Source organism: Pantherophis guttatus, chromosome 3, assembly GCF_059756535.1.
Source record: "Pantherophis guttatus breed Tessera chromosome 3, ASM5975653v1, whole genome shotgun sequence".
NCBI classification, from domain to species: Eukaryota; Metazoa; Chordata; class Lepidosauria; order Squamata; family Colubridae; genus Pantherophis; species Pantherophis guttatus.
In genome coordinates this window covers 55,241,870-55,344,491 of record NC_142065.1, presented here as the reverse complement: position 1 = coordinate 55,344,491, position 102,622 = coordinate 55,241,870, and the positions used below count along the sequence as shown (strand labels likewise).

Sequence of the window (102,622 nt, the reverse complement as noted above, 5' to 3'; positions counted from 1 at the left end):
TGCCTCTCAGAAGGCTCTAATATTGGGTAAGGCGCAAGAAAAGAATGACCAAAGATAAGGTGGATGTACTTAGTTACAGAGACAATTAAAGACCCGTAGGCCAGGGTTGGGACATATCGTCCAAGATTAAATCTATGTGGTTGCTAAGAAGCTATGTAATAGCATATCATCAATCATCAATTCATCCATCTGCTATTAGAGAACAGATTGCTAAACAGGGTTGAATATTACAAATTTTATTATTTTAAAGTCATTTTCAGACAAGGTCACGTTTAGAGGCAGACTGAGGGGTAGGATTTCAACCAGGTCTCTGGCCTGAGAAGGCGATTATTTGAAATTTAAGGACGGGAAACATTCACTTCACAGTTCCCGTCACACTTCCACCCAAACGGCCCAGAATGGCGTGGTGGACCAAGAACTCTCGCGAGCCAATTCCAGAGTCAGGCAGATCTCTCCCATCCCTCCTCCGGAGCCTGGGCGAGACTCGGCGAAGAGGCCGACAGAAACCTCCCTCCAATCGGCAGCGCGGCCTCCCCACCGTGCACCACCCGCCGGGAGCTGTTGGCCTATCAACCTTGTCAGACCGCTCCCCTCCGGGGCAGTCCAACCACTGGCTCCTCCTCAGTGAGGTAAATCATAGTCAGCGTGGCTCTGCCAATCGCCGGCAGAGGAACGCTCGGGGCGGTCCTCTTTAACTCTGGGGTGACTCCGAAGAGGGTCCACCGAGAAGGAAGACGTGCTCGGGCCGCTCTCAGGGACGCGCCGCTTTCCTCCCGTTTGCCCCAACCATCGGCGGGTAAGTGCGGTCGTGCAGGGACGGGATGGGGAGGAGATACTTTTTAGGTGGCTTTTCGGGGCCTGCAAGAGAGAGGAGCGCATCCCGTCCGGCTTCAGGCGGCTGCCTCCCTCCCGTTCCTGCATTCCCCGGCTGCCACACCCTATTCGCTGCGGGCTTGGGACCGATCTCGTCTCCTTCTCCCCCCTCCGCGTCCCCGGGAGCTTTTTTAAATATATATATATATTATATAAAAGTATATATATATATATACTTTTCGCTCAGCCGGCGGGGAAGTGATTTCCTCTCCCGCCTGCCCGCAGCGCGCGTGACGCAGGCCGTCTTGACAGGAGCAAAACTCCCGGAGTCTTTTTAAGAGGCGGGAGCATTTCTGCTTGAAAGCAATGGGAGCTGGGCAAAGAGGCTATTTCCTTTCTCAGAAGTACTCCAGCACGGGTTCGCTTACCGCAGTGATTTGAAAAATGGGGGCGAGAGGCGGCGGCGGGGAAGGCGACGACGACTACGACGGGATGCTGCTTCAGAAAAGGCCGAGAGTATATTGGTTATGAGAAATGGGGCCGGAGAGACTGAAGCGAGTTGGCGACTGGAGCGCCACTGTTCGCTCCGTTCTTCGTAACGGATTAATCTGAGGCAAAACTGTCGAACCGTAATAGAAGGGAAGAAGGCACGGTTGCTAATCGAAATTCCCCCTCTTCCCCCCTCAGCGTACACAAACTCAAGGGCTTCTGACGTCAGTGTGACAGGCAGACATTCAATAGGGGAGGCTTTTTGTAATCTTGCAGTCTGATAATAAATAAAACAATCTGACGTCGATATGTAGCTGTTAAAAGCATAAGGATTTCGGTTCGGTGCCAGTGTCATCATTGACTTCCTTTAATCAACGATGACACTTCCTCGTGTCTCTCCCCCCCCCCTTTTAGGTGAATGCTGAAGTTGAATTTAACCATTTTTTGTACGTCCTTTTCTTCTCTTCCTTTTTTCCCCCTACTTCATCCTTGTTTGCTATCCTTAGAAAAATCATTTCCCAAAATAGGATTAATTGTAAAAAGGAAGAGAGCGTTTCTGCAGGAGAAATGGTCAAACTTGTATTGTGCCTGCTATAAGTTATTGTGCATAGTCTTCTGTATTTGTACAAACTCTTCAGTAAAAATAGAGGGGTTGGAGTAGCAATATCAGAATGTGTAAGCAATCGTTTATAGCTCACCGTGCAGTTAGAAAGGGACATAAGGAAGTTAATCATCTGCTCCCCTTCCATCTTTGTTTTCCTTTCTTTTCAAATGTATGGTGATAAGAGAAAACCTCAATCTGAGCATTGTTCTCAAGGACTAGGGATAAGGAAGTAAGGAAATGATTTATTAATATGGCTGCACATCTATGTAATATGTTCTGAGCACCAAAAATAACAAAAACAGAATTTCATTAGAACAAAAAACCAACAACTATTGAGGCATGCATTTGACAAGAATTTGCAATGGTCAGTAATCTCTCATATCTATATGCACATTACCAGCTGTGTGTTAAATTGCTTGGCAAGTCATTACCCAAGTTAATTCCCTCAAAGTAGTGCTGAAATTTTCTGAGATACTATAAAGATTAATAATATTTTGTGTCACAACCTTTATGGAGTAGAGACTCTTCATCATATCTGATCAAGGTACAAAAAAGTTATACCATAATAGATGTACTTGTTACATGCATAAGAATTAATTTTTATTGCAACACTATATTTTCATTGAAACAGAGGAAAAGGGCTACTCCCTTCTTAGTAGGCTGATGCTGATGTTTGAATTTGGAAAAAAATAATAATCAGGCTCATGAAAAATTTATAGGAAATTTTTCCATTTTAAATTTTTTAACATTCTGTATTAAACATGTTTATGAAGCTTACATTTAGATATAATAACACTTCCCATCTTTCAGTTTAAAGTTATTCCTGCAATATTCAAACTATTGAATCAGAATCAAATGCACATTTTTTTTGTGAGTTTTTAAAAAGTTCTAAGCAAAAGATTCATAGACTAATTTTTTTCCTCTGTTTTGGTCTGCTTAAATTTCTATTCTCTCCGCCATACAAAGTTAAAGGGACTTTCTGTTCCAAAGTTAGTTCCTGTTTATGCATATTAGGAATAGTGAAGATGAGACCTGAGAAAAATGTATGTGCATTAAATATATAATCAAATCTTATATTTTTAGATTCAGTAGGCAGAAGTATCATAGATTGTTTTACTCTATTTCAGTTATATATCAAGACAGTTGTACGCTCAGAGATAAATTTGACTTCACAATAAATGCAATATTTAAAATGGAGTATGTCACTGCTGTTGATTTGTTAGAACTATTTTACATCCACCCAAAGTCCCAACTAAGCACAATAGCAACTATTTTCTTTGCTGGGCTGCTTTTATCCTGCATTTGGAGTTGTTAAAGTTTCATGAAGATATCAGATCATGAGTGAATGGATTGTGCAAGGAGAAGATACTCAGTTTTCTTCTGGATACAAAGAATGACTTGATTGAGGTGGCCTGTAAACCTTTTCTGCCCAGCTTGTATGCTTGATTCCTGACAAGAGCTGAGCATGTGGAATGTAGTTGTACGGGAGGGCACATTTCTGGCACATTACTGTGCTTAGCTGACACCTCAGTTATATCAAAGAAGTTGTATTCTATGGCGAAAGTATTTCAGGGACATGAAAATCAAGTTTGCATTTTAAATAACTAATTACCTAGTCTTCCACTGACTATTTTCATTCATTTCTTTTCTACTAAACTCAAGTTATGCATCTTGCATTTTAAATGTCACCATTCTATAGAAGATACTCTTCACCTGTCTGTCTAATATTGATGTAGGCACATTTTGCTGTTTAATATGCAGTTCCAGCTACTTCATTCTAATATGCCCTATCACCATTTCCTCCTTCACCATTCTGAAACATACAAAGTTGGGAGAAATGTGCTTCTTCCAGTCCCTTTATTATTTTACAGTGTTGTAGTATGTAGGAGCCTATTGAAGTAATAGCAATAAAAGCCATGGAAAAGTATGGGCAAGAAAAATGTATATAATTTTTCCTCATTTGTTTATACTGTATGAAAAATAAGACAAAACCATGGCAGTGTGGGGGACAGGTGGAGAATAGTAGGCTTAAAATGTAATTTGCATAAAATGCATCTATTCCTAAGTGTCTTTCTGAAAGCTCAGAAAAATCAACATTCAGCTTTGTTTTGTTTTGTTTTGTTTTTATTGGATTTATATACCGCCCTACTCCCGAAGGACTCAGGGCGGTGAACAGCCACAGAATAAAACACATAAATACAAAAATTTAAAATAGAATAAAAACGAATTAAATAATTTGGCTGAGACAAATTTAGCTGATAGGTATGTTAGTTTTTTGACCAAAAAATGTGTTTTATGTAAAGAGAGCAGATGAATGTATGCATGTAATTTTTAAATAATGTTTGTAATTGTGTAGTATTCACTGGGGAACTCTGTCACCTTCTGGTTTGGGTGATTGTCCAAGTGCAGATTTTGGAGCAAATGTTGAATTCTGCAAAATAAGTCTCTCAGGGTATCTCATAGGGGATATTTCCTTAATAGTTGAAATAATCTGCTATATGAATGTATAGATCCTAGCATGTATTTGGACTGTAAATGATTAAGGAAAGGAGCCAAGCATGCTTCCTGTCTAGGAGATTATGTGCTCAAGTGGTTTGTTGTCAAAATCATTATGTAATATGAATCGGCACACTGGTAAATAAAAGCAGAAAAAATATTCTGTGTATCTTAGAGATTGTATCAATTGTTTAAGTTCTAAATTTCTCTCTCAGTCTAACTATGGCTTGCGCTTTGCTGGTTACCTGGAGCATATGCGTTTTCTTTCAACCTGCCCATGAAAGACTCATATGACTACCCCATAAAGGCTGTCCTCTTTGAATCAAGGACCTACTTTTAATTGTCCTGGAGCAGTCATTAATAGGAAGCTGCCAATATGCACTGTGTTTATATACAGTGTTTTAGATGGCTTTCTAAATACTGCAGCCTTCTATTATTTACAAAATATTGCCTAGGATTTAGGTGGAAGTCATTAGTTTTACAGGAGGTGAATACATGGGATGAAGTTAGTGAATGGCTTTTTCTTTTTCTTTCCCCTGTCTAAAACATTAACTTAAAAAGAGACCTCAGTGTTTTGAGAACTAAAAGTTTTAATTGTTTTTTTTTTAATTTAACCAACGGCAGTTCCATTATAATGAAACGTTGTTTGCCTTAAGGCAGATAGGATCACTGCCTGTTCAATTCTGGATTATCACTGATGAAATATATGTGACTTTTTTTATTAAAACAATCTCTGTGATTTCTACCTGTAGAAGGGGTGGCAGGGTATAGCAATAGTTGTTGCTATAATAACGTTTAGTAAAGACTCTTGAAGTTAAATGAAAGCCAGTTTGGGCTAGTGGTTAAGGCACCAGGCTAGAAAGCAAGAAACCATGAGTTTAAGTGTTGCCTTAGCCATGACAGCAAGCTGGATGACCTTGGGCCAATCATTCTCTCTCAGTCAAACTCACAGGGTTGCTGCTCTGGGGAAAATAGGAGGAAGGGGTGTTGGATATGTTTGCCGCTTTGTCTTATTTGCAAAAATCATAAAGGTGGGATACAAATAAACAAATAGAAATAAATAAATCAGGTTAGCTGGGTTTCTAATAATAAGCCAACACTAGTGATTCTTGCTCATATTTGATATTGTGACCTGATTATTATTGCAAATAATAGCTTATCTCTTATTTTTATTCAAATGTGATTACATTTTACTGAATTGGAAATGTTTTTGTCTCCTTCACAAAAAGATATTTTAGATCCCCTTTCTGAGCCTATCTCACTAGATGTCACAACATGATCAAAATGTGGCCTGCAGGAGATTTGTAAGGATTTAACCTGTCATCTCAATGTGGGGAGCTATGACTTACTAAGAACTGTTAATAGTGTAGGTTCCAGAGGAGAATATGATTGAAATAGAGCCTATTTACTTCTCCCTTTGGACATAACAGTCTTTCAAAGGGCAGCTGTATTCCAATTCTTTTGACTTGATCAGTTTGTTCATCTATTACAAACTTTAGATTCTATAATTTTATATGATTGTTAGAACCATGACGGCCCCTTTGTAATCGATTTGTACTGTTAAGGCAGTTCTGTTTTATTTTAGCCTACTGTATGGTACTTTACTGAACTAGGGAAAATATTTATTTTTAAAAACCCTGATTTATTCCAAAAGAAGTAGCTATCTAATGGATATACAGTTGAACTAATGGAAATTAGCATGTATGATTTGTGGTCAACATAATGCTCTGAATATAAAATTGGAGTTGGAACTTCTGTTTTCAGTGTTGTCCTCCATTTCAAGGGTATTTTCCCCACTGATCTGGATGTTCTGCACAACCTCACTTGGCAGAGCAAGCATAGCAGGATTCCAATCCCCTCCTCCATCTCTATGCATCAATATGCTATTGAGAGATTCTTCTCTGCATCCACGTGCATGGCAGTACCAGGCACAACACTTCTATGCAAGCAACTCATGTGGGTGTCGGGTTTTGTGCTGTTGACTTCAGAATGTCAGTGGGTTGGAGGTGTGGCCAAGGTAGGGGCTTGATGTCCCATATTACAATTTTGCCAGAATACTGTTTGTACTGGTGGGTGGAACTGGAATTTGGGTATTAAATTACAATAATAGATGATGAAGCACAATTGAGCTTTATTTCAATATGTATTTCCAATTAACATTTCTGTGATTCCAGTTGAAAATGCATAGTGAATGTGTTCCTACATAGATATTCAGATCTGCTCTATTGTATGTGATGGGAGGAGGAATGATTTTCTGACTCTTTTTACCCTCATGGTTTGAATTCTATAGCGCTAAAAATCTGATACATTATTTCTTCTACCTAAAGTTGATGGCGGTTTAATTTTAGTGAGCAGATGTCAACTAAAACATTTTTCTTGTCAAACCAGTGAAGGGTGGGGAAGGGCTTTCAATTGTAAAGCCATTTTAGCAACCTGTAGAATGTTGCTGGTGAAAATTCCTACCGCACTGTTCCAGTTGACCTGTTAAATGCACTGCAGTGCTTTGGTATGCACTGGTGCCAGGGCAGAATGATATCTGGACAATATTATATGGCCCTATAGTGTTTAAGAGTAGGATTTTGAGAATATCACAGATTTCAGTTGCATTTTCTACTTTATTTAAGATATGAGAAAAAACTGCTGTATTCTTGGTCTGGGTGTTTGTATGGCATAATTGCACCATACACTAGACTATAGGGCTGGGCTGCTTATTTGGCAGAATGCTGAGCAGAACTCCCGCCAGCTCCCAAACAGGCTGAGCAGGTTTGGCCCATGTGGGGACAGTGACTGCTCAACCTCTGTATTCTACTGATCGTACAGGAAAGTGCATTAGACACTTCATTTCTCCCTCTTTCTCTCTGTACTATGTAAAAAAAGAATTATTTATACCTGATTAAATCTTAGCCTTTGAACAGAGATGCTCATGTAATCGTCTATAAGAAGGGAAATGTACATTATAGTACAGAATGTCCAGTGGGAAAATTAATGCTGGGAGTACTTATTACTGATATCTCAGTATTCAGTTTCCTATTAAATACAAAAGCATACAAGTTCTGGTTCCTTAATCTCTCAAGGAACTAATATGCCTACAGTATTTGTGCAATATGTGCCCCTTAAGTGCTGTGCTCAGCTCTTATTCAGAAGAGTAAACTGGCATTATACACCAGTGAGTCAACGAGTAGCTATTTCCTATTGCCCAGATCAGTTGCTTAAGTTTTGCCCTATTGCTTCAATGGAGTACAGATGATCAGCCAGAAAGATAGGAAACTTGGTTTCTCTATAAGAAACCACAATATTTCTCCACATCAATTCAACAGCAATTGCCATAATTTGAATAGTGGGGAGAGTTTGCATTGCATTTTAGCCAGGTATAGGGGCCACCTGGGAATGGATAGGATGGGAGGTTAGAAAAAATGTATCTTGGCTTAAAGGAATTTGATAATACTGCCAAGAAAATACATGGATGAATCGTGAAAGAAAAAACCTAGTCTCATTTCCCATATTCATACCAAATCTATGATGTGCATCCCATTTTAAAAGTGAATTGTTTCAGGGGGAAAAGTTAAGTCTTCCTTTCATGTAGATATTATACTTTAGAGGAGGCATGTCCAACCCACAGCCTGTGGGACACATGTGGCCCTGGACAGGTAGTAATGCAACCCCACAACATTATTATGTGCATTTATATATATTAGCTATATTACATATTTTATATGTGGCTAAGACAATTCTTCATTCAATGTGGCTCAGGCAAGCCAAAAGATTGGACATGCCTGCTGTAGATATTTTGAAGCAGCTTTATTTGTACTTCTATCTTAGCTTCACTGTCAGAGTATATTCTTATGTACCGTATAATGATTCCTATATACCTGTATAATGAGCTACCTATAATTGATGTGGACTGTTTATCTTAATCTTCTGTCTCTGTTGTACTTTTAGGACTGTTCTGTTCTTCCTGGTCTTGTCTGACAAATTTCTGAAACTCAAAGAAGCCAAAAACAATTGGCAAGTTGACACCACCAGACTCCTGGTATGCTTTCCCAATTTTTTTCTTAGTCCTAAACTTGTCTTGATCTTTCACTGTTCATTCCCTTATAAATTCTTTTTTTAAAAAAAGGCTGGATCCTTTTAAAGTGAGGCTGTTCTAAATTCCCTTGTTTGTTCTTATTGCATGATGTATACCAGTATTGTTGGTCCTTTTCCCATCAGTAACAGCTTATTTTGAATTATCTGCATTCTGGTTGGATATGTTAGTCTTTCTTGGCATCTTTCTAGGTTGAGTCACTATATCAAAAATAATATTTTAGAAAATGACTTGTGATTTTTCTTATTCTGCATGTCCTCTTTCTAAGGTTGGCTACTTAAATATATATTTTCAGTCATATTAGAGTACTAATTAACATGCTGTCCTAAAAGCCTTAGTTACTCTGATATATAACTTGTTTGGTTGATCGACCAAATAAATTTCAGAAAGTAACAGTAGCATTTTTTATTTTGGACTTACTGCTGCAACATCTAAGGTAACATATAGTTCCATTTATATAGCATGTATTATTTTCTGTTCATTTGAACAGAAGGTTAGGGTATTATGCAGGGGTGAAATGCTACCGGTTTGGACTGGTTCGGGTGAACCGGTAGCAGATATTGGGTGTTCTGTCCCCTCCCATGAGTGGCCTTGCAGAGGCTCAAATAGCCTGGCAGTAACAAACACAGGCTAGAGAGATTGAAGCTGGCCCTTTAATAAATAGTTCTCTTCCAAAGCGTATATCAGTCCAATAGTTACCGGGCAATGTTCCAAAGGCCTTGGCAGACAGCCAGCAAGCTAATGAAGGAATGCAGACTCTTGTCAAAAAAATCGAAACTAAGAGTTGTACCTCCACTGCATTCAAAACGCCAACAAATTGTTCACCACGCCTTTCCAGCCCAGTCATACCCCTTTTATATTTTGTAGGGTCTGGCCCTACGTCTCCTGACCACACCTCTTAGGATGTGGTAATAGCTGTTCTCTACGACGTCTCCTACGTCTCTCTCTTGCATCCAATAGGGGCTCCCCCTCGTCGTTACCGGCCTCTGTTTCCTCCTCAATTTGGCTGGGGTCCATAGGCACATCAGCAACTGTCAGTTCTTGCTGACTCACCAGTGAAGACGACCCCTCTGGCACATAGCTCGTGACAGCTTCCTCCTCCTCCATATCATCCTCCGAATCAGCATGCGAAGATAAATCAGCCTTCGGAGCCGGGGTCACAACATGGGGCTGGTTCACTGAACCAGTAGCAATCGCTGGCTGGCCATGCCCCTGAACCGGTCCGCAGCCCACAGTCCTGCCATGCTTCCCTGCCTTCCACATGGCCTTCCCGGCATCCTGGTGGCCAGGCAGGCAAGCAGAAGGCCATGTGGAAGCCAGGCAAACATGGCAGGGTTGTGGGGAAGGGAGCTAGCAATCTACTCTCTTCCCCACAGCCCTGCCATGCTTGCCTGCCTTCCATGCTGCCTTCCTGGCGGGCCCCCATGCCTGCTTGCCTTCCGAGGTTGGTGTCCAGCCCAGCCAGTGGGTGGATGGGCGGTCCTTGATGGAGATTCCACCGCTGCGCTGCCCCAGGACATGTGCAGCAGCCCCGGGGCTGGGACACCTGCCTGCCTTCCCAGAGTACCACTGCGGTGGCGTCAGCCCCGGAGCAGCAGCTGCATCTCCACCAAGGGCCACCTGCCGTCAGCCTTACCAAGGCGCTGGCTTCATTGGGCATGCTGAATACGCTGGTGGAGGATCTAGAAGATAAGGCCAACGCTGGCAGCGGAGGGGGGAGGGAGATCTGCTGCGCTTGGCTCCTTGGAGGGACATGGCGTGGCTTGCTTGCCTTTTGGGCCTGGCGCACTCGGCTTCCGTGGGGCCTTTGGTCAACTGCCACCCACTTGCCTTCCCCTGTGCCTCGGGACCGGCTTGCCCTCCCAGAGCACTGCCTTGCTGCCGCTGTTCACTTTCTTCCTTCTCCCGCCGTGAAATGAAAGCAAACAGCGGCGGAGTTGCTTCGGGAGGTTGCTTCAGGAAGGTGGATGTCTGCAGCTAGGCGGGGAGGGAGGGCGGCGAGAATGGTGGAGTCAGGCAAGGGAGCACCAAGATGAAGGGCTACCTGCACTGGCCTGCCTGGGTAAGCGCTGTCGCCCAGACTGAAGGGAAAGCACTGCGGGCTCTGTGGTGGCACGGCCAGGCCTGGCCCTCTCCCCGCGTAGGGGGCTTATGCCCCTCCCACTCTGCTTCTTTGCCAGTGGGAAGCAGTGGCGCGGCTGAGCCTCCTTCCCTTGGAGCACCGGACTCCACGGGCTGAGTTTCTGGAGTGGCACTGGCGGTTAAAGAGAGGCAGGTGGCTGAGTGGGAATCCAGTGGACTGCTTCAGAGCCCCAAGCTCCATGGAGTCGACATGGGTTGAAGGCAGACTTTTCTGCAGCATCCCCCTCCCCTCTTTGGATCGCCCTGTAGGGGGGAGGGCTCTGCCTTTGCAGAAACAGGGTGGGCGGTTTGTATGGAGGATTGGCAGGGGGATGCGCGGTCCTCCGGGATGGAGAGCGGGGCAAGAGAAGGCTTCGAGATTCGCTTGGGCTGTCAAGCCAGATGGCGGAGATAAACTCAAAGCTTTGGGGGCTTCAGAAGGCAGAATGTGCTTCAGAATGTGCAGCTCCTGGCTCTAACAGTGAGTGATGTACGTGACGTCAAATTGGCCATGCCCACCTGGTCACATGACCTCCAAGCCACACACACCCAAGCCACGCCCACAGAACCCGTAGCAACAATTTTTAGATTTCACCACTGGTATTATGTGACCTCTACCTGTATATTATTAATAAACTGATTTTCTAGATGGGTTTGCACTCTTAAAAAAAGTATGTTTAGTTTAAAAATATTTGGTACTTCATTTTTTTTTTGTTGAAGGAGCCAAGGTGCCTAAATTGTTTTTGGTTGTCTTTTCTTACTCAGCTAGAAAATATTTTCTCTATGCAGTCAATTTGATCTGAGAGATGTAACCCCTAATCCACAAATAATAATTTGGGCTGCAATTTCAAATGTATCAATTGCCGTATAGATAAAACCCACTCTAAGTCTAGTGTTCCTTCGTGAGAAGGTCATATGACTTGTATAACACATGCGGGCACTGATTGTTTATCCTGAAGGTTAAATGAGACTTTAGAGCTGCTTCCTGTAGACCAGGTGTGTCCAACCTTTTCGCTTGCCTGGGTGAAGATAAATTGCCGTGGGCCACATTACTAGCTGTCCAGGACTGCATGTGGCCACAGGCTACGAGTTGGGCATGCCTGTTCCAGACTGAATGTATCTGAATAGCTTTGTTTCACTTGTACTTTTTTTTATTCGTAGGTACTTGCTATCGGTACTGTCAAAATCATTCACAGAAAAAAAAATCTTAGATGTGTTTAGCAAAAATAAGAATTAAATCATTTATTTCATCCCAAAAATAATTATGCTTCATTGAGAATTAGGTAATAATACAGAACTATTCATTACTTTCATCCAAATAAAAGCATGATTTGCAGGTTGTCCAGTTCTAGTGCACTGACTAACACTTTCATTTCTTATGCAGAACAGCGACTAATACTGTTACCATGGATGTGTTGGTGAACAGGTATCGAAACTTCATGAAGGGAGCAGGTGAGAAGATCTTAGCTGAATGACTGAAACTATTGTTTGTTTTGTTTTTATTCCTTTTTCTCCCCCAAAAGGAATCAGGTTTAGCCCGATAATTGAATTTACTGAGGAAGATAATCTAAAACTACATATTTGTGTGTTGCAAAAGTTATGCTTTCAGTATTTCAATAATTGGAGTGTTCCCCTTGAGCAGCAATAACTACAAGTAAATGTTTCCAATAACTGTTGATCAATTCTGTCTTGGAGGAATTTAGCCCATTCCTCCTTACAGAACAGCTTCAACTCAGGGATTTTACTGGGCTCCCTTGCATGAACTGCTCACTTTAGGTCTTTCACAATATTTCTTCAGGCTTAAGTTCAAGACTTTGACTTGACCATTCCAAAACATTAACTTTCTTCTGTAACCATTTTTTGGTTGTATGATTGAGTTTTTGGGTTGTTGTCTTGCTGCATGACCACTTCAGTGGTCATCACAGGCCACCACAGCACCACCTGTGCTGAGTAGCACAGCACAAGACAGGACCACCTTTAGGCTAAGGCTGATAGGTACTTGTCCTAGGTACACAAAGTGTAGAGGGAACCAACACTGTCCCTCCTTCTGAATCGTTCTAAAAAAGCAAATCTTTGTAATAGCTGGAGCTGGCACTATCAGTCAGTGTGAGGGGGCCTCCTACACCCTTGAAGCAGCACTGGCACAAGACCTTTGGCTAGTTGTCCGGTTGGCCTTCCCTTGGCAAAAACAGCATAGCAAGAAATTGTAGTCTACTACTAGTTGCATCAAAGCAATGTCTTCGGTACTGTCTACTGTAGTGGCTGTCTGGAGTTTTGTGATCTTATGAATGCTGACATTTAGTTCCTTAGACATTACTCTTGGGTTCTTTGAGATCTGTTGGCGTATTAGACACTTTGCTTTTAGTGTGAACTTGGCTAGTTGAACCTTCCTGGAGAGGGTAACTGTAGTAATGAACTACTTCCATTTGTACAATGACAATGTACATATTGTCTTACAATGGACTGGTGGAGTCCAAACTCTTTGGAAAGTTTGGTAAGCTCTTGTAGCCTGGTGAGCATCAACAACTATTTTTTAGAGGTCCTCAGTTACCGCCTTTGTTTGATCCTTAACACATTTCCACATTCCTGTGTTGTGAAGATCAGACTGATAGTGAATATCCAGAATTCTGTTCTTTCAATAGACAAGAATTCCTACTCTTACACCTGATTATTGTCCCATTGACTGAAATGCCTGAATGAATCCTTCAAAAGTTCATATACTTTTGCCATATAGCTTTGGATCATTTTCCTCAATAAATCAATGAACAAGTATAATGTTTTTGACTTATTTGTTTTAATTTATCTTATCAAGTTTTAAGACTTGTGTGGATAAGCAATCATGTTTTAGGTCATATTTATATAGAAGTGTTCAAAAGGATTCACAACTCTTTAAATACCACTATCCCTAAAAAAGCATCTACTCCAGGTGCATTGGCTACTGAAAACAAAAGATTGAATGTATTGCAGGATCCTTATATATTTTTTTCCACAGACCCCCGGATTGCTTCTTATCCACTTATGGATTCTCCTTGGCCTATGACGGGTATCTTACTGGGTTATGCCTATTTTGTATTATCACTGGGGCCACGGCTCATGGCCAACAGGAAACCTCTGAACCTTAAGAAGTTCATGATACTTTATAATTCTTTTTTGATGGCACTATCAGTTTACATTGTTTATGAGGTAAGCTTCTCCCTGTATTAAATTTTATCTGTAGCTCTTAGATATACCATTGTTGCTTACACTGATTCTCCAACATCAGTTTCAAGGTCTCTTTATACCTTTGCGTATCTAAAACACTATGAGTTCAGAAAAGAGATATGAAACCTTTATCTTTCTAAAAGTTTTGCAAAAATGCAGCCCCGTATTTTTGTTTTGAAATATATAGCATACATTTAAATTGTCTATAATAATTATATTAAAAAAACACAATTTATGACTAAAAAGCACACTAGCTCACTATTGCATGTTCAAATTACATGCTTTAGCAATAAGTTGGAAAGATATTTATTCTTTCTTACTTAGACACAACCTCACAACATATGAAAGAGACAGATGCAACATTTTCACATGTAGGACCTATAAGCAAAAAGAAATAGAAAAATTTATACTTGCCCTCACTACTTTTCTGTAATATGTAAAAGTTACCCTAAGACATATAAATCAGTGAAGATTAGGTACAAGATTCAGTTCAACAGAACATTTCAGACTCTTCAAGTTTATTAAAAATGTATTCTCAAAATGAGAGTTTGTTTTATATTTGAAATAGTAGGTATTAAAATTTGATGTAATACAGAGGGCTTGTTTCCATGAATTTTGATTTTTTGTACTAGGGATGGTACAAATGACATTGTAAAAGTAAATGATTATTAGTAGGCAATCTTACAAGCTCATTTTATAAGTTAGGCAGCAGAATTTTTACTAATAGGCCACTATCATACAAGGTCACATATTTTTACCAGCTGTTATGCTTAATGACTTCTCTGAATCCTTTTTATGTTTTACTGTGAATGCACATTTTTCCTAAGTAGAATAACATGTAGGATTTGTCTTGATATGGAAGAATACAATGTTATTTCTGATATTTCATTTTCTTTTTTCAAAATTATATCAGTTAGTGTTATTCAGTGAGATAAATATAGTACATGACAATTATATCTTAAAAACTATTCTGGTGTTAATGCAGAATAAGTGTAATGCTTGCATTGTAGCAGTATAATATGTAAAAACATTGCTTCACTAAAAATATTTGAAGTAAAATTTCTCAAATAAAAAGATGTGCATATTAGTTATTAAATGCAAAAATCATTGATACTTTTTTGAAATTTTTGTAATGTTTGGTCTTACCCTGCTCACCATATGAGACCTAGAAAAGAAAGCTGTTATGAACTGTGATGTTATTGAAATATAGTTTTAATGAAGAAGAGGTCTGGGAATGATGATTTCTAATAGCTTTTTTTTGTAGTTTTTAATGTCAGGCTGGCTAAATGGTTATACATGGAGATGTGACCCTGTTGATACATCCCAGGATCCTAAGGCTCTTCGGGTAAGCTTGTTTTTCATTTTACTGTCTTGTCCTTCCTTCATTCTCATCCATTCATTCTCCCTGTACTCTTATGTTTCTCTTATATGTTATGTTTCTTTTCTTTAGTTTTTAATACAGCCTTTGGTGAAGGTGTTCTAAGAAGAGTGTTGAGAAGGGAGAGAAAAGTGGACAGAAAGATGGGATTTTAATTTTGTGATGGCTAGGATATTTAACTTTTTACCTTGTCTCTAGATGGTCCGTGTGGCATGGATCTTCATTTTCTCCAAAATCATCGAGCTGATGGATACAGTAAGTGATTCTGAACTTCTGACAATTGATCCTATTTTTCTAGTTAAAGCATGGGTGTTTTTCACCCAGTATCTTTCCATAGTGGCCACTCAAGTCTACTTATTCTTCCAACATTTATATTCTCATAAAATTATAGTCAATCTTCGCATGCTTTGCTGCATTTATGCAGCAGGATTTTCTGGGTGGGTCAGGCTATATGCTTTCTGATAAATACAGTTATATTTAAAAGATTCTCTAGCAGTAATTTGATGGCCATATTTTGAGGAGTGCATTGTGGATTTTTTTCTCTAATTTAGATTTGGTATAGATGGATCAGGTATAGATAGACGTATAAATACGCTACTAGCCAAAACCTGAAACCTACATCTCACAATGTATTGTTGTTTCCAGGTAATCTTTATCCTAAGAAAAAAGAATGAACAAGTGACCTTTCTGCATGTTTTCCACCATTCAGTGCTACCCTGGAGCTGGTGGTGGGGTGTGAAATTTGGTCCAGGTGAGATTTTAAAGGAGGATTTACTCCAGAACTTGATTCCAAGATTTGAAAAAATTGTATCTATAATTATTTTCAGATATGTCTCATGAATACATGCAGTATATGTGTGTTCTCGTTATAGGTATATGTACTTGAACATATAGTTTATCTATCCACACCATCGGAAATTGGTTTTATTTATTTATATACTGTGTTTCCCTGGAAATAAGACCCTGTCTTATATTTTTTTGAACCCTGAAATAAGTGCTTGACCTTATTTTTGGGGAGGTCTTATTATTTTGGGGCGCGTGGAGCAAGATGGGGCTCCTCTTGCCATCTTACCTGATTTCTAGCTCTGCGTTTAAATATTTTTGGGGAGGGCTTATTTTCAGGGGGATGCTTATTTTAGCACATTGCTTAAAAGCCCGATTCGGCTTATTATCAGGGGATGTCTTATTTTCGGGAAAACAGGGTATTCATTCTGTTTATTCTGGCTGTCTCAATGGCATATCTATAAACAAGGTCTCTATGAGTCAGTCCAATATATTTAACCAACTGCTTTAATTTTCAGAATTTGCATGCTCCGTTGACTTCGTTTCAAGTGTTGTGAATGTATTTTGGTCGATATTTAGTTTTATCTTTTCAGAAATAAAACACTTACCGTATTTTTCGGAGTATAAGACGCACCTTTCCCCCCCAAAAAAGAGGGTGAAAATCTGGGTGCGTCTTATACTCCGAATGTAGCCCCGCCCAGCTTCTCAAACGGAGGTTTCAGACGCTGAAAAAAGCATCAGAAGCTTTAGAAAAGAAGCCCCCAAACAGAGCTTTAGAGGCTTTTTTTCTGAAGCTCTGTTTTGGAGGCTTTCAGAGGCAGGAAAAAAAGCAAAAAAAAAAGCAAGGCACAGAGCTCACAACCAAGGAACCTGTTGCTAAAATTCACCTCTGGGAACAGCTGACGGGGGGGGGGGGGATTCTGGGAGGCTGATCCACTTGCCAATCAGCTTTTTTCTTATTTTCCTCCCCAAAAACTAAGGTGCGTCTTATACTCTGGTGTCTTATATTCCAAAAAATACGGTAAATGTCCTAAGCTAGGTTACACTTATATGTAACACTAATAACAGGCAAAAATGTTTGACTGTATGTGCTGAATACAAATTACTGACATTTTTTCCCCTCATACCATTTTGATCATGATCCCAGGTGCCCCAAATGAATTTTATTTGTTTTTCTAGTATTTATATAGACCAGGGTTGTCAAACTCAAGGCCTGCGGGCAGCATCTGTGCGCTGTTTAGATCTGGCCCACAGGGCCGGTCTGGAAATAGCAAAGGACTGGTCCGTGGTGTCTCTGCTAGCAAAAGTGGGTTGTGGAAGGGGCGCGTGCAACCCCACCCCCTTCCACCCCCGCAACCACTTTTGACCTTCAGAGTTTTCCAGGAGGCCTTCCAGGCCCAAAACGGGACCTCCAGAATGCTCCAGGAGACTGTTCTGGCCCAAAACGGGGCCTCTGAAGTGCTGCAGGAGGCTGTCTAGGCCCAAAGCAGGGCCTCCAGAGTGCTCCAGGAGGCCTTTCAGGTGCAAAATGGGGCCTCCAGAGTGCTCCAGGAGGCCATCCTTGACTCAGGTTATGAAAGGGAGGAAAAGTAAAATGTTTTACCTTTCAGGCTTGCAGGATTCTGCTATTATAGCCTATAATTTATAGTTCTAGTTTCCTACGGAATCAGTTTCTTCATCTGGTCTCTCATAAGGTGATCACGTAGATCAAGTAAGTATTAAAAAAAAATTACAGAAATGTATGCCTCCCTATTTTTATAAGTTTATAAACCATGTCTAAGGAGGTGCAGTCCTGTGTCACCATGGCCACACCCACGCCCACAACCCCACCTGGCCCTCCGAGGTCAAACCCAATCCTGATGTGGCCCTCAATGAAATTGAGTTTGACACCCCTGATATAGACTGTAAGGTTTAGTTATGTCATTCATCCTCACCATCTGCCTTTCTCCTTTTCTCTGTTATTCTACAGGAGGAATGGGCTCCTTTCATGCTTTGGTGAACTGTATGGTACATGTTGTGATGTACTTCTATTATGCACTCTCAGCTGCAGGACCTGCTTTCCAAAAGTACCTCTGGTGGAAGAAGCATATCACTGCCATTCAACTGGTAAGTAACAAAGGGAAAAGGACAGGCAAATTATGCCAGCATTTTTGATTCAGTTATACAAACCATCTTTGGTCACTTTGTCTGATTATGTTTCTTTTGAATAGCTTATTTATTTATTTGTTTGTTTGTTTTATTCAATTTGTATACCGCCGTTCTCCTAGTAGACTCAGGGCGGTGCACAGCCAGAACTAAAACACATACCAATACAAAATTTAAAATTATTAAAAGAATTACATAGCTTTGGCCCAAATTTAAAACAATTTAAATTAAAACCCATTGACAATTTAAAAAGCTAAAAAACTAAAAAGACTAAAAAGAGGGGGGGGGAGGGTTTCACGCCAGCCCTGCTTGATGGAAAAGAAAAATTTTCAGGGCACGGCGAAAGACCCGGAGATCGGATATCCTCCGTATCTCCGGGGGCAAATTGTTCCAGAGGGCAGGAGCTGCCACAGAGAAGACCCTCCCCCTCGGGGTCGCCAGCCGACATTGCCTGGCTGACGGCACCCTGAAGAGTCCCTCTCTGTGGGAGCGTACTGGTTGGTGGGAGGCTATTGGCGGCAGAAGGCGGTCCCGCAAATACCCAGGTCCTATGCCATGGAGCGCTTTAAAGGTGGTGACCAACACCTTGAAGCGCACCTGGAAGACCACTGGAAGCCAATGCAGCTCACGCAGGAGAGGTGTCACATGGGAGCGCCCCCTCGCTCCCATAATCCCCCGCGCGGCTGCATTCTGCACCAGTTGGAGCCTCCGGGTGCTCCTCAAGGGGAGCCCCATATAGAGAGCATTGCAGTAGTCCAGGCGGGAAGTGACGAGTGCCTGAGTGACTATGTGTAAGGAGTCCCGATCCAGAAAGGGACGCAACTGGCGAATCAGGCGAACGTGATAAAAATTACAGAAACTTGATAACCTCATTTGATATTTGTTGCCTATGTTGAGCTTTCCCTTTTATTCCAAGGATTACTCATTGTTGCCTGTGAGTAGAATGAGCTCTACCTGTCACCTTTACTTATTTCATCTGTGCCTTGTTTCTGTTTCTAGCTGCAGTTTGTGCTTGTCTCCATCCACATCTCCCAGTACTACTTCATGCCTGACTGCAAATATCAGTTCCCAATCTTCATCCACCTCATCTGGATTTATGGAGTTATCTTCTTCATTCTCTTCTCCAACTTCTGGTACCAGTCATATACCAAAGGCAAGCGTCTGCCCAAGTTCATGACACAACCTCAGCAAAATGGCTTCCATGAGAATGGTGCCATTGCTAATGGCAAAGTCAAAGCCAACTAGGTTCAACTAGCCCCATATCTGGGCTTCTTAACCAGATCAAGTGCCTACAGACTGTTATCTTGCAGTTCCAAACCACCTTCCCAACTGCCCTGTTTCCCTCATTGCCTCGCTTTCATCTTTCCCCAAGGGAGACAGGCTGCCTGGGCTGTCGGTGCTGAATCCAGCCCAAGGCCTCCAAAGTGCCTATGTCTGCCCTGGGCTGGGCTCCCTTCAGAGCTGGACCAAAGCAGAACCCTGACAGATGGGACACATTTATCCACTTAATTCTATGTACACAATGTGATCTAGGTGGGGATTTTCGTTACTTTGCTCTGCCTAAGTTTGTGTTGTCATTTATTAATTGTTTATTTACCATTGGTGTTCAGCCATTCCTACTCCTTTCCTACTTGAATGTAAGTAGTCCCTTTTTGCTGGGGGTGGGAAATAATTCCTCCTGGAGATAACTTTTCCTGCCCTGTTGCAGATGGGGTACTACTAGGCAAGTCTTATTGCCTTGGCTGTATTCCTCTCTTGGCATTGCTCCGCAGCTTTGGCTGCTTTGATCCCAGGACCTTAGCAATAACTCTGGACTTCAATCTCCATATGGCTTGATGACTGCAAGCTCTTATTGCACTGAGGCCCAGGGAGAAGAAATAGGACCCTATTGTCCAGCTTGTATGCCATTGCTCTGTGTGCCTTTTAAAACATTATTGGATCTGCCCCAAAAAACAGAGGCTCCCTATAATCTAAATTTTGGGGAGGACTTCACAAGAGGAGGTATATCCCTCCTAATTTTCCATTTGTATTCACAGAAATAAATGGATAGAAAGAGAATAGTCATTCTGTTCTTGATTTCAAGGCCTTGATCATTGTTTGGTTGGGCCTGATATGCGAAAAGAACAACTTTACTGTAAGTAGTATGTTAATATTGATTTTCAGTTCCAATGACTACTGCTTCTTGCAGTGAATTGGTGTCTTAGTTGAAGTTGGTTTACTAGATGAGAGGAGCTGAAAAACTGAGATCAAAGTCCTCTGAAGCATTGTAATAGAGCGGTGGCTATGTTCTGGCTCATCCACAGTGCATTGTGTCAGGCATCAGATTATTTCTGCTCAAGAACACGGGAATTGACATTCACATTTTACTAGTTTTCTGGGTCTACAGAATACCTTCGCTCAAAGTTCAATACAGCATTTAAGTCCTTGGCTCCTGCTTGTCCTGTCTGCTGTTCCAGGCAGGACAGTGTTAATTTCTTTCTCTCCTTATATGGACACTCCTTCAGGCCAGATGCTTTCCTCTTTTCACTGGCTTAGGTTCTTGGTGAAGCTCCAGCTACTGGGCATTATCCTCCTGGGCTTGAAAAGACCTGTAGTCCTTGGTGCTATTGCCTATGGTCTGGTTGAGTGTGATGAGTGGAAAAGCTACAGATACGGTGTGTGGGGCGTATAATATAATTCTGCAATAGAATAAATTGGAAAAGTAATCTTAGTAGCAGATCTTAGATCTGTATTGCATCCTAAATTCAGAGTGCCAAAATATGAAAGCAAGGATATATTGGCAAATATAAAAAGCTAAGGCACTAAGAATACCTTTTATGTTGTTAGAATAAACTTGTATTGGTCTCTCTACCTCAGTGCTAGGGGTAGACTAACCCAGAATCTAGATTATGTGCCATAAACAATGCTGTATATACTATTGGAGAGATTTGTATAACCCAGAATATTTTGATACATTCACTGGCCATTCTGATATAAGGCAATCTTGTTTAAAAGCCTTTAAGTTAAGTTCACTGTTAGGTTGAAATAGGTTTTGTAACACTACTTACCTTTCCACCACTGATTATCCTGCTGTGTACTGTTTCCCCACCTGTGTCTGAGAAACCCTAAAACAATGCTAATGGCAACCTTTAAAACTGATACAATGTTTGACTGAGAAGCTTTTACAATGTAGAGGATACTTAGGGGTACAATTTGGAAAAAAGTAAAAGATACTTGTTTGTTGTCCTATATGTGTGCCTGCTCTCAACATTTTTTGCTGTACTTGGATCAATATTCGATGATAATCATGCAAGGGTGATGAAAAATCAATATGTGACACTGTTCCCAAATTAGGCAGTATAGCTTACCCATTCTAAAATGCTTTTTTTGGTAAACCTGAAGTAAATTTCTGTCCTATGAATCATTCGTTCGCATGAAATCTAATGAACAGGCATTTATGGAGTGTTATTATTTTCAGCGTTTTTTACAAGTACTGATTTTAGTACTTGTCTGTCAAATAACATTCATGTTGCCCTAGTGTCTTTCTGATGTGCATTTTTGAATAGCCATGTGCCTTCTAAATAGGATGTACAGTTAACTGCTCTAAATTTTGAATGTGATTATCTGCAGTTTTCTGAATGAGTAGGTATCAGAATTGTTTGCTTAGACTAGATAATAAGGCTTCAATATAGTCTCCATTAGATTGCTACAGGACTGGTATTGTACATTCAGGTAGTCCTTAACTTACAAGTGCGATGGGGATTGATTTACAGTCATAAGTTGTCATGGTTGTAGGTGGAGGCACCCTGTGACTGGACCCAATTTTACATTTTTGTGGTCATTAAGTAAATCACTGTCATTATACAAATAGTTAGGCGAACAGTGTGGTCATGTGAACCTGTTCCTCTGAATGAGTGTTTTTGCAGGAAAAATTAGCAAACTGATCACATGACTGTGGGATATTGCAGTTAAATCGTAAAGTTGAGCCAGTTGCCAAGTGCCCAAATTATGGTCATGTGACTGTAAGGCTGTATATGGCATATTTTATTATGGACAGACATGCTTAACAGGCTGTAAAGAACCCATTCCAGGCCCATTGTATTTTCAAATGATTCTAAGTCAAGGACTACCTGTATGAAATCCAAAAGAGGACTCTATCACATATGGGAAGAGAAGTGTTTACACCTCCTTGGGCACAAGCAGCTTCACTTAGTTACAACTATGGATAGATTTCATAAGATAACTGTAATAGGCTACACTTCAAAATAAGCCTGAAATATTAATGCTTTATTTGCCCGACTGATGAATTGAAGGACCAACTCCTGAATATTAAAATGTATTTTATTCATGTAATATGAATTATCTTACTGCATCGTTTTATTTATTAAATTTGTACATTGCCCAGTTCCCAACCAATTGTCAAAATAGTTACACTATAGAATTTATCTGCTAAAGTGGCAATTGTCTAATAACTTCTACTGTCATTTTGATTACTTAGAACAGATCATTTTCATCATTTTTTCTGTAACAGCCAAGAATCATGGAAAAGCTCCAGTGCTTGGCAAAGATGAGCTAAGGCTAATATTGGTCTTGATTAGGCTTGGCTTTTGACAATTTCCACTCAATCAGAAGGCAGTAAAATCATTTGTAGTACTGTTCAGGTTACAGTTGATTTGATTGAAGCTAAAAAAATCATAGAAGTGCTAGATTCACTCACCAGCATTTGGGATATTAGAATGCCTTGAGTTTAAAAGAAGTGCAAGAAATAACAAAGGAGCGGAGGGATTAACTCAGGATAAACTATTCCATAACTGCTGAGGCTGATTTCAAAGAAAATAGTTTTGGAAGAGCAGTCTTAAATATCAGCACACATAGTTCAGTAAAAACACTGGGCTCAGCTAAGCAATTTTGCAATATCTATCCGTTTGGTAAGGCAATAATAGTTGGCAAGCAAAATTCTTAGTTATGTATTTCCCAATAAAACCGTTGGTCCGTAACAGGATGTTGCATCATCTTGAGGTAGACAAACTGTCAATCATCCTACATAGTATGCGGGTTTTGCATTGGTGCATGAGGGCACCAGCTTCAATTACAACTTGAAAATATATGGTACTTCAAATCCCAAACTAATATTTCAGGTTAACTCTCAATTCTGAAACCTACAGTAATCTGTCCCACAATTCAAGAGGGATGGAGGAGGGAAGCTAAATTGTTCCTCGAAAGTCAAGAAAAGACCAAACCTAAGATAATTTGCCTAGTAATAAAGCTGCCAGAGAGATTTAGAAAAGGAACATTATCAGTTGCATCAGGAGGAGAGTCTGGTCTTTTATTTTTCTTCAATAGTTTATTTTTATTACAATGGTATACAAGCCAAGTCCTAGCAAACAGCCAATATCAATTAAAGTCATTCACACCATTTGTGATTCATATATCAATCCATATACCAACACTTTCTAAAGGAGAGCGAAATATTTATTAATAGTTTAAAATTCTGTACATAAAGCAATAGATTGGAAGGGAGTTGGATGAAACTCAGCGAATTCCTTGATGGATAATGCTGGTTTTAGTACTGCTCTCTTTCTCCTTCTTACGTGCTGGGTCCAACTCAAAGCAGCGCCAAAGCCTCAGTGTTTCATCTGCTGCTGCTGAAGCAACTGTGGTTCCATCTGGGCTCATAGTTAAGCTTAGCACCCTAGCAGTGTGACCTAAGGAAAGATATTTTACAAATGACTGTAAACGATAGTTGGTAATCTATTCGAGTTGGCATAGGCATTTTTCTTTGTGGAATAGAGCACCATAACCTGTAGATTAAATTAATCCAACCCAGGAAAAGCAATCATTTTGGCCACTGGCACATTTGTATTTAGGAGCAAAACAAAAATCTCACACATTTACAAAAGAGCTGCTCCACTGAGCACAGCCAAATTTAAAACATCAATTTACCAGGCAAGAAAATAGCCCTTAGCATGCAGTCTATCCCTGTGGAAAGTTTGTTGGGCTCAAAGACAATTTTGTAAGTATGTTTAAGTTTTGTGCTGATGTCAGTGTCCTGTAATTACATAAAAAACTTTAAAAACATGGGATGTCGTTGGGTGTCAGGAGGAATTGTTGGTACACATTGATGTTCGTGGGATTCTTAGTACCTTTGTTGATGTAATTGCAGTATTTATGCAATGGGTCTTACCTTTCAGCTCAGTGACCTTTGACATAGATGGGTATTTCCACACTACCAGTTGGTTTTGAGCAAACCCGTGACCAGACACAAGTTCTTTATAGTTTGTAGACCATAGTACTGCACAGACCTATTAACACGAGAAAGTGTCCCAATAAGTAAAATATTGACTGGATATAACCTTATGTGGAAAAAAATGCAGCATGTTAAATTTAAAGTGTTGAAATAATCCTTACTATTCTTCAAAGTGTATTAAGCAAACCTACCTGGGACTGTGCATCTACTGTGTTGAGGCAACTCCCAGAGCACACATTCCAGATCCTTATGTGGCGATCACTTGTTCCACCTCCTGTAGCCAGCACATTGGATTGCCATGGACTCCAAGCTACAGCCTGAGGGGGAAAGTGTACTGTTGTCACCATTCTCTGATTAGAAATACTGTGTTTGCAAACTATAGATAGTCCTCATTTTTGCAGAGGCAACTGGGCCATTAAGCAAAGAGATTGCTAAGTGAAATTACAATTGTGCTTATGGTCTTACTTCAGTTTTCCTTTGTTTTACAGACCTGTGAAGGTCATAAAGTTACTTTTTCATTACAGTCATAACTACAAATGGTTGATAAATGAGGCAATTGCTAAACAAGGACTACCTATCATTTAAGAAGCTTTATTAAAATGCTATCATTTTAATTTGTCTTGATTATTTTACAAACTATTGTCACTCTTATGCTGTCGGAACTTAAAAGTTGGTACCATTTTGGACTTTAAAAATCACATCTACAATCAAGATTTCTTTACTGTATTGCAAATTCCAGTTTCCAAGAGAACCCAAACTGCCATAGTTTGGATTCAGACCGTACTGCAAGCTATAGAACTTGGTTAAAGAGCTACCCAAATGACCATTAATTGAACTTTATACCATATAATTTTGTGCCAAGATGTATGTCTACTCTCTAAATACAAATATGTACTCACCTTAACAGCTCCCTGATGTTGTGTAAAAGTTTGCACAGGACGTGGTGACCAGTTGTCCCCTTGAGCAACAGACCATATGTTTACAAGATTGTCATTGCCTCCACTGGCCAAGTAACGGCCATCAGGTGCCCATTTTAGCCCACATACTTCTTGTGTATGACCAGCAAGTGTTGCCACATGGTGTTCTGCCACACGAACATCATGATGATGTATGTGACCAGTCCGTGATCCACTGCAAGGGAAATTTAGAAAATTAGCATATTCTCCTATATCAAATGTACTATGAAAAATTATAAGCCACATGGCCTCTTCCCCATCAGTGCCCATGAGATATACCGATATTGGTTAGAAATTATTACCTGGACAGGATGTAGCTATTCCAACTTAAAGAACTCACACGGGATGAATGACTGACCATATTTCGTAGCCGCTTTTTCTGCTGGATGTCCCATAACTAAATCAATATAAACAGAGTCCAAATACCCAATCTTACTAATTTTTATTGTCTCATGGAATACAGCCCAAATGAGAAAATGCACAGGGCTGTCCCACTTGTTGTGAACGTATTTCATCTCAGATATGTAGAAATGAGAAATCAATCAAATCATGGCCCTAAGGACTATCAAAGGAAGCAGTTTATAGTTTTCCAATCCAAGTGTAACAAGCCCACGTTGGTTTAAAAATCAAATATCTCAGAGGTTTCCCTTTAAAAGAAATTTAACTTGCTTTAATATTTAAATATTTTTTTATTCTTCTCTGTCCCATTACCAGAATATTAGGTCATTAAATACAGCCTCAGTTGCCTCACCTGGACCTCGGCATTACTTGTGCCAATTGCAAGGTAATTTCCTTCTCTGATCCATGAAACAGAAGAGATGTAGTCATCAGGGTTTTCCATTTGCATGAGCTGGATTATTTCTCTGGAATCATAATTCCATAGATACACTGATTTATCCAGAGCCACAGCCAAAAAATTGAGGGAGCTCCAATCAACTAAGTTCAGATCTAAATGAGAACAATACACATTAGTTTGGAAACATAAAGTCAAGTCAAGTAAAGATACAATCCCTTCCTGCCTCTCCATGGTAGCCATATCTAATACAACTTTAGTTCAGCATTCAATACCATCATTTCAGACATTCTTCTACCTAAATTAAACCAGCTAGTGGTACCTGAACACACTTGTAAGTGGATCATAAGCTTCCTAACACACAGGAAGCAGCAAGTGAAGCTAAGAATCACATTGGATACCTGTACAGTTAGCACAGCCCCACCCCACTCCTCAGGATGTGTGCTCTCCACTTTTCTCTACATACCAGTGACTGCATCTCAAACGATCCATCTGTTAAACTTGCAAAACACATTCGAGACGATGAATCTGCATACAGACGGGAGGGTTGAACAACTAGCCTTGTGATGCAACCAGAACCAGAATTTGGAACTGAACATACACAAAACCGTAGAAATGGTGGTAGACTTTAGGAGAAACCTTCCCATACTACCACCTCCTACATTACTAGACAACGCAATATCAACAGTAGAGACCTTCAAATTTCTAGGTTCTATTATATCTCAAGACCTAAAATGGACACCTAACATCAAAAACGTCATCAAAAAAGCACAACAAATGTTCTTTCTGTGCCAACTCAGGAAGCTCAAACTGTCCAAGGAGCTGCTGATCCAGTTCTACAGAGGAATTATTGAGTCTGTCATCTGTACCTCTATAAATGTCTGGTTCTGCAACCCAACAAGACAGACACAGACTTCAGAGGATAATTAGAACTGCAGAAAAAACAATTACAACCAACCTGCCTTCCATTGAGGACCTGTATACTGCACGAGTCAAAAAGAGGGCTGTGAAAATATTTACAGACCCCTCGCATCCTGGACATAAATTGTTTCAACTCCTACCCTCAAAATGACGCTATAGAGCACTGCACACCAGAACAAAAAGAACAGTTTTTCCCCAAATGCCATCACTCTGCTAAACAAATAATTCCCTCAACACTGTCAAACTATTCACTAAGTCTACATTACTATTACTGTGTTTCCCCGAAAATAAGACCCTGTCTTATATTTTTTTGAACCCTGAAATAAGTGCTTGGCCTTATTGCCATGTGCTCAAAAGCCCGATTGGGCTTATTATCAGGGGATGTCTTATTTTGGGGGAAACAGGGTACTATTAATCTTCTCATCATTCCTATCACCCATCTCCTCCCACTTATGACTGCATGTAACTTTGTTGCTTGTATCCTTACGATTTATATTGTTTCCTAGTATGATTTGCTTATTTGTACTCTATGACTATCATTAAGTGTTGTACCTTATGATTCTTAACGAATGTATCTTTTCTTTTTATGTATACAGAGAGCATATGCACCAAAGACAAATTCCTTGTGTGTCCAATCACACTTGGCCAATAAAGAATTCTAATCTAATCTAATCTACAATATGGGGGCATAAAGAAGCTGTAATATGGCAGAAGAGATAGGTATCCTCTGCACTTTGGAACAAAGTCTCACTAAAATTAAATTCCAAACCCATGGCTACTTACAGTAATCATTTCGAATGTCTGGGGCATCTAGAATCCGCTCCGACACAGAGGCTATGTATCTGTTTAACTTCCTTGTGGAGCCTGGTGTGCTCTTCTGACTGTAGAGCACTTTGAGATTGTTCTGGTATCCTGGAAAAGAGGTAACATAATTATCAGCATAAATCAAGAAAAAACTCAATGTTCCTATAATTCCAAGCTAACAGGGTCAATGAAAATTTTGGGAAATGGGAGTCTCCATTTAGAGGGCACTAGCTGGATTTCATTCAATATTTCAGACATCAATCTTAACATATCCAACAAGTAATATGTTAGAGAATAATGTAAGAGATGCTATAGAGTTCATTTTCTAGGGCAGTGAAGGATTGCATTATGAGAAAGTCAAGTTTTGTTCTTTTTTTTTAAACAAGCTGAACATAAACTAATTCAAATTAGCATCACTGCTGTTATTCAGGAAATGCAAAAAAAGCAGTTTTTTCCAGTGTGGTTCTAAATAGCCGCTTGAAACAATTAAAAAATAAAAAAACAAGTTTGTAAAAAAAGTCTAGTTGTCAGCTTGCTAATTAAACATCCCTAGACTAATTCCCATTAAAACAAAACAGCAGAACAATGGAATCAATTTGAATGAACTGGATTATGGACCACTGCTGCAATGCCAGTTTAGAAGCCAGCTATTATTGATAGAAGCTTTTATCCACAAGAGGTGCATCTGGAAACCCACCATGGACTTCATTTTTCAATTTACTTTTGTGTTGAATAAGCCCAATGTAGACTTACCTTCAGGGGCATTTTGAGGTTTCCCACTTAGTCGCAGGATTTTTGCCTCTTCTACATCAAAACCATTAAGATTCATTGCCCAGGCTTTCTGATGCTCCTTGGAAGGGGAGAAAACACTAAGAAATCAATAATACTGTACTTGATCACAGAATTCAGTAAGTACAAACTTGTGTGACCATCACTGTACCAGACATTTAAACTCTTTACCTTCTTGGTGGGTGTCTCCTCAGAGGATTCCTCTTTGGTTAAGAGAAAATTGGCCACGTCCATTTGCATAACACTACGATTAGGGATGTATCTATCACCTCCAGTTTTGTTTGGAGTATTTTGTGATTTGGAACCAGATTTGCCTGCAAAACAGAAATTTCATTAATCTCTATCCCCTCAGATAATTACTAGCCTGAAAGCAAGATTCTTTTATTGCTTTCCTCACGGTGTCATTAAGATAAACATGTTAATGTTTATCTCCAGCACTGGAAAACAAATTGGACAATAGAAGAGAACAAAGAATTGGCACAATGTCTGACTTCATCACATACAGTGAGGTTTATCCACTTACTGGTTATAACACACATCTTACCTGGTGTTTTGGAAGGAGTCTTGCTGGTACTATGAGGCCTGTTAGCTGGTTTCATAGGCGAAGGAGCTATGGCATCTGAGGCCGCTCCAGTGCTGGGAGCAGCACCATCCTTAGCCTTACGCTGCCATCGTGCAGGAGGTACATTTGGTATTGGGGCATCAAGTTTCAACAACCCGTGCAAATCACTCTCAAACAGAAATTGTGCCATAGGGATGCAGTGCTGTGAAATCAGAAACAGGGAAGAATAAGTAAGTTGATCTCGGATAAGGAGAGTAAAACAAGATCATCAGAAAAATGACTCATCTGCATCCACAGGATGGCTATAGGTTCACAAACCTTATTCCAGAATAACAAACCAGATAAGATTCAGGTGACTAATGTGGCCCTTACAAGCACAAGTGGCAAGAAAAGGTCACCTTCCTTTTAATATTTTGCTTTTCCCCTCCCGCAAAATAGCTCAACAGAGTGAAGCTGTCTTTGGACTTAACGGTTTAATTTCTGGAGATTTAATCAGCAAACGTATCGCAATAAGACGAAATAGTGATTTTTCTTCTCTTACTGCGATACGTTTGCTGATTCAAAGCAGCACGCTTTCTTCCTCCTACAATTTCCGGGTCTGTTTCTGGCACTGGGGGCCCGGGGGTGGTGGTGGCGGGGGGAACATCTCATGCACCGCGGCAGAATACATTGCAAGAAATATTGGGCAGAAAAGCTAAAGGACGTGGGGGGGAAATCGAGAACCAGAAGAAAAACAAAAGTGCTTTTAGGATCCTAAAAAAATTCGGGTCGGCGGAACCTCTTACTTACCAATGCTCTGACTCCAACTTTCCCGGCTCCTTCCGCCATTCAGGATTTAAACTTCCCACTTTGATCAACTATTGGCCCATTTCGAACTTAACGTCCGTCTGATGACTTACGGCTTGCCCGCCTTCCTTTTACTTTCATTGGCTCTTCCATGTAAATGGGTGTGGCTTTGCGACCCAAAGTTTCCCTGGATGGTTAGTTGTCTTGGATGGTTCCTTTTATGATTTACATTGTCGTAACGGGGGAAGTGGCGTGCCGAATGTTCGGCACGGGGTGGGGAGGGGAGGGGGAGCGTTTCCATGGCGCTTGACGCTGTCATTAAAATATTCAACGTTCTAAATCTAAAACAAACAGCTTCGGCTCGATGCTGAGGGAGAGGCAGGTCAAACGGAAGCCGCAAGAAATTACATTGGGGTCGCTTTTTATTTGATTGCTGAGTTTACATTGGTGTAACTGTAAACTTTTCTGATAAGCATTCTAGTGGTAAAATCGAAGAAAAGGTTATATGACCAGAAAAGAATGTTCTTAAAGATAATTGCAAGATTTATGGAAACAGACTTGTTTTCATGAGACGTTATACCAGAGGTCTTCAAACTTGGCAGCTTTAAGACTTGTGAACTTCAAATCCCAGAATTCTCCAGCCAGCTATGCTGGCTGGAGAATTCTGGGATTTGAAGTCCACAAGTCTTAAAGCTGCCAAGTTTGAAGACCTCTGAGTTATACCATATGATACTGCACATCCTCTCATAAAATGAGCCTCGCTATGGATAGTGGAACTCATCTGCGCTCAAATTGTGGGTCTCCAGACTTAATCTGGTTGTAATCTACATTCTTTTTCAGTTTTCCAAGGAACGAAATAATGCCCTAAAATAGAGACCTATAATAGATTTTTAATTCAGAAAGTCAGTTTGTTCAACTGTTTTTTTTTGTTTTTTTTTTGGTGACCAATAGCATCAGCATCTGCACCTTCTATTTGCAGGAAGGACCAAAATAGGTAGTACCTACAGGAAAGAAGCTGCTTAGCAAATACAGTTTTGAACTCGGCTATTTGAAAAATGGATCCTGAAAAAAAGTCCTTTGAGGCAGATGCCCTGCAGCCCTTCAGATGTTGCTGAATTATTTCCAGGGTGCTTTTGCTAGCAGGATTGATAGAGATGCTGAAAGTTGTAGTTCACCAACTACAGATGAACAAGGCTTATTACTTGCTATATGTTACTTTTTAAAGCCTTATTCTGAATTCTCTTACAAAAATGCTCCATGTTCTGCCTTTTGTGCTTTGATTAGTATATTTGATGCTTTCCTTAATCTTGGATGCATTTTTCAAAATTCATTTTCAAAGATTTCAATATAATCTGGGAGTTCTGGACTCATGACTCCTGCTCAAAGAGCAGGTGGCAGTCTTGACCAGGAGACCCTTTGTACAAATGCAGGTTGTGTGCCAATTATGCCCTTTCCTGGACCAACAATCCCTGCTCATAGTCACCCGTGCCCTAGTCGTCTCCCTCCCATCTTGACTATTGAAACACCCTTGAAAAATATCCAGAAGCTTCAATTGGTTCAAAATGTGATAGCATGCATGGTTTGGTGCAGACCTAGATGTGCATATGTGTCATCATCTGTGAGAGCTTCATTGGCTGCTGATTTGCTTTGGGGTCCAATTCAAGATGCTGGTTGTCACTTCAAAGCCCTATATGGCTTAGGACCAGGTTATTTGAAGGACCATCTTTTCCCAATCAAATCTACCTGATCCACCAGAGCATGGAAGCAGGGAATGCTATGGTCCCCTCTCCTAAAAAGGTCCATCTAGTGGGGCCAAGAAGGGCCTTCTCCATGGTGGCTCCCTCCCTGTGGAACATCATCCCCACAGAAATAATTGGTTCTCTTTTTGACACTCTTTCATAAGACATGGCTTTGCCAATGGGCCTGGGAAACCCAGATGGGATAGAGCCCATGAAATGGCTTATTTGATTGTTTTTCCCGGGAATGAGGGGTTATTGTGTTCGATTACCTTTGATTGGTTTTATATTGGTTTTTTACCTTTATATTCTTAATAAATACATTTCTGGGACAACTCCACTGGAGAAATTTGGGTTTATTTGTTATTACACCAGATATAATTGCCATTGTTCTAACAGAATATATTTTTATACAAGGAAAATGGGAAGTAATTGCAGTATGCAGTCTCAGATCCCAGTTTCTTTTCTTTCCTCACTTCAACCTCTCCTCCAAGCGACCAGAGAGTACATTTATATTCAATATAACATCTTCAACTTGGCATTGGAATTGGCATCTCCAATTCTCTAGCTGACATTTTATTATAAAAGTGATATAAAAGTGACACCTTCAAATAGCTGCCATTTGTATTTTTCCCTGTCAAAACAGTTTTGCTTTCTTCACATATGTGGCAGGTGGCTGTATTCATCCCATTGGCTACAACACTGATTCAGCTGTCCCATTTGCTTCATTCAAAAACACCCTTTGCTTTGGTCCTTTCTGTGGACTTTCTAACAGCAGTAGAGCTTATGTAAGGCCCTCTGAGGCTTTATGTTAGTTTGACCCAAAGCACTTATGAGGAGCCCAGGAATCTGTGCCATTAATTGCTGTATTATACATATCATGCACTTAATTTGCTTGCTACAAGGAAGCATCAGAACAGAAGTACCTCTTGTCCTGGCTAGAGTAAGCCAGGACAGAATTTACCTATCCTTTACTCCATGTATGATTCCATTAAATATTGGGTCATCATTTTCCACTTTTAAAGCAAAATGGATTTTAAAAGGTTGGTGAAACCTCTCTGGAGATGGTAAGAAATGCTTTTATGACACTACAAACTAGTAAATCAGTGCTGTGTGAATACCTACATTTGATCTTCATGAAAAAAAAAGTTCATTTAACTACCATGAATTACAGCAGTTGCATTATTCAAATAACATTACATTTGTTTACAAGCAACCATGGCAATGCAAATAGTAACAGCGAATCCTAATCTGTACAAGTCAGTAGTAATGTGTGCCATATTTAAAATCAGTGAAATATAGCTGATATTACAGTGACCTAACATAGAGTGGTGTCTCACAAATTGTATTTTTGTGCTCAGCATGGTACATTTTCTATTTAGCTCTATTTCTGCTTATGCTAAGCAGTTGTATTACTACAATCCTTTCATCATTTCCATAAAACATACTTTGCATATTTCTTCAAAATGGAAAAAGTATTTAAATCTTGCTTTTTTTTTAGCTGACATACAAATCAGCTGCGTAAGAATCACTTTGCTTTTGGAGATCTGTGGTTACAAGATGCAATGCTGATATGTCTTGGGATAAAGTTCCATATTCAACTCTACCTCACAATCTAATGCCTGGGTTGGTAATTTGAGGCCACAGATCCTCAAATCCTTTTGCAGCAACCAAAGTACCCTTTGGCCATCAGTACCAGAATTTGGCAGTATGATTGCCTGCCATTCTGAAATGAGAAACACAGATACATTGTAGTGTAATTTTTTTTCCCTTTCAAACCAAAATGAGTCCTGTGTAAGTACAGTTCTAGTCACTTTCCATCATTACCTTCCAAAAATTCAAGGTAGCTTTAGGCCATGAAAAATTGCCCAATCTGCTCTAGTACAATCAGCTGCTAATTTCAGTTGGTCCATAAGAAACAGATTTGAAGATACTGGCTAAACAGCTGCCTTACAATTGAAAATTGTATTGTATTACAAACTTCCACAGAGCCTAATAATGTCTCATAGTGCTATCCTCCAATGATAGACCCAATCAGCCCATTAGCAAATATGTCTGGTTTGAAATGTCAGTGACAGATGTGGTTTGGTCATCAGAAATTTCCTGCCTTCTTTCTTCTTTAATCTCTGAGGGTATGTTCAACAAGGTAAAGGGAGTTATTTGGGTCATTGGCTCTGATGTTACGTGTAGATCATGTTCCAAGGACTGTGGGAAAGCATTTCCATTATCATTTGTGTCATCAAAGTATTCATTTTCATGGTGGCTGCTTTGCGGATTGTTAGAACTCAGTACCATGTAGTGCTGGTGGTAAGAAGGCTGGCTGCCCCATTCTGTCTGTTCCGCTGAATTCGTATCTAGCAAAGGGTCAAAGCTGGGTGTTTCCAGGGGTTTCTCAGATAGTACTTCCAACAAGCAAGTCAACGGCACATCCTCCAACATTTTGTTGCAAAATAAAGCGTTTACCTAAAAGTTCAGAAAGAAACAATCAGAAATTCAGAAGGGCCTCTGAATTATTCCCTCCCTCCCTGACATTCACTTTATGGGAATCTGCATAAATAATAATGTAAAAGACAATAAAAGAGCACTGTGTGTACTCCATTAGGAAGAGATAAAAACCACGAAAAGTTCCACCCAGGATTTAGCATGTACTATACTCAGAATAAGGGAGACTTCGAGGCACAAGCTAACTTTACCTCATTTTATTTCTATAAAATGTAAAATATTTCTGTAATACTGTTTCTATCATTACAGTTCAGAAATGGGATGGAACTGAAAAAGTCTGCATCTTGGAAAAGTCAGGTGAGAAATGGTATTTGTTCATATTATTCCCGAAATTTGGAAAATATGCCCACCAGTGGTGGGTTTCAAACATTTTTACTACTGGTTCTGTGGGCGTGGCTTGGTGGGCATGGCATGGCATGGCATGGCTTGGTGGGTATGGCTTGGTGGGCATGGCAGGGGAAAGATACTGTAAAATCTCCATTTCCTCCCCAATCCAGGGGAAGATTACTGCAAAATCCCCATTTCCTCCCGATCAGCTGGGACTTGGGAGGCAGAGAATAGATGGGGGCAGAGCCAGTCAAAGATGGTATTTACCGGTTCTCCGAACTACTAAAAATTTCCGCTACCGGTTCTTCAGAACTGGTCAGAACCTGCTGAAACCCATCTCTGATGCCCACCTCATGCAAGATTCTCACAAAAAAAGTATATCGGAAGGAGTTAAAAAAACAGGAATGTTCTTCTTTCCTAGTCAAAAGACAGCCTAATTCTGCTTCTACTGACTTGCTGCATTAGAAGTAATATAATAAAAAGAAAGTCTCACCTGCTGCTGCTGCTGTTTGTCATTATCCTTAAAGAATCCATCTAGGACATGATGTAGGTCTGGAATGCGTGGCCAAAGCTTTTGTTTCACACTACTATTAACAAAGAAACACAGATGGTCACAAAAGGATAACAACACCTATGCCAAACTATGTTTTTCGTTCAACGGCCAGAACTCAAGTTACCTGTAGTTGGAGAGGCAGGTGAAGCCCAGTCCCAGCACAAGTCCTGCACACAGCAAGAGTACAATGGCCACGATCATAATCACTGAATCTGAAGTAGAAGCATGTGGTGGTGAATTTGTGGCTCTTCTTTCCCTGAGGCTCAGCAGTCTTTGTTTCATTTGTCAAGTGTTTTCTCTCCATATCTAGCGACCTCTCTCCAGTACACACCACTGATGTTGCTTACCTGCACCAGGTGGGACTTCAACACACACTAATTCTGACCAGGTGCTCCAGTCCCCACGGAACCTTTGGCCATCTGGCTGGGTACGCAGCTGAAGGCAGTAGCGATCCTGGGTGGCCAGATGAATTTCACTGGTGTTTGAGTACTGCACCTGCAGAATCTACCCAGAAAATGGTCCCATCATGTATACAGGTAATCCTCGATTTACAACAGTTCATTTAGTGACCATTTGAAGTTACAATAGTGGCTTATGGCTATTTTTCACACTTATGACCATTGCAGCATCTCAATGGTCACGTGATTTACATTCAGATGCATGACAACAGACTCATATTTATGACGGTTGCAGTGTTCAGGAGTCATTTTGCGACCTTCTGACAAGCAAAATCAATCAGGGAACCCAGATTCATTTAACAACCGTGTTACTAATTTAACAACTGCAATGATTCACTTGACAAATGTGGCAAGAAAAGTCGTAAAATGGGACAAATTCACTTAACAATTTTTTTACTTAACAACACATTTTGGGCTCAATTGTAGTCATAGGTTGAGGACTACCTGTACTCTACTAATTAGGTTCCTGGGTTTTATACCCCCAAACTACAGAACAGGTTGTCCTCTACCTACAGCCATCGGTTTAGCAGTGGAAGTTACAATGAAAAGAGTGACATGTGACTAGTCCTCACGCTTACAATAATTGTAGCAGCCTCATGGTCATGTGACCAAATTCAGGTTCTTAGCAACTGGCATGTATTTCTAATGGTTGCACCATCTCAGGGTCATGGGACCTTCCCAGTCAATGGAAAAACCAGATTTGCTTCACAACCACCTGAATTTACAACTGAGTAACTTGCTTAACAACTGTAGCAAACAGGTCATGAAATCAGGTGCAATTCAGTTAACTATTGCCTTGCTTACTATTGAAAATTATGATCCCAATTGTGCAATAACTTGAGGATCATTTGTACAGCAGTACCTAGCTATTATTCTACTGACTAGGTCATGGTTTTTCCTCTGTATGAGACACTCCCCATACTGTACTTCATTTACTATAGCATAAATTGTAGTAGTGTTGTCCCTTAGGTTATGGCATGTTTGAAAAAGGGGAGCAGTTTTTTTTTATTCCTAAGCTTTTTAAAGCCTCTTTTGTTAAGCTGTTATAGGTACATTTCTGGTTGCCTTAGTTGTGTCTTGAGCCAAATACAAAAGTATGGCATGCATTCATCTCATTCTCTAGTAAAAATTCCATTTAGACATTATTGCTTGTGCCAGAAATTCAATCAGTTTTTCTATGCATTCTAAAGACTAGTAGATCAGCTTGTTTGGAGAGATTTAGTGTTCCATTTCTGGAAATTGTCTTATTTATTTCTGCAAGTATTGTTTAGAACCTAGCAAAATGTATCTATTGTCATGGCTATTTGACCAAAGTACCTAGTTCAAAATTGGCAACATGCTAGTATTTCACCTATATACAGTATTTCATAGGATTTTTAAAATGTAATAGAGGAATGGCTTTAAAACAACTGAAAAACCTTTGAGAGAGTGGATTGAGACCCCACCTCTTTTTATATGTGTTGTGCAAATAGAACACATAAAAAAGAGACAAGGTTTCAATCACAGAATTGCAGCCTTAATTGTGATTTTTTGGAACATCTCCCCCAGTGCCCCAAAATTTACTGTTTTCAATTTTCTTTTCATATCAACCTTCCATTGCAAATTTGCCTCGTAGCAAAAAAACCCTGTCAAAACCTTTCTGCAGTTCATTAGATAATTGCATAGAAATACCGGTACTGAAAAAAATGTGGATATGAGGGTGTGACAGTAATTTCCTTTATTTATGAAATGGGAGCAAGGCAGGGGTGAAATCTAAAATTTGTTACTACCAGTTCTGCGGGCGTGGCTTGGGGGGGTTGTAATGTGGGCGTGGCCAATTTTTTTTTCTTTTAAAACCATTTTTTCTTCGGCTAAGAGGTTGTAAAAAATACTTTCAAAAGGCTCTGACGATCCAAGCTGAATTCCCTGATTGGCAGGGGCTTTTTTAAAAAGCCTCTGCAGATCAGGGAACTCAGCTTGGATCGTCAGACCATTTAAAAGAAAAAAAGGGTATTTTTTCTTTTAAATGTTCTGACGATCTGCCAATCAACTCAGCTGGGATCGTCAGAGCATTTAAAAGAAAAAAATCCTTTTTTTCTTTTAAATGGCTTTGACGAGCCACGCAATCATCAGAGGCTTTTTTTTTTTTTTACTTTTAAAAGCATTTTTTCAGCCGAAGTTGTAGAAAAAATGCTTTTAAAAGTAAAAAAAAGCCTCTGATGATTGTGTGGCTCAACTGGGCATGGGTGGGGGGGTGGGGGCGGGGATTTTTGCTACCGGTTCTCTGAACCAGCCGCTTCCATTGCTACCGGATCGGGTAATCCAGTCCGAACCAGGAGCATTTCACCCCTGATCTACTGTATGAAGAATGCTCTTATATCCCCACTCTCCTTTTACTCTTTGTAACCTTTTTTTTGTGATATAAGAAGGATATTATAGAGATTCCAGAATAGGACACAACATTCCAGATGATTCTTGCAGAGTAAAATAAATTTAGGGTAGCAATTTCTTATAGCTTGGAAGCCAGAGTTCTAAATTTGCATTACAGAAGCATTTATTTGTAACTACAGTATCTGGCACTGCTAATTGGACATCACAAAACTATCTGCTGGGGAAAAAATACCTTCCATTTTAAGGTGTCCTGCACCGTATATCGTATCTGATATACCATGTGCTCAGCTAATTCTTCTAGTGGGGAGGCCCACTCCAGCCTTAGTATATTTCTGTCTATTGAAGCCTCCAGGATTCTTGGGGGAGCCGTGTGCACTATAACAGAAGAAAGGGAGAGAGGTGGCTAGTTAGGTCAGCTTAGCTTCATGGGGAAGCAGAGGTCCACTGCAATATTAATAGTATTGCATATTTTCTAATATTGATGTTCTTTTGATGCTAGACCAGCCCAGGACAGCTCACTCTTTTGAGCTGAAAGTCCTGATGGTGCTGAGGCCAAGAGATGCTGAAGATTCTTACCCACATGGTACAGTTTGAATGGCTCTTCAAAGTAGCTGACCTCTTGCTCACTCTGGCTGATAGTCACCAGGATAGAAAGGTACTGAGTGTTGCTAGGCTGGAAGGTGCATGTGCAGGATGCAGGGTCTTCCTTCTTACATTTGTGCCAGATTTGCCCTCTGCAAATTAAAATGGACGATAGTGATAGGATGTTGAGTTGTCTGCTAGAACTATCTGAAGTTGTCTTTAAACAGTTCTTAAATTATCAACCACACTTACACTTTCCTTGACAGTTAGTACTCCCAAGTTCTGTTTAGGCTTTCCCTCCAATTTAGGCGATTCCCACTAACCATATTGGAATGAATATGATTAGTGAGATTCGTTAAGTTGTAAAAAAAATCTAAAATGTGCTACCATCACTCCATCTCTTCATCATTCCTGTTGTGTTATCATCCCCTTCTATTGATTGCCATAGGCCAGTGTTTCTCAACCTTGGTAGCTTGAAGATGGGTGGACTTCAACTCCCAGAATCCCCCAGCCAGCGCTGCTGGCTGGGGGAATTCTGGGAGTTGAAGTCCACCCATCTTCAAGCTACCAAGGTTGAGAAACACTGCCATAAGCCATTTGAAATATAGGCCCTCTGAAGAAGATGCATTACCAGGGCCGAGATATAGAAATGAGAGATGAAAAAGAAGCAGGACTGATGTGATATCATTTTTAACTGCTGTGTTAGGACTGGAGAAACAGGTTCAAGTTGCCATTCAACTTGAATGAAATTCGCCCAGTAAGCCTTAGTCAGCTTCATCGTCTCAGCCTAACCTATTTCCCAGGGTTGCTGCTGTTAAATAGGTAACTTGGTAGTACAGTGGTTTAATGCACCCTGTTATTAACACAGCTGCCTGCAATTTCTGCAGGTTCGAATCTTACCAGGCTCAAGGTTGACTCAGCCTTCCATCCTTTCTAAGGTAGGTTAAATGAGGACCCAGTTTGTGGGGGCAATAAGCTGACTTTGTATAAATATACAAAAAGTATGAAGGCTATTGCTTAACGCATTGTAAGCCGCCCTAAGTCTCTGGAGAAGGGCGGCATATAAATCAAATTAAAAAAAAAAAAACTTAGACAGGAGAACTATCTATCCCACCAAAACAATTTGAAAGCAGGGTGGGATTTGCATTCATTAAATGTTTGTATCCTTGCTTGGTAACGTAAGCTATCAAATATGATTCAGAGCAATGCCTACAAGTGTTGCCTAATTTTGGGTAGTGGTTAAAGCATCAGGCTAGAACCTAGGAGTTTGTGAGTTCTAGTTCCAACTTAGGCACGAAGCCAGCTTGGTGACCTTGGGTCGGTCACTTTCTCGTAGCCTTAGAAAGGAGGCAATGGCAAATCACTTCTGAAAAACATTGTAGGGACTTGTCCAAGCAATGCCCAAGAATCAGAAACAATTGAATAGAAGAAAAAGAAATGCTTGTATATGTATGTGAAAACTACTTGGAATGGTACCTGGAACAGGAGCAAAAACACAAATTATGGGACAGAACAGGAAAGAGAAGACTCGGTACTGTTCATTTGTCCATCTAATCACCTTGTGCTGCTGCTGTTGCTTTCCATCCAGTACAAGAGGCTGTGAAAAGGGCCAGATTTCAGGAGCTTCTTGTTCCACTGGCAGTGCAATTGATACAAGTCTGGAGTGAAGCAGTGCAGACCAATTGCCTCTGTCCAGAAAAGAGAACAGACGTAGAACAATTTGACAGCAGCTTTTTTCAGTACTATTTTGTGTCCCCACATGCTAAATCTATGTTCTTTGTTTTATATACAGTACATGACCTTTGCAGAGAGTGGCCAATCCACAGAAATATCTTCTAAAAACTCTATGCCACTAAACTACACTCCCCAAATCTCTCGCTATTGGTCATAGCAGGTGAGGCTGCTTGGGAATGTGGCTCAGAACATCCGCAGAGCTCTGGCTATCTATCCTAAGGAGGTCCTTCATGCTTTTCAGAACATTTCTTGCATGCTCTAACTCAGGGGTGTCAAACTCGCACCCCGCACCCCGGATGCGTCGTGCTGGCTCCGCCTCTGCCCGGTTTAGCATAGGGGGAAAAAGTCCCGATACGTCACGTGATGACGCTGTGACGACATGAGTTTGACACCCCTGCTAACTCCTTCCCCTTAGAAACGTTTCATGAATTTATTATTTATTATAAAATGTGAAAAAAAAACTTCATTAACAAGAAAAATTATTATATTTAGATTGGGGTTTGTTTTTTTTTGCTGTACCTTAGAAGCAAAACTCTTTCTGGAAAGGAAAGGACCAACCTGAATTTGTAGAAAGTTGGGGCACATCCAGATGGAAGATTCCTCCCACCCACCCCATATGTGTGTGTGTGTGTGTGTGTGTGTGTGTGTGTGTGTGTGTGTGTGTGTGTGAATAAAGGAGTAAGAAGATACAGAAGAAAGACTCAAGATACAACAGGCTCTTGGCAGACTTGAAAACCAAGCCCTATCTAACAAAATGAAATTCGGTGGTGAGAAAAATAAGGTTTTACATTTAGGCAAGAAACCAAAAGTATAGTATAGCATAGTATGGGTCAATAGTAGTAATTACAAGAGGGATCTTGGAGTCCTGGTAGACAATCATTTAAATATGAGCCAGCAGTGTGCTGCAGCTGCCAAAGAAACCCAACACAGTTCTAGGCTGCATAAACACAGATCATGTGAAATGTTAAGATCACTTTATAATGCCTTGCTTGGTAAGACCACACTTGGAATATTGAATCCAGCTTTAGTCACCATGATGTAAAAAAGATGTTGAGATGTTGAGAATGCAGTGAACAACAACAAAGATGATTATGGGACTGGAGACTAAAATATGTGAAGAATGGTTGAAGCAATTGGATATGTATAGTCCAATGACAAGAAGAAGTAATGGGGTAACATGATAGCAGTGTTCCAATATCAAAGGGGCTGCCGCAAAGAAGAGGGTCAACCTAGTCGCCAAAGAACCTGAAGGCAAAAGAAGAAGCAATGGATGGAAACTAATCAAGGACCGAAGCAACCTAGGACAAATTTTGTGACACTTAGAACCATTAATCAGTAGAATGACTTGCCTCCAGACATTGTAAGTGCTCCAACACTGGAAGTTTTTAAGACAACCATTTGTCTGAAATGGTATAGGGTTTCCTGCTTGAGCAGGGGTTGGACTAGAAGACCTTCAAGGTCTCTTCCAACTCTATTATTCTGAAGGGATAGATTTTTAAAGTGAAAGATAATAAGGGATTTCTCATAAAATTCCATAAATGAGGCATGACAAATTTAGAAGAATATTCAGACAAGGAAAAATACAATATACTTAACAGGGGCAGGAGAAGGGAATTAGATCAAAGGACCAACTGCTGCCTTTGGAGCCAGATTCAGCCTAAACCAGAGCCAGTTGTCTGTCCCATCACCACGTTTGGGGAAACATAAAATTTGCTGTATTTTGCCTACATTATCTACCTTCCCAGGAAAAAAAAGCTGGAGAGACAAAATGACTGGAAAAAATTATTTCCACAATCGGGTGGCATAAAATGTATTACACACTGATGAGCTGTAATATCTAAACTATGCCAACTGTTGTCTGCTTGCTCTGGACAATAGAAAAGGGAGTCGTAATGTTAAAAAGTCTACTAAGTCTTCTCCTGGCACAAGGACTCCTGTGACACTAGTTACATCTTTGAGAAGACAGGCAATAATTCTGAACAAGTGCCTTTTGATTCAGTTAATGTGATTGTGTATTGCTAGAATCATTGTAAGGAAATCGACTGAATTAATATCTAATTGGGTCACGTGTGTTATGCTAGCAGAACTGTTAGAAAGTAAACATCCAAATTGAGCAGGGAAGCAAATTTTGAACAGGAACACATGCAAAATTAATGAAAAGAAGTTAGTCCTTATGCCCTGGTTGAGTTTGCCTTCCATATGCTCTCCAATAAAAGGGGGCACAATGGCTCGGCGGTTGAAGATGCTGAGCTTGGTCAGCTGGAAAGCTGACATCCCAGATTAAAGACACAAGTGTCATGTGACAGTGTGACCTCCCATTACTTTCCCTAACTGCCCATCTAACAATTCAGAAGCATGCAAATAGATAAATAGGTACCACTTTGGTGAGAAGGTTATGGCATTCTGTGCACCTAGGCATAGAGTCATGCTTGGCCACATGACCACAGCAATGTCTTTGGACAACACTGAGGGGCTAAGGAATGGAGATGAGCACTGCCCTCTAGAGTTGGACATGAGAGACCTTTACCTTGCTCTCTGATGCTTTTTAATCATTCCCATATACAATAGCCAAACAGACTCCAAAACTGGAAATAAATATTCATGCCTATCTCTCCCTTCTTCTTTCAGTCATGCTAGCTAAGCAAATGCAGATTTGAGTGCTCCCTTGTCGTGTCAGGATAATCAGCAGTTTCATGCAATGGTTCCATGAAGGAAATGCAACATTGCATTTCCAGCATTTCAAAGTCCTCATTACTGCATCTCCACAGAAGTTAGTGAATTATTTAATAACAATATAGAATGAGAGAGTAAAATGTATTTGCAATTCATTGTTTCATGGGGCGTGGTTTTTACATATGGGAAAATATCTACAGGCCAGAAAAATGTGCAAGTACTATAGCAGAAATACAGATTCCCAAGCCTTATATATCTACTGTCAGGCATAGACATGCCTCCTGAAGAGGAAAAATTGATTTTATAGGGAGTTATAGAATCCATGCTGGCAACAATTTCATTTTCTTTAATTTTTCATTTTGCAGTAGTAATGTTGATGCAATATAACTCTTGATACACCCAATTGTAGTACCTGGGGATCCTACTTCCACATAGAAATGGTGTATCCTTCCATGCTATTGCCCTAAAGTTGCACCACTGACAGCTGCCTCCTACAGGCCACTTACCAGGAAGGTGGGGTGTTTCTGCTGTCACTGCTGGAGACCAGGGTCCCCAGATGCCATCAAGAGAGAGGCCATCAGGTTTGGAGCGAACTTGGATGTGGTATTGCTGTCCTGGAAGTAGATTCTTGAGCTGGCACATATAGCTGTTTTTCACTTCAATCTACAATAAAATAAAATAAGAGTATAAATGTTTCTTCAGTTAGCAAAAAAGTAATAGAGCAAAAATATACTCCAGCCATTATAGCAAAGCCATTTTTTCCTATATTAACCATACCCTGAATGGTGACTGAATGGAATCCTCAACACCATAAAGAACTTCATAAATCAGGAAGTCTGTGTAGCTGATAGATGGAGGCATCCAATTTACAAGCAACTGTTGGGCAATCCCTGGCCACTCAACTGTTACATTTGTTGGTGGAGCAATGAGACCTTAAAACAACAACAACAAAGCAAAATAAAAATTAATGCTCTTGCTTATCTCTATTCCATTCATGTGATGATTGAATAGGAAAAGACAGCCTTTTTAGATTGAACAGAAGGCAGTCTGATCAATAGAGCTAGCATTCTAATTTGCTAGAGCAGAAATTGGGAATGTCTATCACAAATGCACCTGTGCCTCTCTTAGAATTGATAGCTTAACTTTCTTACAAGACTTATTAATTAATTTATTGTCTCAATATATATGGCCTCTCATCCCAGGTTCATTACTCTGGGTGTTCTATAAATGAAATAATAATTTCATTCGTTTTCTGAAAAAATCATAAAGGAAAGAACAACAACATACAAATGATCCCATTTCCACAGCTGAAAAAACCTTCACCATGAATAAATCAACGCAATCATTGTTCCCAGGCTCATTGATCGGGATTCCGTGTGCACAGTCACTCATGCCCTCGTCACCTCTCGCCTGGACTACTGCAATGCTCTCTACATGGGGCTCCCCTTGAGGAGCACCCAGAGGCTCCAACTGGTCCAGAATGCGGCCGCGCGGGTAATTACGGGAGCTGCATGGCGCTCCCGCATAACACCGCTCCTGCGCGAGCTGCACTGGCTCCCAGTGGTCTTCCGGGTGCGCTTCAAGGTGTTGGTTACCACCTTTAAAGCACTCCATGGCATAGGACCTAGTTATCTCTGAGACCGCCTTCTGCCACCGACGACGTCCCATCAACCCGTGCGCTCCCACAGAGAGGGCCTCCTCGGGGTGCCATCAGCCAAGCAATGCAGGCTGGTGACCCCCAGGGGGAGGGCCTTCTCTGTGGGGGCACCTACCCTCTGGAATCAGCTGCCCCCAGAGATAAGGAGAATCCAAGACCTCCGTGCCTTCCGCCGTTCCCTTAAAACTTTCCTTTTCCAACAAGCCGGGCTGGCCTAACAATGCCTTTTAAATGATTTTAAATTTGTATGTTTCTTAAATTTTTGGCCAAATTGAGATATTTCCTTTTAATTTGTTCTTAATGTTTATATTATGTGTTTTTATCTGGCTGTACACCGCCCTGAGTTCCCAGGAAGAAGGGCGGTATATAAATTCGAAGTAAAATAAAAATAAAAATAAAAATAAAAAATAAATAAATTGGCAGAAGAAATGCCGTGAAGTGTACAACTGTACAATTGTAATCACATTCTACAGATGAAGCCCTTTTTTTTACCACCTTCCTCTTTGTTTCTGCCGTATCTTTACACAGTTACATTTTAGGATAAATGGCAACCTTTTCTCTGTATTTCACCAGCAAGAGTTGTTAGGCTGTTGGGAATACTAGGAGCAGGGCCTTCTTGGTAGTGGCTCCTCATTTTTGGACCTCCTTTTCCCAAGGAGAAAAATAAAGCCTTGTTACTGCTTTTTTTTAAAAAAAGAAAAACACAAGTCATTTGTATTGTACTATAGTTGAATTGTTTTTAATAAAGGTAGTTTTTTTTTTAAAAAAAATGTTTAATTCATTGGTGGGTAAATGCTGTCTTAGCCGCATGCGATCCTCCAACCTTTTTTTTCCTAACCTTTGCATTTTGTAGAAAACCCATCAGATCATATTGAAAAGACTCTGAACAGCAATATTTGATACGATTGTTTTCTACCTCTGTGCTACATTAGATGCAAAGCAGGTGTGGTGTGTTAAACTTTTGAAGGCCCATTGTGCCTGTTTTGAGTTTAACCATTTTCTCAGGTTCCATGCAAAAATTTTACCCTCTCTTCTGGGGACAGATTGCTGTGAAAAATGTTATCTTGTCTTCTGAGGACATCAGTAGGATCAGTCACACCTCTTGGAAACTGATAACTCTATGCCCTGAAAGATGGATTGAAATAAAAGCCTGCATATTGCTTATGTCATGAAAATAAATAAATAAATAAATAAATAAATAAATAAATAAATAAATAAATAAATAAATACTGTCTATTATTAACTTCAAACAAAAATCTGTCAGTGCCAAATTAGTCATAGTGGTAATTAAATCCATCAGTCTAGTGTCTTTGTGATTCGCAGATTCATTCCAGCAGTCATCAAAATTATAATATAGAAATCATGTTTGTACATGACTTGGCTAAAATTGTTGGGCCAAAGGAAGGTCATATTATGTGTTTTAGGATGCTGGACTCGTCAAAGCTTTACCCAGTCCTCTTTTCTCTGCTTCACATATAGTTTATACCCTGTTGGAAGAAACTTACCGACAGTGTTCACTCTGAGATACTGTGAGAATATGGTGTGATTACTAACACTATCCAACACTTCAACATTGAGTTCAATAAAGAGCTGAATGCCATAATTGTTTTCGGGAAATGTGCAGATGTGGCGCCAACTTCCATCTGTATTTTTCATAGAGATTAGAGCACATTCTTGGCTTTTGTCTCTGCAGGAGTAAAATAGAATAATTAGGATTGTGATACTTCCCCAGTGTGACTTAACCTAATCTTTTTCTGAAATGGCAACGGTGACTTTCAATCATCCCTTTCCTATAGTTCCTAGTAAAAACATGTAGTAAAAACACACAGGTAAAGGTAAAAGTTTCTCCGTTCCAGTTCTATGGGGCAGTGCTCATCTTCATTGCTTCATTGAGGGAGCCAACATTGTCCAAAAACACTTCTGTGGTCATGTGACCAACATGACTATACACCAAGGTACATGGAATGCTGTTACTTTCCCACCGAAGTGGTACCTATTCATCTACTTGCATTTGCACACTTTAAATTGCTAGGGTGGACAGGAGCTGGAGCAGGTAACGGGAGCTCACTCTGTCATGTGGTACTTAGGTCTCGAACCCATATCACAAAAGCCAACATCTTTAACTACTAAGCCATCATGCCCACATATTTCCTAGACGCCAAAGTAAGTTGGCTAACTAACTAAGTTGCTTAGAATTAGCATTTAAGTTTATAAGTACTTGGGCAAACCCTCCACCTCAGACAATTTGGCCAGTCTATGTGGAAAATAACTTCCTACCCTTCATAGGTATAGAAGAATCGATAGGTTCCTTTCACATGTGTTGGCTCATCCCAGAAACAGGTGAGATCCTCAAAGGTTCGAGAAAAGCAGAAGACATCTTGAGCTGTTTTGGCCAGTAGAATAGTTTCTATAAGGGGAGAGGTGTTTTTTTTAAAAAATAAAATAAAAAAATAAATTGAATTCCTGGTACTTTTTTAGATGAAAAGAACAACAGCTATAACCCCAAATTTATCAAGGATACTGTAGTAGTCAAGATTATGACATCCTTGACAAAATGTTTTTTAGGAGCATGCTGCTATTTTTAAAGAGATCAAGCAGCTTAAAATAGGAGTTGTAGACTTTGGCTGTGCATTACACTAAGCCAATCTTTTAAAACATAGTTTGTTAAACATGCCCTAAGGCCTGATTTACACATAAGCACTAAAGTGAGTTCACATATTCAGTTAAACATACGCAAGCAAAATATATCACAACTTTGCAGGATTTATTGTTATATATAAAATTTTATTAAAACTTTAAATACAAAATAAAAATTAGCAAAGGCTAATATTTAGAAAGAAAAAAGGGAAGGAAAAAAGAACAAAAAGTGTGGAAATCAAATAAAAGGAAAAAAAAGCATTATAAAGAAGTGACTTTTGATTCTCTTTTATAGCACTTATAAATATAAATATAAAATAATGTTTCCCACAAAAAGTTAATAAGGTGTTTCCAATCATCATTAAATTTAGACAACGTTCTATCTGTTCATCCTAATGAAAGCAGTTAATTTAGCCATTTCAGAAGTTCCATCATCTTCATTATCCATTCCTCCATTGTCAGTACAGTCTAATCTTTCCACCTTTGTGCATATAATAATATTGTTGCATCATATATAAAAACAGTTCCCTAATTTTTGAGTTTTAAAGTATTCTATATTATGGTATGTAACTGAGTCCAAAATTTTCTGGCTTTTTTATGTGTCTAAATTTATTTAGCAGGATTTGTGAACACAGTATTCATGCCTATTTCCACAGGGGAAAGTAATGAGTTACAGGAAGAGAAACATTACTCTTTCTGTTTCCCATTTTACGGAGTCCTTTTGCATTTGTGTGAAAAGATGTGAAAACCCTTTTCCAACCTGATGCTAGCTGTGGAAAGTTGGCTGCAGTGAGTTGTCCCATTCTGGCTGTAGGTTTATGACAACTTGCCACAGCCAACTTGCTATGGCCAACTAACCATGGCCAACTCACTATGGCCAACTTGCTGCACCCAACTTGCTGTGACCAACTTGCCATGGGACAAGAGTTACATTACAAAGAAATGATAGAATAGAATCATTAAAGAAAGGATGCCAAAGGAGGGACAAAGTGAAATGTGAATGACAAAAATTAAAATTATTTTAAAATTATTTTAAATAATTAAATTGAATTGTTGAATTGTCCCCCAGCGAGTTGTCCCATGATGAGTTGGCCATGGAGAGTTGTTCCACAGTGAATTGGCTGTGATGAGTTGTCTGCGGTGAATTGGTCGTGGCGAGTTGACGTTGGCAAGTTGGGTGCAGTGAGTTGTCCCATTCTGGCTGTCAGTAGGACATGCAACATTAGGTATAATGGATCAACAGAGTAATGGATATAAGAGAATAGAGAGGCTGAATACCTATTGTCCTCTCCAAGGTGTTTACTTAGGTGAACATTCTTTTTCCTATAACGATTTGTTTGCTTGTTTGTTTATTGTCTCTTAATAGTTGCTTTGAGCATAGAAAGAATTATTAATCCTTTGAACTTGCTTGTTGAAGAAGATTCCTTAGTATACCATGAACACTCAGAAACCAAACAAAGGAATCATCCATATAGAGTTCTGACATGAGGCTCAAATGACCAGGTTGAAATTATCCTACTTCAGACACGTTATACAATGATAGAAATGATTTAAAGATGTCTGGGAAAGATGGAAGAAAAGAGAAGAGGACAAACAGCAGCAAGTTGGACAGAATCAGTTTGCTTGTTTGTTTATTGTCAGGGATGATGGGTGTACTGTTGGATGACCTGAAGGCCCAGGTTAGGGACAGGTTGCCATATGTTGTTGCTAAGAGTCGATACTGACTTGATGGCACTAATAAAAAACAAATAAACAAAAAGCCACTTTGGGAATTTTTCAGACCAATTACTTCTTGCTTAATTTACAATCTTATGTAAAATTATGTACTTAAAGTCACTGAAAATCATTATTTTTTAGTGTTCCATTTTCCTTAGGAGCTGATTTGAATTCAGTCATACTAGTTTGTTCATAAAGACAATGAAAATAATTGGAAATTATAGGAATATTCTAACCTGATAAAGTCGATGCTGATCATTAGATTACTTTTCATGCATACAGTATTTGTGGGAAATGGAAAAGAAATGATTGAAATCAAAAGCTATAACTTTTATCAAGATTAGTCAGATAAAACTCTGAGTAATATATATAACTGAAAGCTTCAGAAACTTTTCTGATAACTGTTTTACTCATTTTAGAGTTTGTTTATATTGTTTTAAAGCAGGGATCTCCAAACTTGGCAACTTTAAGACTTGTGGACTTCAACTCTCAGAATTCCCCAGCCACAAGTCTTAAAGTTGCCAAGTTTGGAGATCCCTGTTTTAAAGGGGAAAAAAGAATGGTGGCATTCAGCAGTGTTGAAAATGTTAAGAGCATTTGGCAGCATCAGAACAGTATATTAATATTGTTGCATTTGTGATGTAGTGAAACGACATATATGTACTTGGCATCACTTTCTTTCTCTGGTTGTAAATCTGTGCTTTGTATGATTTTAATTTCTATTGACCACTTGTCCAGTTATAAACCTAAATGTCATTGGTCTTATGGTATACTTGCTCTCTTTTTCAGGTAGAAATCTGAATTAAATAAATAATTATGATTATGAACTTAGAGAACATGAAATAAAGGAGCTGCTTATTAGACCCTCGTGGTCTGTAGTAAGGGCCTTTGTTCATAAACAAAACATTCTAAAATAACCATGTGGTTTTGCGATAAGCGTTTGTTGAGGGCTTGGGGATGAAAGCTTCCTGCATTAGGGAGATAGAGCTCTCAAGGAAGTGGGGAAGAAACAAGAGGATCCATTACATATTACATGCAAATGTAGACAAAAAACCCCATACAATTTTGAAAATAGAAAAACAGTCTTAGAAAGCAGAGAAAACAGATTCCTTTCTCATTAGCAGAGCTGCCTGGAGTCATTTTGCTGCCTGAACTGAAAGACAAAATCATCTCTTTCCTCCGCCTCACATTTCAGCTACTGATTGAGAGTATGAACTTAGATTCATGTTGATGATGAGACAGTGTTTTATTCTTCTAGTGTCTATTATATATCTGAGAACAGGTGAGTAATTTAGGAAGACCAGGGCAAAAGAGAAAGGGCGGGAGCAGCAAGGAATCTGGTACAATTCCAGCATCTTTTGCCAAAGGCAGATTGGTGGGGCTACATAAACAATAAGGAATATATTTGTTGCCATCCAACATATGATGGAAATACAGCATTTCAAAGTAGGATTAAAAATATAGCTGTTTAACTGATAAACTAAAGCATTTAGAGCAGGGGTGTCAAATTCATGGCCCAGGGGCCGGATCCAGCCTGCGGGGTACTTAGATCTGTCCCGCAGGGCTGCCCTGGAAACAGTGAAGGACCAGCCCACGGTGCCTCTGCCAGCAAAAATGAAGCTTGAGAGGGTTGTGAGTGCTTGGCCCACCACAAGCGTCCCTGACATGAGTGACATAGAGCTGGCCACGCCCACCCTGGCCATGCCCACCTGGCCCTCTGAGGTCAAACACAATCCTGATGTGACCCTCAATGAAATTGAGTTTGACACCCCTGATTTAGAGCATTCTAGTATAGGGATGCCTCTCAATTACAAGTTTGCAACCTCTGATTTATGCAGAAAACCAGAAAGGAATCATCAAGGCACCTAATAGCAAAAATAGAGTGAAAAAGCTTATTTTCACTCTAAGCTTTAATGTAGTTCATTACATATATAACCACAAGCCACACATACCAAATTGTACTCAGGCTCTTTTACAAAATCTGTACAGTATCTAATTTGCAGAGTCAATATCTATGTGAATCTTTCTTTTGTTAGCATTTTTATAGAAGCAACGCAGATTTTTAAAAAATAAGGACTGGATTTAAAGAAAAAGAAACACATGTATTTACTTGTTTCAGAGTAGACAGTGCTGTAGCCTAAAGAATCCTTGCTTTTGATTACAATATGAAATAATCAGGATTATGATGGGGAAAATTTGTTTACTTGCCATTAGTACATTATGTTTCATATTCCAGACACTACTCTAAAACACTTTAGCCAATTGGCTTTAATAGAAATATCAGCCATTAGCTCCAAGTTGCATTGTCCTATCCCATATCTTTATCTTAATAAACAGACAGTATATTTACCTTCATTTGCGAAATAGATTTTCCTTTGAACTAAAGAAAGAGAGCCTTGTGGCATAAGTAAGGAAGGGCCTCTGGAATTGATTTCTCTTGCTCAGTGTTCAACTCCTGTTATCTCTGAATTGCTTTCTCTAAACACAGGCCACAGCTGGACAAATACGTCACTTCACATAAATGCAGAAGGGAACAATTCAAAAGCCTAAAAATGCTGCCTCGAAACACATTCAGACATAACCTTTTTGCACTTACAGTATTCATTTGTTTCCTCTCTGGGCAGCTGCTTTGTTACCCTTTCCTTCCAGCATCACTTCTTTTGCAAGTTATCCCTAACTCTCAGAGTGGAACAAGGACATGTTGATGATGTTGTAAAATTGGAAAGAGAGCTAAATTATATAAAATGATGGAGTTTTGTTTTCAGTTCTCCCACATTGCTGAAAGGATATAGAGACCCCTCTTTCCCAGATACAGATATGTTTGAAAAGTGAGTGTGCCTAAGTTCAGTTTACAATTAATAGACTGTTTATCCAGAAAAATTCTCTCAAATGGATTTCCTAATTTCAGAGTTATGTCCAGAAATTAGCAATGTCAAATAAACTGAGTGAGATGTTTCCAGAAATTTTCATCCCCCTTTCCAGGCACTACAGTCCAATAGTTATTCACCCACCTGGGCTATATTCACATTTCGATTTGCAGAATCCCAGAAAAGCAGCAAAAATCATGATCTTCTCATAAACAAAGGGAAGTATAACAAATGTTTATCCTTACCTTCATCTGTAACAAGGACAAAATGGAGCATACGTAAAATGGTGAGCAGGAGCATAACAAGGAAAGGAAGTGGTGTCATTGAGCACAAACTGACTGCCATTCTAAAGGTGATCCACCATCACCGGTTTAGGTATCTAAACTGTGGCTGAGTATGATCACATAACCTGATTATGTGGTTATGGACATCTGAATGCACAGGAGGTCTGGACGCTTGCTGAGCATGGTGGGAGCAGTAACTGTTCAATCTGATGTTCCAGTTAAGAAGGCTGAACTCCAAAACTCTGAGTCTCTGTTGTTGGACCTCTGTAGCGGAAACTTATCTGTAGAGTGTCAGCCCAGCTGTGTAGAGGAAACTTTGGTAAAAGACTTCTATAGTTCCAGTCTTTTGCCACTTCCCCAGCCCCAAACCACCATGCCATGGTCTGCAAGAGGGGAAACCCTGCCTAGAGGCTGTTGCTATCAGATAGGGTGAATGTCCTGCCCTTGTGGTGGTGCCTTGGAGGATAGGTCCTTGTACAGGAAATAAACATCCTCTGATCCCACATGGGATAGTATGAGGGGCAGGCAAGTGTTGGTGATGGTCTTGAAATAGAAATAATCCATATAGACCATCAACCCTCATTAGTGAAAAGGGACACTCTTTCCCCACTATCTAATACACTGTTAAGAATATTTAAGGATGGGGAGCAATGTGATAGAATCATATGAATAAGCAAGAGCCAGATTTCTGGAGAACCAAGAAAAGTAGTTGGCTGGCATTGACCACCATTTTCAGGAACATCTGAAGATGCTCCATCACTGGAGGTTTTCAAGAAAAGATTTATTTATTTTATTTTATTTATTTTATTAGGCTTATATGCCGCCCTATCTCCAACGGACTCAGGGCGGCTCACAACAATAAAACCACAATCCATAATGCACGTTAAAATGCCTAATTAAATCAGATACAATTAAAAACCCGTTAAAAACCCCATCAGTCCAGGCCAAAAGATTGGACAACCATTTGTCTGGGATGGAATAAGTACTCCTGTCTTGGGCAGAGGGTTGGACTAGAAGACCTCTAAAGTACCTTCCAGCCCTATGAGTCTATGAAGAGGAAACCCCAGTCCACTGGTGGGATTCAGCCAGTTTGCACTACTTCGGGAGAACCGGTTGTTAACTTTCTGAGCAGCTTGGTGAACTGATTGTTGGAAGAAATCATTAGGGCAGAGAACCGGTTGTTAAATTATTTGAATCCCACCACTGCCCCAGTCTATTCTCTATGTTACTCATTAACATATGACAGTGGTATTATTACTTTGTTTTTTATTGTTGCTTTCATATTTAAGTACTGATATAATCTGCTGTCATCATCATCATCACCATCTTCATTGCAATAGAAAAGTGATGGGGGAATATCATCCCCCATAGTCCATATCCCATCATAACAGATACCCCAAAACCTTGAATGCAAAGACAACTTTTAGAGAACTTTTGGGGTTGGGAAGATAAAAGCCATTGACTACTGACTCTTTTTGGAACAGTTGCATCTTTTCCTGGGATTTTTTCTTCTCTAGGCAATTATATTGTATAAAATAATTCTTAATAATTGCTTTGCTAGCATGCCAAACAGTTATTAAATTTGTTCCTTTGCCCAGATTATTATTAAAGGATTCATTTAATTTCTTTTTACAGTGCTTTACAATTATTTCCTTTTGTAAAATAGTTTCATTTAATCTCCATCTATAACTCAGACTCTTTTTTCTAAAAGCAGATGAACTAGTTGGGATCAGAAAAAGATTTAGGTAAGATATTAACTTTTAGAATTTTATTTGCAAGATTTTTAGAAATCCATATCATGACAATCGTTGAAAAAGATTTATGTCATTCTGAAAAAAAAGTATATTTTCTAGCAGAGCCTCCATGAATCTGTCAGTGCTAAATTATCCATCTTTAAAAAAAATATTTGGTAGTTTATCCTGGGAGGATGTAATCCCTTTGGTATTTGTGCTATCAAAAACTGGGGAAATCATTCCATTTCAATCCCCTGAAATAAGATAATTTTCATATGAAAAGGGTAGTAACTAATCCATAAGATATTCAAAAAGTTTGTTTTTATTATCATTTGGCACATAAAGTCCAGGTACTATTGATTTTATTCCATTAAATTCAATTTGGTACAAATCTACTATGTTCACCTGATAAAAGTAACAAGTTTAAATTTGAGTTTTATATATAGAACAACTCCATTAATCTTTTTTATATCAGCAGATTCCTTCTCTAATCTTTTATTTATTAAATACTTCTTGTCTTGTTCCTTAATATGAGTTTCTTGAAGACATGTTACATCAACATTAAATTTTCTTAATGGTCTTAATGAGGATTTCTTGAAACATCATGATATGTTTAAATCAGCCTATGGTGGCTGGGGAATTCTAGAAATCCACACATCTTACGGTTGCCAAGTTTGAAAAACCCTCGGTTAAATGTAACTCTGACATCCAAAATGATAATAGACTTTGGATCATTTCTAGGGAAAGGGAATTCACATAACAAACAATACTGAGTAATTAGGTCATAACTATCTTGAATGATTTTATAATATGTATCTGTAGCTAGTGAGAAGAAACCACGTAAATGCCTCAGTTTTGACAGAGCATAATACCTGATTCTAAATGGGGTTGGTAATACAAAATAAAGTTTGTAGACAGAGTCAAGGGGTAGGAAATAGTAGGTCAGTGCAAATAAATCAAATAATTCTCCATCAGCCTGTCCTGAAATAGCCCAAGGAAAGTTTATAATTAAGTTGGTAAAAAATAGTTTACCAACAGTGGTTCAGAAGGGTTGGGTGCTGTGACTCAGGATTTCGTTGGGAGTGTGTCATTTATAATCCCTTGGAAGCATGACTTAATATTTGAAGTATAATTTGTCCAGAGTTTGAAACAAAATTTGTTAGGAAAAACTCATTTATGAAAAAGGTGTTTGAAATAATTTTTGTATGGAACAGAAGAAAAGTTTTGGTAAGGAAGAAGAGATCCACATAACAATGTCTGAAGCACAGTTCTGAATTCACAGCCGCTACTAGTTCTGAGGCAAACAAGATTAAGATTCAGGATGCAAAGTAGGAAGGGAGAACCAGCAAAGAAATGAACTTACATTTCTGCAAAAACATAACAGAGGGGAAAAACTGATTTACATGCATGCATTGATTTTTCCATTTTTTTCTTTTACTTTCCTATTTTGCATCTTAAACTATTTAAAAATATCCTAGGAAGAAAGCTAAAAGTAGGCCAACTCTCAATATTATGTCATAATAAAGGGGAGTGCTAAAGACATAGTTTAATCTGCACAATTGCCCCACCTGCTCTGTGGGATCTAAATGGACATCAATTTCATTTGCTAAATAGCTGTTCCATATCAGGTTTAACAGTTAATTGGTGTAACCATAATGAAGTAAAAGGGAGTGTTCTGTATATCCTACTCTTTCCTGCTTCATCTTCTGTTCTGAGTACTTATAAATGTAATTGAAAAAGAGACACTGGGACAGTGTTTCTTAATGAGGAAGGTATGTAGACTTCAACTCCCAGGATTCCACTCCTACAAATTGCCAATGTTGAGAAACACAACACTTTTCAGTAAACATCGCACAATGGCAACTACACTTATTTATATATCATGGTAATGAATAGATAGGCTTTTACTGAAATAGGGATATGGAGATTTCTGGATTGTCACTACTACCTTCTGCCTTTATTATAAAATCATCTCTACTGACACACAATAAAATCTGATATGATAATGACTCAATAATACAAGAAACCTTTTCCACCACAAATCCAAATTAGTCTTCTCTGTCCTGGTATCCTAAGAAGATGCATTTGATTTCATTTCCTATTATTTGTATGCATTAATACTAACCAGTAGAGCCATTTTCGTATAATGGTTATAACTACCGGTTCGCAACGCACGCAATCCCGTTGCGAACCGATAGTAAAGATAAGTAGAACCCACCCATGATCTGAACCTTTGTCCAGCGCATATCATTTACCTCTTAATGGCTAAGACATTTTTGGAATGTCAGTATCAGGAATCCTGGAAGTTATAGGAATGTGTTGAGTAAATTGCAGTCTTTAAGCTGAATATGATCCTGGCTCTTTTTCCCAGTCGCTTTGGCCATATCCCTCTTTAAAGAGTTAAAATATATGTTATAATAGCCATCTCCCAACCCTTCAGCTTTGGGGTGGGGAAGCTGAAAATATTATTCTTTTCCACTCTAATAATGTCATCCCTGTGGCTCATGGAACCTAAAAATAATAATAATGAAATAATTTTTTGAGATAAAAACCAATAATCATTTATTTATTATTCAAACTTCTATACCGCCCTTCTCCTTTCGGACTCAGGGCAGTGAACAGCCAAAATAAAAACATTTATACATAACATTACAGTTAAAAATAGATTTAAAATAATTAAACAAATTTGGCCCGTAATTTAAAACTTGTCAATTTAAAATCCGTATCAAATTTTAAAACCTACCATAAAATCAAGACAGACCGGCTAACTGAAAAAAGTAAGTTTTTAGGGCCCGACAAAAAGTCCGGAGGTCGGAGATCATTCGTAGATTGTTCCAAAGGGTAGGTGCCACCACAGAGAAGGCTCTCCTCCTGGGGGGTCGCCAGCCGGCATTGTCTGGCCGACGGCACCCTGAGGAGGCCCTCTCTGTGGGAGCGAACCAGCCGGTGGGAGGCTATTGGTGGCAGAAGGTGGTCCTGTAAGTACCCCGGCCCTAAGCTATGGGGTGATCACCAAATTTAATTCATGGCCCTCTAGCTCGAGTAACCTTTTATTTTGGAGTCATCCACTCTTTTAGTCAGATCGAACAACAAACATCAAAATACCATTTCAAATCTGGTAAACCCAGACCTCCTCCTTCCTTAACATCTTGCAATAGTTTGTATCTAATTCTTGGTTATTTCCCTTGCCATATAAATTTAGAGATACCTATCTGCCATTGTTTACTTGAAGTATAAGTTACAAGCATTGGTAAAGTCATGAAACAAAAAAAAAAAAGCATCTTTGGTAAAATATTCATCTTAATTACAGAGTTTTTATTCCAGTAATGATAGTTACAGTTTGTCCTAACTTAATAAGTATTTTTTAATATAATTCTGAAGAGACAAAATATTATTTTGAGATCTGGTTAACATCTGGTAATTTGAAGGAGATTTCTGTGTAATTCCCTAACTGTATGGGAATATTAAGAGTTTGTGGTTTAGAAATGAAATGAGAAAAAAGGTATAGAGAGTAAGCAAATAAAGTTATGGCAAGGTATGCATTCCTAATATTCAGGAACCATTACTTAGGCAAAAAGGGTTGAAACATTTTTTAAGTCAAGAGTGAGGGGGAAACATTTGGAAGCAGCTCAGACAGATGCCTCCAAAATTCACAATGAGTGTCAGACCTCTCCCAGATTGTTTAGGAAAGAAAGGTGTTTAGGAAAGAAAGAATCTGAACTCCATTCGTAGTGAAAGATGTACTATTATTAAAGCCAAGTAGTTACAGCGTAGGAAAAGCCAGATCTGAAAGTTTCTGCATAAACCTGGAAAGTTTCCCTTCTCCCAGACCCTCCCCCTTGGTCATCTTGCTAGTGTCCAATAAAATTCAAATTAGTTGTTTTGGTAAGAGTTCTACAGTTTGGCACCTCTTTGGTGGGCATTCATATTCCTTTCCCATGCCCATGTCCTTGGATCATTCAACTGTTGTCTCTGATTGGCACTTCTGGTTCCTGTCATCCCCCTCCCCATCTGTTATGGTAGGCTGCCATTGAAGTGAAGCAGAGCCCAAGCGGTGTGATGGCAGATCTGACAGTGAGATACAATACAATCAGACTCACAAGATTCCATAATTATCGTCAGTCTCAATAAAAGTAACTTTAGTTTTCCTGTGGAGTTGCTTTCCTGATCTGAACTAGTTCGTGGGGCTGATGAAACGGATCATTATGGAGATGTTATTCCGTGGAGAATTGGGTTCTGGAATGAACTGCATTGTTTGCCAACAGCCCCACCTTTTCAGTAATACTGTCCAAGGAATTTTGCAGTAATGTGAGCCTATCTTTTCTTGTATGGTGTGCATTGTAATCATGATATCCTTGACTGGATCCCAAACTTCTTAGATCTTTTTTCTTCAATATGGTGGAGCACTTTACACAATGTTCTCCCTTGGAGTGAGGGGCTTCTCTCTTACACAGGAAATACCTTTAAAGTTTTATTTTCAAAAGCTCCACATTTTGGAACAATCCATTCAAGGGTACTCTCCTCCACTCTAGGGAAAGTTGACATGTTAAGATTTCTGCAGGATCTTCTAAACTAACAGCATCCATCTGTACACTGTGCCCAGCACAGTCTGTATGGTAAGTTGTTGACATCACCAGGAGGCAAATGCACAAGAAAGTCCCAATCATCTGGGCTTATTTATCGCCAAAGTTGAAAGTTAAGTCCTCATGCTTCCTCAGCCGTTGCATCAATTCCTGCATAAGTGAAGTTCTCAAATAATGCCATGTTCACATATGCCTGGCAAAGGAGAAACATATTAATATTAATCATATTAAAGACTACTCGGAAGGGAGATTTCTTCTCATCCTTTGTTTGAAATTATGTTTTCCTTCTAGTTTTGATTACAGACTAAATGATAATAGTAATTCACCTTATACTGAGATAGTGCTAAAAGTAAATTCTATATCATGCCTTGGGAGAATTGCTTGATATAATCCTATTGGTTTATATATCTAAGGGCTACTTGTATCCCATCATTTTGAAGTAAAGTGAGAGATACAGTTGACATTGTGACTTTTTCAACTGAAGGCCATGAAACTAGTGCCTTGGCTATTCTACTGGTAACATTGGGCAATGGTATCTGATTATAAATACTCTAGAGGTCACAGTAATTGTTTAGATCACAGTAGGATTATCTTTTGATATCAATACCTTCCTAGCTTCTAGCATGCGGATGAGCTGCACTGAGATCTGAGCAAATGGTGGACGTTCATATGGCCGGTCCCGCCAGCATTGACGCATTAATTCATACCTGCAGGAGGAAATGATGAATTAAAAACATTCAACAACAATGTTGAACATCAACATCAACAACATCAAAACATTGAGGGAAGAGGAAATGCCAGGGTGATCTACTCTGAAATGCTAGTGCAGGTAGTCCTCAACTTACAACGTCAATTGAGTCCAACATTTCTGTTGTTAAGTGAGACATTTGTTAAGTGAGTTTTGCCCCATTTCACGACATTTTTTTTGCCACCATTATTAAGTGAATGATAAGTAATAGTAAATTGTTAAGTGAATCTGGCTTCCCCATTGAGTTTGCTTGTCAAAAGGTTGCAAGAGGTGATCATCTGACCACAGGACACAGCAATGGTCATAAGTATGAACCAGTTGCCAAGCATCTGAATTTTGATTACATGATCATGGGGCTGCTACAAAGGTTGTGTGAAAAATGGTCATAAGTCACTTTTTTCACTGCCATTGTAATTTTGAACAATCACTAAAAGAACTGTCGTAAATTGAGGAGTGCCTGCAGTCTGTTTTCACTTCCCTTTATCATTTCCACCAGAATGAAATAACGGGAACATGTGAAAACCTAGTCCTAGTCTGCCAGTTACCATCAATGGAATATGGTTAAATATGTAATATACATTAGACAGTAGAGAATGAAATATGCAGAAAGTGGATATTTGAACAGATCCTCTACTTACACTTCATCATCACAATTGAGAGGCTTCTCCATGCGGTATCCTTGCGGCAGCTTTTCATAAAGTTCGGCACATGTCATGCCACAATATGGTGTCCCTCCTAGCAAGAGGAAAGACAGAGCAGACAAAATGCCATATTTACCCATTTGGGGGTATGATGCATATATATAGCAGCCTTTAATTATCAGGACAAAGCTGGTATCTGAATGCTACCATCTCTTCCAGAACTGTCCATTTCTATATTAGTACCATCTTATCTTTTGTCTCCATCCAGTGAAAAGTGCAACATTGTTGAAAATATCAAAGCAACAAGCATGAGATGGAATGCTAAATAGGAACTTATGTAAACTTTATCTTCTCCTTCAAGAGAATCCTCAAATTATTCACATTTTGTGCTTGCTTCCATAATGAATGTTTTAATCTGATTACTTCATCTTGCTGAGACAAAATGAAAGAAGTTTTCTTGCCACAGAGAAAAGTCTGAGGAAGCGGAACTTATGAGAAGAACAAACTGTACAATGCAGTGTGGGCCCCAAGTAGGATGCAGACTATGGAAGGATAATTGGGGGAACAAAGTCCAACCTGTTCCCACTAGATAGGAGCTTACCCAGGCTCACAATTTCCCACAAAAGGACTCCAAAAGACCACCTGCAACAGAAAGATAAGTTAGGATGTGGGCTGTGGGCCTTTAGTACATTTAGCCTAGTAATAGAATGTGTTGGGTTTTTTACGTTTTATTTTGGTTTTGGTTCCTTACTTAATCTACAAAGAAAAAGAAAATATTAAAAAGTCAGTACCTTCTGTTTACGAATTGCAAGTCACTTTATATGTCTTTCAACATCCAAAAACTTGCTGGATGTCAGCTCCTATAAGTTCTAGCTAGCATGAACAATCTACCTAGAATACAGCTAGTTGGAAATGCTTGACTCAAACATTGGCCACAACATACCTTCCTTGTTATATCAGCTGAGAAACGGATCAAAATATTTTGTGATAGATTGAGCGTTGCCTACCATTTGAAATCTGAACCCTGTTCCCAAAGGATAGGATACTCACACATCACTCTTAGTTGTGTATACACTGTAATTCAAGGATTCAATGGCCATCCAACGAACTGGTAAACGTCCCTGAATCAGAAACAGGGGAAGAAGGAGAGACAACAAAGACAAAGATATGGAACACTCTTATTCAAAATGGAAAAGAAGCAGGGGTGCTATTCAGCAGGTTCTGGAGAACTGGTAGCAGAAATTTTGAGTAGTTCGGAGAACCGGCAAATACCACCTCTGGCTGGCCCCAGAGTGGGGTAGGAATGGAGATTTTGTAATATCCTTCCCCCAGGAGTGGGGAGTTAATGGACATTGTGCACTATCCTTCCCCTGCCACACTCACCAAGCCACACCCACCAAGCCATGCCCACAGAACCGGTAGTAAAAAAATTTGAATTCCACCACTGAAAAGAAGCCTGGGCAATGTGGGAGAGTGTTTCTCAAGGAATATTCTAGTTACTCTAATTCCCACTTTGCTGTGATTCTCTACCAAACTTACCATTGTCTTCTTTACATAAACTTCTTCTCCTCGGGACAAACCAAAATCAGCAATCTTGGAGGTCAAGTTTTCACCAACCAGTATATTTCTGGCAGCCAGGTCTCGATGGATAAACTAGGAAAGAGGCAACAATAATAAGTCATATAGCTAGTGGCAGAGAATGCCACTGTTTTACAGGCAATGACAACACTCACATGTTCTACTATGAATGGACTGGAATTCCTTGGTGTATCTCATACCTAAATTTCTCAAGGATTTCTTTGAAAATGCAAGACCATCTGTGATTCAAAATTCTAGTTCATTCAGTTCTAATTCATACTAGAACAATACCCAGTTGCTTCTAGCTCTTAAAATTCCCAATAATTCCTTCTGAAAACACTTGTACTATTTTAGTCCTGTGAAGTCATTCCCTACAATAGTCACAGTTCTACCATTCTTTGTTTGTGAAACACAGCAGAAACAGAAACTAGATAAGCAAATAATTGATCAGTGAGTCCAGAGAGTCGGGCTGCTTGGCATACAGACCTGTTTTTCACTCAGATACTGCATGCCTTTGGCTACATCAGACGCAAACTGCAAGAGCTGCTGGGATGTGAGGGTTGAGGCTGTCCCATGCTCTCTGGCAAAGGCAGGATCTGTCTCCAACACTCGGCTTTTGCGTAGGAAGTCTAGCAAATTCCCATAGGGTGCATATTCAATAGCGATGTATAGGTAACCTAGAAGGTTAAGCCAAAGTCTGTCAAACTGTATCATCTTAATACCTCAAGCACTTGTGATTATAATAATACATGTATGGTTGATCCTTTTATTAATGTTTCCTAATAGGAATAGACTTTGACCACCACTCAGAGATTCTTTGATTGAGCCAGCTGCTGTAACCTCAACTGCTTTTCTTGATAACCAGCTTAGACCCCATCACAGTTAAACAAAGTTTCAGCACTCCATTCAAATCACATTTCAATGAATTAGGAAGGGAACAAAAAGTGATCCAACCACTAAATGGTGCCAAGTGAAACATGATCTCTTTTTGCAAATTTGATTATTTGTGTTCGGCTGTGTACAGATTCAAAATAACAGTGAATATGGCAGGTGGAGAAGTTTATAGCCCTTCCTTCCAATTGTTTACCTCTTTCTCTCCCCACCCTCCACCCCGAATATAAAGACAGGAAATGTTTGAAAAGTGTAACTTTTGCCAAAGTATTGGCTAAAAGGGGGTGAAACTTCTGCACCTAAGATATTCACTGTTTTCTTACTTTGAATATGTAAACAGCATAACTAGTTTGTATAACATTTACAAAATTATGTCATTTATCTTTTGATAGTACTTATATACAGTTCTATATATTTGGCTGAGTGCCAAAGAATTGAGGCCTTTGAACTATGGTGCAGTCCCTTGGACTGCAAGGCGAACAAACAAGTCAGTCCTAAAGGAGATCAACCCTGATTGCTCTTTAGAAGGCCAGGTCCTGAAATTGAAACTCAAATACTTTGGCCACCTAATGAGAAGGAAGGACTCTCTGGAGAAGAGCCTAATGCTGGGAAGATTGAGGGCAAAAGAACAAGGGGACAACAGAGAATGAGGTGGCTGGATATGGAATCACTGAAGCAGTTGACATGAGCTTAAATGCACTCTGGGGGATGGTAGAGGACAGGAAGGCCTGGAGGAACTTTGTCCATGGGGTCACGATGGGTCAGACATGACTTCGCAACTAACAACAACAACAACATATACAGTTCATCTTCCTTTATGCTTTTAGAGGAGAGAGAGAGAGAGGGAGGGAGGGAGGGAGGGAGGGAGGGAGGGAGAGAGAGATGCTAACTGATCATGTGCTGCTCCCTTGTGGTCAGTATATTTGTGATTGTTTCAGCTTCTGTTCACTTAGAAATTTATTGAATAAAAAGTTTGGACATGGATGCTGTGCATAGACTTGTTTGCTCTAACATACTTCATTGTATACATTAAAATGCATTTGCGGTTTTAATGCCATTTAATGCCAGTGTGGAGAGACAGTTTGGACAGTCTGTTTTCCTTTGCTGGTCTATCAATTCTATGCAGCAGGACTTGTGTGGAAGGTATTTGCTTCAGCAGACACATCCTTCTGCCTTGTAATATCAATTAAATATTGGACAGTGCCATTCTGGGCCAATCAGTTGATCTTCCTCAGGTAGAATTTTGCTCGTACTGACACTGTCTATATTGTAACATCATTTAGGGAGGTCCTACTTAAGAACCACCCTCGTGTGAGATGAGAGGGATGTAGGTTAGAAGTCTGGTTTTCCTGAATCAGGGTTCTGGGGGAAGAATGGTAGACTGAAGGCATCTTTGTGAAAGCAGGGCTGAGGACCATGTGAAGAATGAGAAATCATTTTTCTTTCCTCTCTTCTTTTGTGCATTTTCTATTTTCTGTTTTTATTCTTTTGGATTTTCAGTCTATATTAATTTTTATCTGTTTAATTGTAATGTTTAAATAAAAATACTATAAAAAGAGAAGAAGACAGAAAGAAATATTAATGGCCATGTTAAGAGTTTTTTTTTTTTTAATCATTATTTTTGTCTCTTCAGACAATATGCTCTATTTTGGGAGAAAAAAAGCAGACAAATGGAAATAATGAAAATAATGTGGTTTTTTTCTTAATTTTCTCTTAATCTAAGTAAAGGAGTGATTTAGGGTGACTTTGGCTGTGCATGGCTGGCTCAGGAATTCTGGGAGTTGAAGTCCACAAATCATCAAAGTCATAAAGTCATAAAGAGCCATGGTTCCCAATCCCTGATCTAAATGCAGAGATTATTTTATCTTGAGTCACTGGCACTCACCCTTGTTCTCACAGGCTCCCAGCAAATTGATGATATTGGGATGATGGCCCAGCTTGCAAAGAACTTCAAGTTCTCCAGCAAAATCCCGGTGATCATTCTCAGAGGCAAATTCTGAAATATAGATGAGGATGCCAATTTTGTCAAATTCAATTAGGAAAGGTATTATGAGGATTATAACAGAGGACCTTTTTTTATTGATGTGGTCATAAATTTGCACATTTGGTGGAAAAGATTCTCAGCACATGGGCCCTGGCATCTTCAGGTGTAAATAGTCACAACTATTCCTCCTGTCTCAGAATCAGCAGAAAATATGCGTGCATAAATTGTACTACTCCCATGGTTCACTGCTGAGCTTACTCAGTAAAGATTTCTGCAAGTGGTACTTTAAGGTAACTCATAGTTTAAAGTAGAATAAGTTAAGAAAAGATATTGATGGATTTCCTGCCAATAGGAAAAAAAAAACTTTCAGCAATTACTGTTAATAACATAGGTTGGGGGTGAGGAAGAAGGAAAATTCTAACCAGAAGGTTTGGTCATCTGTCAAAACTTGATCAATGAGTGGATGGAAGCATCATAGTAAACCAGGAGAGGAGTTTCTTGGTTTACTAAAAAGAAGCCCCATCCCATAAATTAAAGCCCTTCATTTGTTAGGTTTACTGGTGTTAGGGGTGGGAAGCTGAGTCTTTCCCTGCCAGGTTTCTCATTAGTAAATTCTGGGAAACTAGAGATCTGGCCGGGAGGTGGGGGGGAATCTCACCACTGCCATTCCTCTTAAGCCATGGCAACTTGCTAAACAGCTGCTTGGGCTGGGAAAGTTGGCAGTAGAAGTGGGAAGAAAAGGCTTTGTACTCGCCATGTCTCCAATCCCACAGTTCCATGCTGTATAATCAGAAATGTGGCAGATACGGGGTTGGGCTGGGGGAGCCTGAAAGAGGGAGGCTCTTCCACTGACACATGCAGAATAGCTCTGCAAAAATGCACTTGCAAGAGGGGAGTGGGTGTGCCTATAGCAGTCCTGGGCAGATCCCAGCCCCTGATCACATCATCAACTGCATCATCAATGAAGCACTTAAAATTATTTTTACAGTACCACAGATCATTGGGAGAAGAGAGAAAACATAGTACCGCTGAATTTAAGCTGCCTTCATTAGGCTGGGGAATGAAATAAAGGTTGTCAGAATATGTCCTTCGAAAACAAATAGCAATGCTCCATTGTGTCATGATGTGCATTGCAGGATGTGAAGATGAGCCCATTCCGTATCAGAATTATCAGGACTGAGCTAGATCAACATAGCTGTTATCTGATTTGATATAAAGCACTTCATATATTATCTTAAGACCAATTACATGATATAGCCTTGGTGGCGCAGCAGACTAAAGTGCTGTTAAGTAGCACCAGCTGCCTGCAATTACTGCAAGTTCAAATCTCACCAGGCTCAAGGTTGACTCAGCCTTCCATCCTTTCGAGGTAGGTAAAATGAGAACCCGGATTGTGGGGGCAATAAGATGACTTTGTATAAAAAAGAAACACCGCTTGGGGGGGGCCCGAAAGGTATATATAAAAGTATGAAGGCTATTGCTTAACGCATTGTAAGCCACCCTTAGTCTCTGGAGAAGGGCGGCATATAAATCGAACCAATAAATAAATAAATAAATAAATAAATAAATAAATAAATAAATAAATAAATAAATAAATAAATAAATAAATAAATAAATAAATAAATAAATAAACATGTTATGTAATCTTTCTTTGATGTATCTTTACCTAATGTACAATTAAATCTAGATCATAATAAGGGGAGATGATAACCTTATGCTTTCCCCATCCCCTTATTTACAACTATTACGCACATCCTACATTGGTAGGCTTTTCCGATTTTTTACAACTCTGATCTTTTCCAGGTAAGGTTAATCTAGAAGACATTTTTTTAAATGACCCATTTTTATATTGAGTATTTTCCACCTTCTTTTATTTTCAGCTATGGAGGTTGGGTTAGAACATTCCTTGGACTGCTATGAAAATAGAAAAGCTTTGGCAATATTAGTTACAATCATTCAGGGAACAAAGACTTGTTGCATTCAGGTGTTGTATCCATATGTTTACATTTTACAATGCAATGTATGAAATCAGCTGCGACTGAGTGGCTTCCTAAGCTTCTCATTCTGTGAGAGCAAAGAAACAAATGTGTTTCCATACTACTGTCAGTCTTTGAGGGAGGCCAGATCAGGAAACAGACATTTCCTGAACTATTGGAACTCCATTGTTATGGGGGTAGTGTTTCTCAACTTTGACAACTTCAAGATGTGTGGATTTCAACCCCCAGCATACTGGTTGGAGAATTCTGGGAGCTAAAGTTCACACATCTTAAAATTGTGAAGGCTGTTGTTATAGGGTATAATAATAGGATCTTGAAAGTCTTGCAGTGTCTCTCTTTCTCTCCTATAGCAAAGACTCAGAAGATGGTGGCTGTTCTTAGGTGACAGAGTCTGAAGGTTAAAGCTTTTGAAAAAGGCTGAAAGTTTGATCTTTTACTATCCAGCTGTCTTTCAGGAGGGCAGTAAACACTGTTTTATTCTATAGGGTCTTTTGAAAATAATAGATAATCCTCATTTAGGCACAGCTATTGAGGATTTCGCTTTTTAATCTTGTGTTCTGAGGGAAATTTGAGGGAATTGTTTTTTCATAGTGTTGTGGTAATTGTTCTGTTTTGCTTGTTTTATCTTTACCTTTCTATAATTATTAAGCCTTTTATGGAATAGGACTGTATTTAAAAATTGTTAATAATTAAATGAATAATTAATAACTAAACAATTCTCTAGTTTCGTACATAGATTTAGATTTGAAGAGAAGAATTGTTAGGAAACTAGTTTCATCTATTTAACTATGTGATGCAAATATATTCTAAATATCCATGATTTTTAGATTTTCAGATACCCTTTAATTTATCCTCTAAGCAAGCACCCTTGGCTTCTTCTGTGCAAGGAGAGGTTGGTGCATCTGCTATCTGCTAGAGGAGAATCTTGCATTGTACAGGAAGAATTTGTATTTATGTTGTTGTTAATAACATTTCTCCCATGACTTCCAGTTAAGAGGTCAGGAATCAGAGCTGGTGGTCTAATCATTCAACTATTCCGCTAGAGAGGGAAGGTCCCAAAGGTGGGACCTTTTTCAAGAGGCAGCTGAACTTCCTGGTTTTTCTTAGAAGAAGTTTCCTTCTTATCCAAGAAGCTTCTTCAGCTGAAGAAGAAATGTCTTCAAAGAAAAATCAGAAAGTCCAATTGCCTTTTGAAAAAAGCACCTTTGGGACAACTGTGACCTGGATGACTGAGAATCTCCATAGACATTTAGAGAGGGAAGGATTATCCAATAGCCTTAATAGTCATCTCACCTTTCAGCATCTTGATGGCAGCATTCATTCTCAGGCCATCTTTCTTGATCATGGCTCGGATGACTTGTCCAAAGTTCCCTTCCCCTATCATGTCCTCAAACTTGATGTCTTCCCACTCCAGGATGGGATAGCTGAGTGGCTCAGGCTGTGGTTTGGGCCGGCGGGTCAGGGTCAGGGTGCCTGAGTTGAATTGCAGAATAGTTTCTTCTCCCTGCAAGAGGATTTGGGGAGAGAATAGTTGCAGGTAACCCTGTGTACCAGACAGGTCAGCAGCATGGGGACAAAAGTACCAGAGTGCCAAAGAAAGAGGATGCTGATGGAAAGGAGTCAAGTTCATTGGAGAAGTGAAGGGGAATGGGCCAGGGACAATTGCACTTACTGAGCCAGACTGGTAGGTAAAGGTCCGGCGGCGATGAAAACAATTCTTCTTGATGAGGAAAAGGGCCAGGAGAGCAAACAATATGGTCAGGCAGGTGACAGAGACAGAGCCTACAATGGCTAATATCAATTGCTGATCCATGAGAGTTGGAGGCAAGTTTTTACTTTCTAGGGTAGGCACTTGGCTCAGGGCTCCTGTAGGACAGAAATAAAATCACTGCATTTGTGGTACACACCCAGCAAACAGTACAATAAAGATGGCTTTTTGCTACTTGTGGTTTCTTAAGCTATCCTGCCTCCAGGCTAAATTTGCCAAGCTCGTTGCCATTGCTTGTTTGGAGAACAAACTTTCCCTGCCAATATTCTCCCCCTTCCAATTTTTCATTGCACCATCCAACCAAATAAGCTTTTGGCCCACTCACCATCGCCCAGGATTTCAGCTCTAGCAGGCTGGCTCCACTCGCCCAATACGTAAGACTTGGCTCGCACCCGAAACTGGTAGATTGTGCTGGCATTAAGCCCTGTGATAATCTTTGTGGTATCCCTGCCATTTTCTGTGTCTATCCATTGTGGATCACTGCTGCCTCCCAGCTGCTGCACCTCTACAATGTATTTGTTGATGCCCCCATTAGAGTATTCAGGAGCTAGCCAGGATAGCCTGATGGAGTTATCAGCGAGGGGATTCACCAAGAGAGAGCGTGGCGATGAGGGTCCTGAGAGAGGAGGCAAATGGCACAGCTGTTAGCTCTGCAATAGATTTTTTTGGCCTGGAATATATGCCCGTGCTGTGCCACAATCATCTTCTCGGCACTTGGGACCTTCTGTTAGGGATTAGCATACATGTAGTTCTCGATTTATGACATTTGTTTAGTGCCATTCAAAGTTACAACAGCACTGAAAAAAGTGCTTATGACAAGTTTTCACACTTATGACCTTTGCAGCATCCCCAAGATCAGGTAATCAAAATTTGAGCGCTTAGCAACTGGCATGTATTTATCACAGTTGCACTATCCTGGGGTCATGTAATCACCTTTTCTAACCTTCCCAGCTGGTTTCTGACAAGAAAAGTCAATGGGGGAAGCCAGATTCAGTTAACAACCACATGATTCACTTAACAACTGTGGCAAAAAGGTCATTAAAATGGGGCAAAAATCACATAACAATTGCCTTGCTTAGGGACTGACGTTTTGGGTGCAATTGTGGTTGTAAGTCGAGCACTATCTGTATGAGGAAGAGTTTCCTTTAAGAATTTACTTTTGTAGTTGACTCTCCAATCTACCATGAGTTTTTTGCTATTTTTAAACACTACTAAAAATATGTAGAATAATCTTCAGATCAAATCCAAAGATAATACAAGAGTTATCTAAAGTGTCTAAATTGGCTGAGATATGTCATTTATCCTTTTATTTTTAAAGGCCTGGGGTGCTTCTGAAAGCTCTGAGCTTTTTGTCATGTAGTGACTTGTTTCCCAGCAATTCTTGAAATGGCCATGGAACCAGGCAACAGTCCTGCATCAGTCTTCCAGTCTTTGAAGAGCAAGAGTTGCTGTAAGCACATCAGGCTTTTGAAAATATTTAAAAGTGTTTAAAAAGGTATAAAATTTAAGTATTAAGGGCAATCTTTATATGTTCTTATTACAGACTATATCCGCTAATCCAAATAACTGGAGAGATGGATAGACAGACAGACAATTTCTTCCCATCAGTGGGAAGAAATTTGGATTTTTAAAAAGGCCATCTATAGTCAAAGTCTGGCATATTTTAAAACCCTGTGATATAATGCTTATTGTATAAGAGATCACTTGGATTATATTGAGTACCCCACTCCAGAGCCATCCTGTTCATTTTAGAAGTGACAGATTTGTTACCTTTACTGTTGATCTTGAATGTGTGGAGATCAGATGGTGGTCCCAAGCTGGTACAATGATAGACCATTACTTCTAGGCTATAGTCCTCCTTGAACTTGAGATTCGGAATATATGCTGATTGCACAATCATGGAAGTAACATTTTCTTGATGAACAAGCTCTTTGGCTGCATCATAGAGCCGGACAAGAAATCCCGACCCCACATTGTCAGTTTTGGGCAAATTCCAGTTTACACGTAGATTGTTGCTCCCTTCAACAAATGAACGCTCAATTACAGGTTTGGCTGTTGGCTCTATATGAAATAGAGAAATATATAAATACATCAATCTGATTCCTTTCTAAATAGCACAAAGAGCAAGAAATTCTCGTTTCCTCTATCTTGAACTTTGTGTAGAATTCCCCTGTCAATGGTTTGTAACGCAGTACACAATTACACTTGCTATTTCTACAATGTCAACAATATATTAGTTGCTGTATCAAACTTCAGGAAGCCACTATTCCTACCCTGAAGATGATCAAAGATAGCACCACCAGCTGCAAGACATTTTCTTTTCCAGCAATTAGAGAAGGTAATGCTAGCTGAGGTGAGCAGTTCTCCTTGTATAAAGCACAAATGCCATGTGGAAGTGTCTTCCCTTCCTGTCCCTTTCACTAATTTTGAGGATGACATCTCATCTCCTCTTGCTCAAAATGTAACATCCTGCAGATACAATCAGATTCACACAGAAATTCATTCCACAACTTAAAATGAAGAAGATAGCAGAATTGGAACAATTAGCCAGTGGCTGACTTTGTTATAGTGACTTACTAAATTGCTCCATTTCTTCTCTGCTATCATTCTCCTCTGCAATTTTCTGGGCAATAACGTGGAACTGGTTTTCTATTACCTTCTTCCAGATTTATTTTAAAAATTCCCAGGTTATCCTATTGATCAATCAAAGTACTGTACCAGTTGTATCGACAGATAATATTTGCAGTTCAAGGTTGAAATGAGGAGTCCTTGGTGCTGTTTCAACTTGGTTGTTTTCTTGAAGACGTTTCATTGATGATGTTACCTAGTTTGAGTAATAAAATGTCTGCAAGGAAACAATCAAGCTCAGAGAGCACCAAGGACCTCTCAAATACCAGTTGTATCTGATCCTGTAAAACTTTTCAAAATTAGCCAATTTGAGTAGGTGCCAAGCTGCCAAACTGAAAATGCTAGCATGTTATATTCATATGATTATGGGGGTGACACGCTGCACCCATGTAACACCTCTCCTGTGCAAGCTGCACTGGCTCCCGGTGGTCTTCCGGCTTAGGACCGGGGTATATACGAGACCGCCTTCTGCCATCGATAGCCTCCCACCGGCCAATACGCTCCCTCAGGGTGCCATCGGCCAAACAATGCCGACTAGCGACACCCAGGGGGAGAGCCTTCTCTGTGGGGGCACTAGCCCTCTGGAATGAGCTGCCCCTAGAGGTTCGTACAATCCCCGACCTGCGTACCTTTTGCGGCACCTTTTGTTCCAACAAGCCGGGCTGGCCTAATATGAATTTTAAAATGGGAGTGTTAGTTTTTAATTTTGTGGGCCAAATTTTTATATATTCATTTTTAAATTATTTTTTTAAATTTTGTAAGTTTATATGTGTTTTAATATGGCTGTACACCGCCCTGAGTCCTTTGGGAGAAGGATGGTATAGAAGTTCAATAAAGTAAAATAAAATAAAATCATATATTAAAAGGAGGATTAAAGCAAATTCAAAGAGCTTAGATTGACATTAAGAAAAAAAATGGTTCCAAGCCAGAACAAATAGATCCTTTTTTTCCCTCACAATCTGCTCAGGATTGCTCCTAAGTACATATTGTAGACAAAATAAAATGCAAAATAAAACTGACACCCATTGGTAAATTGGATTTTTTTCTCTTTGTCTTCCATTTCTTCTTTGCTTTATCTTTAATCTTTAATCTCTAATCTCATAATCTTTCTCCGTCTTCCCCACCCTAAAACTATAGATCTGAGGAACAAATGCTAAGCACTTACCTTTGCAATCTGTTGCCATGATAGCACTTGGGCCCGTGGCACCTTCTCCTCCCTCTCCAGGGCGTGTTAGCTGAACCTTTACAATATAGGCTGTGACAGGTCGCAGGTTCATGAGTGTGATGTTCTGGATGTTATCAACTGCTGATCAATATAGAAGCCATTAATTCAAGGGTTTCACATAAGAGTTCTGCTTTATTATTTTCTATTATGAAAGCTCCATGGGCAGAACCCTGTAACTGGGATTAATAGCTCTCTGCTCCACCTAACAATAATTAATTTTCTGTTACGATCTACTGCAAAGACAAACATCAATAGTCTAGGTCAGGGGTGTCAAACTTGTGTCGTCACGGCGTCATCACATGATGCATTGGGACTTTTTCCCCCTTCGCTAAACTGGGTGTGGGTGTGGCCAGCGCGTGATGCATCTGGCCCGCGGGCCGTGAGTTTGACAGCCCTGGTCTAGGTTTTTTGAAGTATTCCCTGAGGAATAATATATATTATTCAGTTCTTGTTTATATTGCTAAATATAACTTGTAATTTCATGACTGGCTGAGAAATCACCCTAGGAATCTAGAACTTGGAATCTCCTAGGTTTTTTGTCTAGATGGCTAGGAAGAAGTATAGCCAAAGTAGATACAGGATTAAATCCAAAGGAATATTTAGTAGACATTTGTAGTGAAGAAAAAGGGTGAGGAAGCTATTTTATGATTCTTCCAGTCCACTCCAAGAAATGCTTTAGATGGCTGAAGAACCATCTTCAGAATTAATGCAAAAAGCTGCTGGGAAACAGATTAGCAATAATATTCTCCATATTGTTTTTCTTCAGTGGAAAAGAACCTGTGCTAGTTCCAAGGAAACCCAGGGATGTTTTGATGTTTAGCAACTTGCTGCTTTGAATTGATTTGAGACTACAGATAGTCCTCAACTTACAACCATTCAGTTAGTGACCATTTGAAGTTACAAATGCACTGAAAAAAGTGACTTACAACTGTTTTTCACACATATGATTGTTGCAGCATTCCCATGCTCATGTGATCCAAATCTGGATGCTTGGGTTCACATTTGTGACAGTTGCAGTGTTCTGGGATCGTGTGATCATCTTTTGTGACCTTCTGAGAGGCAAAGTCAATGGGGAAGCCAAATTCACTTAACAGACATGTTACTAATTTAACAAACTGCAGTGTTTCACTTAAAAAAAAGTAATAAAATGGGGCAAAATTCACGTAACTGTCTATTTAGCAACCGAAATTTTGGGTTCAATTGTGGCCGTAAGTTGAGGACTACCTGTATTTGCATGTTTGAGCTCTATGGTGAAACAGGATACTGAGATGCTACTCTTTACAGAAGATTCCTTTCTCCACTAGAAGCGATCTATGAAATCAAGGCCAGAAGCAATCCCCCACATAAACATAAACATGTCCATAATGTAACCTTAGGGAATTGAAAATCTCTTTAATTGGAATAAGGAGAGATAAATAACAGAATGGAAGGATTGGAAGGGATCTGAAAGTCCAGTTCAGCCAACATATTGAAGAGCCGTGGTGGTGTAGTGATTAGAATGCAGTACTGCAGGCTACTTCTGCTGACTGCCGTCTGCCTGCAGTTTGGCAGATCAAATCTCACCAGGTTTAAGGTTGACTCAGCCTTTCATCCTTCAGAAGTCGGTAAAATGAGGACCCAGATTGTTGGGGGCAATATGCTGACTCTATAAACCGCTTAGAGAGGGCTGTAAAAGCACTGTGAAGCAGTATATAAGCGCTATTGCTGTTGCTATATGCCATAAAAAGTCATTCCAGATACAACAAATTCCTTACCTTCAATAGATGACCAGCTACTTCCGATTTGAGGTTTATATAGGACTTTGATGGAGATGAGGGGTCCATCACCTGCAATAGGCCCCACAGGGGATATCACCAGCTGTTGGCTCTTCTTGGCCAGAAGTTTGGGAGGGCCTAATGGCACTGGAGGCACTAAAGGAGAGAATGGTTGGAGAATTCATTACAAATGAGTACAAAAAGGATAAGATTGTATCTCCTGCTTTGATGGAAAAATCATTTGATCAAAAAAGACCTTTGATCAGTAATTTCTCAAATCATTGTTCCCTGGACTGGACTTGGCACAATCCTTCTAACAATCTTTACCTTGATTAAAAATCCAATAATAATTTCCTTTGTTTGAGAACTAATGCTTCGATAAAACAGCAACCTTTCCCTAATAACCAACCTTTGCCTGAATAAGTGTTAGTTGAAAGAAGCTACAAATAGAGTTTCCTCTTAAATAGAGAACAATCAGAATAGAACAAAGCTTAGAAATTCTGGAAAAATTTCTGTTATCTTTCTGCATCTCAGAAGCAGAGAATGAGCATCAGCTGTGATGTCCTGCCTTCTCACCTTTTACAGTAACTTTGAACTTGCCACTGTCCTGTCCCCCAGTAGTAGAGACACGGCATTCCCAGAGGCCAGAGTCAGAAGAGACCACTCGTGACACTTGAAATTCACAGGTTGTCATATCCTTTTCCATGATGGCTTTTGTGGGCTAAGGGGAGACAATAACACCATCATATCTTGCCAGAATCTGCTAACAAACATTTATGAAAAAAACAACCATATTGTTGAAGTTCTCTACATGGGGCTCTCTACATGGGGCTCCCCTTGAGGAGCACCCGGAGGCTCCAACTGGTCCAGAATGCGGCCGCGCGGGTGATTACGGGAGCGACATGGCGCTCCCATATAACACCTTTCCTGCGCGAGCTGCACTGGCTCCGGTGGTCTTCCGGGTGTGCTTCAAGGTGTTGGTTCTCACCTTTAAAGCACTCCATTGCTTAGGGCCAGGGTATTTACGAGACCGCCTTCTACTACTGATAACCTCCCACTGGCCAATACGCTCTCACAGAGAGGGCCTCCTCAGGGTGCCGTCAGTCAAGCAATGTTGGCTGGCGGCCCCCAGGGGGAGAGCCTTCTTTGTGGGGGCACCCACCCTCTGGAATGAACTTCCTCCCGGAATACAACTGATCCCAGATCTCCACACTTTCCATAAGGCCCTGAAGACGTTTTTATTTCAGCAAGCCGGCTTAGCCTAATTAGGTTTTTTATGGGTTAGTTTTTAATTGTATAGCTTTGGGGTTTTAAATTGGGGGCTGATTGATTTAATTTATTTTAGCTATCTTAACTTTTATATTGTATGTATTTTAATTTCGGCTGTTCACCGCCCTGAGCCCCTAGGGGGAGAAGGGCGGTATATAAATTCAAATATTAAAAAAAAAAAAAAAGTTCCATTCAAACGTGGGACATCCTGAAATACCAATGTAGAAAAATAATGCATAGAAACTAGATGCACTCTGGGAAATTGATCATCTGGTCTAATTTTCATGAACTCATCTGGAATTATACAGAGCCCCCAGAATTTGCCATTTTTGCAATTCATGACACAGGTATGACCATGGGAGAGGAAGTGGGGTGTGTGTGTGTGCGGGCCAGAGGGGAGGAGGAGCCACCAGTACCTGGTCAGGATTCAGAGGCAGGGAATCTTCCCAGCCTTGGTCACTGTTTGTTGCAGTACTCAGAGAAAAGTTTAGTTAGCCAGACAAAAATGAAAAAGAGGTAGACTTCATATGACAGTACAGAATCAGACAGAAATTAAAACACATAAATGGGCAAATTCTTACTATTATCACTGTTCCATCGGGCTTGCGTAGTTCAATGTTATCACGCACAGGAGGTGGATTGCCTGTTGCTATGCAGGTAGCCATGATCTGAGAGCCTAGGTTAAACTCCAAGTGAGATGCCAAGTGAATGATCTGGGGTATACGGTCTTGGCAGAAAATACCATAATAAGGTTAAATCATTAAATTGCACTGAGAAAACTTTTTAACATACTTTATGATGTTTACCCACTCTCGCCATTCACATCTAATGACATGTATTAGAGATATACTCATAATGATTTAATGTAATGTATGAATTATTACTTATTTTGATATATATAAACCACTAGGATTATGGCAATAGATAAAATGCACGCATGCATGAAGAAATAAATAAAATAATTACCAAGCTAGATGATAGAACCTAATGAACCTTGGTTGATACAAAAAAACCTTGGTTGATGCAGATTTGCTTCTAGTTAGTACTTGGATAAAAAATATTAGAAAATTCCAGGACTAGACTTGGAAGTTGAAAACACATCCCAGAATAAATAAATGGAAAACCATTTCCATTTCCATAGTGTTTTCAAGAAAATGTCACATATAAGTCCATGAAATCACTAAGAGGCAAACTTGATACAAAAGGGAAATGTTTTATATTCACTAAACAGTGAACCCTATATGTGTACTTGTGTGGGGATATCTCTATGGGTCTCTCACCAAGATCACAATCATTCATTAGCATTTCCTACTAAAAATGTACCGTATTTTCCGGCATATAAGATGACTGGGCGTATAAGACGACCCCCAAATTTTCCTGTTAAAATATAGGGTTTGGGCTATACTCGCCGTATAAGACTACCCCTCTTCCAACGCACACCAAATAAAAATTAAAAAACATCAACTGGCTCACCCACAATGTAAAAGCAGCTGTGCTAGACCCAAAATGGCCCCTGAAACAAGCAGGAACCTCACACAGCCACAAAAAGCCCAAAAAAACAACTGTCACACTTTACATGCACACAACACAACACAACACAACACAACTGGCTCACCCACAATGTAAAAGCAGCTGTGCTAGACCCAAAATGGCCCCTGAAACAAGCAGGAACCTCACACAGCCACAAAAAGCCCAAAAACCCAACTTTCACACTTTACACACACAAAATTCCACATACAGCTTTGTGAGATTGTGTGTTTGAGACTTATGAATGGGAATGGAAAAAGTGGATAGAATATGTTCAGAACAAATATCAAACTAGGAAGTATCAAATAGCTTTTACTTGAAAATAATGTATTAGAAATTTTTTAATGTAATGAAGATAAAAAGAGAAATTATAAGGGGGAGGGAGGGGTTCAAGTTTTATACAAGTTTTATACTAAGGGGGGTTTTGTATCGGATATGAGTATATTGTGTGGAAGTCTGGGGGGAGGGGAGGGTTAGGGAGGGTTAGGGAGGTTTGGAAGTTTGGGGTGGGTGGTGGGGGGGGAAAGGGGAGAAAATGTAATTGTAAAACTTTTGCAATAAAAAAAAACACTACAAAAACATACTAAATCTCAGAAAGCTGCACAAATATTATTTTATTTTATTTTATTTTATTTTTATTTTTATATGAAAGCTAAATTTAAAACTTCCTAAACTTTAAATGGCTAGGTCTAAAAAAAAACAACTAAAAAAAAACCCAATTAACTATTTTTTTTAAATCTCCCAAAGGGGAAAAAAACTTACCCAATAGAACAGGGGTCTCCAACCTTGGCAACTTTAAGACTTGTAGACTTCAACTCCCAGAATTCCTCAGCCAGCTTTGTTTTGCTGGCTGAGGAATTCTGGGAGTTGAAGTCCACAACTCCCTGCCTGCTTGATTGCAGGCAGGGAATTGCTTGCTGATGGAATGGATTCAGGCAAGCGAAGCAAGGCAAGCGAAGCAAGGCAAGCAGCTAAGGTAAGCAAGCTGGAGGGGGAAAACTTTTTTCCTTCTCCATGGCTCTGGCGACCCCAACTGAGTTGCCTGGCAGATCGTCAGGGCTTGGATCGTCAGAGCCATTTAAAGCTCGTCAGAGCCTTTCGGGCTGGTCTGCCTGGTTACAGGAGAACGACACTCGGCGTATAAGACGACCCCCGACTTTTGAGAAGATTTTCATGTGTTAAAAAGTCGTCTTATACGCCGGAAAATACGGTATGTCTTGGTATTCATAAGCATGTGCCTTTCTAGAAGTGGGGAGAGAGGATTTATAAATATTAAACAGGCAGGTAAGAGCCTACAGTTTAGAAAAGCTGTTGTTTAGAAACACTGGGAGAATATAAAAAAGGCATGCCAAAGACAGAATGGGACAATTTACTGTAGCCAACACGCTGCGGGACAACTCGTCACAGGACAATTCAATTTAATTATTTTAAAAAATAAAAAATATATTTTAATTTGATCATTCACATTTCATTCTGTTCCTTCTTTTGCATCCTTCCTTTAATCATTCTATTCCACCATTTCTTTGATATTAGTGTAACTCTTGTCCTGCAGTGAGTTGGCTGTGGCAAGTTGTCCTGCAGCGAGTTGGCTGTAGCAAGTTGGCTATGGTGAGTTGGCCGCAGCGAATTGTCATAGACCCTGCTGGGAATGGCTGGAGAGAGGAAAAAGGGAAAAAAGAGAAGGAAAGGAGAGGAAAATCAGAAGTCAGAGAGCACTTAGAATAGTTCACCAAGAATTATGACAGAAAAAGGAGGAAGAGTCACTCTTGTGAAATCCAGAGGGCTGGAAGAAGGCTGGCAAAAATGAGCCAGACATACTGGTAGTATAGGGTTTGCTGCTTGAGCAGGGAATTGGACTAGAAGACCTCCAAGGTCCCTTCCAACTCACTCAAAGGAAAATTTCCACTAGCAGAAGAGTGAGGTCTGAGATAGAGGAATAGAGTCATCTCAACAAGAGAAGATGAGTGACAGCTGTACCTTTTGAGAGAAACTGGAGTCATACCCAGCTGCTTCCTGAGAGAAACAAAACAAGACTTTCTGGGGAAATAAAGAGGAAACAGGGCGGGAGGAAGAGAGAAAAGATAGAGTAAAGTAATAGAAATCTAGGAGCTATGCTGTAAAGCGATACGAGTCAAGAAAGTCTTAACAGTAAATCAATGAGGAGTAAGAATAGGATGGGTGAAATGCACTTACAGTCTGAGTGGAGAAAGTTTGAAGGTTAAAAGTGGGTGTGTAACCATAAGAAATCAAAAATATAAAGGGGTTTGAACTGAAATAAGAAACAAATAAGAAAATGTTCTTTTTAGTATGTGAATATCTGATATATTTATATATAATTATGTACAATTAACTTTTTGGCACTAAAAATCTAATAATAAAAGAACCAACAGTTGAATCTTTAGCAAAGGGTACAAAACAGGGATCTCCAAACTTGGCAATTTTAAGACTTGTGGACTTCAACTCCCAGAATTCCTCAACCAGTCATGCTGGCTATGGAATTCTAGGAGTTGAAGTCCACAAGTTTTAAAGTTGCCAAGTTTGGAGACCCTTGGTCCAAAAGGTCAAGATGGCAGCCCTGATCATGTAATCAGCCCTACAATTTCTCATGTGCATAGCTGTCATCCTGACTTCTTTTTAACACCTCCTCCTCCTTCCCCAGAACCTAAATCATTACTTCATTTTTTTAAAAATTTGATTTATATGCCGCCCTTCTCCGGAGACTCAGGGCGGCTTATAATGCGCTAAGCAATAGCCTTCATACTTTTGTATATTTATACAAAGTCAGTTTATTGCCCCCACAAACTGGGTCCTCAATTTACCCACCTTAGAAAGGATGGAAGGCTGAGTTGACCTTGAGCCTGGGGAGAATTGAACTCGCAGTAATTGCAGGCAGCTGGATGTTAAATGCTGCCTTAGGAGGTATTAGCCTCCTACGCCACTCAGGCTTCTATTGGGAAGATCTGGGATATCATTCATGTTCTTATCACTCTTGTTTTACCTGACTTTTCACAATGCTGTCCATGCCAACCAGATGAACAGATACAGCCACTGAATCGATTGCAGGTGCCTCCATTCTGGCAATTACACTCTAAGGTACAGTCAGGGCCATATTTCCCAAGCGAACAAGCTGTGGGAAGAACAGAGGGATTAGGGCCTCAACAATTTTACCCATTTAAAAGACCGAGCTTATTGGTCAAAGATAACATGACAGATGACATTTGTTTTAGTTAGAGCATTTATTAATCTTTCTCCTTCCTGTTGGATATGCAGATACATGAGTGTATTTTACATGTAGTTTATCTAGTTCTGTAACTGATGCAGTACAATCAGAAAGAAGGATTTACAATAGGCTTCTTTCCTTCCTAAACATGATTTTTGAAAGGACACTTTTAATTTCCTACCCAGAAATTTTCCATACAATTTCCCTTGCTGCAGAACACAACGAGAAGTGGCTTTTTCTATTTTAAATTATTACAGAAGCCTATCAACATATCTTTTATTTTATGTACACTGAGAGCATATGCACCAAGACAAATTCCTTGTATGTCCAATCACACTTGGCCAATAAAAAATTCTATTATTCTATTCTATTCTATTCTATTCTATTCTATTCTATTCTATTCTATTCTATTCTATTCTATTCTATTCTATTCTATTCTATTCTATTCTATTCTATTCTATCAATATGTATGTGTTGCTTGGAAGAGGAAAGAGTTAATTTTATCAATATAGAATTCCTAAACTATTGCTGGGCAGTGAGGATAGGGTTACTTTTAAAACATTTTTTTCACCTAGTAGAATTTCCTGCTTACAAGCATCTTTCTTTTTCTGTCTCTATGCTGGGGCCAAGCAGGAGAGAAACTATTTTGAAGAAACAAAAGGAGGAAGCTACTCTCTCCTGGCTATGAGCCAAATGTGGCCCAAACAGAGAAAGCAACAAAGCTTCTGCACCATCCTGTGTCTGTGATGAAGCAGAAACTCTTGTACTTCTTTTCCATATCCAGATTTTCCAGGGAACATGTGATTGTTTTGCTGATGGTGACAATGAAATCAAAAGTGTACATGCACTAAGCATAATATCAACAGCCCTTGCTGTTCATCCTTTGTTTTTGTCAGATATAATTCTTGTTTTCTCCTGTTCCGCTCCAGTTAGAACGAGTTTCTTAAAAAAATGATCTTGATAAATATTATTTTGCCTGAATACAAAACAATATAAATATTGTTTTATTTTAACTTACTGAAAAAATCAAATTCTAATATCTGAACATTTATCTATCAGTGGTAAAATATTACCTTTATGTTACACTAGCTGAATACCCATGCTCCGCTATGAAACTATGTGATCGGGCTTGATTAATCAACACTTAGTTGATTAATCTAATCTCTCCTCTCCCCTTCTCTCCCTCAGGCTTGCCCCACAGAAGCTTCTCCTCTCCCCTTCTCTTCCTCAGGCTGGCCCCACAGAAGCCTCTCCTGTCCCCTCTTCTCCCCTTCTCTCCCTCAGGCCGGCCCCATAGACCCTCTCCTCTCCCCTTGTCTTCCTCAGGCTGGCCCCATAGACCCTCTCCTCTCCCCTTCTCTCCCTCAGGCTGGCCCCACAAAAGCCTCTCCTCTCCTCTGTTTCAGGCTGGCTCCACAGAAGCCTCTCTTATCCTACCCTCTTCTCTCCCTCAGGCTGGCCCCATAGACCCTCTCCTCTCCCCTTTTCTCCCTCAGGCTGGCCCCATAGATCCTCTCCATTTCCCTTCTCACCCTCAGGCTGGCCCCATAGATCCACTCCTATCCCCTTCTCTCCCTCAGGCTGGCCCCATATTTCCTCTCCTATCCCCTTCTCTCCCTCAGGCTGGCCCCATAGATCCCCTCCTATCCCCTTCTCTCCCTCAGGCTGGCTCCATATTTCCTCTCTATCCCCCTTCTCTCCATCAGGCTTGCCCCACAGAAGCCTGTCCTATGCTATCCCATTCTCAGTTATTTTCAAGTTGGGAGGGGGAGTAGAACATCTAACTAATTAGCATCAGAGTGTGTTATAATAATATAGGAAATACTAATGCTCTGATGGTCATTTTGAAAAGTCCTTTCTTAGTAAGCACCTAGAAGCCAAGAGGAAGATACGTGGCAAATTTCAAGTTTGTAGGCTTTACGGTTCTGGAGACTTCGTGATTAATGCATGAGTAGTTTTTGCTTTTATATACTGTATATAGATTTTCTACATATTATTCTCAAAGCATTTCAGATAGTTGGTTCTTTATTAAGTGAGATTCTAAAATATAATAAACTGGGTGTCATTAGTCCTGATGCTATTTAGTAATTTGGTAAAACTGAAAAATGTAAGGAACAACCTTTGATATCTTTGGGGAAATTTCCTGGATAAAAAAAGGACCAAACTTTACTGAGAATAATACAACAAAGAAATTAATAGAGCAGTGGTTTTATCTATTTATTTGGGAATGTTTGTTTAGTGGTCCGGTGCTTTCTTTTTGCCTTTTGAAAAGTAACTCAGCTCTGTACTTTCCTTCCTCATTCCATCCATTTGGAATGTTTGCTACCTGGGTAAGTATGACAGTATCACCATGCTGCAATAAATCAATTGCAAATAGACATACCTGAGTTGCATTGTACTCCACTCCACCCAGCAGCACAGGAACAGCCATATGGGTCAGACAAACAGAAGGATAAGCCTCTGCAGCCCTGCTCACTGGGACACCTCTCTTGGCAATTTCGCCCAAAACGGCCTTCTCTACATGCTGGAAAAACAAGAAGATTCCTGTCAGAGAACTTCTTTCACTTCAGCAATTGTATAATCCTGTTCCCATATCTCCTAGAACTAATCTCACAATTATACCTTTGCTCACAGGACACTCATTAAACTCTCTGCTGAGTTTCAGGGAGGCTATAAATTGCATGATTTTCTACCCATAACCAGGGCCGGATTTTCCTATAGGCTAACTAGGCTTCAGCCTAGGGCCTCAAGATCAAGAGGGGCCTACATTCAAATTGTTAGCAAAATTAAAATTACACTTTCACTATAGGTGAAAGGGCCTCATAAGTGGAATAGCCTAGGGCCTCTTTTCATCTAAATCCGGCCCTGCCCATAACTAATTGAAAAGAGCATGTGTAAATCTGGTAATCTCTGTAGGATGCCAGAGCATGGGCATGGAATTAGCATTCCACAATTAGATTACAGTAGTGGGACTATCTGACCCTCAGCTTCCTCTTCTTTGCTTTGTAAATGACAAAAAGAAAAATCTAAAGATGAATAACTTCCAACATCTGTATCCATGCAGTTTCCTTTGCAGAGTTACAGAATGGTTTGCCATCGCCTTCTTCTGGGATTTTTTTAATTTTATTTTACCAGACAACCCATGTCCTGTTGGGTTATCATTTCAGAGATATTTCCTTCCTAAACTGAGAAACAGAATGACCACAGGTGGGCAAAAAAGCAGTGGGTGCAGGACTGACTTCCGACTTCCTGTTGGCTTTCCAACTGAGTTGTGAGAAGCTTTCCCATCCTTGTGGGAAGCTGCAGAAATCATTGGAAACCTTCCTTCCTTCCTTCCTTTCCTTCCTTCCTTCCTTCCTTCCTTCCTTCCTTCCTTCCTTCCTTCCTTCCTTCCTTCTTGCATATATATACATTGATATACATAACACACACTATATACTTTCTCTCTCTGTATCTGTATCTGTGTATATGTATATATATGTATTAGGTATACCGTGTTTCCACGAAAATAAGACCCTGTCTTATATTTTTTTGAACCCTGAAATAAGTGCTTAGCCTTATTGTCATGCAGTCAAAAGCCCGATTGGGCTTATTATCAGGGGATATCTTATTTTGGGGAAACAGGGTAGGTATAGGTATAGGTATTTGTGTTCAGCAAATATTGCGGGCCCAATTGGCAAAATAACGCTTTTGCCATATTGGTTGGAAACATACAGAACATGCCTTCATTATGCAGTGGATAAACAATGGCTAAAATGATGATGATCGTGTCTCTCTCTCTCTCTCTCTCTCTCTCTCTCTCTCTCTCTCTGTGTGTGTGTGTGTGTGTGTGTGTGTGTGTGTGTGTATACCCACGCGCACACACAGGCAGACACCCACCCATGAGTCTATATATCCTTCTCTTGCGATTCATTTCGTTCCTTCCCTCATTTTTCCCCAACTGCAAACAGCCCAGAAGGGAATAAGAACAGAGGAGATCAGGGTATTCTGTCTATGATATCACTGATTCAGATTTTCTACAGTCTGCAAAATGTACCAAAAAAAAAAAAAGACAGGAAATCACTCAATTTTTGGCCCCTCATCAATTTTCCAGTGAAGATCCTTCAAAGATGGCCACTTCCTTTGACTGGGCCATTGGTGATCATATGCTGTTGATGCAAAAAGGAATGTTTATCCTGATGTAATTGCAGATTGGGTCCTGTGAGTCACATTTTATCAAGGATGCTGTATGTAGGATCCTCCTCCATTTTTTATATAGCACAGGGCAGGCCACAGATCAGGTTTGGGCAGTAAATATAATTTTGGACTTTCAGTGGCAACATGTAGTCATTTGGGATCATTTAAAACTCAAAAGCGAATGAGTTAGTCTTGGTACATATATTTTTGGATTTCATACTCTCTTAAGCCTGGGAAAAAGGGGAGGAAACAGACAGAAAACTCTCAAATTTGGTCCCCACTATTGTATTTAATCACCAGACATATTCCTTGCAGCCCATGAAAACTACTATAGTAAAGAAGCTCCTGATTTTCAAGTTCAGTTCATGGCCCAGGAACATCCATTTACACTAGAACAATGACATGTGGCTCCTGACCTCTTTCACAGCGGGTACCCATGAATCCTGGAGGACAGATACATTCTCCCACAATGTGATGGCAGATGCCCCCATTCAGGCAATCAGGACAGTCTTTGTCACAAAATGAGCCCCATTTCTTGGCTGCACAACCTGGAGAGACAGGAAGAATAATAATATGACATTTCCAGACAACACTAGAGAGGAAAAACTACAATAGTCACTCACAACATTCAAGTATAATTTCATACATTGTGTGCTCTGTCTCTAGCAACAACCTCAGGAAATGGCTTGTGTGTTAAAAACAGGCCTTCAGATTAGCCTAACAATAATTTTTATTCAAATTTCTTTACATCAGTGTTTCCTAAATGAATGTCCTTCATTGGTCATGCTGTTTGGGAATGGTAGGTGCACTCCCAGCATATCTGGAACACATCCCACAGGGAAAGACAGTTTTGTGGTCACTTGTTGTGAGTCATCAAATCATAAGACTCTGAGTGATGTGTATTTATTTGTGAATAGCATATCTATAATAACAAAATACAGGTACTCCTCGACTTATGCCCAAAATTGACCCCAAAATTTCTGTTGCCAAGCAAGACAATTGTTAAGTGAATGTTGCTCCATTTTATGATCTTTCTTGCCACTGTTGTTAAGTGAATCACTGCAGTTATTCAGTTGATAACACGGTTGTAAAATGAATCTGGCTTCCCCATTGACTTTGCTTGTCAGGTGGGGATCATATGATCCTGGGACAACTGCAACTGTCATAAATATGAACCAGTTGCCAAGCATCCAAATTTTGATCACGTGACCTTTGGGATGCTGCAACAGTCATAAGTGTGAAAAGTGGTCATAGGTCACATATTTCAATGCTGTTGTAACTTCGAATAGCCACTAAACAAATGATCGTAAATCGAGGACTACCTGTAGGCTGCAATTCTTACTGACTGCTTTGATAAATGTTACAAAAAACATGGTAATCCATGGTATAATGCATTAAATAAAAATAGGACACGATTTATTTTCCATCAAGTGCCCTCCAGATTCATTGCATTTCAACTCCAACAATCATTGGCTGCAGAATATAGTATCAGGCATTTCTGGAAAAATGGGAGAGTTGAATTTTTCCTTATCTCTGTTGCATACAAAAGGGCATTTCTGCAAATGAAGATGATCAAACCATTAAAATATTTTTTCTGAACAATTAGTGAAAAGAGAAAAGCATTATTCTTTTTAGGAATACCCATTTGAGAATAATTTTTCTTAGTCTGGAAAACGTGTGATGTTTAGAACTATGCTTTCAACATTCTTCACTAGTAAAAAAGATTGGTTTGTGCAGTTCTTGAGCAGTAGGTTGGGAGATGCAGTTTTAAAAAGAGGCATTCTTCTCTTTAAGAAGCAGCATCCACAAAAATATGTTAGGAAGCATTAAATGGTTGCCTTAGGTATGCACAATCTCACCTCGCACTATCAGTCTGAAAAAGGCACTTGACAAAGGGCTGTCCTCTATAAATGTGGCGCTGTAAATCCCACCATCAGCCATGGTAACAGATGACAGGACCAGAATGGACTTATTCTCCTTTAATTCACCCTGGTGCATTGTGTCATAGTAAGTCCCTGCACAAAAAAAAAAAAAAAAAAAAAAAAAAGAAACAAGCAAGAAAAATATAAAAAGCCAAGGCTGGTGAACAAAGAAATACTACTGAAATAGAAATACATCTTTTGGAATATGATTTGCATGCAAAGGTATGAGAAGGTCATGAAGTTGGATTTTGCTATTAGGAAAGCAGATAGAATAGTAGAGGAACTAAGCAAATCCAAGGCTCCCATTTTAAAGCCAATAAATAGTCTTGTGTGTGGATGGCCATTCATAATGGATCAATGGCACAGTGGTTTTTAAAGTGTGGTCTGGGAACTCCTGGACCTGAAACCCTTTCAGGGTCTCCATTGAAGATAGATAGATAGATAGATAGATAGATAGATAGATAGATAGATAGATAGATAGATAGATAGATAGAGTTAACATTTCTCAGTTTTAATTCCTAATTCAGTGAATATCAATAGATATAACCTCCACAAACCAAAATTCTTTGGGGTCTTGAATCATTATTAAAAATATAAAAGTTGTATATCAGCAAAGAAACTCAAGCTTTAAGAGGTTTTTCCTAAGAAGGAGTTGGATGTCTTGGAAAAAGGTCAGATTTTATCCCAGACATGCAGTTAGATGATGGGAGCACTTGCCATTCCTTTTCCACCAGATATCTGTTTTCTTCCCATTCTTTATCCTGGCAACCAGTATGGCTGATTGGGAAAGACTGATTGTGTGGGTTACTTTCTCTGGAACCAGGTTGGCTGAAACATTGAACAGGAAAAAAGGAATTGGGTTACAGAATATATTCTGAAATATTTTGTCTTCCTTGTTCATTACAGGAACATGGTCTTGATATTTGAAAGAAGACCTCAGATCACTGTCATGGCACTTATATCTGAGTTTTCTACCATTTACCAGACCGCATCCTGCTTTATGCAACATATAAAGGACTAGATACATTGTCAGGAAGAAAGGAACATATATAGAAAAAACATTCACACTTCACTATGTGGGAGGAAGATACAATACTAATTTTGGGGAACTTTTTTCTCCCTATTGATAAATGTCTTTCCTTGGGAAAGCTATTAATTTGGAGGCTGCAGGCTGTAGAAGTGGACAGACTGAAGCAAGAAGTTGGGTGAGAAGAACAGTCAAAAGTGACCCAGAAAAATACTTTACTCAAATCAATTATCCCAACCACATGACCATTTTAATCTGTCTATCTGCCGCATGTACCTTTCTTCCTTTCCATGATGCAACCATCAAATCAGCAGCAAGGTATTGTAAAGCAGAAATACTTTGCTTCTGTGCTGACTGTGCTTCTACTATGAAGAAACATATGTTACTACATCCTCCTACTGCTTGGAAACTTCACAGAATGCAGAATGAGCTACCACTCAAATTCTTTGGGGACTAGTTCCATTGTGAGACCTAGGTTTACCGAGTTCTGCACCTACTATTTTAAAAATATTTTTCAAAGGTTCCATCCTCAAATACTGCTGAAAGGGAATAGTAGTTCTTGCTATGAATGTCACGGCTAGCAGTATCTGGAAATAGTCCATAGAGAGATAATTCAACATATGAACAAGCAAAAAGGTGACAACCCCACTCCCAGGAATAAAAATTCCTTGTGGGAAAAAAACAGAAAATTTGTAATCTCCTCACTTTGGATAACACCAGCGACAGACATCTGTAAGAACCTGGCTATATTTCTTTGTTTAAATCAATATATTGTACAACACAGAATTCATGCTTTTCAAGGGTACATCTATAAGGGGCCCATAGAAGATCTTACACAGGCATTTCAAAAGTTACCAATCAGGCAACTACAGAAATCAGATGTCCATTTTTTTCTGCAGCCTGAGCTAAAATGCCATGGAGGATAGCCTCTAGCATTGTGGAATCACAGTGTAGCATGGCATTGGAAAGAATTAGAAGTTTCATCTAGTTCAACCCTCTGTAAAAGTATAAGAAAGCTAATTTTCCTTTGGAAGGTATATTCTTGCTGCTGCCTAAAATAGCTACAGTTGAACAGATTGTAGCCCCTGTCAATGTCAACAGCTACATGGTCGGTGAGTTGATCCATATCTTGTCCACAGCAAAAACTGGGTTGAAAAAAGAGGAGAGAAGCTATCTTAAAATTGGAAAGCTAAAAGTGATAGCTAAAGTTGCCTCAATGTAGGTTAGGAGTGAGATGAAGGAAATATCATGAGATGTGGTATATAAAAAAGATTAATCAGCATGTTTGTGCCAAAGTGGAAGGCAGATAAGAATCATAGGCATCCATGACAAGCCGCAATGAGATCAAAATGGTGACACTTATGTCAAGATAATATAATGCAAATGAGACGGATATATAATTTACATCACAAACTCTGATGAAATTATCAGTGTTACATCATTCACATGATAACATCATGATGCAGATCTACACACACACATACACACATATACAGAAACACAAATGCACATTGTGGATATCTGTGAAAAGAAGAGCACTAAGGCTCTTCTGTTTTCAGTCTTGTTAGATAAGTTTATTATTGCTATTAAGTGAGTTATAAAGGAAAATCATTTACTGGCCCTGTGAATCTAAAATCAAAATGTTTAACCAATCCTAAGAAAAAAGGATCAGAAATGGCTAAAAGTGAGATTGCTGTGAGGCTTCAAGCCCCTTCATACATGATAATTTGTTGATTTCTCAAGAAATATTAAATCAATTAAAATTATTGGTCTGTACAAAATGTAACTACATCCAATGAAATATTGAATTTTTCATTGGTTTTACTGTCACTTTCTACAAGTTTTATGAGATTGCAGCATTTACCTATAACAAATAAGGGTTTTCACTACCGGTATTGACTTATATTTAAATTTATATTGCTTGTACAATAGTAAAAGACATTTGGGCTTGACCAAAACATTTACTTTTGTTTGCACAATTTTTGGCTTACTTTCTATGTCTAATGTTGTGCCTATTTGTGCCTATTTTAATTCTTGTCTTAACTATATTCTTTTTATGTTTGTTTGCTGTGGTTCTGTGAATATTGGCTTTTGCAGTGCTACAGTGACATCTGCAATGCTTTTATTTGATCTGACATTTCACATGTCATTATGGGAAGGAAGAGATCGAAAAGGCATCGAAGGACAACATAAAGGTGCAATTTAAGATTGGGTGGGTTTGAAATAAGAAATGAAGAATTATAATCAGTCAGTTGTAGGGATGTTCTGATTTTGACCCACAGTGTAAGAGAGCAAAATTATTTGAGTTAGCTTCTTATTAGTAGAATTTACACGTCAGAGAAGCTTATAAAAAGTTTAATAGAAATAAAACAATTAATTATAAAAGATTTTTGAGAACATTAAGGTCTCAAGACAGGAAGGAAGAGAGCTTAGTAAACCTCTTCGAGAGATAACATTACACCATCTAGAGGCTAACACAGAGATTTCTTTATTGTTGAAAGAAGTTGGGTTTTAAAATCTGTGAAGTACAGAAGCACACACACACAAAATTTATACTGTTGTTATAGTTATATTCCAACTTTTATTTAGGCGCTGAAGGTGGCATACATAGTGTTTCTCTCAGTTGCCCTTTAGCTATAGCCCAGTACCAGTTTAACACCTCCACCACGACACCACATTGGCTGAGAGCATCGGTGCTATTGGTTATTATTTTCCTATTTGTTGACAGATGAATCTCTTGTTCTCTTAGCTATTTTTGTGTTTTTCAATCTGGGAGATCTGTGCCTCTCCTTACGTGAACATTGTGTTTGATGAACTGGACGAAGAGGTGGAAAGAATGCTTATTATCAAATTTGTAGATGATATAATTTTGATGGGATAGCTAATACCTTAATACCTTAAAAGGCAGAGATAAAATTCCAAATAGGAATTTGATAGGTTAAAGAAATGGGTTGCAAATAACACTGAGACATTTCACAGAAACAAATGGCAAGTAGAACAGTTAGGATAAAAGGTAAAAGGGATATTTGACTATGAATATGATATGGCTGCAGTACATACCCTGTTTCCCCAAAAATAAGACATCCCCTGATAATAATATTATCAGGGGATACTAAGCCCAATCGGGCTTATTTCAGGGTTCAAAAAAATATAAGACAAGGTCTTATTTTCGGGAAAACATGGTACATACATACATACATACATACATACATACATACATACAATTTCATACTGCAATGACAAAATTTCAATTTCAGCCTTTAAATTTCAGAAAGAAATGATTCCAACATACTTTATACTAATACAGCTTCCACTTTATGTATTGGGTCCAATTCAAGATATTGCTATTAGAGATAGATTTAGACAAAGTGGAATAGATTCAGAGAAGGGACATGAGGATGAGCACAAATCCAGCAATGAAGGCTTATAAAAAGAAATTAAATAAACTGGAAATGTTGAATCTTAAAAACAAAAGACTCAGGGGGACAAGATGAAAGGAAATCATAGAGAAGAAGAAGAAGATGTTCTCTATTAGCCCAGAATGCAACAAATAGGACAATGAATTTGATGCCAGATTTGATTATTTTTTAAAAAAAAATAAATTGTGGAAAGGAATAGCAGTATGACAGAATTGCAAGTATTATCCAAAAATGTGATGAATTTCTCTTCACTGAATATGGTCAAGTGGAGATAGCTGTGGATCATGTCATTTGACCTTCTAAACAAATTTAGAGATTGGACTTGCTGGTTTATTTCCACCTCAATTTATTTGCAAGGTGTGTGTGTGTGTGAACAGAAGTGTATTTGGTGCAGTAGGGGTACCTGAGATGGGTGGAAACAGGTTTCTAGGAATTAAAATATAAGCCATATAAGTTTTCTTCTATTACAGATGAAGTAATTTGTTTGTATGTATGTATTTTATTGTTGGCTGTTCACCACCCTGAGTCCTTCGGGAGTAGGGCGGTATATAAATCAAATAAAAGTAAAAGTAAAGTAAAGTAAAGTAAAGTAGGTTCTTTGTCATGCCCAACTCACCAGACATAGGATACTTATGCTATGCTCAATTCCATACAAACAATAGAAAACCAACAACCTAATGTGTAAAAGGGGTCATATCATGACAGAAAGCATTACATCATATGAGATAAGAAGTAAATGTTGAGAAATATTAACTTGAAAACATTAATTCTTGTTATTACTCAAGTGTAGATTTTGGTCTTTAGATACCACATATCAGTATATGAATTGCTCTGGTCACACTTACCGTTAATATCGTTGTGTACATAAACAACTCTAGTTTGCTCTGACTGTGTCTTCCCCAGGCAGTATGTGATGCCCACGAGGCCTGCTCGGGAAAAACCTCGCATATGCACTTCCTTGCTGCTGTTCCTGTATATCTGGAACTTGGATGTGGTCTTGATCATGGCATTGTCTCTGTCAATCTGGAGGCTGATGTTCCGCTCGCCTGTCACACAGGACAGGTAGAAGTGGTTGTGTGAGGGACTCAGAACATTGGCCACCAGAGTGATATCCAGAATTGCACCTGCATCAAAAGAACCAAAGCAGCCATCTTATAGACATGAAGAGAGCAGATAATTATAAGCATGTTTGAAATGATTCAATGCTAAATCTTGCCTTGATTATGTCAGATAGTCTTGCCTCTCTCTCCTAGAAAAGGGAAAGTTAGAGGAGGAAAGCCTCAAACTCAGAGAAAGACTTAGAACTCATAGAAGTCAGAGAGCATAAGCAAACGAGTATAAAGAAAAATACTAAACAAATAATACTAACAGAAACTAATATTATTTAGTCCTCTGGTTTTTCAAAGTGGATGAGGCTTTTCAATACTCATAGCCACTTAGTTTTATAAAAAGAATGAATAATAAACAGACCAATAGAATAACGTAGTTTTATTACTATCATCATCATCATCATCATCATCATCATCATCATCATCATCATCATCATCATCATCATCATCATGCAAATACTATTTCTCAGTTATAAATAGGGAGTAAACATCACACTTAGCACTGATGATGTTACTTAGTCAGGTAATGAAATGTCTGCAAGCCAACAAGCAAACTCAGAGAACACCAAGGACTCCATAGTTGATTCTATTCTGGTTTCATTTCTTTTAGCATCCATTCTCAGTCACTTTTTCTACCCTATACCAGGGCATTTTTCTGGATTTTTTTTTCTCCATAGTCTCTGCTCTTAACTGGTCCATTTTCATATTTGATTTTTTCTTTGCTGACCTCTTCCCCCAAACCAGCTTTGATCCGATTAAGGTTTTTTGGAGAATTATTGTTCTGATGGACACCCTACTTACATAATTTCTGCCCAACGTTTTGTTATACTTGGAAAGTATAAAAAGAATCCTCAACCTTAGTTATAAAATTATACTGGGCAGACATGAAAATAATTGTAAATCTCTCGATGCATCCTGAATGCATATGCATTTCCATGAGATACAGCTCCTCTTCATAATATATTATTGTGATCACTATTTGGAATCCTGTTCCCAGCTCAGTTTTTAAATCCCTATAGTGGACAACACAATCCCAGCTAAACTAATTTCAAGCATTCTATTTCTTTTTTGCAATCTTTGTTCCTCTGGTTGTGTTGTTTTTGTGCCGTTTCTTTGTTTCTAAATGATTTTAAAAATGTAAACTGTCCTGGATTACTGGGAGTTGGACGTCTTATACATTTTAATAATATTTATATTATATAATTTATATACATTAATTATAATAATTATTGAGTAGTTTTTTTAAAAAATTATTGAATATGGATAATGATATTCTGTATCATTACAGAAAATAAAATTTTATAAAAATAAAAATATAAAATTTTATATTTTTTTACTAAAGGGTTTGAAAAATAAAAGTGAGTTGGCACAGAGGAATCTAATTTGTAAAACACTATTTATTTACACTCAGACCACATTCAGTGTAGTTTAGATCACTAATGTACTAATTTATTCCTGTATTTGTTCTGACTTGGAAAGCCAACTGAGAGTAGACTTGACGGTCAAAGTTAACTCTGATCCTGTCAGGCTCTCACAAAATTACATGCATCAAAATACATGTTTGTAATTAGCACGTGTGAAATTCATCTATATCAATTGTGTACTATTATGGAAATCTAGAAAATTATTTCCAAGTTTATTGCTAAACCTGTAAAAATTCTGGATAACCATCTCTGCATATGAAATAATTCAACAATCGGAAAGACTTCTCGGGATGCTGGCCTTTTCCTGAAGGCTTAACTTTATTTTCAGTTAAGTGTTATATGACAGTCTGATGTTATTTCTCATAAAAATGTTAACTTCTGTCTGATATTCTGCAGATGGGAATGCTGAAGTTTGCATTCTCCCATTCTGGTCAGTTAAATCACTTTGTAATAGAGAAAATAAATTATGGGCCCTTTATATTTGTTGTTCAACAAATATTTTCTTATTAGTAAAAATTAGTAAGATTTTTTTTAAAAAAAGTTTAAATCCCAAATCCATCTACTAGTTTCCTGATGAGTCCTCATCAGAACCTTATCCATCTTAAGACCTAAAGTTTTGGGTGGTGCCCTAGACCTACCCCTAGAAATTGCCATTGTTTAAAACTTTTAAGTTTTAAAAGTAGATGTAGATAGAAAGAATCTTTCGTAAAATACATAGAAACTGATTATATCAGTTATATCTGGTATTAAAATTTCAATAAAAATTAAGACAGATTTCGTTTTTGTCTGTTCACTTCTTAATACGGGTCACAATCTTATTGTGGAATTTTGCCTTCACCAAGGTACTCAAAGACTGTATACATGGTTCAAGAGAGGTAGCACTTTCCTAGGCTGACTAAGCAAGACTGAGTATCTTCCAAAGTGAGAAGCTGCTGATTATGTGTTTGATAGTGGCTACAACATCTAGATATAAATAAAAGCAACACAACATAAGAGGACATAAAGAGATTTGTCTGTTTCACTGCATCTTTCAAAATTACTCATCATTCTGTTATCTTTTCTAAGTAACTCATTTTATTAAGGGGCACAGACTTTTGCATGTGATAAAGTGAGCCACATGTCTTTTCACAATATTTGTTAATCCAATACAGTGTAGTAGAGCCATGTCGAGGCTTCTGATTTTTTTGCCACCATAGGTTAACCTGGCTCTGTTACACTGTCTTCTACTGTTGATTATTTTCACTGTAATTCCCCAGTTTTCAGACTAGGCTGGCAGATGCTATTGGTCTAGCTAATTGTGAATTAGAAAGAAGAAAATGCACACATGAATAGTTCTACCTAGAAATATCATTTTTCAAAGAAGTATCAGAAAGTTCTGTTCTCTGTGCCCCTAGCTATAAGGAATTTGGTGGGGGTTAAATTCTCTCCCCCCCACCCATTAGTTCTAGAATCTCTTTTGGGTGGCCTTCTCCCAAAGTAAAGTTGTTGGGTATTACTTTCAATATGGATTCCAGTGATTATATTCTTTCTCCATTGGACTAGATTAATGACTCATTGTGTCCAAGGTTTGGCCGTTGGGGTGCCAGTTCAAATACTTTTCTATTCCTCAAATTTTTTTATTGTTTATTTTTTAAACAATGTTTTTAGAACCCTATACTGCATGCATTTTATAACATTGGCTTCAGTCTGAATTGATTTGTTTTAATTTTTGCATTCCATTTTATTCCTTTTTTTTCATTTCATGATTTTTTTTAACCCCAACTTGTGAGCTACCCAGTTCACTTTGGTTCTTTGATAGAATAGTTGACATAGAAATGTGGGTGATAGGTACGACATAGTTAGGTAAGACATAGAAAAAAGTTTGTTTATTCATTTGTGTAATTTGTATAGCTGCCCATCTCAAATTAGTGAGTCAGGGGGGAGGGGTGAACCATCATAAAAATAATTAAAACAGATTTTACCTGTCAGGTGCCAGAAGAAGCTGAGAAGTCCAATTGTATCCAATCTCATTTTCAGGAACCGGCTCAATGTCAGGAGAATTGAAACATCACTATTTCAGAAGAAGAGGTATTAAGAATTATTTCTGTTATTTCTCACTCGCCGTATGTATCTTTTAAGCTTGTTGTTCTTGAATCCTCCATTCTTTACCAGCAGTTAAACAGCGGAAATTGTCACTAGATCAAGCAGAATAAATGCATAGTTCTTCGGTTTGAAGGAACTCAGCAGAGTATCTTAGGAAAAGCTCCACTTAGGTAGCCACAGAAATTGGATTTTTTTTTTTATTCCAGAAACTTCATTCATTCAAGAGTTCACATTGGCATCCAAAGGCCTAGCCATGCATTTTAGCTTGTTGTTTATTGTCACATGTAGCTGCCAGGCGAATATAATCCTATTGCTTCTTCCATGCTGACTTGGAAACCTAACTGAAGAGTCTCAGCATGGCCACAAAAGAAAACTGGGCAGGACAGGAAACTGATTAAAAGTGGAAATGGACTGAGTACAACATGAGCGGTTGGGGCTCCGTCAGAAAAAAAAATTGGCTGGGGTTCAGGCAGGCAGGATGGAGGAATGCCTAGAGGCCCTTACAGACAGCTCAGCACTGACATGAAATCCTGTTTCTCATACAGCATTTCCTGCTCTCCACCCATTGTTCCATGTCTATCTCGGGATCCTGCCACAGAAGAGAGTAGTATAATAGGAAGTCATTGGCTAAAATACCAACTAAGAGAGGTGTGACAAATCTCTAGTTTGTGAAATGGCACAACTATGTCACCTGAAGCATCTGATAAGCTGACCCTGTGCTAAGCAGCATGCATACATGGAATTCCACTTTTCCCAAAAAAAAGAAAAAGAAAAAGTCAGTCTGCTATGTAATCCATTTATTCAAAGCACAACTGATTAAAACTAGACTGTCCCTTATTATTCACTCAAAGATAATTTGGAAGGGGGGGGATGGAATGGTTAGGTTTTACATCTGATTTGCTGTCTAGACTAAGATATCAAAGATGGAGAATTGGGCAAAGTCAATTTCCCTGGTTTTCACTTTTCTTCACATTCTATTAAAATGGGGAAGGAAAGAGGGAGGGGGGGAGGGAGGAAGGAAGGAAAGAAGAAAGGAAGGAGAATCTCCCTATCAATGTCCAAGCACAAACCAAGATGATCTCTTTCCCACCATCTTCTCTTCATTGTACTTTGAACATGCTGAAGCTCAGGAAAGCAGGTAATATCTAACCAGTTTAGTTAGGCTGACTGCACTGAAGTTTTGGTTATTACGCTTGAAGAAATGCCACCTTAATCTTCCTTTGTACTACTTCAGTAAGTCCCTGTTCCAGTGTCCCTCTTTCTTGATCATCTTCCTCCCACCGAATCTAGAGGAAAAGTCCAGTCTTCAGCATTTTTTTCTAATCTCATTTCATTTCCAGGATGCATGGAAAGGAGCAGGAGGAGTTAAAGGGACCAGGCTGGTGATGAAAAATTCAACTTTTAGCCTAGGGGTGTCAAACTCAATTTCATTGAGGGCCACATTAGGGTTGTGTTTGACCTCGGGGGGAACGTGGCCAGCTCAACTTCACTTGTGTCAGGGGTGCCTATGGTGGCCTACGCACTCGCCAGCAAAAATGGGCTCCAGAGCTCCAATTTTGGCTGCAACGGCCTCCTGCAATCCTCTGCCAGCAAAAACGGAGCTCATTTTCATGGGCAGAGCCCCAAAGGGTCATGGGCCGGTCCTTTGCTGTTTCAAGGGCGGCCCCACGGGCCAAATCTAAGCACCCCATGGGCTGGATCCAGCCCCCGGGCCTTGAGTTTGACACCTCTCTTTTAGCCAAAGCATACAAACCTTCAGCCAGGCCCTAAAATTAATTATGCCTGTTTTAAGCATTGTGCTGCATTTAGAATGCCAGATAACAGAATAACAAGCTGGGAGGGACCTTGGAGGTTTTCTTTTTTTTTCTTTTCTTTTTTTAAATTTATATGCCGTCCTTCTCCGGAGACCCAGGGTGGCTTACAATGCGTTAAGCAATAGCCTTCATACTTTTGTATATTTATACAAAGTCAGCTTATTGCCCCCACAATCTGGGTCCTCATTTCACCTACCTTTGAAAGGATGGAAGGCTGAGTCAACCTTGAGCCTGGTGGGATTTGAACTTGCAGTAATTACAAGCAGCAGATGTTAATAACAGTGCTTTAGTCCACTGTACTACAGGCTCTTCTAGTTCAACCCTCTGCTCAAACAGGAGACCTTATATCATTACAGACAAGTGGCTGTCCAGTCTCTTCTTAAGCCCCACCCCCCCACCCCACCCCAGTGATGAAGTACCCACAACTTCTCCTTAGTTCTAGGTTGCTTCTCTCCTTGACTAGTTTCCATACTCTGTTTCTTGTCTTGCCTTCTGGGTCTTTGAAAAATAGGTTGACCCCACTCTTCTTTGTGGCAGCCCCTCAAATATCAGAACACTGCTATCATGTCACCCAAACTCCTTTTCACTAGACTAGAAATATCACTTATTATATATCACTTGAAACTCTTTCCTTATGAATTTGGTCTCTGATACACATTTCTTACTTCCTGAGCCTAATTTACTTCATAGAATAATTGACTGGAGAGTCAACCTAAAAAATACTTGATAGCAGTTTGAAAATATTGGGTTGTCCTTGGGTAGAAAAAGACTAATTACACTCATGCTTTTTTGAGGCTTCTGGGCTGCATATAAAAAGGGTGCATTTTAATTACCACATAAATGAAAAATCATCTCCAGATAGGGAAAGCAAACTACCTCATTGAATTTCAGCCTGTTCATTATCCAAGTCAGAACTCGGTAACTTTTTGAAAATACAACAATCTTTGTTTAATTGCTGTTTGACTATAGCTGCTGCTCCCTTTGGAAGAATGATAGAAAATCAAATGCCTTTATTAGCCCTATAGTTGTCGTGACAGGTTCACATCATCTTCTGAATATATTAAGAATCTCTGCTGTGTGCCTTTCAGCAATCTTTGGTGGATGAAATTTTTTTTGGTTAACTTATCAACTACAGCATTAATGAAAAATTAACTTAAATGTAGGTCAAGAATACAGACTTTAACATGTCTTCTAGAAGAACAGGATTAGAAAGGGGTCTGCTGCATTTCATCCTGTTTTAAGATTGGTGTTCTCCTATTTCTTATAGATAAAAATAAACAGGCAAAAATCAATTGTTGAACCTTTACATTCCACCCCCCCCCATTTCTCAAGACATGATCAAATGCCTGTTTAAAATCAAGAAATGCAACTTGTTTTGCTTCATTTTTATTCACCAAGTAGGTGGCACAGAAATCTATTCTCCTTTGTAATTCTGCCAGCTCTGAAATCTGCCTGTTCATTCCCAACAATGATTTATTTATTTAAAATGTGTAGGCTTTTTGAATTTAAATCATTTTATGTAGCTCACCAGCAAAGACACTTTTAAAAAGCATTTAACAAAAATAAGGAATAAAAAACAGCAAGATGACAGAAACTGGACTGGGCTGGAAAAAATAACCCAAGAGGTCTTCCTTCACCCTCATTAAAAGCTTGGGAGAAAATACTAGAAGAGAAGGGTCTATATGGATCCCATTCTAGAGGGTAGACGCTGTTACAAGAAGGCACGTTTCTGAAGTGCCAATAGATCGTATTGTTTAATTGATCCAGTCCTAGTGGTTCAAATCAACTGAGCAGACTTTATGGAAGACTGGCAGTCTGTCAAATGCCGAGGCCCTATGCTTTTGAAGGGTTTTATTTATAACAACCAATACCTTTTCCGAATTCCATTACTGTAGTCTGAAAGTTTTTATATACATGTCTAGTCTAGAACTTACTAATACAGCTTAAACGAATTGGTTTGCTATTGTCAGGAAAACCTTTCTCATCTTAAAAATTAGAGCAATTATTGCCAAACTCCAGTCTTTAAAAATCTATTATTTATATGTGTAAATAACGAGACCAAAATTGGTGCCAGCCATTCCAAGTTATTTTTGGAGGGAAGAGGCAGGAGAGAGAAGTCAAATATTTTCCAAGTGCCTTTGTGAATTTCAGCAGACTAATCAATTTGAAAAAATCTGACTTTGATATATGTGGTCAGCACAGCAGCATGTCACAGAGTTATCAGTGGAAGATTTTTTACATACAATTAATCTGATATTATTGGAGCTGCATATATCCAAGGCAGCTCTATGAGGTCCAATAAATATAATTGAGCAATTGAGTTAGTTTGTCAACATGAAGTTAAACACTCATTAGAACATGTTGAAGCACTGATTTTTATATTAGCTAATATCTCCTAGATTTGGCAAAATGTTGCTTGGAGTCAGTTCCCAGCAGTTTTCACCTCCCTATTCTTGGTCTGTGAGAGCTCGTGTTTTATTAGACATAAATAACATTAAGCCCAGGGTGGGGCTAGACAGAGAACAATAGAAGTCGCCTGTTTGGGTAAACACAATCTGGATGAAGTTTAGCATAATTGGCAAAACATCTTTCCTGAGTCACTTCCCACCTTTCTATGTAACCCTGGACCAACATATTTCTTCGGTACAACATTGCAAATACACAAACATCATCTATCCATTTTAGTTCTCATAATTTCTGGAACTACGCAGCTTTTCACACTTCTGTACACCGTTCCCTATTACCAAGTTTAAATGCTATCCATCAATCCTTGAGTTGCCAAAAAATTATACCAGCATGAAATTGCTAATTGCTTTGTTGCCTTTGTTGTAAATCACTGCAAGCACTTAACTTCTTTCCAAAGTCGCGGAGAACAAAGCCTAGCAGACTTTATAAATTTGGAGACTTTGAAAGCATTGAAATAAAGGGGGAAATGCTATTTTAATACCATTTTAACGATGGATAATCTATGTTCGTTTCACTCATGGTTTGAGGACAATTGAAGGTAATGTTATGGAAAGTTTAAAAAAAGAAAATATTTTCCCAGATCTGGGTCCAGTGGCACACGGCTGTGGTTAGATGCAGGTAAGAAAGGACTCTAGAGTGAAATAAATGTAGGAAAGTAAGAAAGTGCCTGAATCACATAAGTTTTCAAAATCAGGTCAAAGAATTTGTAAACAAATGACTCAGCCTCAGTTTGCACTGCTTTAGTTGCAGATTAAGTTAGATTGACATCACAGAAGCTTCTGAACAGTGAAAACCTACATCTCAGACGAGTTTAAAGAATACAGGTAGTCCTTGATTTACGACCGGAATTGAGCCCAAAATTTCTGTTGCTAAGTGAGACAGCTGATAAGTGAATTTGCCCTATTTTACGACCTTTCTTGCCACAGTTAGGTGAACCACGGCAGTTGTGAAGTTAGTAACAGGCTTGTTAAGTGAATCTGGCTTCCCCATTGACTTTGCTTGTCAAAAGGTCACAAAAGATGTGTGCATGACTCCGGGACACTGCAACCGTCATAAATATGAGTCAGTTGCCAAGTGTCCAAGTTTTGATCACGTGACCAAGGAGATGCTGCAATGGTCATAAGTGTGACAAATGGTCATAAGTCACTTTTTTCGGTGCTGTTGTAACTTCGAATGGTCACTAAATGAACTTTTGTAAGTCAAGGACTGCCTGTATAGCTATGGCTTAGACTAGAGAGTTCACACAAAAATATAAATCCCCAGAGCCTGGCATAATCTGAAGCCACACATTATCTCTGTAAAATCAAAAGTAAGCAGGGTCAGGAAGAGGAAACCCATTCATTCTTTCCGACTATTGACGTGCAACTCAGGAAACGGAGTGCCCTTGTGAAGCACAGAGTGGGTGAATTGCCATGGGCTCGGGTTCCCTCTCACAAATAAATGCCCAGACTGCCAGCAGCCTACAAAGGAACCCTGCAATAGCTCTCCCACATTCATTGCATCATAGGTATCTAGAAATAAACAGTGTGTAAATAATCAGCGAGCAACAGAGAGGTCTCTGGTTCTGGTTATAGAACATAGTACAGCAAGTATAAAGATGAGTTAAGTCAGAAATTGCTTTTATATCCTTGATATTTTATCTAACTAATTGATGGGTGCCAATGGGAACTCCCTCACTATCAGCACTAGAGCAGAGAAAATAGATATTTTCATGAGGGATATGGAGGTAAAAAACTGAAACATCCCTTCTCAGATTCTCAGTTCTGCTAAAATATCTATGTAGCTGCTTTTTTCAATAGTATAAAAATGGGCACTAGTGGTGCTGCTCTTATGCATATGAAGAGGCCTTAGCCACCACTCGGAATGAGGGGATAATGTTGGCCTTGGAGTAGATTCTGCCTGGACAGCCTCTCCGTGTTTGTGGATCCCAAAGGTTTTCAGAAGAGTCTAAGAATAATAGCAACAGAAGAAATGTCTGGACTATAGCAGGAGAAAATAAAAGTACAAGTTTCTCCAAACAGCCTATATTAAGTAGTACATCGTGGTGATAAAAGTGGCAAAATATAATTATTTTTATTCTGGGTGATGGCCCTGTTCAAAGTGACCTGGTCCCTATTAGGAAAGACACAGGAACATTTGCAAGGCTGCTGTGAAGGTAATTTTGAGGTATCTGACAGATAAACATATTAGAGTTAGGAATGAAGTGTATTGGGTTATCTTGGTCAGGGGAAGAGATCCAGCCCTAGGCCCTGCTGTGTAGGATGCTTCAAGGCTCAACACTTTCCCTGAGCCTATTTAATATATACATAAAGCCCCTGGGTGAAGTAATCCAGCAGTATAACTGAACTAATAGTGTTGTCAGCATTCTGCTGGAAGGTTTTGGGAATCTAAATGGGGATGAACAAGCTTAGTCTCAAATCTAGCAAGACAGAATGGTCCTGGAGATTTTCCATTGTTAATTCTGGATGGGTGAGCAGTGTTCCTGACAAAAATGATACACATTTGGTGATCCATCTGGATTCCTAATTCCTGGAAGAAATATAGGTGGCAGTTGTGGCTGGGGAGTTCTTTGCACAAATTCATCTTGTGCACTAATTGGATCTGTTTCTGGATTGAGTAGGGTGCTACTCACAGTCACTCATGCCTGCAGTTATCTCTTTTCTGGATTATTACAATATGATCTATATGCAGTTCCTTTTAAGATCATTCAGAAGTTCCAACTAGGCCAGAATGTATTAGCTTTATGGGTACACTTTGGTATGCTCATGTATCACTACTACAAGAGCTGCACTGATTACCAACGGACGTCTGAATGCAACTGAAAGTGTCACCTAAAAAAACCCTCATGGGCAGTGCTTGGATATTTGAGGGATTGCCTAACTCTGCCCATTCTGTAATATTTAACAGCATTGGCATGTTTCTTATCCCTATAGTTTCACTTTATGGGATTCAGAAGACATGCCTTCTCCCGCATAGCAGCTACCTTATGCAGCACTGCCCTGCCTCCAAAATTGATTGTCTCTGACCCTGCTGGACTTTACAAAAGCCCTGAAGATCTGGTTCTTCTTCTAGGGATTGGCCCATTTGCAACCTGTATGCTTTATTTTGCTTTATAAATTTATTATTTTCTTTTATATTTGATATTCTCGATCCATATAGTTTACCTAAATTGTCTGGTGAGTGGCTCATGATATACCGTATTTTTCAGAGTATAAAATACACTTTTTTCCGTCCTAAAAGAGGCTGAAAATTTGGGTGCATTTTATACTCTGAATGTAGCTTTTTCGAAGCTTTTTTTCAGACCTAGCAAGTGAAGAATCTATGCTTTGCCTGCTCCCTCTGATTCTCAGCTGTGAAGCTTTTTTTCAGACCTAATGAGGCGCTAGCGAGTGAAGCGATCTCCGTGGTTTGCCTGCTTTTCTCATTGCTTCTCTCTCCAAAGATCAGTTGTGCTTTAGAAGCTGTTTTTTTATCCCCAAGCAAGGGATAAAAACAGCAAACTAATGTGCTGAAGCTGACCAGACTAAGGACACTAGCCAGATGAATACCTGATAGGCAGATTCCACCCCCCCATTTTCCTCCCCTAAGCT

The 102,622-nt window shown here is 39.3% G+C and overlaps 4 protein-coding genes across 11 annotated transcripts; 1 reads left to right on the top strand and 3 right to left on the bottom strand.

Annotated features, from left to right (window-relative positions):
* The first annotated feature begins 423 nt into the window (after positions 1 to 423).
* On the top strand, positions 424 to 22,446 carry ELOVL1 (ELOVL fatty acid elongase 1). 3 transcript variants are annotated; one of them, XM_034414838.3, is made up of 10 exons: positions 637 to 796; positions 8,342 to 8,432; positions 11,769 to 11,890; positions 11,992 to 12,059; positions 13,600 to 13,790; positions 15,073 to 15,153; positions 15,385 to 15,441; positions 15,832 to 15,937; positions 17,939 to 18,075; positions 19,114 to 22,446. In XM_034414838.3, the coding sequence occupies exons 4-10, from the start codon at positions 12,014 to 12,016 to the stop codon at positions 19,357 to 19,359; spliced, it is 864 nt and encodes a 287-aa protein (XP_034270729.1). In that variant the 5' UTR covers positions 637 to 796; positions 8,342 to 8,432; positions 11,769 to 11,890; positions 11,992 to 12,013; the 3' UTR covers positions 19,360 to 22,446. The 3 variants fall into 3 exon arrangements, with proteins under 3 accessions (XP_034270728.1, XP_034270730.1, XP_034270729.1); XM_034414837.3 differs by lacking the exon at positions 11,769 to 11,890 and having other exon boundaries at positions 424 to 796; XM_034414839.3 differs by lacking the exons at positions 8,342 to 8,432; positions 11,769 to 11,890 and having other exon boundaries at positions 465 to 796.
* Positions 22,447 to 23,417: 971 nt separating this feature from the next.
* Positions 23,418 to 30,191, bottom strand: CDC20 (cell division cycle 20). 2 transcript variants are annotated; one of them, XM_034414835.3, is made up of 11 exons: positions 29,955 to 30,191; positions 29,148 to 29,367; positions 28,775 to 28,917; positions 28,568 to 28,664; positions 27,794 to 27,922; positions 26,048 to 26,244; positions 25,599 to 25,693; positions 25,240 to 25,471; positions 24,532 to 24,657; positions 24,278 to 24,395; positions 23,418 to 23,798 (listed from the first exon to the last, which is right to left on the bottom strand). In XM_034414835.3, the coding sequence occupies exons 1-11, from the start codon at positions 29,991 to 29,993 to the stop codon at positions 23,626 to 23,628; spliced, it is 1,569 nt and encodes a 522-aa protein (XP_034270726.1). In that variant the 5' UTR covers positions 29,994 to 30,191; the 3' UTR covers positions 23,418 to 23,625. The 2 variants fall into 2 exon arrangements, with proteins under 2 accessions (XP_034270726.1, XP_034270727.1); XM_034414836.3 differs by lacking the exon at positions 29,955 to 30,191 and adding an exon at positions 29,484 to 29,930.
* Positions 30,192 to 32,028: 1,837 nt separating this feature from the next.
* Positions 32,029 to 52,482, bottom strand: MPL (MPL proto-oncogene, thrombopoietin receptor). The gene is made up of 12 exons (XM_034414834.3): positions 52,009 to 52,482; positions 46,821 to 46,950; positions 46,049 to 46,230; positions 43,664 to 43,818; positions 43,393 to 43,549; positions 40,038 to 40,167; positions 38,474 to 38,631; positions 38,130 to 38,272; positions 35,417 to 35,573; positions 35,194 to 35,281; positions 35,010 to 35,103; positions 32,029 to 34,150 (listed from the first exon to the last, which is right to left on the bottom strand). Exons 1-12 carry the CDS (start codon positions 52,106 to 52,108, stop codon positions 33,722 to 33,724), a joined length of 1,923 nt encoding a protein of 640 aa, XP_034270725.2. The 5' UTR covers positions 52,109 to 52,482; the 3' UTR covers positions 32,029 to 33,721.
* A 3,833-nt stretch (positions 52,483 to 56,315) lies between these two features.
* TIE1 (tyrosine kinase with immunoglobulin like and EGF like domains 1) lies at positions 56,316 to 96,376 on the bottom strand. Of its 5 annotated transcripts, none has more exons than XM_034414831.3 (23): positions 94,632 to 96,376; positions 90,983 to 91,261; positions 86,409 to 86,519; positions 85,629 to 85,784; positions 84,186 to 84,317; positions 81,977 to 82,117; positions 79,372 to 79,500; positions 75,428 to 75,573; positions 74,154 to 74,298; positions 73,578 to 73,733; positions 71,764 to 71,904; positions 69,741 to 70,031; positions 68,296 to 68,586; positions 67,875 to 68,068; positions 67,496 to 67,706; positions 64,107 to 64,217; positions 61,817 to 62,007; positions 61,292 to 61,405; positions 60,803 to 60,873; positions 60,354 to 60,394; positions 59,750 to 59,846; positions 58,971 to 59,070; positions 56,316 to 58,556 (listed from the first exon to the last, which is right to left on the bottom strand). In XM_034414831.3, exons 1-23 carry the CDS (start codon positions 94,678 to 94,680, stop codon positions 58,485 to 58,487), a joined length of 3,369 nt encoding a protein of 1,122 aa, XP_034270722.2. In that variant the 5' UTR covers positions 94,681 to 96,376; the 3' UTR covers positions 56,316 to 58,484. The 5 variants fall into 5 exon arrangements, with proteins under 5 accessions (XP_034270722.2, XP_034270723.2, XP_034270724.2 ...); XM_034414832.3 differs by having other exon boundaries at positions 71,764 to 71,901; XM_034414833.3 differs by lacking the exon at positions 68,296 to 68,586.
* Positions 96,377 to 102,622: the final 6,246 nt, after the last annotated feature.

Excerpts from the sequence above, each read along its gene's own strand:
- TIE1 (XM_034414830.3), bottom strand. The coding sequence starts at position 94,680 with ATGAGATTGGATACAATTGGACTTCTCAGCTTCTTCTGGCACCTGACA. Across the intron at positions 79,501-81,976 it reads TGGAGTACAATGCAACTCAG|CTTGTTCGCTTGGGAAATAT; the intron begins GTATGTCTATTT and ends TTCTTCCCACAG. Across the intron at positions 68,587-69,740 it reads ATTCAAGATCAACAGTAAAG|GACCCTCATCGCCACGCTCT; the intron begins GTAACAAATCTG and ends CTCCTCTCTCAG.
- ELOVL1 (XM_034414837.3), top strand. The coding sequence starts at position 12,014 with ATGGATGTGTTGGTGAACAGGTATCGAAACTTCATGAAGGGAGCAG. Across the intron at positions 12,060-13,599 it reads AAACTTCATGAAGGGAGCAG|ACCCCCGGATTGCTTCTTAT; the intron begins GTGAGAAGATCT and ends TTTTTTCCACAG. Across the intron at positions 15,154-15,384 it reads AGGATCCTAAGGCTCTTCGG|ATGGTCCGTGTGGCATGGAT; the intron begins GTAAGCTTGTTT and ends CCTTGTCTCTAG.
- MPL (XM_034414834.3), bottom strand. The coding sequence starts at position 52,108 with ATGGCAGTCAGTTTGTGCTCAATGACACCACTTCCTTTCCTTGTTATG. Across the intron at positions 43,550-43,663 it reads CCATTCAGTCACCATTCAGG|ATTGAAGTGAAAAACAGCTA; the intron begins GTATGGTTAATA and ends ATTTTATTGTAG. Across the intron at positions 34,151-35,009 it reads ACAAACAGCAGCAGCAGCAG|GTAAACGCTTTATTTTGCAA; the intron begins GTGAGACTTTCT and ends CTGAACTTTTAG.
- CDC20 (XM_034414835.3), bottom strand. The coding sequence starts at position 29,993 with ATGGCGGAAGGAGCCGGGAAAGTTGGAGTCAGAGCATTG. Across the intron at positions 26,245-27,793 it reads AGACATTCGAAATGATTACT|ATCTGAACTTAGTTGATTGG; the intron begins GTAAGTAGCCAT and ends GTTCTCATTTAG. Across the intron at positions 25,472-25,598 it reads AATAGCTACATCCTGTCCAG|TGGATCACGGACTGGTCACA; the intron begins GTAATAATTTCT and ends TTTCCCTTGCAG.